The sequence below is a fragment of the Canis aureus genome, chromosome 2 (genome assembly GCF_053574225.1).
Source record: "Canis aureus isolate CA01 chromosome 2, VMU_Caureus_v.1.0, whole genome shotgun sequence".
Lineage (NCBI taxonomy): Eukaryota > Metazoa > Chordata > Mammalia > Carnivora > Canidae > Canis > Canis aureus.
The window spans coordinates 63951702-64095880 of record NC_135612.1 but is presented as its reverse complement, the minus strand read 5'-3'; the positions used below and the strand labels follow the sequence as shown (position 1 = coordinate 64095880).

General features: G+C 40.0%; 4 long non-coding RNA genes across 6 annotated transcripts; 3 read left to right on the top strand and 1 right to left on the bottom strand.

Annotated features, from left to right (window-relative positions):
* The first annotated feature begins 27836 nt into the window (after positions 1-27836).
* On the top strand, positions 27837-49655 carry LOC144290842 (uncharacterized). The gene is made up of 2 exons (XR_013358353.1): positions 27837-27937; positions 49558-49655. It is a non-coding gene; the product is annotated as an uncharacterized LOC144290842 (long non-coding RNA).
* On the bottom strand, positions 49259-50822 carry LOC144290837 (uncharacterized). The gene is made up of 3 exons (XR_013358352.1): positions 50631-50822; positions 50218-50388; positions 49259-49801 (listed from the first exon to the last, which is right to left on the bottom strand). It is a non-coding gene; the product is annotated as an uncharacterized LOC144290837 (long non-coding RNA).
* An 11845-nt stretch (positions 50823-62667) lies between these two features.
* On the top strand, positions 62668-79417 carry LOC144290830 (uncharacterized). 3 transcript variants are annotated; one of them, XR_013358347.1, is made up of 3 exons: positions 62668-62743; positions 77828-77941; positions 78718-79417. It is a non-coding gene; the product is annotated as an uncharacterized LOC144290830 (long non-coding RNA). The 3 variants fall into 3 exon arrangements; XR_013358346.1 differs by having other exon boundaries at positions 62678-62937; XR_013358349.1 differs by lacking the exon at positions 62668-62743 and adding an exon at positions 73784-74196.
* An 8674-nt stretch (positions 79418-88091) lies between these two features.
* Positions 88092-100395, top strand: LOC144300599 (uncharacterized). The gene is made up of 3 exons (XR_013367379.1): positions 88092-88287; positions 90081-90234; positions 99000-100395. It is a non-coding gene; the product is annotated as an uncharacterized LOC144300599 (long non-coding RNA).
* The last annotated feature ends 43784 nt before the right edge of the window (positions 100396-144179 follow it).

Sequence of the window (144179 nt, the reverse complement as noted above, 5' to 3'; positions counted from 1 at the left end):
TCTCTCCCCGCCTCCCCTGCCCTCCTCTCTCTTTGTGTCAAGCTTGCTAGACATATCTCAACTTTATTGAGTCAGTTTTGGCATTTTCTCTATGGTTTGCCTCCTTTTTCTGTTTTCATCTTTTAGATTTCAATGACTTCTACTCTTTACCTTTAAAATTTCCCTTTTTCTGCTTTGTGTGTATTAATTCTGCTCCTCTTCTAGTTTCTTAAGGTAGAAACTTAGATTGTTGACTTAAGACTTTTTAACATGAGGGGATCCCTGGGTGGCTCAGTGGTTGAGCGTCCGCCTTTGGCCCAGGGCGGGACCCTAGAGTCCTGGGATCTAATCCCACATCGGGCTCCCTGCATGTAGCCTGCTTCTCCCTCTGCCTGTGTCTCTGCCTCTCTCTTTCTGTATCTTTCAGGAATAAATAAATAAAATCCTTAAAAAAAAAAAAAAGACTTTTTAACATGAGTTTTGAATGCTATAAAGTTCCCTCTCAGCACTGCTTATCTGTAACCCAGGAATTTTGATATGTTGTATTTTCATTTTCATACAATTCAATGAATTTTTAAATTTCTTTTAAAATTTCCTCTTTGACCCATGGTGTTTGGATATTTTCCTATTAACTTTCAGTGATTTCTATTTTAATTACATCAAAGTAATCAAGAATATACTATGTATGATTTAAATTCTTTTATTCTTTTATTTTTTTTAAAGATTTTTATTTACTCATGAGAGACACAGAGAGAGAGGCAGAGACACAGGCAGAGGGAGAAGCAGACTCCCTGGAGACTCCAGCCCAGGACCCCAAGATCACACCCTGAGATGAAGGCAGATGTTCAACTATTGAGCCACCCAGGTGTCCCTAATTTAAATTATTTTACTTCTTATGATCTATCTTGAAGAATATTCCTTGTGTGGTTGGAAAGAAGGGTGTATGCTGCTGTTGTTAGGTGAAATAGTTTATAAATATCAATGAGATCCAGTTGGTTGCTGATAGTGCTCAGTCCTACATACTTGAAAAATTTTCTACTTACTTTATCAATTGCAGACAAAAGAGTTCTTAAGTCTCTAATTACAATTATAGAAGTATCTATTTCTCCTTTCAGTTCTGATGGTTGTTGCTTTGCATATTGTAAAGCTTTATTCTTTAGCCATACATATTTAGGATTTTTATATCTTCTTGGAAAATTGATAATTTTATCAATATATAGTCCTTCTTAATCCCTGGTAATTTTCTTTGCTCTGAAGTCTACTTTATCTGATATAAATATAGCTACTCCAATTTTTTTCTGACTAGTGTTTTCCATATATATATTTCCATCTTTATACTCTTAGCATACTTATATAATTATACTAAAGTGAGTTTCTTGTAGACCTCACACAGTATAATATTGCTTTTGAATCCATTCTGACAATCTCTGTATTTTAGTTGGAGTGTGTAGACCATTTACAATTAATACAAATATTTATATGTTTGGATTTAATATTTCCATTTTACTATTTGTTTTCTATTTGTTTCCTCAGTTTTTCTTTTTCTCTATTTCCCACTTCCCACCTGCTTTTAGATTATATAAATATTTTTTAGTACTCTATTTTAATTTATCTCATGTGTTTTCAAATATCTTTTGGTATATTTTTAATGGTTTCTCTGAGAATTACAATATCCATATTTAATTTTGAATAGTTCACTTAAAATCAATATCTTATCATTTCATGTGGAATGTAGGAAATTCATTATCATATAAATTCCTTTACTCTCCTTTTTAGAATGCTGTTGACTTATTTTTACATGTCCTTACATTGAATATCCCATCAGGCACTATTATAATTTTTGCTTTGAACCAAAAAGCATTTCAAATAACACAACAGGAGAAGGATAGTCTATAGTATTTACCCGGATATTTTTCATTTCTATTCTTCTTCCTTTATTCCTAATGTTCCAAATTTCCTTTTGCTATCATTTGCTATCCTTCAATAGAAATTCCCTTTAGCAATTCTTTTAGAGCAGATCTACTGGGAGTGACTTCTCTTAGGTATCATTTATCCAAGTATGTCTTTATTTCATCTTAATTGCTGGAGAATATTTTCAGTTAATATAGAATTTCCTTTTTATTTCAGCATTTAAAAATATTGTGTCACTTCCTTCTGAACTCCATGGTTTTCAGTGAGAAATCTGTTGCCATTTGAGTCATTGTTCTCTTCTAGGTAATGCATCAATTTTCTCCAGCTGCTTTCATTTTTTTTTTCTGTTTTTAGTTTTCATCAATTTTATTATAATGTGTCCAGACATAGATTTCTTTGGGTTTATCTATTTACAGTTTACTACACTTTTTAAATAAATAGGTTTGTTTCTTCTGTCAATTTTGGTACATTCTTAGTCATATTGCTTCAAACCTTTTATTAGCACTGCACTTCCTTTTCTTCTTGAACTCTAAAAATACAAATGTTAGACATTTTGGTATTTTCTGCCTATACTGTTCAGACTGGATGATTTCTATTGATCTATCTTCAAGTTCACTGACTTTCTCTTCTGTCATATTCATTACACTATGAATCCCTCCAATTATTTTTTTATTTTGTTTTTGTACTTCTCAGTTCTAAATTTTTATTTGTTCTTTTTACCTTACACTTTTCACTGAGATGTCTATCCATCTATTCATTTTAGCAGTGTTCACGTTCATTCTTGAAACATTTTTACAATAGCTACATAAAAGTTTTGTTAGATAATTCCAACAATGTAGGGGTCTTTTAATTGGTCTTCCTAATGAAAATTAGGATTATGATTTTGGGGGTTCTGTTTGTTTGTTTTGGATCTGAGGAATTTTAGATTGGATAGATACCTAGGAGTCAAATACACATTAAAAACACAATTTGAAAACAAATCTTTTTGTTTCAAAATTAATACATACTCATTATAGATGAAATGTTTTTAAAAACTAATAAACAAGGGGGGGGAATCACCTATCACCTAACTAACCAGAGGTGATGATTTTCTCCTCTGTTTATATAAACCTCTGTCTCTCTCAGAATGCTTCCGAAGTTTAATTTTCATGTAATTTGATTTTCTAAGGTCAAATTTACTCTTTACTTCCTAAAATACAGATTTTAATTCTCTGATTGCAATAATCGTTTCCTTTTAATCATCCTTTTCCTCACTCAGATCCCTCCTCACTTCATTTTGTTGCCTTTACATCTTATCCTTTGACTTTTGAATTTATACTGTCACATTATTTCTTATTCTGTTAGCTCTCTTATTAGTTTTTCTTCTCCCATAGAGGCCATGTTCTTCTGACATTATTGAGGTTTCTTTTTTATTTTTTTTTAAGATTTTATTTATTTATTCATGAGAGACAGAGAGAGGCAGAGACATAGGCAGAGGGAGAAGCAGGCTTCCTGCAGGGAGCCTGATGTGGGACTCAACCCTTGGACCAGGATCACACCCTGAGCCAAAGGCAGACTCACCACTGAGCCATCCAGGCATCCCCATTATTAAGGTTTAAAAAAAAATTCCTAAAATGTTCTTTTGGATACAGTGGTAAGTCATTTTCCAACAACTGTGCTCCTCTGAGTTTTGAGTGCTCTTTAGTTTACAGTAACTTTCATAAGCCCTATGTTGTTTTCACATTACACTTTTTTCCCCACCCAAATTTAATGGACTTTCTGGAATTGATGCTTTTGGATTTCCTGATGGAGCACAGTTAATAGTATAGAGCTTCTAAGCTATTCCCAGCATCTATTAGGCCTTCCTAAACATAGATACATAGATTAATTATTAGACTTGGGAGGTGAGGGCTCTACCAGTTAAAGTGCTTTGGTTGCAAATAATACAAAGCCTAACTTCAATTAACTTAAACAATAATTGGAAATTTCAAAGATAGGGCAGGTTTTGGATGTAGTAAGATCATAGCTTTAGACCTATTTTCTGTCTTTCTTTCCAGCACTTCCCACTCCTCTGTAACCACTTTATCTTCAGTTGGATTTTGTTTGTGACTTTGTTTTATACACTTCACTATACCAAAAAGCTCCGAATTTTTTTTCTCAAAACTATAAAATTAAAGTCCCAGGCTGCACTTATTTTGAATAAGTTGTATATTCATGCCCTTTGCTACAGGGGCTGTCAAATTTCATCCTTTACATGGTGTTGAGTGGGCTCTGCATCCCCCCAAATCTGTGTACATAATGAGAAATATCCCTAAAGAGGAAGAGAGGCTGGATATTGAATATCACCTCCCTTCTCTCCCACAATGCTCACTACAAGGAAGTTATTTACACCTGAACCTCTACTACTCTGAGCCAATGAAATACATGTTCTTCCAGCCACTGTTTCCGTATTCAGTATCTTATTTGGGGAAACTATTCTCTAAGAATGCAATGGTGGATTATAATTCATCAGGCAGGCAGAGACCCCTGGTTTCATGTAATATATCATGGATATGACTCTAATTGTTTTCCTTAATCCAACTCAATCAATCTTACAGCTAGAGAAAAATTCATCCCATATTCTAACAAGAAAATATCTGTTAGGGTCCATTTCAATTTTGTTCTGAACTTTACAGAAGCTGAGTTAAGTACTAGCCATTTCAATAGCAGATGCTTAAATTTCACAAAATGTTATTTTATATCCAACTCTTCTATTTATCTATAGTTAATTATTCCATAAGTAATTTGAGAAACACGTTTAATAATATAGTTTTAAAATATCCACCATGAATGTGAATCAGCTCCTGGATAGAAAAAGTGTATGTTAAAAAAATCAAGACTACGTAATACAAACCAAAAAGAATGACCGGATTAGTTGCCTTTACTGTTAGTGGTGGTAATTTAATTTCCTCTAATTTAGCCTCAAATTTTGCTCTGAGCTTCCCAAAACCAAAGGGAATATGGTAGCATAGTCAGTTACATCATTCTCAAATGTCAAAATATACTAGTTCTTTAAAAGAATTAAATCTCTTCATGGCATTAGTTAAATGAGCATATAGGGAGTTCTGAGCACTGTAGTAAAATGTCTTCCTTGTAAATATTTCATAGGAAATAGAACTATAAGATTCTTATAACTGTTTCTTATGGTGTATTTATACACACTGAAATAATTGAAAAACTATAATTAAAAGAAATTTGATGGAAACTCTGTGAAGGGCCAAATAAAATGTTTCAAGTATGTGGCAGTCTTATGATTTAATTTGACCCTAAGACAAAGTTTTAAGTATCTTGATAAATGCTTAGACTGTAAATCCTTCAAATAATCTGTTTATTTCTTCACTTATGCTTTTGATAGTGTTTCATAGTCTTTCATTCAATTCTTTCAACAACCTGAGATAATGTTCTTATTCTCTCTAAATTACATTTGAGGAAGTGGAAGCTCAGAGGAGGGAAATGCTTTGTTGAAGGTCAGCCAGTAAATGACTTGGAAGGAACTCAAACACAGGTGTTCTGATTCCAGATTAACAAAATGCATTTGTTAAGTACCTGTTGTGTGCTAGGCAGTGCTCTTGGGGCTGGGGCTAGATAGTTGAATAAAATGTAATCCCTGTTCTCAAAGAGCTGGTAGGAAAAACAGATAAAGACGTAATTTTCTATAACTTGGCCAACACTATGCTTTCACTCTACTGGTGTAATACCAGTAGTTGTGAAGTAGTTTGGGAATATAAGATTATTGGATAAGAATAAATATTTCTGATGTCTCTTCCAGATCATGTTCTATATTATATGACAAAATTTTAGATAAAAATGCTGCAAGTGTTGAGAGAAACATAGATAAAAAAGACTGAAGAAATAATCACTTCATGGGGTTGCTGAGCCTCTTTTGGAAAAATCCGAAGGAGGAGGGAAAGATATTCCATTTATTCCCAGGATTATAATAACTATTCTTGGCCATACTGTGGAACAGCACTTGGTGACAAAATGTGGTTCTGATGAAGAAAAACTTCAAAAGTAGGTGGGAATATCTTGGCCCAAATATTTCAAATCCATATTGGTGCTGGTGGCAATTTTACATAAAATAACAAAGTCATGGGTGCCCTACCCTGGAAATGGTTCAGTGGAGACTAGATGACTATCTGCAAGAAAATCCAGCCCCTTTGACCTAGCATCAGTTGTTTTCACTCATGGTTTGTAACAAAATCATTTTTCAAATCAAATTTCACATGAAATTGAATATAGGTACAACTTGAGGATATTGCAGGTTTGGTTCCAGACCACCACAATAAAGCAAATCAAATGAATTTTTTTTGGTTTCCCAGTGCATATAAAGGTTATGTTTACACTATATGGTAGTTTATTAGTGAGCAACAGCATTATGTCTAAAGAAACAATGTACATACCTTAATTTAAAAAGACTATTGCTAAAAAATGCTAGCCATCATTTAAGCTTTCAGCAGCTCATGATCTTTTTGCTGGTGGAGGGTCTTGCCTTGATGTTGATGGCTCCTGACTGATCAGGATGATGGTTGTTGAAGTTGAGGGGGTTATGGCAATTTCTTAATATAAGACAACAGTGAAGTTTGCCACACCAATGGACTCCCTTTCATGAGCAATTTTTCTATAGCATGAGATGCTATTTGATAACATTTTGTCCACAGTAGAACTTCTTTCAAAATTGGAGTCAATCCTCCCAAGTCCTGTCATTGCTTTATCAACTAAGTTTATGTGATATTCCACATTTTTTGTTGTCATCTCAACAATCTTCCCAGCACCTTCACCAGGAATAGATTCCATGTCAAGAAATCACTGCCTTTGCTCAACCACAAGAAGCAACTCCTCCTCTGTTAAAACTTTATCAAATATAATAATAACAGAAGAGTTTGAAATATTGAGAGAATTACCAAAATGTGACACAGAGACATGAAGTGAGCAAATGAATTTGGGAAAAAAATGGACCTGCTTGATGCAGGGTTGCCATAAAACTTCAATTCGTAAAAACTGCAGTATCTGCAAAGCACAATAAAGCAAAACACAATGAAATGAGGTATGCTTGTATATAAAACAGATCAAAGTGGAACAACTGTGGTTGACTAAATCCAGGGTGGGGTACAGGAGGCCCACCCACCCTGTCCCCAGGACCTCCTCACTGATTATGTCTCCAGGTGATCACTGAAACACCATTTGAAAACCCGTCCTGTCAATTCAAAGGGTCACTGCTCCCAGGACTCTACAGAATAAGAGACACTGGTTGTTTTAGCTCACATGGCTACTGAAGAGCATGCTGTTAGCAGCCTTTTGGGAAGTACTAATAATCTACATTTTTTGTTCTTTTCTAGTTGGTCACCTCAGTGGTCCAAGTGTAGACAAAGCAGGCAGACTCTGAGAGCTAGGATTAAAAAAAATAAAATAAAAAACAGCTCACAGAAATGACCCCTCCCAAGAAAAGACCCAGCAATCTTCCAGCTACAGTAGCAGTAATCCCAAACCCACTACAGCATCTAATTGAAATATTGATTCTTTGGTTAGGTCTCTAACTTAAAATTCCAGAGCAGAGAGCTCCCCACCACACAGACACCCCCTTCACCGAATCACATCACAGAGCACATAGTGTTTCCTTAACATTAAGCTTCCCCAGGCTTTCATTTCAATTAGTCATAAAAAAAGATCAAGAAGGAAAGTATTGTCGGAAAGATTCCAGTCAGTGTTTTATTGCCTGAAACAGTTCTAAGGATTAACCATTTCATATCAGGAAGCGAATTCTGCAGAAAGAGCAGTGCTTTCTCCTTACAGAGAGGAAGCTATGGATAAAGCAAAGAATACAAAATCTACTTTCTTCTAAGTGTCTTATTCAACACGTTTTCATTAAACAGTCTCATTTATGGCACTAAAATTTTTCTGAACAAGCATGCAATATATGCCAAAAAATTATCGCAAATCCAACTTTTGCTATCCTTGTATTTCCATTTAGGTTCTAAGAGCAACAAAATCCCTTGACATTATTATCTCCCCTGAATACTAATTATGTCACTACAACTGTGTGTCTGCTAATCTTCCAGAAATAATGTGAGAATTACAGGGATGCAACAGGAATAGAATGGAATTAGAAACATATTTTGTGAATTTGTCAAAACTACTAGCTTTCTAAGATTGGTAAAGTGCGCATTCAAAAAATTTTTTTTCAAAAAAGGACAAATTCCCACAATGAAGGTAAATGATTATTCTTAATACTGCACTTGGAGCACAGACCACTAGCTAGAGCAAGGCCAGCAGTCTGTGGGTTCTTTTATTCTCACAAGAAACTTAGTTCACGGGACCTAGGATTTTCATCCCAGAGCACCAGCTTCAACTCTAGATAAAGACCTGTTTTTAATCACGCTTAATGGGTCCGGTTCCCAGGAGAATAACAATGAAGGTGAAACCTCCCCACCAGGGAGGAGAATATACTTGCTCTGGGGATGGGGACCTAATCCTTCCCTCTGAAGGAAGGAATATGTTTATTACAGCACACTGTCTGCCACCTCTTCAGTCTCAAGTAGTTCTTGAATGTATGAATGACACTCTGCTCATCCTGGGCTAAAAACAAGAGAATCATAAGCTGTTGTGCGTAAGTTACCTTTACCATTAGCTCCTGCAGCCCTATTGTGCAGATCTACAAACCAAGGCCCCCAAAAAGTGATGGGTTTACCAAGGGTACATTCATGGTCACATAAGGCATAGGTATATATATGTTTTCAAATCTCTGATCAAGGCCATTTCCTCTACTGTAGACGAAAAAATCCTACATCGTCTTCAAAGTCTAGTTTTAGAGATGTCTCAGGGCATCTCCTTCCCCCAGCTTGGGCCACTACAGGGTCCAGACACACATCACCTCTCTCTGGACACCAGCTGCAGACTCTGCTGGTCTTAGGGATTCCAGTGTAGTCCACTCAGATGTCTCCACAGTACTCTGAGATTTTTTAGCCATGCTCAAGAAGCCTTCTTCTCTATCCCATCTGTGAAACCCACTTGACCTCTTTGCTGTACAGCACCACTGAAACCACCCATAGGTGAGAGTACGCTTGTGCATACATACACACACTCACACTTAGGCATGCATACATGAACCAGGCTGGTTCACTCATGTGTGACCTTAGTTTTGTGGTCTGCCTCGGCTGGATTCTTCTTCCCATCCCTCTGACTGGTTCTGTTCCATGCCATTGCTGCCTCCCACTTCTCCCATTCCTTCCACATTCCACACCCAGGCTTGGGTTAGGAACCCTACTCTCAGATCTCATGTTCCCAGGTATCTGTGATCTCTGCACTAAACTCAAACATGTTACCTAAAACCCTTACATGGGTTTCCGAGATTCAGCTGTACCCGGTTTCTCCCAGTCATTTAACCAATGAACATGCAGGTATCATGTGAAAACTATGTGTGTTAACTTATAAATGTTAACACAAATAAGTGACAGGTAGTTAGGAGTGTTTAAGACAACCTATGTGCATTTCTAGATATCAATAACTGTATTTCTTTTTTAACTTGGTGAATTATTTTGAATATAGTAGTCCTGTGCTCTTTCTGATCTTCTCCTAGTAAAACAGAAATTTCATAATTCTGCTTCTACCTTTTAAAACCCACTGTTAGTTATGGACAACTATGTGTTTTTCCTTAAGGAGTTCTATCACTGAACTCACAAAACGTTGTATCTGACAAGAATGAAATTCTTAATTTTGTTTGCAATGAAATATATGAATAAATAAATAGAACACATTAATATTGTATTAATAGCTACGAGTGTCTTCTAGAATGGCATGTGCCAAGTGCAGCTGGTTGTATTGTAAGTATCTTTTTATATGTCTGTTTCCCACACTTGATTCCAGGCTAATTGTCTGATTCAGATTGTGTGGCCAGAGCCCAGCATAGTATCTGGCACATGATAAAAACTCAAAACTTTTGGAATGAAACATTTATGTTGTCCTAAGCTCTCTGCGAAAGCTTGGCTAAGTGGATATTTCCCCATGAACTACTTTTCCTTATATTCCTATCAAAAGTCAGTCTACACTTAAATCCAATACACAGTATGTTGCCAAAAAAGTTTGTCCCCTATAATTTTGCCTCATTGCCTACATCTGCCCTCTAATACCAAAACAGAATAACCCTGATCTCTCTTCCAGATATTTGAAGATTGTGATTACTTCGCTGAATCTGTATGTCTCCAGGCTAATATTTCCCTGTTCTTCAATCATTTTCAGACACTATCATTAGGGCTTAACTCTTATAAGCACACTCTGCAGGTGGTCAATCTCCCACTTAAGTTTGCCTCCCAGGACTGCACACAGCATTGCCTGGAATGTCTGGCCAGACCACAGTTTAGGGAGGTTGTCACCTCCTATGATTTTCATGACATACCTCTGTTAATGAGGCCCAAATGGATCAGCTTTTCTTTTCTTTTTTTTTTTTTTTAAGATTTTTATTTATTTATTCATGAGAGACACAGTGAGAGAGACAGCGACCTAGGCAGAGGGAGAAGCAGGCTTCCCCTAGGGAGCCTGATGCAGGACTCCATCCCAGGACCCTGGGATCACTACCAGAGCTGAAGGCACTCAACCACTGAGCCACCCAAGTATCCCTGAATCAGCTTTTCTAATGGCAACTAAACTGTAATCATGATACCTCCACAGCCACTCTTTTCCAATATCCTATCTGAAGAAGAAACATTCCTCCTACTAATAAAAGCAATTCCTCTCCCTTGAACTTTTAACCCTATCTCATTCTGCCTTTCCAAAGATTTTATACCATCACCTACAAGCCCTGTTACTTTCTATGCAATCTCTTTCTACCTAAATTCCCTTCCTACTAGCTTTAAATATTCTCGGTCTCTCATCACACACACACACACACACACACTTTTCAATATTGTGTTTCCATCCTCATCATTTCTCCCAAATTCCCCTACCCAAGGTCACATATGACTTTCATTTTGCCAAATCCAAAGGACAGTATTAGCCTTCCCTTTTTAATTCTTTACTTCATTTGACTTTGACTACTTGACAACTCTTTCTTAAAATACTCTCCTTAGCCTCCATGAGTTTGTCTTTCTGGTTTTCCTTCCATTTCCCTTTGTGGCTCCTGTTTCTCGGCTCATCCTTCAAGTGTCTGTGTTCCCTAAGCTTTATCTTTAGCCTCTTCTCTTATCACCTCTCCCTAGAAAATGGCATCACCTTCCATTTCAACCACCATCTAAAATCTGATGTCTCCCAAATTCTATCTCTATTCCAGATCTTTCTCCTAACTATGGACTTAAAAAAAAAAAAGAAAAAGAAAGGGTATGCCCCCTACTTAACGTTTGTGCATGGACATTTCTTGAGTCCCTTCAACCCAATACCAGCAAACTCAACTGTCTCTGGTATTGTCTCCTCCTCTTGTCCTTCTTTGTTCTGTAAAACCCAAGATCAACCACCCTGTGTTCTCCAAGGGGCCTACAGGTGAGATGGGGTATAGACAAGTATAATTTGGTGAACAGGCCTAAGTCAGGTACAACAAGGCACTGATTTTACTTGTGCTTCACTGAAATCAACCGCTGCTACTTAGACCTTCTGTCTTTGCCCTTCCTCAGAGCACATTTTGAGCACCCTGAGCATCTTTTGCATCATTTTCAATTACAAGAGCAATCACACTGAGCTGCGACTCACTTTCAAGTTCAGTCTTTTTGAAATTGAAATCACAACTTCCATATCTTACCCAATTTAAACCTTTTACCCCACTCCCCTTCTCTTCTCCCTAACTGGCTGAAGGTCAGGCCTGACCCATGGACCAGGGATCTATGTCAAGGCAGGGAGACAGTATGGTCTCTGTCTCTAATGGTCCCTCCTCTGTGACTTCTGTGTTTCACCCCGTTCATCTGGGAGAAGTGCCCTTAAACCAGAGTATCTATGGCCGTTAACAAAACTCACTGGGCCTCACTTTCATCACAGAAAGTGAGACTGTTGCAGGAAATGACCTTGAGGGGCCCGTTCATATTTAATATTGCAAGATTCTCAGATTTCCTTTCTCTGAGACAAATATCAATTCATTAGTCCACAGGGCCCTGATTATTCTGAAATTCCTAAATGTCTTGTTTATCTACAAACTCATAAGAGAACCGTGGATCCATTAGGTATATTTTTAAGTAAGACCAAAACATGAAGAGACTGTGGCTCCAGCCCTGGATTTCCAAACAGTAACATCAGTGAACTGTCTTGTTAACATTCTCATCTCTTACACCATTGCTGAGGCTAGTGCAGCATTTTTCATTCCATGTCACAAGTGGATCACATATATTTCTCTGAAATCATGATCATACTTCAGGAAGGTAAGTTTGCAGCTTTACAATGTCCTTGGCAGTAATTGCTTCATTTACCCCTGAAATGGTGACCCATAGTCTCATTGAAACATTTTTTTTTTTTTCAAATTGCTTGACTGTCATGTGATAGTTTGGCTGTTTTGAAACCATCTTTAATCTTATAATATATTTATGCTGTGGGATTTCAAATATGAGAGTGATGTCATTGATCAAGCTTTTGTCGGCAGTGGTAGGGTTTCAAATAAGACTCTTGATAACTGTTTTCTCTAATACCTTAAATTTCAATCTCCTGTGTGAAAAACATATTTCATTCAAGGTGACAGCAATCACAAATTATAAATTTGTGTGTGTGTGTGTGTGTGAGAAAGACTAATCTTAAGGTAATTTTACCAGAAATAATGCATGTCCATAACTTAAAAGGGTAAATAGTGGTCCCCTACTCCACCCCCTTGATAAAATCAAGACTCCCAGTGGTAACATTTTTCAAGTCTTTTAGATATTTCTTCTGGTATCTGATTCAATATTTCTAAATAACATCCTTATGGCAGTCATTCTTGGTATTCAACTTCAGACATTATCTTTTGGTTTCTGAGTTAGAATATAGGTTTGGATACTGTGACAGAAACTAAGATGGCATTGCCTTAAAATAGAAGCTTATTTTTCTCCTCTAAATGGCAGACCATCAAGTCAGAAAGACCCTTATTCACCTGATCCAAGACGGCTTGTCACCATGACCACATTTCATCCAATAGAACCAGGGAGAAGGGAGTGGAAAGAACGTGATCCTTCCCCTTAAGGGCACAACCCAGAAAATGTACATATCAATCCCATTTATATCCCGCTGTCCAGAATTTGATATCATGGCTCTCACACAGGAGGTTGGAAACTCTGGGCGTTAGGCAGCCACATTATCAGCTTAAATGTTCTTACTATGGAAGAAAAAAACTTATATTGATAGGCAACTATCAGTTTCTCCCACTGTTTCCTATTTTGCAAGAAGGGTATTTTATCCTTGTAAATAATGCACACATCCACATCAACATATGTGTTCCATCCTCATCCTCCCAACATAACTGTTATATCATAATTTTGGTTAAGTCAATATGTGCTGTTTATGAAATATTATTTACAACTGAATCATATAATAATTTCCTCTCTTGTACGTCAAAGAATGAGATATCTTAGCAATATCTCTACTTGTATTGGTTAAATGTTTCCTCAATACGACTCAATTGCCTTAAAGATAATAATGAATTCCATGGATCTTGGAGGTTCAATTCATAGTGTCACTGTTTATAATAGAAAAAACTGGGAAAATACCATTCAGCAAAGAAATGAACAACTGTGTTATTCTCACTCAATTGAATAGTATAGAGCAGTAAATAGGGATGGAATGCATCTACATACAACAACAATGTGTTTTCTTGGAAATAATAAGGTTGAATTTGTTTTCAAAATGCAATGTCAGAAGAAAGTTTAATATTCTTAAATAGCCCTAACAAATTTGTTTAACAAAATGTGTTTAACAAATTTAGCTTATTTTAAAAGTTTTCTATAGTTATTGCAAGTACAGATTTTTAAAAAGTTACATAATAAACACAAAATTCAGAATAGATATTCCCTCTTAGGAGGAAACAAAGGAGGATGAAATAAAGGAGAAGCACAGATTTATGGTTAATGCTTAAACCAAATGTTTGGTCACAGGGATGCGGTCTTTATTATATTATTCTGTTTTATAGCTTGCATAAGTTATGTGTATCAAATATTGTAAATAGATTACAAAAAGACAAAGTAAAGATAGAAATAAAGTACTAGAAAATAACAGGAAGTAAGGTCAGAGGCAGGTTACCAGAATTAAGATATTTCTAGGATCCTCGAAATGTTCAGGACAAGTTGGATTCATTTTGGGCTCTAAATTAGATAAACACGTTAAAATGGTGTGGGTAACAAGAATAGAAGAAACAAAGGGAAGGACTTTAAAAAAAGATTTTATTTATTTATTCATGAGAGACATAGAGAGAGAGGGAGGCAGAGATACAGGCAGAGAGAGAAGCAGGCTCCATGCAGGTAGCCCGATGCGGGACTCGATCCCAGGACTCCAGGATCATGCCCTAGGCTGAAGGCAGACGCTCAACGCTGAGCCACCCAGGCGTCCCAGTGAGGGATTTTCAAACCAAGAGTCTGGAAAGAAAAAACCATAAAAATAGCAGAACAGATTAAAAAATATCAAATAAGGTAGAAATTCAATCAAATACATCAGCAATCACAATGAATATAAGTGACTATATTAATCAATAAAAGATACAGACCATTAGGTAAAAATAAAAACAAACAAAAAATTAGCTGAATGCTGGGTATGAGCACACTAAAATAGAACACAAGTTCAAAGTAAATGGGTAGAAAACTATACACTGGGAATATATTAAATGAAAAAAGTTGCTTCCATGATGTCAGAGGAAAAAAATAGACTTTACGGCCAAAAACATTACAGTCAAAGAAGTTATGTAATAACTATAAATGACTATGATCTAATAATATGGCCTCAAAATATACCAACAAAAATCAATCTATGATACAGGGTGAATCTGCCTCCACCTAACCTCCAGGAAGATATACTTTCAATCCTAGACCTATTTACCTGAGCTCCACCTCCTGTTCCTGCTCACGGACCACAGGCCCCCTTGTTCTGCGCTTTCTTGCACCCTCAGGCTCCAGGTTTCCACACAGCCAGCTTCCAGCTTCCGGCAGATTGGCCAATGGGAATGCATTTCTCTCTACCAAATGTCATTTCCATGGCAACAACAGCATCTGCACCCTGGTCCAGATCCCACCTGCTTATCCTGCCCAGGGTTCCAGTCATCTAGCCTCCCTTTTTGTTCCTGCTATTGCCAGCCTCTAAATTTTTCCTCACTGCCTCTTCTTTGGCTTTTCAGCTCTTACATGAAGATAACTGAGTATATGCCTACAATTTCTCTTGTTTCAAATACTGAGTGTTCCCTGTTTTCATGGTTGGCCCTGTCATTAGTATTCTATTATTCCCATAGCAAATTGCCACAAATTAAGTGGCTTAAAACAACACATTTATTATCTCATGGTTGTATGGGTCAAAAGTCCAGCGGGCTTGGCTGGTTTCTCTGCTCTGAGTTGCACAAGACTGAAATCCAGGTGTCAGTGGGGCTCCATTCCTTTTTCTTTTTCTCCAGCTTTATTGAGATATAATTAACATATACACTGTGTAAGTTTGAGGTGTATAAGGTGATGATCTGATACATAAATGATTACCACAAAAAAGGTTAGTTAACACACCCATCACTTTATGTAATTACAGTTTTTCTGTAGTGAGAAATATACAATTTCCTCTCCTAGCAACTTTCAAGTATACAATACAGTATTGTTAATTATAGTCATCAAGATGTATATTAGATCCCCAGAACTTATTCATCTTATAACTGGAAGTTCATGCCCTTTGACCAATATCTTCCCATTTCCCCCACCCACCCATCCTCCATCCCCAGACTCTGGTAAACCACCACTCTACTTGCTGTTTCTATGGGTTTAGCTTGTTTTTTTCCCTTAAGATTCCACAAATAAGTGAGAGCATGGAGTAATTATCTTTCTCTATCAGACTTATTTCATTTAGCACAATGCTTTCAAGGCCCATACATGTTGTTGTGTAATATCCCATTGTATGTGTATGTGTGTGTATATATATATATACACACAATATATATATGTATATATTATATACACATCCACATATATACACACACATATATGTATACACACACATATATCACATTTTTTTTTTTTTTTTTTTTTTTTACATTTTCTTTATCTCTTCACCTGTTAATGGACTCTTAGGTTGTTTCCATGTATTGGCTATTGCAAATATTGTTGAAATAAACATTGGAGTACAGATACCTCTTTAAGGTAGTGATTTCATCTCTTTCAAATATATACCCAGAAGTGGGATTGCTGGATTATACGGTAGCTCTATTTTCAATTTTTTGAGGAATCTCCATATTGTTTTCCACAGTGGTTATACCAATATACATTCCCACTAACAGTGTATGAGGGTTCCCTTTCCTCCACATCCTTGAGAACACTTATCTCTTACCCTCTTTTTAAAAAATATTTTATTTATTTATTCATAGAGACACAGAGAGAGAGAGAGAGAGAGGGAGGGAGAGAGGCAGAGACACAGGCAGAGGGAGAAGCAGGCTCCATGCAGGGAACCCGATGTGGGACTCGATCCCAGGTCTCCAGGATCACACCCCGGGCTGCAGGCGGTGCTAAACCGCTGCACCACCGGGGTTGCCTCTTATCCTTTTTATAATACTTATTCTAACAGGTGTGAGGGGATATTTAGTTGTGGTTTCGATTTGCATTTCCCTAATGATTAGTGATGTTGAGCATCTTTTCATGTACCTGTTGGTCATTTGCAGATCTTCTTTGGGAAAATGTCTAGTCAGGTCCTCTGCCCATAAATTGGATTATTTGTTTTACTTCAGATTATTTGTTTTTTGCCATTGAATTGGCCTACCTTGGATTTCCAGTCTTATGTTGAACAGGAATGGTGAGAGTGAAGACTCTTGTCTTATTCTTGATTCTAAAGGAAAAGCTTTCAGCTTTCTACCATTGAAAATGATGTTAGCTGTGGGTTGTTCACATAAGGCTTTACTATGTTGAGATATGTTGCTTTTATACCAAATTGGTTGAGAGCTTTTATCATAAAATAGTGTTGAATTTTGCCAAATCCTTCGTCTGAACCCATTGAGAGAATCTCATGATTTTTATCCTTCATCCTATCAATGTGTGTGTCACATCAATTGATTTGCATATGTTGAACCATCCCTACAAATGATACAAGGGATGAATCCCATTGTCACGGTGTATGGTCCTTTTAATATATTCTTGAATTCAGTTTGCTGGTATTAAACTGAGAATTTTTGCATCTGCATTCATCAGGAACATTGGCTTGTTGTTTTCTTTTCTTGTAGTGTCCTTATCTGACTTTGGGATTAGAGTGAGCTGGCCTTGTAAAATGAGTTTGGAAATATTCCTTCCTCTTCAATTTTTTGGAAGAGTTTGAGAAGGGTTGGCATTATTTCTTCTTTAAATAGTTGGTGGAATTCACCAGTGAAACCATCTGGTCCTGGGCTTTTCTTTGTTGGAAGGGTTTTGATTACTACTTTAATCTCCTCTGAAAGCATGGATAACTATGTCTCCTGCCAGGTCCCCTGAGAAGATTGGACTAATCTCTGACCATGGCAGGAGGGGCTAGAGTCAAGTTTAGGGTCTTTTCAGGGCCTCTGGGGGGCACAGATAAGTGCTAGCAGGCCTGCCCATGGACTGCAGCTGTAAGAGGGATGGAGTCAAGTATAGGCCTCCTTCAGAATCTCTGCGGGTACAGATAAGAGTGATCCCTGCCTGTGCCACTAGGGCTGGGATTTGGGGAAGCCTAGTTATAGGTCCCTTTCAGAAATTCACCTGACTGAGTTTAACAGCCTTACCTCCGGGGGTTTCTGCACTGTGACAAAGAGGGGCTGGAAGTGGTTTATGGGTCACTTCAGAGATCACAGCCGGGATGAAGGTTTGTATGTCTATCACCCAGCACATGGGTAGGCATGGCCTCTCCCTTGGCAAATGGTACTGGTGACAAAACCAAAGCCAAATGGGGCTTGCAGCCGAGTCCTCAGGGGTATGGAGCTATTTCTGGGTTTATAGCCCAGACCACAGTCAGTGAATTAGCCACCTGGGTGAAGACCTACCTTCCCAAACTGGCTTTTCTTAGTCTTGGACTGCATTGGGGTTTTACAGTCTCTTATATGCATCCCAAAGCTCCCACAAAGGCACTTTTGTCCATGGATGGAGGCCAAATTACTCTTGTTAAGGGGAGATACCTATAAGGAATGTCTCATATGGTCATCTTGCTGACCTACATTCCTTTCTGGAGGTAAAGAGGGAATTTGTGTCTGATGACATTCAGCTTCTTGGCAGAATTTAATTTTGTACACTTGTACAACTGAGGTTTCCATTTCCTGGCTGGCTGTCATCCAGGGGCTGCTCTCAACTTCTGGAGGCTACCTGCATTCCTTGGCCCATGGCCTCGTCTTCCATCTTTAAGGCCAACAACAGTGGGTCTGGTCCTCATCAAGTCATATCTTTCCTATCTCTCCTGTCTCCTCATGTTTTGCCAGTTCTCTCTCACTGTTTTGCCTTGTTCCTCTAATCATAAAGGCCTGTGTGACTATATTTTGGCCACCTGAATAATTCAGAACAATCTTTTGATTTTAGGGTCAGCTGATTAGCAACCTTCATTTCAACTACAAAGTTCCTTTTGCCATGTACCATCATAACATTCACAGACCAATTACCAGGAAATAAGAATCACGGTTCCTACCTGGGTAAGACCAGCTTGACTCCTAAGGGATGATTCCTGACATGACCGGGTACAAAAGGGAAAGTTACTCAGAAGGAGTGGGCTCAGGTCTTGCACTGTTTCCTGAGCCCTCTGGAAGCCCCAGGGTGGTGGTTCAAGTCCCTCCAAAAATTCAGCACAGAGGTTAACCTAACTGGTTAGGACTTCATGCCTCTTTCTTTCTCTCCACTACATTTTACAGATAGGAAATAAACGCTCAGAGAACCCAAGTCATTGCTCAAGGTCACAAACTCAGTTCATGGCAGTGCAATGGAAATATCTGTTATTCATTCATTTGTCCACTCAATAACTCTTGCTAGCCTTTACCCAGCTAAGTGGATCAGGGAAGCTCATATGAAATAAACTTTGTCCATCTACCTCTCAGAGATTTTTGTTTGTTTTCTAGAATATAAACACAGTAAACATGTTTGCCTGCTTGATGCTGGTTCAGTAAAGTTTCCTACACATTTTTACATAGAAACTTGATATTCTCTGTGAACATCTGCTTCAGCTCAAAGGCAGCTGTCAGAGTGATAGGACCTGATTCAAGCCTAAGCTGTGTGTCCTTAGGGAATTCCCTTAGTGAGAGTATTTACCTGATTGAGCTGTTGTGAGCAGGGTTGAGTTGTACCTGCAAGCAACTGGGAACTAGCATATAGCAAGTGCTTAGCAAGTGATAGCTGTGATCAGCATCATTATCATTCAGCCTCCTTGATCCTTGGTTTTACTGGTTATGAAGTTGGTACAATAATAAGCAACTCATGGGGTGATAAAATGAGGAAGTATCAATATAACACATGTGACGCAAAATTTGTACAAACTATGTCCCATACCTCCTTCCCTAAGAACCTCACTAAATGTGCTGATTGATTTTGTGGCTTACACCCTCAATAAAACACTTTAGAGAGGGTCTGTGTTGGAGAGGAGATGCAGCAGGTGCTAGGATTTCGGGGTTTCTTAGAGGATCTGAAATTACCCTCCCGTGTGACTTTAGGCAAGGGGGTTGGCTTTTATGATCCTATTTCCTCATCCATGAAGAACAGAACTCTAGAAAATAGTCTTCACCCTCTACTTTAGTTTTAAATTAACCAGAGGGTTAAGCCAATCTCTGAGAACGTGATCTTCCAAAATGCACTAGGCTTGCAAATCTCTTCAAGATGCAGTTTAAGGGGTCAATCTCACTGCTCACTTCATTTTCTTTTTGCTGATGTGGCTGGTCTCTCTGGGGAGATCTTGGACAAAGCAAAGGATGACACAAGAAACCTGAAGCCAGGTGAGACCCAGTGAGACACTTAAATAAATAAGAGGAAGCCAGACCTGAGACAGCTAGGTAACGTCTTATCCAGAACAACAGCCTTGAAGGAAGCAGCAAACTCAGGCTGCTGAAAGAAGCAGTGTGAAGAGAAAACCATGACAGATGGAGAAGGTAGTAAAAAGTGGTTCTTATGAACATTCTCCACTTCCCAGTGATGCAGCACCCACCCCTGGAGCTTGGTGTCCCTATGTGAGGCCCTGGCAGTCCTCCATGTTGAGAGAGGCCATGGAGCTATCTGCCCCATGGGAAGAGGCCAAGAACAGTACAAGGGGATCTGGGAAGAAAAGATTCCAACCTGACCCAGAACCAAGTACAGAGCCAAGGCCAGGCCTGGGCAGTAGTAGTAAATTATTGATCAATGAAAAGCCTGCACCCCCAAAACAGGGCTGTGTCCTTACCCACCTCATAGAGGGTTCTTTTGGTTTTGCTACAAACAGAGACCCTATTAAGCTACCTCAAAAATATAAAACATTTATTGTCAGGACATACATTCAACAAAAGAAACTAGATCACAAAAGAGGCCAATTTTTTATCTCAAATTCAAGGCATCACCAATGCTGGGACTTTGCTGTTTATTCTTTCCTTCTATTTATGTCTTCTTGTTCATCTTTGATAAACTCGTTTGCTTTCTGTATTTTCCAAGTGACATTCCAAAAGCAGAAAATTTGGCTAGGGTCACTGATTACCATTGCCCTGACTTTTCAGGCCGATCTTCATTATGGCTCAATGGCCAACCTATGAGTTGGCTGCCCTCAAGTCAAATATTTACTACCAATCTAGTAAGTAGCAACTCTTTATTCAAGAAACTATGTAAGGGTCATTTGTCATGGGTGGGACTGACATCCTTCAAAGGTGGTGGTAAATAACAGGCACCATGGTGAACGTGTAGTGAACATCCGTGTGACAAACAATAATTAAGAGACTATAGTGGGCTAGTACCTACTCAGTCCTGGACTCCCAGGAAGTCCTCATTTCTCTCCCTCAGGGTCCAATCCATGGCAGCATCTACAAAGACAGAGATGCCACCCGGCATTCCACAAGGACTTGATATCTTGGCCTGATGCATGACAAGAAGGGAACTGAAAGAGGAAGTAAAGAGCAGGACCTAGAGAGATAGAAGGTTCTAAGGAAATGCAGTTCCATGAATTGCTCTGGATGGATTTTTGCCAGGGTTCTGGGTTGTCCTTGATGTACTCACTGGTATCACAGCCTGTGCACCCAAATGCATTCTTTCCTGTTCTTGTTCTAGCTGATGTTACCCAAAACCATGCTCATATCTACAGATTCATTAGCTGGGAATCATACAGACCTGGCTGGAGTCTATCTCTGGCTGTGTGTCCTTGAGCCAGTCATTGAGCCTTTCTGGGCCTCAATGTCCTCATCTACAAAATTACACTAAGAAAATCTACTGTATACATTCATTCTACATGGACCACTGTGTTTGGAAACAGTCTTTCTATTGCTACTGGCATGTGATTGAACAGTGTCAACTCTTAAAAGCAGTTATCATTCCTTCTGAGATAAGAAATGGATGGGGACTTGGAAAGAAAGGAGGGACTTCTGAGGCATTGATTCCAGAGCAGAAGTATGAAGGTAGAAGGGGAATAGCATCAGGGTCCCTGAGGTCACAGGCTCCAGAGCCAATTTCTTGTACAGCCATCCTGGGGATTGGCTGATGCCCGGAGGGGAAACAACCAAGAGTTATGAGAGTCCAGGCCAGCGTTGACTCAGGGAATCCTTGGCTGATGCAGCTTTGAGGGGGACAGAAAGGTCCTTTTTCATACACTATGGGAGGACCTTGTCCAGCATTCTGTTACATTCCTGGGAACTCAGGAACCCAGACACAACACTGTGAGGAAAGATTCCCCTTTCCTCTTAGATACCCTATCACCAGATGGAATCACCTGATGCCCAGAGCAGCATAGGTAATTCAGGATGAGAGGCATGACACCTACAGGGTGCACATTTGAGCATAAATCTGTTTTCCAGAACAAGGCCATGTGACAGCTACAAAAGCAATGACAGGAAAAAACAGAGGCCAAGAATGGGTTTACATGATTGCCAAGTTTCCCCTCCAAGAACCATTTTGGAGCAGGATGGAATCTTTTGGATTACATAAACCCTAAAGTTCTTTGATAATTCAGGATAGTAAAGGAGAGGGTATTGGCCATTCTGCTCATCTGGATAGATGGGTGCTGTAGAGAGTTTTATTTTATTTTATTTTTTATTTTTTAAAGATTTATTTTTTTAATTTTATTTATTCGTGAGAGAGAGAGAGAGAAAGGCAGAGACACAGGCAGAGGGAGAAGCAGGCCCCATGCAGGGATCCTGTTGTGGACTTGATCCTGGGTCTCCAGGATCACGCCTTGGGCTGAAGGCGGCGCTAAACCACTGAGCCACCAGGGCTGCCCTGTAGAGAGTTTTAATCTGAAAAATCAAAGTGATATAACCCTTATGCAGCTCCCCCACCCCACTGGGAAAGAGGTCATTGTCTTATAATTCTGAGGAAGCTATAAGGACATAGGGCTGGAAGGGATGGATGGTCCTATGGGCTTTGTACCAGTTCTCCAGGGGTTGGCAGTCTACTTGGGGACTTTTACTATATCAGGTTCCCTTAGGGAGTGCCTGATTATCCTGTTTCACTTGGGCTGGGCTGTGATCACTTTAATGTGGACTAACCCAGGTGTCTTCATACTGCCAAAGAATCTAGAGACTGCATGGTTCTATGGCTGCCTGTGGGAATTTGAAGTTCATCTGCAGCTTTGCCAATCACAAGATGCAACAGAGCATTCTTGGAGCAGTGGGGCTGAGTAGAGCTGTGAAGGAAAGATGGTTTCCATTCAGTCTGGATGCTAGTAATTTTTCCTACCTGTGCTAGTCTTACCTTGGTACCTACTCCCTCACTTGTTATGTATCTGAAGGTTCATCTTCCTCAAATCCTTTGCCCAAACTTAAGATATATGTGGTATATATATATATATATATATATATATATATATATAAGCAATATTTATCTATAAGAAGGAAAATCATAATGAAGTTAAAGCTCAAATTTTGCTATGCATGCAGCTGTGCTATTAATTTTGGCATTTCAGCTTTATTCGTGAACCACTTAACACCCCACACAGCAGGATGTTTTGGGTGCCTATAATAAAATTCATAAAGGAAAACAATTTAAATATCAGCTTAATTCATATAGATTAATTTAGTTCAAGTATAATTTAGTTTTTTTTTTAATTTGTGTTACAGAGTTATTATTTTCTTGGTAAAATAAATGTTTCTTCTTACTCTTCCCTAGCTGCAGAGGGAAATAGACAAGATATGGTCATCTGGAGCTTCCATTGCCATCAATGAAAAATTCTAGAAGCTATTATTTAATGAACTAGTTTCAAGTGAGTGGGTTATTGAATAAAGGAGGGATTGCCTTTGGAGAGAGATTTTAGAATGTAAAGAGTTTAAATCTGAACTGGGAACATGAGTGAGAAAAACATGACTCTAGCATGTTGAACACGTTAGTGTTAGGTTGAGGTCAGTATGTCATTTGTGACCCTACTGAACAAAGGATATGAGGAAAAAAGAACTAGCATTCATTTTTATCTATTATGTGCCAGGTATTGCACATGGTATTTTAAAAACATTATTTTTCTGAGATTATGTTTAAAGCTAAACTCTGTGTTGCCTCACTTATTCTATTAAGCATAATAATAGTATTGGCATTATAGAATGGTAAGGTAACATATGTGGCCAACCTTTGGTGAGATGTTCATCTTCGGTCTAATTCGATTATGGATCAGAATACATAACTATGGCAGAAACCCATTGGTAGAGACACCACTGTGGGCACAGGGACTGGAATGAAGGCATTTCTAGAGGAAAGAAAATTGTGGTGAGCTCACAAAGGCTCCAAAAGGTGCCTTCTAGAGTAAATCTGCACATGGCTCTCTCTAGTCCTTAGTTTCTTCCTCTGTAAAATTGGGGTAATAATAGGACCTTCTTAGGATCACTGTGAGGATGAAGTGAGAAATATAAAATATTTTAGATAATGATTATGTATAACCGACTCTGTCTAGTCTCACTTAAACCTGCTAACTTTTGCACTTTCTTCAGTTTCTACCTGAGCCATCACTTCTTTTAAAAAATCTCTCTTAACTCCGAGATTCTAGATTAGTTTCCCCAATAGGTGCATTCCCATTTGGGCCTTGTCATTACACAACATGGTGTTTATCACACTCTACTATAATTTTTTGTTCAATTATCCACCTTATGATGAGTATCTGAGCACCGTAAGGGGAAGGAATAAGTCTTACCCACTATTTTATCCCCCAGAACGGTGCTTAGTTGACCCTATGAACTTGACGAATAATTGTTTAATAAGTTGAACTCTTTTTTTAAATATATTTTATTTATTCATGAGAGACACAGACTGAGAGAGAGAGAGAGAGAGAGAGAGAGGCAGAGACACAGGCAGAGGGAGAAGCAGGCTCCATGCAGGGAGCCCGATGTGGGACTTGATCCAGGGACTCCAGGATCACACCCTGGACCGAAGGCAGGCACTAAACCGCTGAGCCACCCAGGGATCCCCAATAAGTTGAACTCTTAGCATCATTATCTCACCAACTTGTTATCATCATTTTATAAATAAGGAAAATGAATCTTGAAAAAGTTAAGTAACTTACTATAGTTTACATCTTGAGTAAATGGGAGGGAGAAGGATTTGCACCCAGGGGTCATGAATCCAAAGAACATGCTTTCTCTACTGTGTCATGAGCATTTCTTTCTATGTGCTGAGTGTAACACTATATATTTCCATATTATCTCATTTGGACTCTACAACAATCTTTTGATGCAGATGTATCAGTTTGCCATGTGAAGAAACTATCTTGAAAAGTTACGTGCCCAAGGTTGTGTTTCACAACTGAGATCCAGTCTTCCCTACCCTGAGAAATCATCTGTGATCATGAGTTAGGTAGGTATCCAGCAATCCCCAACAGCCAGTTCGGTAAACCCCAATAGTCAGATCCAACACGAAAGATCACCAGGCCTAAATGTATCAAACTTCTCCTCCTGAAATATTCTGACAGGCTTTGTTGAGCTCTGGATTTTGCCTTGCTTTCCTGTCTCCCAGCAGCAGCACTGTGCTGTTCCAGTGAGCTATTTATAGACCACCTGAACTATGTTTCAGTATAGTTCATATGTGTCTGTTGCAAAGTATTGTGGGAGTAATTCCTGTTTCATTGGCCAGAGAAAATGCAGGGGGCAAAGGAAAATAAAATAGCTGAAAAAAAAAATACACTGCTTAGGGTGTGTGAAATCTTCATAGATGCATTTTTCTCTTTCCTCTTTTTAACATTTCTACCTAGTAACTGAATGTTTATTAAAACACTTGGCAGAGAGAATACCCTATTTAAATAACGCTCTTTAGATGATATGCTATTTTATAAGTATTGCACAAGCTTCTTTCCAAACCGCTTCTTTTCATGGTTAAAGGAAGGAAGATTCAGCACCATAGTTTGAAAAACAATAAAGAGCTAGGAAGCATTTCCTTAGCAGTCGGTTCCTATTATGCCAGCTGTCTTCTCTTCAGCTAGTAAGAAGCAATTGGAAGTGTAAAATAATTATCCGTAAACAATAATAACCATACTATTGCACATCAAAAACATCATTGGTTAAGAATGAAATAGTGGGATGCCTGGGTGGCTCCGTCAGTTAAGTATCCAACTCTTGGTTTTGGCTTAGGTCATGATCTTGCAGTTGTGGGATCCAGCCCTACACCAGGGTTGGTGCTCAGGGTAAAGTCCGCTTCAGGTTCTGTTTCCATCTCCATCTGCCCCTCCTCCTGCTCTTTTTCTCTCCCTCTCTCAAATAAATAAAATCTTTTTAAAAAAGTAATGAAATAATGACTCCAGCTCATCAATGCTGATCTAGTATAAAAGGCTAAACTAAAATCTAAACCATCATTTCTCTAGCATCATAAAGAAAAAAATAAAAAATAAACTCACAAAATCCTGCTTTCAAATTGTCCCTTAAGAAGAAAACAGCCAAGACACATACCACGCCCTCTGAATGACATTGCTCACTGACATCAATGCAGAGGAAAAGATTCCAAAACAGGGTCACGGAGACCTGGGGTCTTGGTAAGTTCAGGCTACTATGACAAATACCACTGACTGGGGGCTTAAACAGCAGGCATGGCTTTCTCAAAGTTCTGGAGGCTGGCTGGAAGCGTGAGATCAGGGTGCCAGCGTGAGTGGGTTCTGGTGAAAGCTCTCTTCCTGGTTTGCAGATGGCCATCCTACTCACAAGGCACAGAGAGTAATCCTGTTTCTTCTGTCTCTCCTTATAAGAGCACTAATCCCATTCATAAGGGCTCCATCCTCACCACCTAATTAACTCCAAAAAGCCCTGCTTCCAAATATCATCCCACTGGAGACTAGGCTTCATTGTGTGAATTGTGGAGGACACAAAAACTCGGTCCATAGCAGCTGAGTTCTAGAACCATCTTGGACACCAACTTGTTCTGTCACATCTGTCTCTGGGCCGCATCCTCACCCATAGATGACTTCTTCCTTCTCTTAGAGAGTGCTGAAGTTCTGAAAGTAGAAACAGAACTGTAAACATTGAGGAATAAAGGACAAGGGGGAGTCTCCAGGGCAAATGGGACTTAAGATGAGTGGGAAGTCATGCCCCTGGGAAGAAGGACCAGCATGTTAGGATTGCACCTACAAAGAGATCTCCTTCTAGAGCACCAAAAAGTGGTAACAGAAGTGTCAAAAGAGATTCAAAGAGACCAAAAGGGTCAGGAGGAGAGTTCAGAGAAAATCAAAGAACCCCTTGGCTTCCTCTCCTACCTTACCCTCTACAAAGTCTGCACATACATTTTTCTATCACCCAATAAGATTATGTCACTTCCCTGTGCAGAATCTTTCAGTGGCCACCTATTGGCCTCAATATTAAAACAAAACAAAACAAGAAAACCTACTACATTTCTTACGTGTAATTCCTTTTTTAAAAAAGAATTTATTTATTTATTTATGAGAGAGAGAGAGGCAGAGGAAGAAGCAGGCTCCATGCAGGGAGCCTGACGTGGGACTCGATCCCAGGTCTCCAGGATCATGCCCTGGGCTGAAGGCAGTGCTAAACCACTGAGCCACACAGGTTGCCCTCTTACATATAATTCCTTACCTTTGATTTTAAAATCCAATAATCTCTGAAATCCAGAGTCTCCTCCTACATATTTGGGAGCGAAAGTTGGTCTAAACTAACATAAGATTCTTTATCTTCTTTCTTTCTTAAGTGTGACTATTCAGTGTCAGAAATACTAATGGGATTGTCACAGGGCACTACCTCAGGCTCTGCTGGGAGATATATGATACACACAGTACAATTACTGTATTATATCCTAAAATCTGAAAAATATAATTCTAGAAGTACATCTTCTAGGTTTCTGGATCACAGATGTGGATACCTATTTTCTGATCAAGATAAACATAGTCCCCAATGGCTAAGGTCTTGCCAACTCACCCTCTACAACCTCACCCATCTATCTCCCCCAGGATGTATTCCAGATATTTTGAGTCTTCATCATTGCCCTGTGCTACAGTTTTGCACCTCACTATGGCTTTATATAAACCTTCTTCATGGCACAGAGGATCTTTAACTCACCTCTCATCTAGAAAAATACTCTGTACCTTGCAAAGCTCATTCCAAAGGCTCCTTCTGTAAAGCCATCCCCAGCCTGCCCTAGTCCCTGACTCTTCTGTGCCTGGATAGACTGAACCACCAACTAGCTCTTCTATGTACTTAACCATATGCACATTATAGAATGGACCATGTTGATTGTGACCATCTGTTTACAGGTCCAATGTTCCTCCTCTGGGCTGTAGACCCTTGAAGGGTAGGAGATCCCTTACTGATCTCTCACCTAACAACTGGAAGAGCTCCTGGAACTAGGAAATTGCCTGGCAATTTGAGGTAAGCACTCAGTAAAAAGCAATCCACCAGTCTAACACACCATGGAAAGATGCATCAAGGTCATTCTGATACAGGACAAATAAAGAGGCTGAGAGGCAAAGGCAGAGCTCTCTAACTTCCTTCCCAGAGCACAGGACTCCTCATTCTCCTGGCATGTATGCAAATTAGATCATTCCTCAGGAGCTGGGATAGAAAATATTCAACTACTTTTGTGGCCACAGTTCTGAAATTCAAATATAGCCAGGGTAGGCAATAATCACCAGAACAACGATATTGGCCTAGGGTGTCAAGGCTTGCAAAGGACTTTTACTTACATTTTCTCATTTGAGTAAATGCTCACAATAACTCTACTGTATAGTAGATGCCATTATTGTGCCCAATTAATAGATGAGGAAATGAAGACTCAGGAAGAATAAGCACTAGCAGTAAAGACACAAAAGTTAATTGAAAATAAGTTGGGGTTAAAAGTAGATTTATGGGGAAAACAACCAAATTTGAAGGAGAGAGTATTGGTCAAGGCCATAGGCAAAAAAAAAGGGGGGGGAGGGGACTTAAATGTCAGAAAATAGTGCCATACTGATGGCAGGAAAGGGGGGTATGGTTCTATGCATAGAAGGGTCTAGAGCTTTGATACTAAGAAAGAGAAAATAAGACCACCTGGCTGGTTCAGTTGGTACAGCATCTGACTCTTGATCTTAGGGTCATGAGTTTAAGCCCCAGGGTTGGTATGGGGCCTTCTTTAAAAAATTAAAAAAGAAGAAGATGAAGAAGAAAGAGAAAATGGTATAATTGCATTAGAAGTGGCATTAGAAAAAAAAAAAAAAAACCTGGTTGAGGGCTCCATGGCACCACAAAGCTAAAGTTGATGAGACTTATGATTTCCTTTAGATTAAAAGCAATATTATCACTATCATAGAAAATATAGAAAAACCAGAAAAAAATGGAAAAAGAGGGACATTCTTTAAAACCAGTCTAAAGTTTCATCATACAAAGTTGTCTTTCCAGTTATTTACAATACAAATTTTTATTTTAAGGGATTTTTAAGGAGACGGATGTTATCTGTTAACTTTGCCCTCATCAATGAATAAGAATAATTATTTTCTTGCACTCTTGTCAACATTGGATATTTTTATTTCATTTAAAATACCAGATAATTTAGTGGGGAATCTCTGAAAGGGGAAAATAAGCCTTCACTATTATTTTCATTTGCATTTATTTGGTTAGTTGGGAAAGGTAAAAAAAAAAGTTTCTAGTCATTTATCAATATACTTCATATTTGTATTTTGCTTATTTATATCTTTTCTCCATGTATTTACTGGGATTCTGGTATTTGTGTTATTGAATCTATATGAGTTTTATATTTATTAAAAAAAAGTTACTCTTTGTCAAACTTCCTACAATACCATCTCTAGTTTTGTTGATTGCTTTTTAATCTTGGTTTTTTTTTTTTTTGATGTATAAAAGTTTTAAATTTTGATGTAGTCATATCTATCAATCATATCCTTAGTGATTTATTCCATCAATTCTAAGCTTGGGAAACTCTCCCCCTCAGGAGGTTTGATAAATATTCACATCTATTTTCTTCCAGATTTTCTAACAGTTAAGGTTTTAAAATATTTAACTCTTTAATCCATCTGGAATTTATTTTGATGTTCCTAGTGAGGTAAGAAATGTTCAAAATTCTTCTAAAAAATAATAAAACACTTAACGCCTCACATGTTCAGCTGATATTAGCATAAACCTTGAAGGCCAAGTAGTACCAGCTTCAAAGGCTGCAAATTTCTTAATAGAGTTTAGGATTTCCCCCCTTAATAGCACAGCGTACAAAATACACACACTTGCCAGTCATTGCTCCAAGTGAGTTTATCAGCAAGCTGCACACCCAACATATGGTCTCTTTTTCATTATTAAGAAAAGTAAGTAATAAATAGGAACTGGGGCTCCCACCAATCATTAGCAAATCCTCCAAAGAAAATTAAGCACATATTGGAGTCTTGTCCCCAATGGACTTGTGCAATCTCTCCGACTGAATCATTTCACCAAAGAAAACTTTCCTTCCTTCCAATCACAGCCTCTAGTTAAAGTACATGGTGACTCATTCCAAAGAGCACATGCAGAAGAAACCAGAATACACGCGTTTGATTTCTCTCCATACTGGGGAAACATTCCTGTCTCTCCCTGCCTTCCAGCCCAAAGGCAGCCACGTCTGGAGCTGCACTGAAAAAGATTTGTGGCTTATTGTCCTGATGGATGCCAGAGTAATGGAATGGCTCTGTACTTTGTCCTGGAAAGGCAGGCCAACAAGGCATTGTGCTATTGACGGCTTGCATTATAATGGAGAAATATTAAGGGGATATTTCAATAGCCACCCAGAGAAGAAGCAATGATTATAAGCATGCCACAGTCTGCTTCCAAGGAGAGTAGAAGGGACATAACAAAAAGGGCAGGACAGGGGTGGAAATGTTCAGGGAGATTTTTTTTTTTTTTAATTTTTTTTATTTATGATAGTCACACAGAGAGAGAGAGAGAGGCAGAGACATAGGCAGAGGGAGACGCAGGCTCCATTCCCTGGGAGCCCGACATGGGATTCGATCCTGGGTCTCCAGGATCGCGCCCTGGGCCAAAGGCAGGCACTAAACCACTGCGCCACCCAGGGTTCCCTGTTCAGGGAGATTAAAAAAAAAAAAGTCCACTCAGAGAATACAGGTTAATGCAAACCCAGTTTGCTAGCTTGGTTCTCTAGAGAGGGGCAGTAACGATTCCTGGTATGTGAACTCCACAATTACAGCATTATTAATTTATGCAGCTCTGTAGACCACACATGGGACTTCATGGTAATTAAGTTACAGATAAAGTCAGGTTAGTTTCCTTCTGAATATAAACAGTTGTGTTCTGTTTTACACACACACAAGGAAAAACTGGTGGATTTTTAACCAAAGAATAGTGTCTAGTAAACATATATTGATCCTGAAACTGTCAGTAATACAATGTCTTTAAAACCAAACCAAACAAAAAGGCCACCTAGCAATAGATTTGGCAGAGCAGTAGAATAGTGGAGACTTTGCCAGTAAACCACTCAATGATAGAAGTGAGTAGGGAGATTGGAGGCAAGTGACTTGATGAGTCCCTCCTATAAGACCTGCATTAGCAATGTGCAAAGGCTTGAGCAGACACTGGAGACAAGGATAAAATCCATTATCATGGTCACCTGGAATGATCAGAAATGGATTAAACCAAGACATAACCCTTAAAAAGTGGCATACACTGAACCTAGCAATTTTACTTCTAGGAATTCATTCTTAGTATATAATCATTGTGATGACTAAATTTTGGGATGTCAACTTGACTGGACCACAGGGTGCCCAGATATTTGGTAAAACATTATTTCCGGGTGTGCCTGTGAGGGTGCTTCTGGATGAGATTAACATTTGAATTCATAGACTAAGTAAAGTAGACTGTTTTCCTCAGTGTGGGTGGGCCTTTTCCAATCAGTCGAAGGCCTGAATAGAATTAAAGCCTAAGTAAGAAAGAATTCTTTCTCTCTGTCTTTGAGATGGGACATCAGTCTCCACCTACCTTCAGACTCAGACTCAGACTAGAACAACTTCGGGTCTCCTGGTTCTTAGCCCCGCGGCCCGGGCGGCTCCACCAATGGGGCTGGACAGCGATTTCTGCTCCCGGGCCGCCCCGCCAGGGCCCCCCGCGCCCAGCCCCTCGCGCCCGGCCACCTCCCCGCGCGAGCTGGCAGGACCGGGCACGCGGCCCAGGGATGCCGTGGGGGAAATACAGTCATGGCCACCCAGGTAATGGGGCAGTCTTCTGGAGGAGGAGGGCTGTTCACAGGCAGTGTCAACATTGGCATGGCCTTGCCTAATGACATGTATGACTTGCATGACCTCTCCAAAGCTGAACTGGCGGCGCCCCAGCTTATCATGTTGGCAAATGTGGCCTTAACTGGGGAAGTAAATGGCAGCTGCTGTGATTACCCGGTTGGTGAAGAAAGACAGATGGCAGAATTGATGCCTGTTGGAGATAACAACTTTTCAGATAGTGACGGAGAAGGACTTGAGGAGTCTCCTGAAATAAAAGGTGAACCCAGTGGACTGGAAAACATGGAACTGGAAAGTTTGGAGCTCAGTGTTGTAGAACCACAGCCTGTGTTTGAGGTGTCAGCTGCCCCAGAAATTTACAACTCAAATAAAGATCTTCCTCCTGAAACACCTGGAGCAGAGGACAAATGCAAGAACTTGAAGAGCAAACCTTTTCGCTGTAAGCCATGCCAGTATGAAGCGGAATCAGAAGAACAGTTTGTGCATCACATCAGAGTTCATAGTGCCAAGAAGTTTTTTGTGGAAGAAAGTGCAGAGAAGCAAGCAAAAGCCAGAGAATCTGGGTCTTCCACTGCAGAGGAGGGAGATTTCTCCAAGGGCCCCATTCGCTGTGACCGCTGCGGCTACAATACCAGTCGATATGATCACTATACCGCTCATCTGAAACACCACACCAGAGCTGGGAATAATGAGCGAGTCTACAAGTGCATCATTTGCACATATACCACAATCAGCGAGTATCACTGGAGGAAACACTTGAGAAACCATTTTCCAAGGAAAGTATACACATGTGGAAAATGCAACTATTTTTCAGACAGAAAAAATAATTATGTTCAACATGTTCAAACTCATACAGGTAAGAGTACCTTGTAGTCCTTAAGTTCAGTTCTCTTCTGATCGTTAATTCAGTAGGCAGTTTAAAGTAGTACTAAAGATGGGGGGATTCTGGTTCTTTTTGCTGTCTTTGTGACCTTGGATAAGTGATTTAACCCCTTTGTGCTTCAGTTTCTCTCCATGGTGGTAATAACAATATGGGATTGGAGAGTACATGAAGAAGACTTGCTTCAAAGAATGGCCAAGAGAAATATTATCAATGTTCTTGTTAAAATTCATATTCTGACAAGTTGGGATAGATCATTTAGCCAAATTAGACTTTTTTTTTCTTCGAAGATATATTTAGTTGATAGTGAATACATCGAAGACGCAATGTAGTTTCCCAAAGAAATCGAGGATTTAGACAGGAAGGAAAACTCAGCGATTAACCCTTGCATAGAGCCATTTCACAGAAGCCTTAAACTTTTTAAAAAACTTGTCTGGGTATTGAGTTCCTAAGTGGAACAACTTGTCTCCAAAACATAGGAATGTGAGAAGTAGTTTTTAAAAGATTGGTGGGGGGCAGCCCGGTGGCCAGCGGTTTAGCGCCGCCTGCAGCCAGTGGTGTGATCCTGGGTACCTGGAATCGAGTCCCAAGGCCGGCTCCCTGTGTGGAGCCTGCTTCTCCCTCTGCCTGTGTCTCTACCTCTCTCTGTGTGTCTCTCCTGAATAAATAAATAAAATCTTTAAAAAAAATTTTTTAAGACAATATCATGAACAATTGTGTACCAACAATTTTGATAATCCAGATGAAATTGACAAAGTCCTAGAAACACACAACATACCAGGCTGAATCGTGAAGATATAGAAAATCTGAACAGACTTATAACTAGTAAGGAAATTGAATTAGTAACCAAATACCTTCCAATAAAGAAAAGCCCAGGACCAGATGGCTTCACTGGTGAATTCTAGCCAAACATTTGAAGAAAAATTAACACCAATCCTCCTCAAACTCTCCCAAAAAAATTGAAGAGGAGGAACACCTCCAGACTCACTCTATAAGGCCAACATTACCCTGATACCAAAGCCAAAAATAATACAAGAAGAAAAAAAACTATAGACCAATATCCCTCATGAATATTAATGCAAAATTGCTCAACAAAATACTAGCAAATACAATTCAACAGGCGTTCAAAGGATTATACACCATGGCCAAATGGGATTTATTCCTGGAATTCAAGAATGGTTCAATGTATAAAAATCAATAAATGTAATACACCACATTAACAGTAAAAGGGGGAGGAAAAGAACCACACCATCATCTCAATTGATGCAGAGAAAACATTTAACAAAATTCAACACTCTTTCATGATAAAAAAGAAAACACTCAATAAACTAGGTACAGAAGGAAACTACCTCAACATTATAAAAGCCATATATAAAAACCCATGGCTAACATCACATTCAGTGGTAAAAACTTGTCCTCCAAAATCAGGAACAAGATAGGGAAGACTATTTTTTTTAATGATTTTATTTATTTATTCATGAGAGAGAGAGAGAGAGAGGCAGAGACATAGGCAGAGAGAGAAGCAGGCTCCCTCTGGGGAGCCTGATGCAGGACTTGATTCCAGGACCCCAGGATCACAACCTGAGCCAAAGGCAGACCCTCAGCCACTGAGCCACCCAGGTGCCCCAGGGAAGACTATTTTGCCACTTCTATTCAACATAGTACTGGAAGTCCTGTTAGGCAAGAAAAAGAAATAAAAGACATTCATATTGGAAAGGAAAAAGTAAAATAGCCTGTTTGCAGATGACACAATCATTAACATAGAGAACCCTAAAGATGTCAAAAAATTGCTGAACACAAAGTCAACACACACAAATTAGTTTTGTTTCCATCCACTAACAACGGACAACCTGGAAAGGAAATTAGAAAAATAATTCCATTTACAATAGCATCAAAAAGAATAAAATTCCTAGGAATAAAATTAACCAATAGATCATCCAGTTAAAATTAAATGTTGGATAAACATTGAATAATTTTTAGCTCAAGTGTGTCCCAAATATTGCATGGGAAATACTTATACTAAAAAATTGTTCAGTGTTTATCTGAAATTCAAATTTCTTCTATAAAAGGCAAAATGTATAAAACCCTATTTTCATGTATAATTAAGAATGAATTATTAGTAACTATAAGTTATTTAAGGGTTACAAAGACTTGTTTTTTATGAACTAGAAATGGCAACAGTTTTAATGTACTGAAAACTTGAATTTATTACTCTACCATGCCATCTGGGTACAAAACTTAAAAGTTCTTTTAGAGAACTTTCTTTCTCTGAAAGAACTTATGTAAATAATTGAAATTCCTGTAATTTAAAAGAACCAACTGTCTTCATCCATGGCGTATCAGCATTGTCTTAAATTGGTTATGGCTTTCAGTTCCTACTATCACTGACAGTTAAAATGATAAATTACTGTAAGTTTAGGAATTCTAATATAGTTTGTTACGGGCTCTGGTAAACCCCAGATTGTATAGCAATACACATATCTCAAATATATTTGAGGACAGATGGGGATAGAGGAATTGAATGAAGGTGACCAAAAAGTACAAACTTCCATTACAAGATAAGTAAGTACTGGGAATATAATGTACAACACTATGACTATAGTTAACACTGCCGTATGGCATATTTGAAGGTTGCTAAGAGAGCAAATCCTTAAAGTTCTCATCACAAGAAAAAATACATGTTTTCCTTTTTTAAAAAAATCTATATGGGGTGATGGATGTTAACTAAGCTTATCATGGTAATTATTTCATGATATATGTAAGTCAAATCATTATCTATATGGCTTAAGCTTATAAAATGCCATATGTCAATTATATCTCAATGAAACTGAAAGGGGGATAAAACATCCTAAGATTCTCGCTTCCAGGAACTAAATGTTGGCACATAGTAATGCTCAGATATTTGTTGATGTGTTGAATAAATGTACTAAGTGCTTTATGCATATTTCCACATTTAGTCAAATAACATTTATAAGTAAGCACACTGAGGTTACAAGGGTCAAGTTATTTTCCCACAGTTACATACTAGGACTGCAGCCTCCAAGTCTCCAATGCCAGAGACCCAGCTAGCTCTTCACCACATACTACACGGCCTTGTTTTCATGAGAGCAAATGCTAAAGGCAATGGCTATGTAATCTAACACTCACCCTTCTGTTGGTATGTATTCCTAGAGTGTAATCTCTGTTGTCATAGATTTTTTTTTAATTAAAAGGTAGGATTAAATGGAGTAAAGGGTTTCTTAGCCTTCCTAAGAAGACTATGTTGCATAAGAAGCATACATTTAGTGGCCCAGGTGCCTTTGTGTATCTTGGAATCATTTCATCATTCCATAAGCAGGTATGTATTAAATATTTGTTATATGTTGGCATTGTGCTAGTGATTGAGGAATAGGACCAGAAATGTGACCTTCAAGTGGGGTGACCATACATCTGGTTTCTGGGGACAGTCTGTGTTATAGTTATTACCCCCAGGATAGTTGTTTATAGCACCGTTTATTTCATTATCTCAAAAGGTTTGGATGATAAGTTATATGGTCACCTCGCCTGTGGTAGAACATCAAGAAACTTTCAAACTTGCTAGTAAGAGAAGAAAATAAACATGGAAAAAAATTCACTAATCCCTTTTTGTCTAGAAGAAGGCATCTTCTAGAGTGGCTCCCAATGGTCCCTGTCTCTTGGCACTGAGGTTCTTGGTAATCTCCTCCCTTTGAGTGTGGCTGGACCTAGTGACTTTCTTCAAAAAAAAAAAAAAAAAGAATGGAATTCAGAATAAGTTATGAAAATTGTAGAAAATGTGGTTTTTAGGGATCAGTTTATAGCCAATTAGGCCAATCATTTCTCCTCACCATAGAGACATCAATGCAAACAATATAATTAAGAATAAACAATTTCCAGGCTTATGTACAAGCACAACAAATATGCAGTTTGTGACAACAACAAAAATATATTAATTTTCTATTGCTGCTATAACAAATCACCACAAACTTAGTGGTTTGAAAGAACACAAATTTATCACTTTATAGTTCTGGAGGTCAGAAGTCTAGAATAGTTTATTTACTCTACTACAGTCAAGGTGCTGGCAAACCTACATTTTCTTTCTGGAGATTCTAGGAGTTAATCCATTTCTGTGCTTTCCAGCTTCTAAAGGCCACCTGCATTCCTTGGTTCATGGCCCCTTTCTCCACCTTCAAAGCCAACAATGGCCAATTCAGTCCTTCCCATCATGCATCACTCTGGCCTCTTCTGTCTCCCTCTTCTACTTTTAAGTATCTGATTACATTGAATCCACTCAGATAACCCAGGATAATCTTAAGGTCAGCTTATTAGCAAATTTAATTGCATCCAACACCTTAATTCCCTTCTGTCTTATAACCTAGCATATCTTCAGGTTCTAAGGATTATAACTTGAACATTTGGGAGGCGGGGCATTATTTAGCCTACCACAACTGTGTTTCCGAAGTACTTTTTGGGGAACATCAGTACAGTGAGATAGTACATGACAAAAGAGTTCATGGGGAAATATATTTGGGAAATGCAACATACTATAGCTTGGTCTAGAAATACCACAAAGAAATTTTACAGTGAATCCTGGCCAGTGAACTGGAATACACAACCCACTTTTTTTTTTTCATGGTAATAGATAACACTCAAGTGTTCCCCAGAATGTTATACCTCTGAACTTGTACAAGACTTTTGAATTCTGGCCTCTGCTTGCCACTAGCTCACTGTGTGATCCTCACCCAGCCCCATACTCCCTCTGCTAAAGGCGGAGAGGGCATGGTTCAGATGTTCTGCTTTGCTATTCTGTTTTCTTTATAAAATGACCAAAAAGTTTCCTTCCAAACCTGAGATTCTATGAACCACTTCAGCAAATATTTATTGAACGTTACTCTGCAGGTAGGAACTGAGTTCCATTCTGGGGACAAAAAGGTAGAAAAATGAGGCCCTCTTCTCAAGGAGATAACTCTTTAGTAAGGAACACAGGCATAAAACCAAAAATCTATATGGATCTTATTTAATTTACAATGGGATTATGGGATCCCTGGGTGGCGCAGTGGTTTAGCGCCTGCCTTTGGCCCAGGGCGCGATCCTGGAGACCCGGGATCGAATCCCACGTCGGGCTCCCGGTGCATGGAGCCTGCTTCTCCCTCTGCCTATGTCTCTGCCTCTCTCTCTCTCTCTGTGTGACTATCATAAATAAATAAAAATTAAAAAAAAAAGAATATAACTAAAGATAACTCCATAAATAAAAAGATTATACAATGGGATTATATCCTGATAAACCTATTGTAAGTTGAAAATATCGTTAGTTGAAATGCATTTACTACACTTACCTTACTGAACATTATAATTTAGCCTAGCCTACCCTAAGCATGCTCAGAACACTTACATTACCTATAGGTGGACAAAGTTATTTAACCCAAAGCCTCTTTGATAACAAAATGCTGAATATCTCATGTAATTTATTTTTTATTTTTTTATGATTTTATTTATTCATAGAGACATAGAGAGAGAGAGAGAGAGAGAGGCAGAGACACAGGTAGAGGGAGAAGCAGGCCCCATGCAGGGAACCCAATGTGGGACTCAATCCCGGGTCTCCAGGATCACACCCCGGGCTGCAGGCGGCGCTAAACTGCAGGGCCACCAGGGCTGCCCTATCTCATGTAATTTATTAAATACTGTACTGAAAGTGAAAACCAGAGTGGTTGTATGGGTACAGAATGGCTGTCAGTGTATTTGTTGTTGGCTCTCATGATTGTGTGGCTGACTGAGAACTGAGGCTTGCTACTACTGTCTAGCATCACAAGAGAGTATGTACTGCACGTCATAGCCCAGAAAATCAAGATTCAAAATCTGAAGTATGGTTTCTACTGTATATTGCTTTCACACCATAAGTTAAAAAATTATAAGTCAGATCATGATAAGTTGGGAACATCTGCAAAATGCATGATGGGTGCCCCAACGGAAGTAAATACAGAACACAGAGGCATCATGGAAAATGGATGCTAAATTATTATATTGGAGATGGTGGGAGGTGATGGAATTTGCATTTAAAGGAAAGCAAGTGTTCACTTGGGATGGGAAGAAGGCATGAGAGATTCTAAATAAGAGAGTTCTTACTAAAATTCAGAAAGTATATTTGCAATATGTTTTCAGTTGATTCAGTTGGATCATTCAAGCCAAATGACTGGACTCAGATCCATAAGAAATAATCCTTTTCCATAATTAACAGTTACTGGTCAATTTTTGCCTGACCATATCACAGAGGGCACTACTTCCTGACATCATCAAGGCCCTTTGGGAAACAAATGTAGAAAGAATTGTCCCATTCCAGGAAGAGCCTAGCCTTTCTTTGGCACTAAGGAAATAACAGATGTGATTTATTCAGGCTAAAAAATTTGCTCTAAATTATAGACCTTCCTTTGAATGTCTTAAGGGCTTTCTCATGTTTATTTTCAACAAGGGTGTATTATGTTTTCTCTGAGTCTTTTTGTCAATAGCGTGACAAAGAGAGTATGAGTGTTTGTAAATTACCTTTGCCTCTTGCACGACTGAAAAAAAAAGTCATGCAGGTTGGATATCTGTGCCATTAACAAGGATATGGGGGCACATTTATCGCTTTAATTTGGACACATTCTTTTTTACCAGCTCCATTTACAGTTGTGGGATTTTAATGGAAGGCCACCCATGTTTGGTTGTTATTGCCATTGTTTCTAAGAACAGTGGAAAGGAATCAAGAGGGCAATAAGAAAATGTGTTCTTGTATAGAAAACTCAGCAAAATAAATAAACCAATGAACATTACAATGGGAACACTTACCCAAAGAGTTAGACCTCAAAAGAAGACCTCATATATCTCCATGGAGATGGGGATAAAAATAAAACATGAGGGAGCTAACGATTCTCAAACTGCTGCTTTGCGCCAAGTGTTGTGTTAGACACTTTCTTTATTTCATCCCCAAGGCAATTCTTTGCAGTAGGGACTAACTCCTGCAAATCTATCCCTAGCAAGATTATCACACAAGTCTGTAAATGCAAATAGGTTCAAACCAACATTAACACTCTCAATGTAAACCTCGAAGACCACCTGCATCCCTTCTACAGGATTTCTAGGATGCTGGAGTGCTCCACCTAAGCTCACAGTCACCCTTCTAAAGCTCTGGACACTCATTCCATGAGGCCTGTTGCCTATGAAAAACCCTTGAAGTTGGCACCTCACCTCAGCTCCCCTCTACTGGCTCTCTCTGGAAGAAAACTGATATTCCTAACAAGCATCTCCCTCTGTGGGGCTTCCAAAATCATCAGCTCTTAACATTGCAAAGAAAAAGGGGGCCTTGTTTTCTGTTATCCTCACTACACCGTGGCCATGCTGAGTTCCATGCAGAGTGTGGGAAAGGTCTATGGAGGTCCACCCCCTCGCTTTGACTCCTGGGCATGTAGGTGAACCTTCAGAGCCACGATCCAAAGATTCCCTTCAACTTCTGACCACTTCTACCTCCAGATTATACATAGCCTTGAGGCTAAGTTTAAAGACAGTCATCTGACACAGACTCCTTATAAATCTCACATCTCCCTCTCCACCCTCAGGCATCTGTAAAACCCTCTGCTCTCATTCCCCTTGGGCCAAAATCCTTCCTGCCAAATGATTCTTAGCATGACAGACCCATGAATTCATCAGATACTTCTGATGATAGATATCAAAGATATCTCTGAGTTCCAACTTTTGCTCCCATGGGATTCTAGCTATAGACAAATGAAGCAACTGAGCTTTAAAAAGGCTAATACATTGACCCAGTGATAAAGGTTGGAACTGGAACCCCAGGTTTGCCTAACTCCAAGCCACATCATTTCAGACAATGCACTAACACAGTTTATGTGACACCCCTGCAAAAACTCTTTGGTTTCATCAAAGTTTTATTTTACTTCTAATGGTCAGGATACATCTCAGGTTTAATCTAGGCTCTCTATTTAAGATTTGGAGGTTTAAAGCCCAGATACTTCAGGAATAAGTGTTCTCACTGATTTCTTGCTTGCACGTCATCAATTCAGTGGAGGCATCCACCAAATTGATGTCCTATATATGAGCCGTTTTAGAGAGGTTTTTGTCTTACCCTCTGGTTGTTTCATGGAAACTCTGAAAGGTTGGATTTCACATCATCATGGACCACAGACCCAAGCCCTGGTAGTCTATAAATATTCACATCTTTTGGAGCTTTGGGTCAGAGTATAGCAAGATGCTTGTAACTCACAAAGAAAAGAGAAAAAGCCCCCAGCTCACAGCAAAGATGGCAGAAACAAGCTGATTTAGTCTGTGTCTCCTAAGAATGTGTCTCCTAAGAATCAATTTGTAATTGATATGTCAGAAGTTAACAGTTCAACTTGAAGAAGAAAGTTGTTCTGGGGAGGACAATTCTTTATCATCTACATGAGCCTTGTTGATAATATATACTTTCAAGATATTCTAGAGGCACTGCGTTGCCTGTTTCCAAGTGAGTTTCTTTGGTTTTCAAGAGAAAAGGAAATTTTTCTGATTTTATGAACTAGGCTTCCCTTTGTTTCCTTGGAAGCCACAGCTTATTGGAAAGGGAATCCTGAATCCAACAATCCTGAGAAATACTCTTCAAATCCAAGTTAAAGCCAGTTAAGTTAAATCCTGGTATAAGACTTAATGCAAGAAGCCAAAGATCCCAACCTTGGGGATCTAGACCATGCTTTGTTAAAATGAGTTCTCAGAAAACACTTTTTTTTTTTTTTTTAAACACCCTTTTTATAGAAGAATGTTGACTAATAGTTGAAAAAGGAAATACCATTTGTCAGCTGCCAATGAAATCATTGATAAGGGCAAGGATTATCAATGATACTAAGACACATAGGTGAATGATTGATGGGGAACTATATATTGACCTGATAACAAAGTTTTATTCACAGCCTACATGGTTGTCACAAAGGCAATGTAACTTGACAGGGGTGAAGCCAACCTTCCACCACCTCACTTGTCTCCCAAGGTTATTAAGTGTACAGGACATGGTATCATCCATGACACATTCTTACCAAAATGTTTACCTTGGATCTACTCAATATTCAGATCTAATGTTCAGTCTATTCAAGAGGTATAGCAGAACAAGAAAGCTAACACCATAAGGAAGCAATCAGACAATTCAGAAAGAGAAACTTTCAACATGACAATGAGCCCCAGCTTCTTGAAACTCTTCCACAAGTCAATGTCATGAGAGAAAAAAATAGAGGGGGACCTTACTAGATTAAAAAATATTTTAAAAACATAAAAAACAAATGTGATATAGGGATGTTGATGGGATCCTCCTTTAAACAAGTCAGCTGTAATAGGCAATTATGGAAATCTGAGCATGAACTAGCTATTTAATGATTTGAGGAAATTATTATTAATTGTATTAGGTGTGAAAATTGCATGACTTTTATGTAGGAAAATGACCTTTACTTTTTAGAGATGTATGCTAAAGTATTTGTGGCTGAAATGAAATTATATCTATAATTTTCTTTAAATTTCAGCACAGCCATATACATATGACCAATGTTGTGGGTATATGTGGAAAAGGTAAACAACTGTTAAATCTACATAATGGGGTCAGCCCCGGTGGCTTAGCAGTTTAGCACTGCCTTCAGCCCAGGGCGTGATTCTGGGGACCTGGGATAGAGTCCCACGTCGGGCTCTCTGCATGGAGCCTGGTTCTGTCTCTGCCAGTGTCTCTGCCTCTCTCTCTCTCTCTGTCTCTAATAATAATAATAATAAAAATCGACATAATGGGTTTATGAGAGTTCATTATATTTCTCTCTACAGTTTGACTTGTCAAAAGTTGTTTTTTGTTTTTTGTTTGTTTGATTTTAAAGTAAGATCTAGACCCCAGGTGGGGCTTGAACTCAGGAGCACTTAGAAGGGCTTTGGGCTCTGGAAGAGAGGCATTGGAGTTCCAATGAGACTCTCCACCTGTGGTCACTTTGAAAGTTCAATGGACACATATTAGAAGGTAGAGGAGAAACAGTAGAGTGTCCTTCAAACTGACAAGGCACTTTGAGACCCAGAAAAATGAAACAGATGATACCATACTACTTACACAGTTTCATTTAAGGTAACTTACTGTCTGAGAAATGGGGCAGGTGATGATCCAGTCATTCTCCACAAAGTCAGGAACTTAGTCCACAGATTTCATAGAGCAAGGGGACATACAGAGGTCATTTTGGTGAGGTCAAATGGTTTAAAATGTAACAGATCTCATGGCACCATCTGTATGCCACAGCAAGGGAGGGAAGAAATTATGTTATCTCTATTATCTAAACAAGTTTAGGGAAGATCAGAATGAACCTTCCTGCATTCAGGTCAGGGCATACATTACTTCCAACGGGCCTGGAACATGTAGCCTGAAGGGAGGTCATTGCTCCGGCATGAAGAAGATAGAAGGCCAAAGACAGAGTCAGTGTTGCCTGCATTCCTACATCAAGGAATCCTGGAATCCTGCTGCTCTGAGAGCCTCCAGTACCAAGCAAGCCCATATCCCATTCATTTTAAAAAGGAAGAAATGAGCACCAAAGAGATAAAGTGACTTTCCCAAATCACACAGCTAACAGATGGGTGATCTAGGAACAAAAATCAGATTTCCCAACATCTCCTCAAGTGCATTTCCACTGTACCCAGCACTCAACAGCCCTGTAGCCTCTGAGGCTTTGGGCCAAGGTAGGGAGTGGGGCCAGACCTCTAGAAGCACTGCCCTTAGACTCACCTAGACTCACTCAACGTAGGGCCGGAGTGCAAGCTCTTGCTAAGATAGTGTATAACAGTGTAAAAGGAAGCACACAGCACATGAGAATGCTCACCCACCAGATAAGGAAGAGCAACTCTGAAAGCCCCCCCTGGGATTTCTTCCTCCTAATTAGAGAGTGAAACACAGGCTCTGAGGTCAGACACAGCAAAATTCAGCCCTCCTTCCAGGACAATCACTTGAGTTCCCCACTGCCAGCTTCTTCATCTATAAAATGGAAGCAGTAATACAAAGAGGGACCTGGAAAAAAAAGGGGGGGGGCCTGGACAATAGCCAAATTGTGGAAGGAGCCATGATGTCCTTCAACAGATGAATGGATAAAGAAGATGTGATACACACACACAATGGAATATTACTCAGCCATCAGGAAGGACTAATACCCACCATTTGCTTCGATGTGGATGGAACTAAAGGGTATTTATGCTGACTGAAGTAAGTCAATTGGAGGACAATCATCATATGGCTTCACTCATATGGGGAATATAAGAAATAGTGAAAGGGATTATAAGGAAAATGAGGGGAACTGAGTGGGAAAAATTAGAGAGGGAGACAAACCATGAGAGACTCCTAACTCTGGGAAATGAACAAAGGGTTGCGGAAGGGAAGGTGGGCAGGGGGTGGGGGTAACTGGGTGATGGACACTAAGGAGGGCACTTGATGGGATGAGCACTGAGTGTTATACTATATGTTGGCAAATCGAACTTCAATAAAAACAAATTTAAAAAAAACAAAAACAAAGTGGGACCTGGGAAAAGAAACTGCCTATTACAGAGGATGGCACGTAGTAGATGTTAAATAAATGCCATTTCCATCTCCTTGCCTTTCCCTTAACCAAACAAAGATGATCAGTGTATAATGAAAAAAAGATGCAGCATTGTGTACCTTACTCCTAGGGTGATCATTTCAAAATTTCTGCTGTCCTGCTGTGGAAATTTTCTCACATTTTCTTTGCCTAGAGAAACATTTGGATATCAAAATATAGACCTATATTATTATTATTAGCTCAGGAAACCAAAAAAAAAAAAAAAAAAGAAGAAGATCTTCATTCTGTGGCTGCAATAAAGGTTTCCTTCTCTAGCGATAATCAACTCTGCATAATTAAAATCGCTCAGACTGCTGAACTAATTTTCAGACGGAGGTTTCTTCCTGTAGCAACACTTACAAGCAAAGTTTCTACTGTGAATGAATTTAATCGTGAGTCTAATTACAATTTTAATGAATATCTCCAGCCCTGCATGTAAACTTGCTCTCCAAGGCTTTGCTATCTGTGAGGGTATTTTAAGGTCTTTTCATTTTTAATATAAAGGAATGTGTTGGCAAAACGAACATGTAGAAAAGAAATATTCTTTATGGTTTAGTTTGGTTTTGTTTTGATGATCAAGTGAGAAAATGTAAAATGTCTACTGTTTTAAAGAGCCTTTTCAGCATGGGTATTTCACCTTTAGTCTTTGTGTGAAGTGTTCTCTTTACTTAAGGATGGAGAGAGCAGTTTGCAACACTTGCCTTCCGTTTGCGATTTGGCATGTATTATCTCATTTCGTGAATGTCCAGAAAATTAGAGTTCCAGCTTACTTACCTTGGAGCTTCATCTATTCTGGAAATTCAAGGACATTTTATAAAGAAGTAGAAAAGAGTAGGGAACGTAAAAAAAGGAATTTCTTTCCTTAAAAATACATTGTAAAGGGGGCACCTGGGTATGTCAGTCGATGAAGTGGCTGCCTTTGGCTCAGGTAATCACCCTGGGGTCCTTGGATCAAGCCCCATGTCAGGCTCCATGCTCAACAAGGAGCCTGCTTCTCCCTCTGCTTGCTGCTCCCCCTGCTTATGTGCTCTTTCTCTCTCTCTCTTTCTCTGTCAAATGGAAGAATAAAGTCTTTAAAATACATATATTGAAAAAGATATAAAACAGCTAAACTAAGTCACTCAAGTAATCACAAATACTTTTCTAAGAAAAAAGTGAATAAACAAACAAAACTCTACTTGATTAAAGCCAGCATTTTTTATAATAGGGACAAACTGGAAACCACATAATATCCAACAACAGACCATCAGTGAAATAAATCATGTGTTTGAAGACTATTTAGGAACATGATTTTTTTTCTCTTTTTTAACTTTTTATTACACAAACAATGCATATTCATTTAAGAAAAATCATCAACTATAGGTAATTTAAAATACTTTTTTTAAATGGCACCTACAATATCACAACCTAAAATTAAATATTGTTAAAACAGATATTTATATGAGTATATACTGTAGTAATGTATATATATATACTCTATAAAATACATACACATATGCACATACATGCATAGGTACATCTACACTACACAAAAATGGTCTCATAGTGCATTTACTGCTCTGTAACCTACTTTTATCATTTAACAGCATATTGTAAACAACTTTCCATGTCAATAATTATGTTTATGCAGCATCAAAACAGACTGCAAGAGCAGAACCGCAAGCCCCCCCAAGCCCTCCAGACCACCATATTATATTCCTGTTTCTATCCCTTCTTGAGGCCAAGTGGTTTGGAGCCTATCCTTTGCTTTCTTGTCCCCTCTGCCTAGATGCCCCATCCCCTGCCCTTTTGTCTTCATCCCTTAGGCTGGTGGAATGCCTCTTCTTTGCTTTGCCATAGAACTGGGGACTTAGGGACACCTGGGTGGCTCAGGGGTTGAGCATCTGCTTTTGGTTCAGGGAGTGATCCCATGGTCCCAGGATCGAGTCCCACATTGGGCTCCCTGCATTTTAAAAAGTAAAGGAGTCAAGAAATGTAGCACTGTGTACACTAAGCTTTCCATAGCAATCGTTATTAATCATCATATCATATGTAAATAGAGACATAAAAGTACTTGCTCAGGACTTGGAAGTGGAACAGTCTACTGTACTGCTGATGTACATCAGGCTCCTGTAGTACATTTATGTAGTTTCTTTATTATATTGACAAATTTAACCTCATGAGTAGTCTGTTATGTATGTATTTTTTATTCTCAATTGCTGAAGAAAATGCTCACCCAAAAATTCACACAGCCTTGACATAGTGCAGTAAGAATTAGAATCTAGGTTTTTCTGGCTCCAAATTTGACATCAGAAGACTTCAGTTCAAGTTCAGACTCTATCAGTTACTAGTTTTATAGCAATAATATCTGACACTTATACTGCACTTTCTGCATGCCAAGACCTGTCCCAGGAATAGTTAAAACTCATTTAGTTATCATCATAAGGCTTTGAGAAAGGTACTATCATATCCATCACCCCATTCTATAGATAAGGAAACTGAGAGACAGAGTTCAGTCACTTGAATAAAGTCACCCAATAAATAGGAAGTAGAGAGACTTGAATCTACTATGTAGTTCCAAAGTCCATTAATTGTATTATTATTTATTAATCTGTGCCCTAGAACTTGTGTAAGATCCTTGTTCTATCTATCTGAACTTTAGGTTCTTCATCTCCAATATGAAAATTATATAATGTACTATTAGGGATTTTTATGAAGATTAAATAACATTATACAGATGAAAAGTATTTGTTTGTTAAACATGCAGTACCTTAAAATGAAGGTTTCTATATGGAAACATTTTTGTATTTTGAGCAACAACTTAAGCTCATAAAATGAATAAAGGATCATTCCCTAAGCCTCCCTCCGCCTACATCTCTGCCTTTCTCTCTGTTTCTCTCATGAATAAATAAATAAAATCTTTTTTAAAAAAATAAAAATAAATTTAAAAAAAGAACTGGGGACTTACATCTAGTAGACGCTTGTTCAGTCAGCTCAGGACTCTTGAGTTCATGAGAAAACTAGCCCAGGACCCTGGAGAAAGAAATAGAACAGAGACTATGGGGAAAGAAAGGAAGGAACCGACCTTCATGGTAACTAGAAAGTCCAAGTGCTGATGTTTTCACCTGCGTTATCTTTTCATCTTCCCACCAATTCTATGAGTTTCTATGAGCAGCTCTGTCCTTATCACTGTAGAAACCAAATAAAGGTTTAAAGGGTAAAGGAATAAACCCAAATCACTTGCCACCTGCAGAGAAAGCACTGTAATTTGCAACACTGAACCCACACCTCTGATACCACCAGGAGCTCTGCCCTTGCAGCCACTGGATTCTGCCCTTGCAGCTGTGCCATCCTCACAGCATGGATTCTCTGGGACCCCACCTTTGGGTATCACTAGCTTCTAGACTGACTGGCAGTCTGCAGATAGATTTTTGTTCATGTGAATAAACCAAAGCTATAAAGGAGTCTGGGGAAGAGACTTTGGGTTTCTACCTTAGGAGGAATGGACTCTACCGAGTGGAATTCCTCACCAGATGAAGGGTGTTCAAGAGCGTTATATGTACAAAAAGAGTAGGTAATGTTTACCATTGTAGGAAAATTCCTAAATAACTCATCTTCCAGAAAAGACTCCTTTGTGGGGAAGTCTGAGTGGCTCTGTGGTTGAGCATCTGCCTTTGCTTCAGGGCGTGATCTTGGGGTCCAGGGATCGAGTCCCACATAAGGCTCTCTGCAGGGAGGCCTACTTTTCCCTCTGCCTGTGTCTCTGCCTTTCTCTGTGTTGCTCATGAATAAATAAATAAAATCTTTAAAAAAAATAAAAATAATTTAAAAAGGACTGTTTTGTGTATTTTCAAGACAAGTGTTAATTCTATGTTATAAGTGAAGATGGCTGAACCTCAAAAGGTTTAGGATCTCTGAACTGCCTACATTCTTAAATTTGGGGAAGTTTTATTCTAGAAAAATCAAGGCTTTTAACTTTAAGCTTTAACCACCTCTCTTGTGGACTTGAAGCATATCTAAATCCCACCCACTAGCTTCTCTGTTTAACATGATTGTGTGCTGTTGAGAGAAACAGTCTTTTCCAAATCCTCCCACTCCTTCCTCCTAGTGTTTATCTTGATCCTGACTTTCCCTCGCCACGCCCCAAATAGCCACATGCAAGGGATCATTCTGGAATACGCGTGAGGAGTGCAGACCGCACTAAAGTATGGCAAGGACATGGGAAGTTCCTTCTTTTATTTTTTTTTTTAAGATTTTATTTATTTATTCATGAGAGGCACACACACACAGAGAGAGAGAGAGAGAGAGAGAGAGGCAGAGGGAGAAGCAGGCTCCATGCAGGGAACCCGATGTGGGACTCGATCCTGTGACTCCAGGATCACGCCCTGAGCCAAAGGCAGGCACTAAACCACTGAGCCACCCAGGGATCCTCAGAAAGTTCCTTCTTAGACATATCTGTCCTTCCAGGACCCTAAAAATTCACAGGAATGGAAAAATAGCTGGGGATTCAAACCAGGTCTAGCTGGGTACATGCTATAGTATGAGGGGAAAAAAACAACAGAAATGAACATGCACAATGGCAAAAACAGTTTCAAAAAAGAACTTCCATTTTATTAAATCAGTTTGCTGCTCTCTTAAAATCATAAATTCTAGGAAGAAGCCAGTAAGTTGTTTCTGGATGAGATTTTGATTCTTTTAAGGGTGAATGTGAGCATAATAAAATAGAGAAAAGAATAAATTAAGCTTTCCAAATCTAGTAAAGCTGGGGAAAGCAAAAAACACAGCAAAAATGCAGAATGATTTGACCCCAGTCAATAATGTAGAAAATTTAGATGGTATTAAAAAGTATATACAAGATAAAAAGTACCAAACATCACTAATGTCACAAATTTCCAAGTGACCAAGATCCTATTTTATGTATAATTTTTTTAAATTTATTTTTTATTGGTGTTCAATTTACTAACATACAGAATAACCCCCAGTGCCCGTCACCCATTCACTCCCACCCCCCGCCCTCCTCCCCTTCTACCACCCCTAGTTCATTTCCCAGAGTTATTATGTATAATTTTTAAAAGTCCACAACTGTCATGTATATGGACAATGAGAGAAGCCCAGCCGTGGGCTTTATTTCAGCCATGGCTAAAAAGAGGTGCGGGGTTTCATGGAGAAACTGAACAGAGACCAATCATAAGGTCCAGATGGCATAAATCCTTAGGTCTTAAAAAAATTAGATAATAAACCTATTGAACTGTTGCCATTTTCTTTATAAGTCAAATAGCAGTACAATCCCTAAATGCCTTTCATATGAAAGATTTTTGTTTTGTTTTTCTTTTCCAGTCTTTTAATACAGGTTGAAGAAAATTTTTCCCGAATGAGATACAGTACTTGCCAATAACCAGCATCCATCCGAGATCCAAATCCAGAAAAATTATACAACTTAACATGCAGTCAGGGTAAAGCTTCGAAAAGTGATAATGAGATTCCTCCAAGTTGGACCCGTTTCCAGGTTCTCAGGGAAGGCTGCTTTACCATGCGGTGCATCGTTGGCTCACACGGAGGAGTGTACACAGGACAACATTGGCTGGAAAGAACCGGGCTTGGTGTCAGGAGATCTGGGGTCAGTCCACTCTCCCCATCCACGAGCAGGGCGAGATTAACCTCTCTGTATTTGTCATCCTGAACTAGCCCGGAAAATGAGGCCTATTGCGCCACTCACATGGAATCTGAAAGTTATAAAATGCCATCAAAACATAAGCTAATGTTATCATTTTTTGTCTGTTACTATTCTGAGAAAAATCCTAAGATTCTGGGAGTAATGAAAATGATTTTTCCCCATGCCAGGCAATCTAAAACTTATGCTGGAAAAAAAATGTTTTGAAAGTATAAAAGATAATACCGATTACATTAATGATAAATTTAAGACATCATAGTGGAGAAAACTATCATTGATTATTTGCTGGGTGCCTGACCCTATGCTTAGAGCTTTATTTACATTACCTGAGTTTTCATCCAATGAAGTGGAGTAATATCCCAGCCCCATCCTTGCAAAGGGAGTCTCTCTGAGACTGAGTTGCATATCTAAGATCTCATCAGTGGGTGGGTGGAACAGGTAGGCCCCTCCCCAGGGTGTCTGCATCCAGAAACTGCCCATTTCAGTGACTCCAGGCCCTGGCACAAAAGACAGAAAGATAAACAATGCCAACAGAAGGCAGTGACAACAGGAGAAGCCCTTATACTGATCATGGAAGTGGAAAGTCAGTTAAAACAGAGAATCAGAAAAATGATCCCATGTAAACTTTAAATACTTTAATTTAAAATGCATAAATATGAATTTGTTTAATAAAGTCAATGTTTGAAAGTTGCTTAGAAAAAGAAACACAGCTTTTGGAACATATCTTTGAAGCACTTACATTTTTTACACGTCATATTGTAGTTGACTACGGATTCAGTTCAACAAAGTCCTCCCAGGGGCCCTTTGCCTTCTGAAGGATGAGATCAGGCCTCTAGATTTGATATCACACATCCTTTTCCATCTTCTTCGTTCATTTTTTTATTTGTCTGTGTTTGTCATAGCCTGAAGGCCTTCTTCCCTGATGCTAAGTTTCAACTGCAATAAATAGGAATCATTAGTTCATTGTTACATATCATCTCTCTGTAAATCATTGGAACCACCAATTTGTCTGGGATCGGTTACTAAACCATGTTCTTAATTATTCTCTTGTAGTTCAGAATTTTTCCAATATTGTCAACCTCAGGCAACATTTTTCTCTTCTCTGAGATTTAGTAAATGTTGAACTGGGAATTTCACTCCCCACTAAATGCAACATTGAAAAAAAAAAGAAAAAATCTCCTTTAATGTAAGCAATTTTTAATGATTATATGTAACCTCGAGTCTTGTCTCTTATTTCTTCTAAAATGAAACTCCAATATTATTTTTTAAAATATTTTATAGCCCCTTGATCCCTAACTTGGAACAAAGAAATGTATTCTGTTATAATAACCTGGCATTTATTTAAATCTCTTTCTTTACTGTATTCATAACCAAAACATTAAGAAGCAGTATTTTATACCATAGACCTCCAAAGTTTTTGCCAGTAATACAAGGCAAGAGAAATTTTACCATAGTTAGAAAATTTATATTCCATATACGCACATGCCACACTCACACATACACACATAGAGGAAAACAAATGTTCATGAAATACCTTTACAACATATAATGCACACTGATATTTTCTATTCTACTTTATTCTATTTCATTTTATTTTTCTAAATACTTTTTCCAGTAAATTTTATGACCCCTCCCCCAAGAATCAAGACCTACAATTTAGAAAACATTGATAAAGAATTGACTTTCCAGATGTCTGTTTTCTTCAAGTGTTTCCTCACAGAATGTATAAATTTATGGGGAAAAAATCAATTTATAGAATAATTCTGGGTCTGTCTACACTGATTTTTGTGAAGAGTATCTATCTCAAAAAGCAAATAATTTATATGTCTTGAATCTTGGAGATTTTTACTTTTTGACAACAATAAAAAATCAGAATTTGGAATTTCAGCAGTATTGCCACAGGCAGCTGCTGAGAATCTTTACTTGGATTTTGTATATACTGGTAGCACTTGCTTCACCTTTTCCACCATGGTTTCTCGAAAATGTCTTATCAGTTAGAACTGTTTCAATTCTATTGGACAATTATTCCCTAAGAAAACTTTCCCCATTGATAAGTGACTTTAGCTCCTCTCTAAATTTTCAAGCAGCAGATTGATCCGTAGGTAATTTGTGTCCCCCAGGGCTCAATGCTGGGTAGCATGGCTTTTTCCTATGTATAAGTCAGCCATCAATTGCTGTAAAGCTTTCAGTGCAGCCAATCTTTTGGTATGGGTCCAAGGCCTTTTCTGTAACTATTGGTCCATGAATTGGCATTCTGTGTATTCTTTCTTGCATATATCAACTCTGATTAGTTTTGTTTTTTTTCAAAGTAGAACAAAAATTTAAACACACTTGGAGAGCCTTATGATTACAGAACATTTCTAAATGCTACAGTGCTCCCTTGAACATTTTTTTAAGATTTAAAAAAACTTCTTAGTAATCTCCACACCCAACATGGGACTCAAATCCACAATCCCAAGATCAAGAGTCACATGCTCTACTGACTGAGCCAGCGAGGCACCACTGCTCCCCCCTAAACTTTTTTTTCCCCCCTAAACTTTAACAGTTAATTTACCACATCTCATTTGACTCTAGTTCCTTTTTTTTTTTAAGATTTTATTTATTTATTCATGAGAGACACACAGAGAGAGAGACAGACAGAGGCAGAGACACAGGCAGAGGGAGAAGCAGGCTCCATTCAGGGAGCCTGACGTGGGACTCGATCCCGGGTCTCCAGGATCAGGCCCTGGGCTAAAGGCGGCGCTAAACCTCTGGGCCACCAGGGCTGCCCATAACCAATTCTTGATAAGCATACAATTCATGTAGAAGCATTAGTGCACATAGACTACAGCAAGAGGTCTACTGGCAATGAGCATTCAGAGTGCAGTTTACAGAAGAAATGGAAAGCATTGAGCAATCCAAGAGTAGGTAAAGGGGATGTGGGTTAAGAGGGCTCCTCTGCCCCACAGTAGAGATAGGAACAAAGCCCTATGGGAAGAGGTCACAAAGGTCCCAAGACAAAAATTAAAGTGTTGCAACTTAACTTAGGAGATGCAAGCCCAGGGTGGTAAGGGCTCAGGGAGAAGGGGGGATGAAATAAGGAAAGATACTGAGCAGCACAATGCAATAGAGCAGCTACCACTAAGCAATATGCCAGAGACATAGCTGGCAACTCAAGAGGCATGTTTACTCACCAAGCAAGACTTCTCGGGAAATTTTGCAGAGAAACTACACCTCTGAACAACCCAAGAAAGGGCAAAAGGAGCTGAAATTTATTGACCCTGCTCCTTTCTCTAATTGTTGGCTTTCTTTACTGTAAGTCACCCCACAGTGAGTTGTTTCCTCTGTACATCAGGTGCATCTCCCAGGCCCTCAGCATCTAATCAAGCACCTGGATCCCATACCCAAACGGTAGGACTTTATAGTCTCAGTCGCAAAAGTCTGAAAGGGGAGGGGTACAGCATGTGATGCATGAAGGTGACGCAAGTTCAGAGCTTCAGCTCAGACTCCAACCACTCAGGGATCTCAAGGATACCAGGGAAGGAGGAGATGACATTACCCAGAAAGTGTGCAGCTGCATGAGAAAGATGGAGGTGCTTGAGAGAATTTGAGAAGGCATACAAGGTTCATGAGCAACACAGAAAGCTTGAGAGAAAACTTTACATTTTAAAGGACAGAGAATCAGAGTCAGGACATTCCTGGAAGAAGGAATGGTACATTTTAAAGGATCCAATGGGAGGAAATAGTGTGACTTTTTTAATGGAGTGCAAAGAGTAACATGTGGCTGGCATATGGGGGCATACCAGAGTATGAGAGCAGAGAAAACTCAGCCTGTTGGATGATGGCAGCCCCACCACACTACTGATTTATAGACAATTTACAGTCAACTGAAACCCCCTACATCGTTATCTTTTTCCCACATCCGGGCCCAACGAGCACCCAGGCATCCTGATTCCTAGTTCTCATCCACTACACTACATGCCCACTAGCGAATATCCTCCCCATGAGAGCGGCGCTCAGGGAGAAGATGGAATACAGATAAGGCTTAGAGAAAATAAAACTGTTCATTTCTCCCAAATAATGCAGCCTACATATTTCACAGAATTAATGTTGACAGAATCCACAGAGTTTAGGGAAAAGCAAGAGCCAGAGCTCACATGATTTCTTCCAGCCATTTCAGAGCTCGCAATTTCTCTGTCATTGGTAACCTACCGTGGAGAATTCATTTCATGCCTGTCTACTCTGGTAAAACTTTGGAATGAATTGAATTGTTACAAAAAGGTGAAAATTAGGAATGCCAAGAGTCATTTGATGCAGCTAATTAGCAGTCATCATCTCTACAGTTTTGCATGTGCTCTTGACTTTCTTTACCTGTAAACTTAGTTTCTGAAGTTGTGTCTGATCAAAGAATTGTGAGAAACCCCTTTGCCTGCTGTCAAGGAAAAGGTCTTGTCTCTCTACACTGGAGCATTAGAGAAAAATATTCACTTTCAAGTGAGCTTTCTGTTATTAGAATTATTTTGATCAAAATAAAAACCTGTAAGCTAGATTTTAGTTCAACTACGTGCTGGGTGTGAGGGATGGAGAAATGAAAGAAATGGACCTGCTCTTCCAGGTCCAGGTCCAGGTCTTCCAAACTCAGCCAATTGTGCAGAGTTTCCACTGCATTAATGTTCCTCTATTTTACTACAATAAAAAAAGTTGGGGGGAAAAAAGTCCAAGTTCCTCGTGTGAGTTGGCAATGCCCTACCTCTCTGACCTTGTCTCTACATATATTGCTATCACTCAACACACCACCTTAGTGGTCAGCTCTCATTTCTTTGAACCCATCATGCTTGGTCCCACCTCTGGACTTCTGCATTTGCGGTCCCCACTGCCTAGAATGCTCTTTTCCCTGCCCCTCTCTCCACCCCCCAGCTCTTTCCAAAACTTGGCTCCTTCATGACAGTCATATATTAGCTTGAAAGTCACCTTCTCAACAAGTCTTCCTCTGACTCACATATATCAGTTGGGATATTTTCAGTAACAAAGAAGACCTAGGAGAAATAGCTAAAACAAAGCTTTGGTAACTCACACACACAATATATATAGCACGAAGGAAGGACTGTTCTGAGGTTGGATAAATCAGTGGTGTTGAGACTCCATCAAAGACCTAGGTCCCTTCCAACTTTCCACTCTGAACCTTCAGCAGGCCAGCAATGTTTCCTTTGGGGTCACAGATTCCATATATCACGAAGACAGGATGGTGTTTAGTGAACAAGATACAATTTCTTTCCATGCAGTTCTTATCAGCAAGAAAAACCTCTATCAGGGTCCCCCCAACAGCCACCTCTCTGACCCCACTGGCCAAGGCCTAGCTTTACTCACACTAATCACCGGCAGGAAGGAAGAAACAACCACAATTGACATTGGAAGGGGTCATACTGCTATGATGACCAGAGGTTAAGCGCCCAGAAAAAAATCAAAGTTGTGCCAGCAAGTACAAGGAGGGAGGCAGGTTGGAGCAGAAATAGCTTCAATTAAAAGACAACCAGCAAAAAAAATAAAAAATAAAAACAAATAAAAGACAATCAGCAGTGACTACAATATCCAATCTCACATGGTCCCAGGCACACATTCTCTAACACAACTGACCTTTTCATCTCGTATAGAACTGAGTTTAACCTCATATTACTCTTGTTCACTTGTTTGTTTATTGCCTGATGCACCCATGCAAATGTAAGCTCCAGGAGGGCAAGAGCCTTGACCATTGATTGCCTCACCAGTCTACTCCTGGCACCAGAACAGTGCCTGACAGGTAGTGTCACACAGAGAATATTTTTGAATTAATGTATGCATGAATGTCCACATACATGTCCATTTGCCTTTGTACCCTTTGTGGTAGTTTGATATTCTATTTCACAAGCAGAAACATCCACCAAGACTAAAGCACTTCAATACCTATAACTTCAGGAGACAGACACTGAACTCATATAAATTGTATTTCCTGTTTTCAACAAACTTTCACAGAACTCAAAACAGAACGCAATACTTTTCTCTTAAATTTTGCACCTTCTCCAGGATTCTCTGATTCCATGATACCACATCCCATCCAGAAGCCCAAGGAAGAATCTAGGTGTCTTACGTATTCCTCATTCTCCCTTACTCACCCTTACATCCAACAGTCAAGTCCTGAGGAACTTGAAAATCCATCCCCTCCTCTCAATTCTCACTGTCACTGTTTTAGTTAGGTCATGTTAAATAAACTCTAATATCCTTGCCAACTTAACTTTCTATGATACTTTGACTCTTATTTCCTTATTTTCCAAGGCTCAGCATTAAATAAACACAACTATCAGAAAAGGATTGAGTTCATTATTATTTTGAATTACCATAATATCAAGAACATACATTTCTGTTTTTTCCATCTTCACTAAGATTACATTTGAGAGGACAGGGAGGAAGAAAAGACAATTTAAGCTATTATTTTAAATGGCCATTTCTTAGCAGTGGAAGAAAAACTAGAACATAACTCAGAGGTTTTAGCTTGATACTCAGCCAATTGTGCAGAGTCCAATCCTGTAAAAAATCCATCAATATATAAAATAAATGAAACAAAGATAGTCCAACATCTTTTATGATTTTGGGATGTTAGCCATGGAGAACTTTTTGCTTTCAAACACATATCATAATTATTGAGCTGATGTTAAAGAAAATTTATGGACAACATGTGATACCTCCTTTGGTCTTCCAATCAGAAAATTCCATCTATCCTCTGAATTCCCAGAACACTTGATATGGTACATTCATTCTCATCCTCTCTAGTATATGTTAAATTATTTCTGACTTTATTATATCGCCTTTACTCACCTGTGAGCTCATTGAAAGCAAAGCCTAAGTGTATTAGGGAGTCTTAACTCATTGGGGTCACATACATGAAATAATCAGTCTCTTTTCCAATCACTGCTTTCAGCCATACTCTGTTGAAACCCTCTCTTCCATCCCTTGATGACACTTGGGTATAATACATAACTTCGTGGTTACTTTTAGTAATTAAAAGTCCTCTCTATTTTAAAACTTCAATTTCATCTTAGATACAAAGTTACTCTCCTCTGTCTTGTGGGCTGGACATGTGGTTTGAGAGAATTTGAAGGTGAGGGTATTCCATCTAATTTTTCACTTCCTTCCTTTTCTCCCTCAAGACAGACTTTTAGCTCTTCCATTATTGAAAATAGGGAAGAAATGGGGGGAACAGGGAAAGAACAAATTATTCCTTACTTAACTAAATTTGTTGAATTATCTCATTATATTTGTTGCTTTCAACCATAGATGCCCATTATATGGTGGGCATCTATGTGCTGACTCTCCTGAGTGCCTCCCTCCAGGGTCCCATGAAGTCTTCCCTTTTGCAAAGCACAGATCTCTTCTGTGGGAAACCTGGATTGCCTCTCGAGTCTCCCACTCAGCTCCCACTGTTGCTGCAGTCTCCCTACTGGTAAATGGCCTGCGTTGATCAATCCCAGCTTATTGTGCAGCATTCTCTCAACCTCCAGGAAAATCACAACTTGGGGCACGCCAAATGATGAGAGCACTGATTACCTGGTTGCCAGCCTCTCTTGAACTTTGCCTACTCATTCCCATTCCTTTTTCTTCTGCTCAAGAGTCAAACCCATAACCCAAGAATAGGGATAACTAAGGACCAAGATTACCATCACCACTTCTTGTGGCTGGCCCCAATCTTACAAGCCTATCACTTGACTTTGAGGGGCGAGGGGTGGAGCAGTCACTTCTCACTTGAACACTCTCCATCAGCAAAACTTATAGGCTCTCTCCCTTCTTCCTCCCCATCCTTTCCTCTGTAATCTGAGTGAGGAACCAAGGAGTGGTTTTGGCAAGATCTGTCTTGCCGACTATGAGGAATGCTAGCAGCTCTCTTTAGGTAAAGAGAACCACTGTATCTTTGCCTTCTATTCTGGACTCTAGGTGGTTCTTCTGTAGCCACAGGAAGAAGTCCTGCTCAACATCCTCTCCCACGTATAATTCTTTTACTGCTGCATAACAGATTGCCATAAACTCTGCAGCTTAAAACAGCATACATCCACCATTTCACGGTTTCCATGTGTCAGGAGTCCAGGCATTTTATCTTGGACCTCCACTTAGATTCTCAGAAGGGTATAATCAAGGCATCAGCTGAGATCCATTTGTATATGGAGGCTTGACTGGTGAAGAATCTCTTTACAAACCTACTCGAGTTGTTACCAAAATTCATTTCCTTGCAAGTGTATGCCTCGGGTTCATGTTTTCTCACTTTCTATCATCCAGAGGCCAGTCTCAGCTTTTGGAGGCCACCCTCAGTTCCTTGCTACACAAACCCTCTGTAGATCCTCCCACAAACTGCAGATTACTTCTTCAAAACTAGCAGAAGTATCTTCCACTCCAGTCTGCTCAAACAGAGTCTTACATAACATAACACAATGATGGGAGAGACTACAACATCACCTTTACCATATTCTGTTGTCTGATGAAGTCACAGGTGCCACCGACGCTCTAGGGGAGGGGATATACAAGGGTATGACTCACTGAGGGCCACCTTAAGGCATATCCACTGCACACAGATTTCCCTCCTTCCTTCAGTATGTAGACAGCCTGATATGTGCAAATCACACCATGATGAGTGAGACGAAAATGATTAAGGCAAACTTCTGTCCTCAAGAAGGTCATATACAAGTGGAAGACAGTTCCATGAATGGCTAAATTGTAGCTTGTAATAAGTGCCTGCATATAGTTATGTATAAAGCACCTGCTGGAGCCAGGAGCCCTACTTTTACAGCATGAAGAAGGGAAAAGTTCATGGAGGAGGTACTGTTTGCATAGGCTTTTGAAAGAGGAGGGGGAGGAGGTGGAGGAGGACCCACAACATTTAGCACAGTACTTTACCTGTATTGGGCATTCATCAAATATGTGTTGAATAAAAAGCTAACAAATGTGAACAAAGAACTAATTTTCCAAATGAACAGAGTAAAGACTTAGGGAAACACCTGACATCACAGCAATTCCAACATAAAAATTTGTGTGAGGTTGATGTCGAAGGTCCAACTGGCCACATACTGCACGGGCCTTAAGAACTTGAAAGCCTTCAAAAGTCATTCTCCTCATTCTGTGCCTGTGAAGCAGCCTAGGTGGCCAGAGGGTACAGAGCAGAGGGCCATGGACAGGTGAGTGGAAGGGTAGGGCTCAAGGCAAGGGGCCAGCAGAACACTCATCAGAGAAGGGAAGAGGACAGAGCTATCCAGGACTGCACCTAGACAGGTGGTTAGAGACCAGTGAAATGTAGATAGTCATTCACTTTCAAAAGTTGTGTTTTCAGACAACCTGTATGTTCATATAGCACATGCCGACACCCAAGATACTTGATTCATCCAAAAAAGACTTTCCTCCATAAGCTGACAAATGAACACTTTGAACTATTTAATAGTAGTATTTGCCAAACTCCTTTCTGACAATGTCACCACCTTGGGCTATACAGTAGTGTTTAATGCATAAATATGAATACAATATTGCAAAGATCTTTAAACAGGTTCTGGGGAGCCCACAAAGGAGCTTCTGAGATCCTGTGTACCTCTCCCATTTTCAGTTGGGATTGTTCCATTTCTGTATGCTTTATAGACTGAGATCCTGGGAAGACTTTATTTGAAGAGAATAAAGTTTAATAATGAGAGAATAAAGTTTAAATAAATGTTTGTTTGCTTGTTTTTTCCCAAAACCACTGTTTTGTTATACTTTGTCCTGTTTTTTTTTTTAATAAAAATGGGCAATTGGAAAAATGTCTTGAGCCAAGTGATAGAAAACATAAGCCTCATAAACACATTACAATCAAAATTAAGATGGAAATCTTTAAGCATATCCAAAGCAGCAGAGCTTCATTTCAATTCAATGTTTAATGAACGTAGCATTGGCCAACCAGACATGTGATTAATTGTGAAGGGAAAGAAGTGAAAGATTAACGTACAAAATATCATTAATAATGTATTGTTGAAGATTGTGACTAAAACTGAAGATATAATTAGGGATTTTATGGTATTTCAAGCTCTCTGGAATGAGGCTCTCACTATGACATGAGTGTCTGTATCTTTCGCACATTTGAGGTTAGCACATACATGTTTTTAACAATGTGTATGTGTGTACAAACCAGAAGACTATCTGCAAAACCCAAAGTGTTTTCATTAAATAAACTCAGGAGTTAATGGCTGCCTCCAAGCAATCCATCTTGAATATATTATTCTCAGCATCTACAACATACAACATATTCTTTCCTTTGGTTTTAGGTTTACTTTCAATATCCATCTCATAAGTTTAAGTTTCAATCCAAATCTGCTTTCTTTTATTCTTAATTCTGGCCTTTGCTTTCACTAAGAATTCTAATCATTTTAACAAACCAAGAAAAAAGCTTGAAAAAATTATGGCAAATATTTCTAACATTCGTCTTTCTTTCCTTTCCTTCCTGCTTCATTTCAAATTATTCAAAGTTTAGAGAACTTCTGATCACCACTATAAGAAGCCAGTAACAATGCAGGTTCTTGTTATAAGGAAATAAATCTAATGGACATCCACTCTGCCTTGGCAGTGACAAAAACAAATATTGAGACAAATGGAATCACAGTACAAAGGAATGATTTCCCCCTTCAAATATTACATGAAGGAAAAATTTAAGAAACCTTAATGGGCAAATATTTTGATGGGCAGCATCTTAAAACCTACTTTTCCAGATTTCCACTGTCTTCCTAGTTACTGTCTTGCATTTCTTTGTTTTTTGAGTCCTTTCAACAAATAGCCTGTCTCTCTGCAAATACTCAATACAAGAAACAAATATAAAATACCTATTATGGGCATTACACCATCCTAGGTGCTATGGAAGATCCAGAGTTGAGCCTACCTGAGAGTTTATATTGTAGCAGGGGAGCTAATTCATGGAATCTAAAAAAATATAAAAATACACAAATGCTTAACAGAGAAAAAGATGAGGTTTTTTGGAGAAGGTAGCATTTGAGCTGGTTTTGAAATATTGGTAAGATTTAGACTTGCAAAGATGAAGGCATCCCTAGAAAGGGAACTCATGAATAAACATGCCAAAATGATAAAGCACAAAATAGTTCAGAAAATGAAACCCAGAACTTGGGCTTTGCAAACTAAAAGACTCAGTTTCAAATCCTAGCTGATTAAGCCAGTTCAAACATCTTCTTGGAAGGCACAAAGGACCCTTTTCTCTGGGATGTGGAAACTTGATGTTGAGATGTAGACATTACTTGGGTACATTGAGGTACATTATCTCCCACGCTGCCCCATTCTTTCCTTCCTATCTTGTGCTATGTTTATACTTTGTTACTCAGACACATAAAGCCACCTGCCCAAAGGCATCCATGTTTCAGAGCCTGGGTTAAAATTTAAATCTCTATCATTTCAAAGCCTCTGCTCAGCTAAGATCAAGCTGCCCACATCCCCTTGCCTCCCCCACTAGAATCTGTCTCCTCTAGTTTTAACCATCCTGGGAGCCCAGCATACACGCATCCCACCCACACCTTGCTAGGCAACCAGCAGCACTGGGGAAAAAAAAGAGAAGCACAAGCTTGATTCCACCAATTGACCTTTGTTCTTATTACTTCTTGGCACCATTTTCAGCTACAAACAAATAAGTAGCCGCCACATGCATTGCCTGAGTCTAAACTTGTCACATGCGTCAATTTATAATAACATGGAAAATGCCAACTGAACAGATCATTCAACATCCTGGTCCCAGTAAAATAAGAAAAGGAAAAAAAAATTAAATATCATGATAACCCATAACCCACTTTACTATGATACATCAAGATATAGTCAATGTCCAATTGGGAAATATCTTCCCAGGCATGATGGGGAAGAGAACGTGAACACTCCCTTGCCAGGGAGTAAGCAGCTACTCCATAGTGAGAGAAGTAACCTTCTAAGAATATGTGTGAAGCCACAAAGGCAACCTTTCCTAGGCATCATTAACATGGCATCTTAGCTCGGGCTGCTGTAACAAATTACCAGACTGTCTGGCTTAAACAACAAACATTTATTTCTCACAGCTGTTGAGATGGAGAAGTCCAAGATCAGGCTGTTGGCAGATCCAGTGTCTGATGACAGGCCACTCCCTGGTTTGCAGATGGCCAATTTCTCAAGTAGCCTCACACAGCAGAGACAGTGAGACCATGAAGACGCCACTCTCATGATCTAGTACCTTCCAAAGACCTCACCTCTTAATACTTCTCATTGAGAGTTAGGATTTGAACATGTGAATTTGGAGGGGACGCACACATTTAGTCTATAACACGTGGTCTTTACAATCACTCTATAAAGAAGGCTATTTTTATCTTGCTTACTTGTGAGGACTCTCAGCTCAAAGATGTTAAGTAATGTGTCTAAAGTGGTATCACAAATTAGTCACCAAACAAGAAGCAGAAATTCAAACTTGGCTCTGTTGGCTCTAACTCCTAACCTCTTGTCCCTGTATGGACATATGTCCCAGTGCCAAGTCCTTCAGAATGCATCCCACAGTTTCTCCCCATCTGACTTCTCCTTTCCAAACTCTGCTCTTGTTCTACCCTAAACTCTCTAACTCACCAAGATTTGAGTGCTCACAACGTGCTAAGTACCATTCCAAATGACTTACAAGCACAGTGCTACTTAAATTTCACAACAGCCTGATCTGAAGTGGGTAGAGGCAGTCCTTATAATGGCCATTCTGACTGGTTATAAGTTGCATCCATCCTGACTGGTCAGTGCCATGCCAACCAGTGGCTAAATGCTTATAACACTCCTGGAATACACACTATAATTATGCCCACCTATGAGATAGGAAAAGTGAAGCTGAGAGAGGTAAGTTGACACAGCCAAGGTCACATGGTTGGGAAGGGGTATCAGTAAGATTCAAATCCAGGACATTTTGGTGGCAAAGCCTATACCCACACCTCGCTCCACACTTCTCTGAGGCCTCTGCCTATTCCAAAGGGGCGTGGATTCAATAGCTCATCTACCTGTCATTTACCAACCCTGTGACCTCAGATGAACAGGTAAGCTTATATTTCCTTAATCTACAAAATGGGGCTACAACATCACACTCAAATATTTGTCATGAGGTCTACATCTAAACAACTATGGTCGTGAGCATGGCTGGCTTGTGGCAGTCACCGAATTATTATTAATATTGTTGTTCTTATTACTTGTTAATGTTATTTTTAAGAAGACCCCTTCAAAATGAATTAAAGATTCTTTACAACATATTTACATCACTGTTCCTCTAAATTTCTCATCCTGGGCCCCCATCAACAATCACATAAATAGGAAATGTGTTTCCATTCTCCATGCTCCTGATCATGCTAGTCTCTGTCTGCCTTTCCCATTTCTCCATCTATTTAAAAAATTTCTGATAAATGTCCAGCTCAGCATCAATGCCACCTTTCAAAAGAAGCCTTCTCTAATTCCTCCACCAGAATTAATCATCTTAAATCACCAGTGCACATTGCTTTTACCTCTAATGAACAATTTCTTCTGTCTTTTTTTTTCTCATTTACTGTTCATTCATTCATCTCCCTAAGGGTCAGAACCTCTTTCATTCAATGTCTGCATCTCCCATAGTATCTAATTAAATATGTAGAGAGCGGAAAGGAAGAGAAGTGGTGAGCAGAGATGGTCCAGAGATGAGCCCCATGGAGGATAAGATGGGACAGACACTGGGTGGAGCCCAGGGAGGATCTCTGGTTGCCCAGAGTAATTGTGTCACCAATATCTTGGGTGTCATACATCAGAAAAAACCTTCTGGGCTCTAGTCGGACCCTTATTAGGTAGGTGATTTTAATCAAGTCAGTTTATCTCTCTGGGCCTCTGTATCCTTGTTTGTAAAATGGACTAAGTCTCAAGGGGCTCTTCCAGCACTGAATTCCATGCATCCGTGCCTCACCTCCAGATACCCTGCCATTACCCCTAAGCTTGTGATGATCACACTGTGGGGCCACTGCCTGACTCCTCGTGCAACTCTGAGCTCCTGCAAGAGATGTACCATGCAATGGATCTTGTTAGCTACTGTTTCCCTTGCACTCAGTGCTGGACCCAGCATTATTTTGCTGAATGAATGAATGAATGAATGACCTAAAAGACTGAAGATTTCCAACAACCCCAGAGCAGAATTGTGTAGCAATGACTTTATGGCTTCTGGTGACAGAGTTGGGTGTGAACAGGCTGCCCCATGTGTCCCAGTTTGCTGGAACAGTCCAGTGTTTGCCTATTGTCCCAGTGAAATGATTATAGCATCCCCTTTCTCCTTACAAGAGTCCCCATTGGATGGTAAATGCAATGGTCACCCAGGAATGAGGGAACCCAGTGCTCTCTGTACTGACCATGCACCAGATGCCTTAATCAATCATTCTCCATGTATGTTCTTTGTTATTCTATCTCAGAATGCTTAATATGGATGTAATTAAAAAAATTGAGGCTTAGTAAGTCAATATAAATGGCTAAAAACTTCAACACCGCTAATAAATAGAAGCTGGATTTACATCCTAGACTGTCTGGATCCAAAGTCTTGCACTTTCTACACCACCATATGGTTGAATCATGGGGAAGAGCAGAAAATGGGAAAGGTCATGGTTCTCTAGACTCAGGATGAGGTTTCTCCCACTCTTGCCTCTTTTGTTACATTCCCTCTATTCTTTTCTTTAATATTTTTATTTATTTATTCATGAGAGACACCAAGAGGGAGGCAGAGACCTAGGCAGAGGGAGAAGCTGGCTTCCTGCGGAGAGCCTGATGCGGGACTCAATCCCAGGACCCCAGGATCACACCCTGAGCCAAAGGCAGACGCTCAACTCTTGAGCCACCCAGGCACCCCATTCCCTCTATTCTTAATTTTTTTTGCTGGATCCTGTCCACTCCCAAATCCCAGGATGGGTGCAGGTTTCAATTTTGGTGGAGTGGGCACATCTCTTACCTTTCCATCACTCTTTTCCTGCTGCCTCCTGAGACTAAAGCTGTAAAAGATAACTGTGCTCTGTAACTCAGAGAGAAGAAACCACAAAGTTTTTGAGCACAGCACATGGCAAGAGTCGATCTTCACAGTGCAAGGGAGGAGGTGTGTAAAGCAAGCAGACTCAGAGGCAGTATAGCACTGGGGCTTCTCCCCAGACACCGTTGCAATAGAGAAGGAATGTGGGCTTTGTGAGTTTGCCTGTCTGGGTTTGAGTCCTGATCAGCCACTTCTGCCTTTTTTTTTTTTTTTTCTACTTCTGCCTTTTTGATGTTGGGCTAAATAGGTAGTCCCTTGCAGCCTTGATTTCTTCATCTGTAACGACCCATTGCTGGTGGTTGTCAGGAGAAGACCTCTTCTTACCAGCCACTGGTAGAGAGGGACCATATAGTTAGAGCTCAGAGTCTTAGGGTATTCCCTTTCTATAGATTCCCCAGGCAAATAAGTCCTCTGTGCTCTCCCTAGCCTCCAATGCATCCCCTGGCTGGAACCCAAGGAATCTTGAATCTCTCTCCCTCCAATGTCTCTACCACCTCTCCCAGCCATCCTCTCACTCAGAGTTCATGGCAACGGCCTTCTGCTTTGCCCTTCTCCCTTTCCCTCCACCAATTTATTCTCCACTCTGATTCCAGATGGATTTCTTTTAAAGTGCAAATCTATTCATATCACTTGCCTACTTAAAATTCTCCAGTCGTTTCCTCTTGCCCTCAGAAGCAGTTCAAACTCCTTGGAGAGAATTACACAGCCGGGGTGCCCTCACCCCATCATTTCCTGCTCTCTAGCCAGAGTGAATGTCTCTTGGTTCCATTAAGGGGCCACACTCGCTCTTGCCTCGGGGTTCTCATGATGCTTTTCTCTGTTCCTGGAATGTTCTTCTCTCCCCTGCCCATCCTCCACCCCACTCACTCACTCACTCACTCCTCATCTGATTAACTCTTTCAGACCATTTAAATCTTAGCCTGAAACTCATTTGGAAGATGAACCTTTCCTCACCTGACATGCCAACCAAGGTCACCCAGTTACAGGTGTCAAAGCAACCTCGTAAAATTCAGGCCACTTGGAAGAACTCATTCAGGGGCTCTTTTCACCTCCACACTGGACCCCCATGGGAGAGGGAATCGCATCTGACTGGCATCCTGCTGCATCCCTGCACAACGGGGAATCAGAAGCAAGGTAGAAATCCCATTTATTCATCTACTCACTCACTCATTCATCAGTTCTTTCCATTGTGGTAGAGTGGGCATTTCTCTCCTCTTTCTATCACCTTCTCTCTGCTACTATCTGTAAGAAAGGACTGTGCTTTGTAATGCAGAGAGAATAAAGGCTCACAGATTCTTTAAGAGTATCAGCCAGCAGGAATACGCTTTCTCACAGTACAAGAGGTTAAATGCCCTTGAGGCCCTCAAGCCAGACCTTGGTGAGGACCTCTTTTTCTTTCCCCTTCTCTAATGGCAGCATATGAAACCCTTGCTCTGCCCCATGCCCTTTCCCAGCAGTGGGACCATGTGAAGCAGGGAATGACACAAATATAAGGCAAGATACTGGGAGAAAGCAGAAGCTTTAAGAAAGGAGCATTGGATGAAGATGGCCAAAGGCTCATGTAAAGAAAGAGGGGGAAAGGAAGAAGTTCTGGGTAGGTCCTAAGAGATCCCAGCTAAATCCTCCAGCTAGAAGTGGACTAGAGAAGCCACCAGAACCTCTACCACCTTGTGGATTCTGGATGGTTTGGTACCTATGTATTGTTTAGGCCTGCAATGAAAGACTGATTAAATGTTTGCTAAAATTCCCTATATATGCTTGTAAATGGCTGATCAGGTTGTATGTAGTCTTCCTTTGGCAAACAGTAATGGTTATCCATGAGAATCCACATATCCCTTCTTCCATAGGAATGGAATTAAAGATGGGGAAATGTAGGTTATGCTTACATTTCCCAGGCTCCCTTACAGCTTAGTTACACATGCTAAGTGTACAACTATTGTATATGAATGGCTTGTGGAACTTCTGCAACACTGTCAAGCCACTGGCCCTGAAGAGCTTCTATTTCCTTTCCTATGATCAGTATCACAGAGCGATCACACAATGAGGACAAAGCCTTAAGAAATGCACAGCAATAACATGAAAAAAGGAACCTGGGTCCATGAATGGCTCCATGAAGCAGAGCAGCCCACCAGCCTCAGTTGCTCACCTCAGGGATGTTTCATTAGAGTACAATAAACTAATCTTCCTTAAATCATAGTATTTAGGGTATCTTTGTTACAGCAGGTTAGCCATTATCCTAATTAACAGAGTTTGGGTTTGTTGGTTTGGCTTTTTTTCCCCATGTTAATATGTACAGTTGGGTTTTCAATGATTGGATATATGAAACAACAAGGAACTTCCTTTGTGTGTTTTCTCTTAATACCATATAGCAATTCTAATACCCTCTTTGGACTCATTTAACCAGGCAAAGCCACGTATGTTGAATATTACACACATTGAATTTAAATGAGTTTTGAGACTTGTATGAAAATATATGCAATCATTCTATCTATATATATATTTGTTATAGCACAGTTGATACGCAAATGGCATTCAAGGTGTAGCCCAAAATCTTCCTCCTCCAAGAAGTCTTCCCTGAACTCTCCCTATAGCATTAAGCAGTCTGTCTGTCTTTGCTCAGCCCTCCCATGCCATCAGTCTCCATAACTGTCACCCACTCGCCTGGAGTGGCATCTGTATACAACTTCTCTTCTCTGCCAGTTTGTAAACTGTTACATCTTTACTTTGTCTCTTTACTTATTGACTTATTGAGGACTTATTATGTGCCAGGGACTGTGCTAGGTGCTAAGGTCAAAACAATAGATGACACACGTGCCTATCCTCAGAGTCTGGTGGAGAGAGAGAAAGATATGGGTAAGAAATGACAATATAGAGGAAAGTGCTACCACAGTGACATGAACATAGTTTGAAGACAGAGAAGACAAGGAACAACTAACCACGGGGAAGATTTGGAAGTCTTCATGGAAAAGAGGATTATTTGAATAGTTTGTAGTATCTCATCCAAACATCTACCACATTTTTTTTTGTATATCAACCAGTAATAATCACAAAATAACACCAACACATTACTTTTATATATATTATTCCATTTGATTTTAGTATATGTGCTGCCGAAGCGAGCACTTATTATTCCATTTGATCCACACAACGAGCTCAGGAAGATGGGTGTTAACATTGTTCTATTTTTATAGATGGGAAAAATTGAGCTTTCTAAAGTTTGGCCCTCTCAGGTCACTAAGTGAGTAAATGGATCCAAGTGAAAGTCTTTGAATTCAAAAGCATATGAATTTTCCACTCTTAGCTTAGCTTCTTGGGGATTGGCCATTCATGCCAATGGTTTATCTGGCTTTGATTTGTCATCTCTCTGAAATGCTGCCTTCTACCTCTACCCCTAACCTCCATACAGTACAGTTTCAGAAGAGAGATGCCTTATATCCCCCCAATGACTGACCTAAGTTCCCACAACATCAGAGCACTAGAGCCTACTTATCTGAGAGAGAGAATCAGACAATGTATTTTAAAAACTAATGACTCCACCATTAAACTGTTAGGGATTTAAATTTCCTGCTATAATTCTCCCAAAGTGTATCCTATTAGAACAATGAAGATATGACTAGAAGTAGTGTTAAATAGGCAAGAACCAAAAATACATATGAATCAAAAATGGATGGATCCAAAGGAAGCCAAATACATTCCAAGGGCAGCATATTTACCTACTTTCAAAAAGCAAATAAAAGTCAGCTACAATTTAGAACAAATAAGCAATGGTATAATCCTTAACCTTGTTAACAGGGCGAGGGTAGGGGGAGGCAAGCTCAAGCTAAGATGACATAGGATATTTCACTAGTTTAAAAAAAATGGATGAAGTATGTTACAAATTTGAGATTAACCATTTAATTACAAATGCATTCAAAAATAAAATTTTGTGCATAAAAATAAATATTTCTCAGAGTTTACCAAGATGTTAAGAGAAGATATAGTTAGGTATAGTTAGGTCATTTTTCTCTATTCCCTGAAGCTTCAATGTGCACACACCAAGAGGGAGAGGTTGGGGGAGATCAAGAAAGAGAAGGAGGTATTTAAGTATCCTAAGCAACATTAAGGAGGAAAAGATAGAACAAAAAACATACAAGCTATTTATTTATTTATTTATTTTAAATTTTTATTTATTTGTGATAGTCACAGAGAGAGAGAGAGAATGAGGCAGAGACACAGGCAGAGGGAGAAGCAGGCTCCATGCACCGGGAGCCCGATGTGGGATTCGATCCCGGGTCTCCAGGATCGCACCCTGGGCCAAAGGCAGGCGCCAAACTGCTGCGCCACCCAGGGATCCCATACAAGCTATTTAAAGACCAGAGAATATCATTGGAAAACAAGTCCTTAATCTTTGTGCTGAGATTAAGGCTGTCTGGTGAATCTTATGGAGCCCTTCTCAGAATAATGTTCTTTAATATATATAAAAAAATGCATAAACTTATAAAAGAAGCACCTTATATTGAAATATAGTTAACAAAATATTTAAAAACATAAATTTGAGATTAAGTAACATATGTGCTTCTTTATTGATGCCTGAAATAAATGGTGGGCCTAATAAGAACTAATAGTAAGTAAGTATAATGAATAATAAGTATAAATGATATTTCAGGATATCTGCCACAATTACAACAGAATATCAAAGTATTTCTAAAGACAATGTCACAAGTGTTGCTTGATAGTAATCTGGTATGTTATTCCCACTCATCACTGAAAGACATCCTAAAAATCAGTTAGCAATAAATGAAAATAATGGTGCAGTCCTTTTCCATCCATGCTCATGAACTAAGATTAGAACCTTTGTTTCAGAAACACTATAGAAAGACCATATTTCAGGATAATGCCATTTTATCTAGAGAGGAGAACTAACATAGTTAAGTGCCTACTATGTAGCATAGTCTACAACATAAAACATCATGTTCACTATAAACCACTTTTCCCTTTACCTTCGCCAGAGGACATTGAGAGTGATGATAGGATAAGGTTGGGAAAAGAGGCTCCTCTGTTAAATTGGGGCAATATTTAATAACATTAAATAACAGCCCAAACAGTCATCCTCTGTCAAGGTTAAATTCTACTAAGTAACTCACTTCTAAATTGCTGTGGTCCACCACCATGAGAGCCCAAAAGTTGTGAACAAGAATTCCAAGCTTATGATCTTTCTTCTAACTCTAAATGTTTATGTTTTAAAAGGCAGATACATGGAACAGATGCCTAGCACACAAACAGAGGGTGGAGACAAGGGCAGCTGCTCCCTCCAAACCCACAGTGGGAAGGGCAACAAGGCTGCTGTATAGAACGGGGAGGGAGGGAGGAAGGTGGTGCCCTTAGATCTGAGAAGTGGGTGAGGAACATCTGACCTCTCACTGTTATATTCTCCAGGAGATGCTCTAGGTAGAAAAGAAAGATCCCAAATTCAGCAGATGTTACTGAGCATTGACCTTCTGCCCAGCAACGATCCACCAGAAAGTACAGGATCTCATCTCTATCCCCAGGGATATCCCCTGCACTGCAGAAAGTCATACATACAACCAGCTTTTACAATGGACTTGGGCTGAGGCTCTGTGGCTAGATTCTGGTTTCTGTTATTTGGGCCTCTTCCTTAGGTCATATTAAGATATTTAAATAAGAGACCATCTTGTGAAATGTCTTCAGTCTAAAAGCAAATGTTTAAATTGTGAGATCAGAGTAAACCAAAGGCCCAAGAAACTAAATCAAATATGCAAATTCAATTTAAATATAGCAGAGAAAGCAACTGGTTCTGGAGGGTCATGTGGACAAATGGAGTCCAGTTGTCTATCTAATTGCTTTACTTATTTACTTATTTACTTATTTACTTATTTACAGGGCCATCTTGATGTATGACAGGCCTTACTGAAGAATCTGTGTATCTGTAGGTGAACTTAGCACAGGAAATGGCATATAGTAGGGAGCTCAACAAATATTTGCTGAATCCAAATTGATTTTCCTAAGAGCCAGACTCCTCTCCTTCTTCCCCAGCTGTAATATATCTTGCGGGTTTTTTAAGCTCCCTGTGCAGGCAGGCTTAGCCTGAGGCTACAGAGAGAACAAGGTCAAGGTTAATTAGGAACAGCCAAAATTCCCATAATGACAGGATTCAGGACTTCTAAGGACAAGTCCTCAGAGTTCATGTACTCCAAAGTTCCTATTCCAATAAAGAGGGAACAGGAGCCTCCCAGGACACCCAAGGAGTTGTCCACTGGCTTGGAGTGGGGGTGGAGGATTTAATCAGTGAAGACATCCAGGGTTTTTTTTTGGATATTTGAGTTTCATTTTAAAGTGTGGCATATTTACCTGAATTTTCACATAAGAGCAAATTGGGAAACAACCCTGCAACTGCAGTTTCTTTGAATACAAGGTGAGTTCTTTCTCTTAGCTCCGCAAGCCCTTCTCCCACTGGTTTGGCAGCAAAAGAGCACACAGACAGTGACAGTAATAATCACTTGGGCAATTGGCAGTAAGTTTCCCCCTAAAATGGCTGGGACACCAGCTGCAGAGACTAGAGATGCAGATCCTATCCAGCCAAGATTCCTAGTGGATCAATAGCATTGTTAGTAGGAATCCCCTGAAGGAAGCTGCCCACTGCAATACTGGAATTTCATGTCTCACATGATCCCATGCACTTCTAAAGAAGTTAGATCCAGAGGGCAAAAGGCCAGGGAAAAAGAGGGGCCAGCCCCGTCTGGGCAGGAAGGAGAGTGAGACCAAGGAGCAATCTCTGTCTGTGGGAGTGACTAGCAGCAGCCAGGCCGTGCACAGACTCTCAGGGATTAACCTACAGAGAAGTCAGACCCTGCCACCAACAGGACCTCTGCAGACATTAGCTCTGACCCTACAATAACAATAGCTCCCACATACAGCAGTCACCCCTTATGTGAAGAGGATGCATTCCAGGATCCCTAGGGATGCCTGAAATTATGGATAGTATCAAACCCTATGTATAAACTATGATTTTTCCTTCACATACTGATTTATGTTAATGTTTAATTTATAATAAGGAACAATAAGAGATTAACAATGACTAATAATAAAATAGAATAATTATAACAACATATTGTAATAAAATTTATATGAATGCAGTCTCTTTCAAAATACCATATTGCATCTAACCCTTTTTGTCTTCTCATGATGATGTGAGATGACAAAATGCCCACATGATGAGATGAAGTGAAGTGAATGACGTAGGCATGTGATGTGGCATTAGGCAAGTTCCCAGGCCATGCTCCAGGCCCAGTAAGTGGGAATCTGGGCAGGGGTGCAGCAGTCTGTGTTGTAACCCGTGTGGGTTAGACGCTGCCCTAGTTGGTGGAGATGCCCCTTAGGCTACTGCTACTGTGGCCCCAGAGAGTGCTGAAGGGACCCAAAAGTGGCACTCGTAGTCCTTGTTACAGGAGGATGTGAGAAGCATGAAGAGGCCAGAGGAGCAAGTCATGGTGACACAGAAAGCGAGGACACAGGAAGCACAAGAAAACTCATAGCCTCCTGGGTGCCTACACTAGTTGGAATGAAGTGCTGCTAGCTGAGAGAGAAAACACAGGAGGTAGGGGAGGAGGAAAAGCAGGCTTGTGTGAGGGACCTCCCCATTCCTTCATCTCCCTCCTGCCCCCACTGCCCCAGCTCCCCAGGCCTTTTTGCAGTGTCATCCTTGGACAGTTCTACATGACCATGGGGAGCATAGAGACAGGACCAAGTGTCCGGGTCTCTAGTCATCCCAGGAAGGCTGCACTTAGAGGACCCTCAGGAGATAAGTGGGTCCTAGAGACAAACATTTGGGAATCACCAGGAGTGCAGTGATTACAAGACCAAGCTCTGGAGCCACCTACTTGGACTCACGATTTCCGTGTGCTGCGTTTACTAGCCATGTGACCACGGCCCAACTTCTCAGCTTCCATTGCCTCACCTGTAAAATGGGGATGGCAAGAACAGAATGCATGTTTTAGGATTGCTCTGAGGACAAAAGGAGTGAGAAAATGCAAAGCTTTTAGAACAGTTCCTGCATGGTAGTATTAGCATCAATTATTAGCTGCTATTAACATTTTTATTATCCCTGAACGTGGAGAAATTTGAAAGGATCAATCCGGTCCTCTGAGATGGAAGGACTAATGGGCTCCTTTTCTCTTTCTACTTTAGCAGCGTTAACTCCAGTCCTGCCCTCTGGGGCCCTATGCTGCCCTCCTTCTTCCAGCCTACACCTCTTCCTTCCCCGGCCCCCATCACCCACCCCATGGTTGTCCTCTCAGGTGGAATCAGTTGCAACCACATTGGATGTCAGGACATTTTTGGTGGGTGGCTGGGCTTGAAGACCAATCTCGCGGAGGAGAAAAAGATCTTGAATCCACATACGTGTTGATCACTTACTGGGCACAAGAGCCTGGGAGGCAGAGTCCCTGGGCTCTAGGAGCCCCCTGGCTGGGGTGAAAGGCCGTGGTGTACAGACACCATATCAGCACCAAGTGATGAGAGCCAGGAGCAGGGTACAGGGAGCCCCAAGAGACTCAAAGGAGAAAGCGTTATCTCTGACTAGAACCCTCCCCCTCAACCCACTTAACAATTTGTGTTCTCACTCTGGAATTATCAAAGCATAAGAAATCTGCTATTGGAAAAGGAAATGCCGAGATAGCACAGTCTCCTTTTTCTGAAACGTCCCATCTTTTCTAATCTCAGTTTCCTAAGCGGGGCCCGCTGGCAGGAGGACAAAAAGCACAATCCCAACACTGACAGGCAGTTCTCCTAGAGCATGACGGGAAACAGAAAATAGCCCACAAACAAAGCAACATGGGGCAGAACCAGAGCCGATGCCTCTGGCGGCTTGGACTGATTGCACTCCTGGTTTCAACCGTGATCAGTTGGATAGATGGATGGACGAAAATAGAATCCCAGAATGGGTTTTGGGAGCTAAATAGAAAGAAGAAGGCCCAGAGGCACAGACAGAAGTCCCCCAGAGATACAGAGGTTGTGGGGGAGAGGAGGAGAAACAGTGAGAGGAAGAGAAAAAAGACCCCAAATGGGAAAACTGCCAAGGAGGAAGGGCCTAGGAGAGTGACGAATGATGGAGAGAGCTCATAACCTCCTTTTCAGCTGGTCTGAGGGAGCAGAGAAATTGGATCACGAAAACTGGTAGGAGAAGCTAGGAGAAGGGCCGGGAGAAGACAGTGTGTCTGATGACCCAGCCTGAGGCTTGGAATTAGATGATGATTCTTCCCAACACAGCGCCGAGGTGAGTGACCCTCTGATTAGGAAAGACTGTGTTCTATCATCCCTGCAGGGCAAAGGCTCTATATTTTTTCTTTTTTCCAACCCAGAAAAAAAAGGATCCTCTCCCCGCACAGGTCCCATTCGCAGAGACCTGTCTGGGCAGACCAGAGTCTTCAGTAGCATCTCATACCTGCACAGCCCCTTTGCGGAGGAGGAATATTGAAACACCTTATTGGTGAAACAAATACCAAAGCCCAAAAGAACTGCCAGCCAGAAAAATGGAGGGAAATCGCTTCCTTCTACACCCAACCTACATGCAAAGTCTTTTCCAAATTGGGAGTTCTTTTGACATTGGGTTTTTTTGGTCTTTTTGTTTGTTTGTTTCTGTTTAGAGTTTAATGTATAAGTTGGTTGTTTCATTTTAGGGGAAACATATGCTCCTATTTTAATATAGAGTAGCTAGTGATTATGTCCTCAGACCATCAGAAGGGACTCCCTTCCTCATTCTATTCATCTTAAAGGATAAAGTTTATTTTTTTTATTTAAAAAGTAACAAATACACACTGTAGGAAAAAAAAGAAAAGAAAAAAGGAACTAACCCAAATCCCACAACTCACAGAAAATTACTTATATCTTATTATAATTCTTCCCGGTTCTTTTGTCCCTATATATGTACTCTTCCATTTTTAAATGTCTTTTCTGAAAAATTACTCATAGTACAGCTACTTGGAATTCTTTTTAAAAGGATGTAGTGGATCTTTGCTATTCTTGGCTGCCCAACATCTGTGTTGCCTTCCTCTGATAATTGTGTCCATATCATCTTTTGGGTATTACTTTTCCATTGACTATACCTGGTGGGAATGTCACTTGGAGTGTCCTGCAATCCCCTAACCATGGGGAGGGAATCTGACCCAAGTTAGGCCAATTAGATGCTGTCTTGTTGAAATTTGAACTTTGAATAAAGTGACCCCTGAAATGCAAATGGTTGAAATGCAGTATCCCAGTGCAATTTCCAAATACCACTGTTTTGTTATTCTTGCCACTTCTACACCCCAACTCCCTCCAGAAATGCTTTCATTCCTGATCCTGCTTCTCCAAACCTCTAGTCAATTCCATACATCCCCTCATGTCCTTGAAGTAAATTTTCTTTTTGCTTCAGGCAAGAAGAGTTCATTTCTATTGTCTGTAACCAAAGAGTCCTCTATGAAAATGGGCCCAAAAGGAGCATAGGGACCAAGATACCACAAGAAAAAAATCTGCCAACTGTTTTGCTATCACTTAACAAGCATTGTCATCCTCCCAGATTACCACATTGCTGTTACCCGAGTTCCTTTGATTTAGTAGTCACAGAGCCAATCACTTCTGCCAGGATGCTGATGTAGTAGACTGGTTGCCCTAAAGACCTTGATTTTTCACACCTACATGTAAACATGCTCCTGGCAATGTGACATTTTAGCACTTTGTCTAAGGAGGTAGACTTTGCTTCCCTATGCTTGAATCTAGGCTGGCCTTGAGACTTACTTTGGCCAATGAAATGCTGCAGAAATGAAGATGAGCCCATTCTGGGCCCCAAGGCCTTGGGTGCTTCTACTCACTCTCTTAAATTCCAGCCTGCTTTACAAGAATAAGGCTGGATTTGTCTGCTCGACTGGAAAGCTACATGAACCAGACAAGACATATCCTGATGCCATGCTAAACCAAACAATGCCTAACTAAGCTTCCTGTGACTACAGACCCAAGAAGTGAGTCCAACCAAGATCAGCTAAGCCCCTCCCAGAGCCATAGAAATGCAGGTGGCCTGTAGACTTGTGAGCAAAATAAAATGCAAGATAACTGTGTTTAAAAAAAGAGAAAGAAAAGAAAATAGTGAGAGTTGTTATATTATCTGAACAAAATAATAAGGGAATATGTCATGAAAAATATCATTTAGTTACTTGTGGGACAAAATACCATCAGTTGAAACTCTCCCAGAAATGCCATAAAAAAAAAAAAAAAAAAGGATTGTCCTTTAACTAACATCTCAATTGATTTAACAACGTTGATAAGAACACAAGTCCAAAGAGCCTGATTTAAATCCTCATTCTGGGGATACCTGGGTGGCTCAGTTGGTTAAACATCTGACTCTTGGTTTTGGCTCAGGTCATGATCTCAGGGTCTTGAGATCAAGCCCCATGTTAGGCTTTCATTCAGCACGGAGTCTGCTTCAGATTCTCTCCCTCTCCCTCTCCCCTCTGCCTCTGCCCTTCCCCTGCTCTCTCTCTCTCTCTTCCTAAAGTAAATAAATATATACAAATCTTTGTAAAAAATGAAGTAAAATAAATCTTCATTCTGTCACATACTAACCATGTGACACTGAGCAAGTGTGTTTTTTCTACTATAAAGAGATGAAAGTAATAGGACCAACCTTGAAGGTTAGATGACATGTAAAGGGTTTAAACAGAAATCAGTCAGTATAACGTTAGCCATTATAAATATTATTCTTCTGTGGCAGTTTGCTGTTCAGAGTCAGGAAGCTTGAAAAAAAATCACAGTTCTTTTATTTCTTTTACTCACTTTGATTATCTTTGCATTCTAGTGGGAATAGTAGATTTCACTTAATGTATTACTGATATACTTGGGCTTGATTCTACATATTATTTCTTTTCTATTTTTTTGAGTTCTGGCTACTTTTCTGGATATATTAAATACTCAATTTCCTTCTTTATTAAATATATTTTACATATACAATTTATAACATATTCTTTAAGTATATATAATTTGCATACATAATTTATAATATATATCTTATGCATATAATTTATACTATACCTAGCACCATTCTTTCAGCGGTTACTCTAAAGACTACCACACACATCCTTAACTAATTAAAGTCTAGTTAAATGAACATTTCACCATTGGACAATACCAGGACATAGACCCCCCCTTTTTTTTTAAAGATTATATTTATTTATTCATGAGAGATACAGAGAGAGAGAGAGAGAGAGAGAGAGAGGCAGAGACACAGGCAGAGGGAGAAGCAGAGGGAGAAGCAGGCTCCATGCAGGAACCTCGATGTGGGACTTGATCCCAGGACTCCAGGATCATGCCCTGGGCTGAAGGCAGGTGTTAAACCACTGAGCCACCCAGGGATTCCCAACGTAGACCCCTTGACTTTGGTTTCTGTCCCTTGCCCTTCCTCCCCACCTTACATTCAGTTGCTGGTGTATATTTGAGACTCTTGGTAGTATTATCCTCCTCCAGGGAAGATTCATGTTGGCTTCTGTCAGGAACCTAGGCTAAAAATCCAACCAGAGATTTCAGAGATTCAGCTGGCCTTCAGTCTTTATGAAGGATGGTTTTTTCCAGTTCTTCTCCACTCCTAGTAAGGGTTTCTTACTGGGACTTCCCAACCTCAGCATTATTGACATTTTAGACCAGATCATTCTTTGTTGTGGGAGCTGACCATGCAGTCTACTCACTAGAAGCTAGTAGTATTCTCACAGTTGTGACAACCAGCAATGTTTCCAGACATCTGGTGTCCCCTGAAGAAGAAAAGTTACCCCCATTGAGAACCATTTCCTAGAACGTAGCCCTTTAGGATCTCCACCAAAAGCCCCCAGTCCCTGAGACTGCCAAAGCCCACTCACTTCTCTGCCGCTTTGTTGTTCCTTCAGGATGAGGGAGAAAGCTGTTCTCAACAGGGAGCTCACCTCTCCTGGCCCTCCTATCACAGAGCTTGGACCCACAGGTTCTCCCTCCCTATGAACTTCTCCAGGACCTTCTTATAGGTATTTGTTTGCTTTTCTAGTTCTCAGTCCAAACATCAATCTGAAATGACCTAGTTCATCATTGTAGAACTGAAGAATTACAATTGCTTGGAAGCAAAATCTTAAATAACTTCAGTTGAATATAGGTACATAGAACTGAATGTTTTCTGCAAAGTTCTTTAATACAGGATACAAAGAGGGAACACAATACAAATGATAATAGACCTGTTCTTACAGGAGTTTGAGGCTGGATAATTCTTTGCTGCAGAGCACAGTTCTGTGCATTATGGGATGGTCAGCAGCACCCCTGGCCTCTGGTACAAATAATAGAAGTATCTGTCCTTAGAAGAGTTTAGTTTCTGTTTGGAATAACAGTACATGCACATTTCAGAAGCTAACATAAAAAGACCGCAGTTCAGCTACAGAGTACATTCACATCTTCTACCCCCAAAAAGCATGTAGAAGAAAACTGGGGGAGGATATGTTTATTACAAATTCAATTCAATTCCCTACATTTTACCAGCCATATGACCTTAGCCAAGTAGAAGTTCAGGGCCTTCTACAAAATGAGGCTGTGGGATTAGATGATCCATCACTGCAGTCACGTCCAGCCCTGACAGAGGAGAAGTCTATTAGATATCAGGTTTGCGACCATTCAGAACATCAAAAACAGCCAAAGGGATGTAGCGTGTTTATGATAAATCAGTCATATCTGATCGATCTATTCCTATTTCAAATGTGGTTCCTAATTGAGAAAGTATAGAAAACTCATCAGACCTGGACTTTCTGGTTTCCAGATACATCGGAAAAGATATATCAAAATGTCCTTCTGGAGAAGTGTGGCCTGGTGAAGACACAGAGTGGATAGTTTGTAACTAGGAGACCCAAGGATTCCAATTGGCACATGGCTGTAGGTCTCCAAAGGTGGCTTCTGATACTGCAACCCCAAGAAACAGCAGCCTCTTCAGGTCTGTCGCTGCTCTGTATCAATGATTTGGATGACAATCAAGAAAGCATTTCATCAAGCGTATGGATGTTTGAAAGATGGAATTCACAGACAAGGTAAAGTCAAAATCAGGTTCTTCTTACTCCTTCAATGGCCACCTTCCTCCTACAGATGAAGCAGCCCTGCAGATTTCTTCTTCCTTCCTTCCTGTCTGCTTCTGAGTCAGTTCACCCCAATGCCTGTGTCATTATTGCCCATACCACCTGAACCCTCTGACTTACAGAATTCCAGTCTGCATTTACTCCTCAGAGTGCCCCTAACACAAGACAATTGTGTGGAGCAGATTTTTACTGACATTTTGGGGAGTAGCAGAAGATATTTGGAGCATAGAGCAGAAAACAACTTCAAATTAGAAGTCAGATACCAAACCCTAGAAATATACAGTTTGTGGCTCCTCCCTGTGTGTCAGCAGCCGGCAGCATCTCTTGGTTTCCTCCACTGGCCCTACTTGAGGTTCCTGGGCCCCTGACAACTTCTTGTCTTGTCTGCAATTTGATACTAAAAAATCTGTCGTGTTTTACCACATAAGTGTATTCCAGTGTCTACTGATCTCATCCTTACCCATCCAATGGCAACTCCTAGGGTGGGTGGGAGATGGTAGGAGGGGGCTTGCTTTCTTCAACTGAAAGGCCTACCAAAGCATTTTCCTTTCTACCCAAGAGATAAATTTTGCCTTTAACATATGGTAGAATTTAAAAGTTCTCTGACACCAGGATTCTATGATCCTGGGGTTTTGCTTGATTTTTCTTCAAATGGCTAAATGCTTAGGGAACAATGCGCACTCACCACCCCCATAGTCAAGGACGGGAGGGTTAAGGTTCATAGGTTGTGTGGATCAAAGTTTCCTAGAATATAATGACGACTGTCACGCATTTGCAAATCTCCTTTCTTTGTGCATTTGTACAAACCCGAATGTGTGCTCATCCCCATTCAATAAACAGAAGCTTAAAATCCAGTAGAAGCATGAAGCAGTGACAGAGGATGAAAGAGAGTAAAAATGATTTGGAGGAAAAAAAAAATACAAGCACTGATCTACAGCCCAAGGAAATGAAGTGTCCACGCCAGAAAAAAGAGTGGACTAAATGAGATTCAGGATCTGAGTCCCAAAATACCACCCTCTCTTTTCCCTCCCTGTTTGGTGCTGGTGGGGAGCAGCGCGCTGCCAGCAGATATTTGCATGCTCTAAGTGTTCCGCTGGGGAAGTGGGAGATATCAAGACAGATGGCTCTAGTAAGTGTGGGCGAGTCTGACGTCAAGTTTATGAGCCAAATGGCGTTTTCCGAGTTCCCCTCTCCAAATCCCATCCATAACCGACCCACTAACTCAAGCCATGCCCCGCCTTTGAAGCCTCCCCTGTGCCCCCCATCAGAGTCAGTTTTCTTTCCTCTAATAGTAATAAATGACTCTTGGAGGTTAAGCATGAGCTGCCAGAGGAGACACTGGGACTTCAACAAATGTAACTCTGTGAAGGCCACTAGGGGGTCTTCTCTCTGTAGCCCACCAGCCCGGCATTCCTCCACTTACTCAGTGAGCACGTATCAATACCTACTATGTTCCAGGCACTGTGTTTTGTACTAGAGAAACCAGCATCATTCCAGAGAAGAAAGATAATAAATGCATAAATAACATTGAAGAGTCTGGCTCCTGGTTTAAAAAGTATGTGTGATTTTTCAGGACCAGCCACAGGCAACTCCAAAGGCCCTACCTGGCAGGCCTCACGGCGGACAGCTGCCCTCCTCACACCTGCCTGGGGACAGCCAGTGCAGTGCAGCCTCTGAAGGAGATGTAGTCAAGGACTCTGGCCCCTCTGGTCACACTCCATGTACTTGCTTTCCTAGCCAAGCACTTTCATTCCTAGGTCTCTTTATCCAAGATCCTCAGGTACCTCTGCCAAACCAACCTCATGGGAAAGGAAAGGGAAAACCTTGAAGACAAGTTTTTTCACTCTGGGTACCCAGTAGTTTACCACTCCCTCCCCCCCTCCCCTCCCCCTTTCCTCTCCCTGTCCCTACAGTCCCTCCTCCTCCCTCCACCAGCATCCATAAAATTGCAGGAACCTTTTGTTAAGGGCTCCCTTTAGGACCAGACAACCCCCATGCCAATGGTAACCCACATGACCTCCACCAGGATGCCATTCCATGGGGGTGGAAATGGGATATAGGGAGGCAGCATTTGCTCTGGCTTAGCCTCTTGTGGACCCCATCACCATCTCTAAGGCTTCCCTTTTGCTTAAACTTTGGTTCTTTATCCTTTAATTAGCTACTCCTATACCTGGTAGCTCAGCACTCTCTCCTTAGGCTGAGCTCCTGATAAAAATAAATAATTACATAAACGTAATAAAATATCAGGTGGAATTTGGGATGTTTTCTCAAAGCCTCAAACTGAGAATAAGTGATAAAGAAAACCCACTCAACTCCCCCAGAAAATTCTAATGAAGGTATAAAGGTATAGACTTATCATTCAGGATTGTCTAAGAGGCAGCTAAAACCAGTCTTTGGTCCTATGATCCATAGTCCACCTGTTTCTCCCAAATTACACAGATGAGGGAAACCTAGAGGTTAAGGAGTAAAGCTGCAGGTAGGTGGTAAGAAGGCTCTCCGGTCCCCAGTGCTGCCATGGCACGAGAGTAGAACATGATGACAGTAGGGGAGCTCTCATGAATCCTGGTGCACAAAGATCAGAGAAAAAGTGCAAAAGGAGAAGCTGGCTGCCTTGGGAGTGACCTGGCCCTCTGGAGTGTCACAGGACAAGGTGCCTAATGCTTCTGGTGGGCAAAGTGGGCTGAACAGTCTTAAAAGGTCTTCCCAGTGGAGTGCCACCACCCTAGCAGATAGAGGCGGTGTGAGGTAAAGCTCTGAGAAGGAACGGAAGGAACAGTGATTCCCAGGAGGGAAGCCAGAGGGTACCCCCACCCTGGGGTGAGAATGACAGAAAGGAGACCACCAGTGGGGGCTTGTGTCAAGGAAGAAACAGCAATTGCTTATCTACATTGACAGTGGACACTTGACCATCAGAGAACTGCAAACCACACCAGCTACCTAAAAAGACTTTATTGTGCCTCTTATTCCACTCTCAGTCTGGCTGAAATGCCAGTGGAAGTCCAGCAGGCAGTAGATAGAAGAAGGTGGAAAATAGATCAGACCACAAACCTCTATTTCCTCTGGTCCCTGGGCAGTGGGATACTGGTCAACAGAACCTTATGTCAAGCTTGAACCTAAAAGCATGGAAAATACCTTAAACTGACGAGGAACTGAAGTTTTCACATTACATTGGACCGGACTAACTCATCTAAAAACAAGATGATCTTAATACTCAAATTTTACCACAAAAGCCACAGGATTTGCTTGTAATATCATCCTTGGCAAATCCTTCCCAAGCAGGTTTGAAGCTGTGGTAGGTGAAAAATAAAGTTATTTCCTCATCTTATCTTACCAAATATAGCTTGTTCCAATGCCAGTTAGAGAAGCAAAAAAAGAAGCTGAGAGAGAGAGATAAACAGGGATGAAATCTGCTTTAGAAATTGCCACCTGTGAAGGCTGAGAAGGCAATGGGTGGCAAGAGGAGACATCTCAGTGAAAATGGGGAGAGAGCATCCCAGGCCAAGGGAAGGTCAGGTGCAAAAGGGAGAAGAGAGGAAGCAGTGAAACAGAGCAGGAGCAGGGCAGAGCCTAGAGCTGACGTTGGAGTCACACCATGCAAGGTGACATGGTCCACCATAGAGTTTGGTTCAACTTCCAAGGCATGGTCCAATGTACATGTTAAGACGACTTTTGCTGCTGTTTGAAGATCGAGAGAAGTGAAAGTGCAGGCCCATTAGAAAGACATAACACACTTCTTAGAAAAGGCCCAATAAATTCTTAGTGGTTGATTTTCTCAAGTTTACAGACTCTGGAAAATCAGAAAAGACTGGTGGCCACGGATACTTCATGTGTGACCAAAGCAATCCATTGGAATTTAACAACAAAAACAATAGAACAGAGAAGACAACATTCTCATGAAGAACTGGCCTGCGTGCTGAGGGCTATGTAACGTGTTCCATCCACATATTTCCTCCCTTACCGACCAGGAAGCTCAGAGCTAAATTTCATGTTCCAGTAATAATAATTCTCTCACCTCTTCTCCCTTTCTATATATACAGTTTCTCATCTCTTCTTTGACATGATTTCAGCGTGAGAACGCACCTTTTGGTTCTTCTTGAGCCACCTCAGATTCGACTTAAGGATTTTTTATACAACCTGTCACAAAGAAAAGAATGAGATTTTTTCTTTTAACAGTTTAGAAAACAGGCCAAAAAAAATATAACGTCAATTATTAAAAAGTGTTTTGATTCTTTTTCTCACCGACAGTTACACTGAGCAATCCACCTCCGGCCTGACCCTTTAGTACAGCCAACCCATACAGACCTACTGCCAGGCCATGAAGATAAGCAGCAACCAGATCCCAGTGTTTGAGGCCATTTCTCTGGAAGCCCCATCTGCTCTCCCACATTCCCACCTAACTGAAATAGCGACTCTGCATCTAGTACTTATTCTGTGCCAGGCACCATGCTAAGCACTTTACATCTATCATAATAACCCATCATCCAGCAATCTCTTTAAGATAAGAATTATTATTATATATCCCTATTTTATAGCTGAAGAAACTGAAGCATGGAGATATTCAGTAACAAATCTAAGGTCAATCAGATGTCAGTGGTGTCATCAATGTTTCCACTCTAAATCTATCTGCCTTTGTGCTAAACTTTTAGGTTTTAGACCTTCACCTTGACTCCCTCTACACCCCCACCCCCTGCCCACCAGATGGGATGTCTGCCTCTGTCCTCTCTAGCCCATGGGCCTTGTCTGTCTGCCTCAAGCACTAGCTTGACCCTTTGCCTCATGACCCACCATTATCTCCCATGGAAGATCTCAGGCCTGGCTCAGGCCCTAAATGACCACTGTTTCCAAGTAGGAGTTAATGGGATCAAAACAGACAGCAATGTGCTTATAATAGTTTATGGGAACAGGTTGTATGCAGTACCTCTCTATTATGCATTTAATGACATCACGTTGCTAGTTTGAAATAGCCATAATGGGAGTATTTACACCACAGAAATTGGCAAACACCACAAATCAGGGCTTTGCTGAAGGGAAAGCCACATTTACCAGTACACCACTTGGGACAGACAATAGGGATAATAACAAAACCATCTCTTAGTCTTTTTTTCATAGCTCTTGATATACAAATCATTCTTAATTCCAGGACCCCATCAAAAGAAGTTCAGCTGAAATTATACATGTAGGAGCCAGTTCTCCTTGCCCAGAATGCAAATATCCTTCCTCAACCTGTGCTGATTTCCTTGCTACATTAAGAGAAACAGACTAGGAAACCTTTTCATGCTTTTCTACATTCTGTTGAGCTTGCAGTCTTGCTTAAAAGAGGGAGCCAATCTCAGGTGCCGAACCTCAAATTGCTTATTGGAACAGCTGCTGCTTTCAGCTGAGTAAGCAGGACATTCAAGGGTGGTGTTTTCTGGCTATGATGCTTCAGCCAGTTAAAAATTAGTGTTAGAGATAGAAAATAAGAAACAAAAGAACCATCCAGTGGTTTGATAGGACTTAAAGCCAGAAGCCTCGTTCTACTTTTAAACACAGTGTAGGGTGAAAGAAAGGATGTGAACACTAACATAAGAAACACCTGCATCTGTGCCTTGGCTCCTCCACCTACTACATGTCCCGATGAGACAAATCAGTAGAAGAGAAAGAAAAGGTGTAATGACTATAAGGGAGCAATCTCAGGTCTGAAGAAGAAAAGACTCCACTAAGACAAGAAACTAAGTGATGATTTTAGTACAACACTCACTCACTTGCATATTCAATATTCACTGGGCACCTACTATGTGCCCTGAGATATACTAGATATAGTTGTGACCAACAGAGACACAGCTCCTGCCCTCATGGAGCTTACAATCAAGTGGTGAATAGAAACACTGAACGTGTAGAACAAAATGGGGTGATGTGTCTTTGTTATGATAAAGAAAGTAAATGAGCCATGGGGACATAACAGGAAGGAATTGTGACTGACCTTGGCCAGGCACCAGAATATAAAGTCCTGCTTATGGGGTGAAAAAGCAAACTAGAGAGAACCCAGAACAGAGAGGTTGACAGCATGCCTAGAACTCATCACTCTTGCAAGGGTCTTGTGAGTGAATTGGAATGAGCTACGTACTATAGGTTTGGAAGTCAGAGACCCAGGTTCAAATCTGATTCGATTACTGACAAGCAAGTTACTTAAAGTCTGTGAGCTCAGTACCTTCATCATGTATAGGGACAGTAATGCTTACCTTCTAGGCTTACTATTTGAATTAAATTAGCGCGGGGAATAGAACTCAGCATGGTGCATGGCCTATGGCAGGTGCTCAAGAAATGATTGCTATATATAAAGATTAATCAATGAGAATTGTATTTTAAAAAATAAGGATCTCTTAAACTGCACACACAGGCCACTTGGTGAGTAAGTGCCAAAATATCTATCAGCAAAAGGATTTAATGAGGCTTAGCAGTCCTGTCCTTGCAGTAACTTGAGAGTTTGCACAGCAAGAGGCTTCAAAAGTGCTTGCATTAAACACACCCAGAGTAGTCAGCATCTGTTTTCAGTAGCAGCAGGAACATGTACTATCCTTTGCAACCTACCTTGTCTTGTTTTACCCAAAATGTAGTTTCTACCTGCAGTGACTCTATTCCCAAATTTTCCCAGGTGAGTTTCCATTTCACTTTTTCCAATAAATAGCAATCAGACAAATGGGATTTCATTTGTGTACCTTTGCAAATCTTTCTCTTAAGCAAATTCATGAATCGGAAAAAAAATTCTTTGTCTAATAATATGTGCCAACTTGATATTAGGGGAAAATATGGTCATTATAGAGACTTTTATAAATCTGAAAGTTTGAGTTGCAACAGATCAAATTGATTGCTACCAATTGCTTCCTTGACATACACTACCTTGTTTTTCATTTCTCTTGTGATGTATGTACATTTTTAAAGTCTGCAATACTTTTATTTGCTGTATATGTAGTGGGGATGACAGGCTGCAATGTGTTGTCTCCTTTAACCTTTGCTCACCTTTAACATAAATTATCAAAGAAGGCAACAAAATGCAAGTTGACTGGTCTCCCCATTTTAATTTAGTAAGACAGGTCATAATGGCTTTGTTCTTTGGCCAGACATGCCAGGAGGCTGTTTTCACATATTAATGTGACATAACTTGGAGGGTCATAATAACTATGACAAGATAAAGGGAATTGGTTAAAATTTAATTAAAACCACATGGATAACAAGTAGAACACTGTATGTTTAGTGACATGAATTCTTTGTTCCTTGATTGGCAAAAAAAAAAAAGAAGATGCTTTGCAGCAAACACAAGGGCTCCCAGTCAATAAAGAGCATTTCACTCTGGTCTGAAATGATCAGATCAAAATCAGAATCAAGAGGAAATGAAATTGGTGATTCTGATACCTGTCATCACCCTTCCAGCCACCCAGGACAGAGTAAGAGGACAGGAGTTGAGTTCCTATCAATTCGGAGATTGGAAGCACTAAGTCAGTGGTTACGACATTTAATCGTGCTTATTAAAAAGCTGATTCTTGGGATCTAATCCCAGGCATTCTGATTTGATGAGTGTGGCGTGGCAAGCCTGAAATGTTCATTTTTAGCTAGCACATTTTAATGTGCTAATAAAAACATATTTGGTTACAAAAGACAACGTGGGGAGATACTTAGAGAGTGTGTAAGTACATGACCTTCATTAAACTTTGACCCCGTGGTTTACCTACATGTGGATCAGCCTTGCCTGAAATAGTGATCACTATCATGGTTGCAAAATGATGATTTTCTATTTTTTTATCGGTTGGCATATATTGCTTCTTTCTTCTATATCTATGAGTTGGGATATATTATTTCTTCCTTGTCCTTTCTACATTTATTTATTGGGATTTTACTGTAAGGAAGAATTTTCCCATTGATTATTGATACTGACTTTATTCAATAGGTAACCAATTCATTACAATCATTGGCTTTTAATATTTCATCCCATATTTGACTGGAGGTAGCCCTCCAAGCTGGCTCCTGAAACCTTTTAAGCATGTCCTTACTTTCTAGGCAACAATGTGTTTCAGGCTTGTCGGGATCTTCCCGGTCCAGCCCTAGAATCAGACACTTCTCTAAGGAGCCTTCATTCTTCTAGGTGAGGGACGGTAGCTGAAAATAAACTGCTGCATTAAGAGGGACACAGCATCATTGCTGTGGCATTCCTGCCAAAAATGCGTATCCTAAATCAAATCACAAGGAAACATCAGACAAACTAAAATTGGTGTGAATTCCACCAAACAAGGCCACATGAAGAATTTTCAGTAGAACAGGTAAAATTAGAATTAAGACCTTAGATTTAATAACAAATAATATTGTACTAAGTTTCCTAATTTTGAGAGAGACAATGATAAAATAAATGTTGTAATGCTGCGTATGGTGAAGGATATATAGAAATTTCTGTACTATTCTGGCAACTTTTCTGTTTAATTTATTTCTAAATATAAGGTCTAAAAAAATGTCCATGTGGCATTAGGACAAGTTTCCTAAGGTGTGCTACTGTCCAGGTATATGAATGATGATTTACTCATGCAAACTAAGTCAACTATATACTTTTTTAAATATGTTTTTTAAATATATGTAATAAGCATATCCATAGATATTAGTACTTAGTTGAGGCTAAGCTTAAAGGAGTTGATTTAAAGAAAAATATTCAGTAAGTAACATACTGTGCAGCTATGGCAAAAATTGTGAATATTGAATACAAATGTTTGAAGTTAGTGAAACATGAGTCTATTGAAACAAGCACCTAAATCAGGATCCCAATGTTCATCTAGACATGGCTTCATATGTCTCAAGCAAATCTTGTCTTTGTCTACAAAATGGGGATAAGAGTATTTGTCCACACTGTTGCCTGTGATGGTTACAAAAGAACTAGCTAGCACAGGGGATTTACTCAAGGAAAATCACTGAATGCCCACAGAGCTAACCTGAGAATGCCCTTCCCTCCTCTATTAAAACACTCCCAGTACACTCACCAGCCAGCCAGCCAACAAGGGAATGTCCCTCTTCCTGGCCTCCTCCTTCTTCCCATATGGGCCTTTCCATCCTCCGTATCACTTCCCACAATTGCAGGGGCAGAACATAAATTCAAACCTCTAAGCATAGCTTGTTTTGACAATCACAGTCATAACTAGGTCTTGTCCACTTGACTGACATTCTTCATCTCCATTACTGGAATAATGGAAATCTCCATTTCTGGAATAATCCTGAGCCCTCTGGACCCTTCAGCACATGAGGTATGGTGTTTTGAGGCAATAATCATGATACAAGCGCTTACTTTTACTATTTGATTTTTTAATTTTTATAAGCTCTCTTTCATGTTTAGGTGTGTACAAAACATATAAAAAGGTAAAAATGGTATTTCATTTGCTGTTTATCGACATTTGAGAACACAGAAAAATCAGTGTAGAAAGGTATAACGTAGATCAGAAAAACCTAGAATATGAATCCTGCCTCCTCTACTTTTCAACCTTGTATGTTAAACAAGTTGCTTAAGCTTTCCAAGCATCTGTTTCTTCACAGTCCAAAACTGGAGTAGCAAAACCTTCTTCATCAGTCAGCTGTTTAAATTAAACATGATATTGATGTAGGGTTGTGATTTTCAAACTTAAATGTGTATGCATATTACTTTGAGATTCTTGTTAAAATGCAGCTTCTGATTCTGTAGGTCCTGAGATGCAGCATTTCTAAAAAGCTCCCTAGTGATGGTGCTGCTGCTGGTCCATGGACCACACTCAAGAGTAACAAGGACTTAGGACACTGAAGAGAATGGCTAACTCAAAGCACATTCCATGCAAGTTTCTCTTTCTTATACCTTACCACTTACTCATTTTTTAAAGAAGTTGTTAAAAAAAGCCAATCAAAAGAGGACCAAAAAATAGTCTAAGAAATTCACAGCTCTCCACTAGAGGTTGATTAGGGTCACAAGAAGATATATTTAAACCTAATTAAGATAAAGGATTCCTCATTAGGCTGAGAGAAACTCTAAGAGTAAAAGCTCTGAGGACACATTGACTTCTGTCAGATTCCTGTCAGAAAATATTCCTTCAAGGAAGCACACTGACAGCCTTCAAGATTGATAGTCCTGACTATAAGTCTGAAGGCATTTTTTTAATATGATAAAACTCAGGAAATCATAATAATGCCTTTATACTGATCAATTGTTTTAAACTTCACAAACCCCTTTGGATGTATTAATGCATCCCAGTCATCACTTCTTAAAACTTTTACCAAATTTGAAGTTGTGCAGTTCTTCAGCATAGGAGCCATGCCTTCTTCATGTTTATATCCCCAATAATTGGCAAAGGTTTGGCATCTAGCAGGCATTTGACAAATATTTATTAGGAAAGAGCTTTTCCCTTGGTCCTCAAATACATAATATTGTGTTTCATAATATTGTGAATCTAAATGTCCATCAATTATGATAGACTACTATTTTATGTATCTCTAAGAAAAAAAAATGCCACTGTTTAAAGCTTATGTGCTTTTAATTGGAAGATTCCTCGCAATTTCAGAGATGTAAAATATGGGGGGAACAGCCACCTCAGAATCAAGAAACTGCAGTAGCTTTGCACTCCTATGGAGCCGCCCACACAGTGCAGACAGAAAATGGTTAATAGCAAAACATTAGGGCTGCTGAAGATAACCTGAGGGAAGAGGGGAGACAAATAGGGACAGTGAGATGTTTCTCTATAACAGAGAATGTATCACAGATTCTGTAACTTGGGGGCAGGCAGGAATCTTTTCAGAGAGTAATCAAGTTGGCACCATCTTTCCTCAAGAAAAGTGTTGGTGGACTTCTGGCTTTACCAGAAAAAGCATGGACCAAGTGAATGGTAGAACCCACAAGACAATGCTCAAAGGCTGCCATGTTGTGGTTTATAAGAAAAATATACATTGCCATTCAGATGGCCAAAATATATTTCTCATATATATTTAGCCTTTGTCCACAGTTCCACAGCTTCACAGCTCCCAAAGCCCTAGGAATTTCCTAAGGCTTCCTAAAAATGTCTCTTGTTGTATTAATAAGGTGACTTTTGGACCTCACCATGGTTTCCAGGGGAGCCAACCCTGTGATTAGAGGGTTGGAACTTCAGTGTTGCCCCCCACCACTCACCCCTGACCTCTACTGGAGATGGCCCAGAGGTTGAATCAATTGCCAATGGCCACTGATTTAATCATTGGTAAGTATGTAACAAAGCCACCAATAAAACCCCAAGAGGTCCATAGAGCTTCCATGTTGGGAAGACATGGAGATGTGAGGAGAGTAGTATATTCAGAGAAGACATAGAAGCTTCACAGCCTTTCCCCATATCCTGCCTTATGCATCCCTTTCATCTATTTACTGCATTATATCCTTCTATAATAAACCAGTGATTTGTTTATTTTTAAGATTTTACTTTATTCATGAGAGACACAGAGAGAGAGGCAGAGACACAGGCAGAGGAAGAAGAAGGCTCCATGCAGGGAGCCTGATACGGGACTTGATCTCAGGACTCCAGGATCACACCTTGGTCTGAAGGCAGGCGTTAAACTGCTGAGCCACACAGGAATCCCCTAAACCAGTGATTTAGTAAGTAAAATGTTTCAGTGAGTCCTGTGAGCTTCTCTAGCAAATTAATTGAACCTGAGTAATGGGTCATAGGAACTTCTGATTTATAGACAGTCAACAGAAGGAGAGTTAACAACCTGGGCTTGCAACAAGTGTTTGAATCCAAAAAGGAAGTCACGGGAAGCTCTAATCTGTAGCACGTTGGTCAGAAGCACAAGTAAGAACCTGGACTTACAATTGGCATCTGAAATTGGTAAAGGGCTGGAGGCAGTCTTAGAGGACTGAACCCTTAACATGTGGAATCTGATGCTATCTCTGGGTGGATAATATCAGAATTGAGTTGAGTTGTAGGACACTCTGCCAGTGTTGAAGAAGTGCTTGATACTGTGTGGGAAGGCCCCCTATGCACATTCACATGTGGAAATTGGGTCCAGGAACCTAATTCCGAGGTGATTGGCCCTTTAACAGAAAGTATCCTGAAAAACAAGAAGAAAGAAGAGGAAGAGGCCAAGGAGGAGAAGGAGAGGGGGAAAGGGGAAGGGAAGGGATGTCATTATTGTCTCATCACAAAAATCTGTAGAGTAACTATCAGAGGAACCCAGAACTATAGAATCCCAGTGAGTGAGGATGTTTGGAGCCACTGCAGAGAAAGAGATGAAGACTTCTCAACCACTGGTATCAAAACTTTGATTCAGAGTAGACTCCTTTCTACTATTGATCAAAGGAACCATTTCTTGTGTGGTCAAAAGAGACTCTCTCAACAGGTGAGCATGTTGAATGCCAGGCTCTAGGGTCCAGGAGAATAAGTGAAGCAATCCAAATGACCCCTGAATGAGGTTATCCCTACCTGGGTGAGTGCCATGTTGCCATAACTCGGAGTAATGGCAACACCCCGTGCCATTCTGCAGATATGTTTATTGAAGTTGAAAGGACATTTGTTGAGGTTCCCTCTCAAGTAATGACCTTGGGCAAGTTATTCTATGCTTCAGTTTCCTCATTTATACTTTACCATGAGGATGAAATAAGTTAATTCATGAGAAGCTTTGGAACAGTGTCTGGCATAAGACAATCACTCAATGAATGTCAGTTTTTTTACTATTATTATCTGACATATAATTGCTCATAGACTGACACATGACATGACTTAATGTTGGATTAGTGACCATGCAACAGGTTTCACGGGCCTCCAGGGTTCCCAAAAACAACAAAAATGTTAGACTTGCCCAAGTGACAGAGGAATGAAAAAAGCCATAACTGTTAGAAAGAGTCCAACTGCAGAAAATAAGGAGCATGGCCTTCCAAGAATCATGACCATGCCACTTCTCATGAAGGAATCTTGCAGCTACAATAGCTCAGAGACCAAGCTGATGGTGGCCCAACCTACCCCTCCGTAGCTCCGTGTCTCCTTTTGGGATGCAGATCATGTGCTGTGTAATCTGTCTTGTGCACAAAAACATTAACCTCTGGAATCAAATGTGTCTGTTAATAAACCAACATGCCGCTCACACCCATCAGCCCCCTTGCAGCGTGCCCCCTCTGGAGCCACACTGTAGGCACATCTCATTTGTCAGCTGGTTCAACTGCTTAGGCATGACATAATTTGGAAATGTGAAAGATCCCAAATTATCTTATCCTGAGGTGACAAATCAAGTACAGTGCCCACAAGCCCAGACAGTTTACATGCCAAATAAACAAAACGCCACAGAAGTGAGAGTATCAATCTCCTAACAGTTTAGGAAAAACAAGTTTATTTCTTATCTGAAAGATTAATGAACCAGACTGGAACCTCACCTCTAATTGTGGCTGAACAGAAATTAGGTGCTGTTTTTAATCTATTTTGCAATAACATAACAATGTCATGTCACAAAAGTTCATAAAGAAAGCGTCTACACTTATCTTTGGAATTAAAGTATCCAGTGACTAGCCATTAATGTAAAATTTTTACATTTCATCAGATACACTGCTGGGTTTTTTTTTTAATTCAGTGTAGACAAACTAATAAAATATCTTCTTACTAAATAAGAATTTGTTTTCCTGCTACAGACACAACTGTAAAGAATATATATTTATATAGCATATTACTGGTATATTTTAAAAAGCTATTGATACTGTATCTCTTTCTGACACTTTGATGAACATATTTGTCTCTACATTTATTTCTTCTACTTGATCAAACCCTGCTTCTGGGTCTGAGCTGGGACACAAATGCTTGAAAAGCTGGACAAGGGAGAGCAGGTGATGGCAGAAGGGGAAAGAGGACAGAGGACTGGCTACCTTTAGGACAGATAACTACCAGAGCAGACAGTGTGCTTTTGGAGACTCAATCACAAAGTGCAGCACCTTTTCTATCTTAAAATTTGATTAAAAAAAATAGTTGTATACTTAATGAAACTCCACATGGTTAAAAATAATCATACTCAGTGCACTTTTTTCCACATGGAATGTATAGTGTTTTTCCTTATAACTCCATGTTTCATCAACAAGATTCTGCGTAACTACAAGGAAGAGATTCATCCTGAGGAAAAATCAATTTTATTAGAGAAGCAAGGGACTGTAATGTATATAGGAGAGGCAAAGGCAACATTTCCCACTAAATCTCCGACTGGGGAGTTCGGCTAGAACATTGAGCCACAACTACACTACAGATTTGGGCAATGGAATTTGGATAAAAGTTCAAATTGGATTGTTCATATTATATTCATGTGTAAACTGATTTGAAAGGAAAATTATAATGAAACAATGCTGAAGTTCAGCCAACAGTCTAGGTGATGAATTGTTCTCACTTAACAGCCCAAGAAATTCTAAACTAGGCACATCCAGATGAAATAACCTTTTAGCCTGTGTGTGTTTGCATATGTGTGTGTGTGTTTGTGTGTGTTTTTCAACTGAGATACTGTCTAATGTCTAAATTATCCAAGCCATGCATAGTCAATGCTCGGCAAATATTGAGATACGTTATATGTAAAATGGGCTTTTTACTAAGAATTATATGATCAAATAACTACAGGAAATCCTCATTTAAGAGAGAAGTAAAAAACTAGGGAGGCAGGAAGAGCCCAAACACATTATTTCCTCTTTGTGACCATCTTACTTCTTATACCAAAGAAAGTTACAAGTGCATGGAAATCGCACACAAAGATTTCTGATTGCTGCCTGAAACCCCTGTCATGTTAGGGGGTGTAGCTAGCTGGACCACTCCAGTCAAGCCTTTCTTAAGTCTTACGCTTGTTGAGGGGGGGACACAAGTCTGATTCTGCATCTGAGAGCAAAGGAGAGACCTGAAATATGCCCAGTGACTAAAAAGACCTAGGGAAATCCACAGAGTGAGCATCTTTCTTTCTTCTCACCAATAAGATCAAACCAAGAGTGTCTTAATCCCTCACCAATAAGGAATTGTATTTAAGATCTACATAAAGGCACTGGGATAAGTGCTTTCCTAAAAGAATAAGAAGACATCATGCAGCTTAATGGGGAAGGAAGATCTGGAAACAAGTAATTAAGTATACTGAGTGCTATAATCAGATAAATGGAAAGTGCTATGTGACATGAAAAAGGGATCCAAACCCCGATACAGAAGTCATGGAAGGCTCCATGAAAAGGTATCATTAGACTTGGGTTATGAATGACTAGAAGGAAGTGGAGAGGCAGGGCAAGGGCTTTCTGGCATAAAGAAACAACATCATGAAGCATTGAGACATTGCAGTGCAGAATGGGCATTCCATGTCTCTGAACAGCTGTATGTGAGTGCAAATAAAAGATGAAACCAGAAAAGTAGAAGAGGACAGGCTCCTGAGGTCTTATTTACCATGCTAAGAAGTATAGAGTTATTGTGGGATGAAGTGGAAAGCCTATGGAAATTTTACATAAGGGGAACAATAAAATGAGACTGGATTGCTGAGGACCTAGGCAGAGGATGAGAGAAAGGGAAAAACATTTACTGAAACTTTTGTAATTTTCCAAGTAGGGGATGATGCTGGCCTGATTTGAAATATTAACAGCATGAAGAAACAGGAATAAATCAGAAGTGTCTTTCTGATTTTGTGGGACATATTGCCCAATTAAATAGGAAAAATAAAGAAGAAGAGAAGAAAGGGATGATGTCAAGATTTTGATCTTGAACAGTTAGGTGGAAATTGACATCATTAATCAAGAAGAATCAGATTTGGACAGATTGAGTTTGAGATGCCAAAGGGAAGTCAAATACTGACACCCAGTAGAGAGTGGGAAATATCAATCTGTTAGAAAATTTTATTTGCAGCCTTTATAACTTAATTCCTGAAATGTTTAGAAAGCTTGACAAGTATTCAGAGAGTGAAAAACATAATCTATGTCCTCTTGGAGCTTCTAGTTCTAGAACAAGTGCAGCAAAAAGAAAATAGTGTCAAACATGGTAGATATCAATCCACCTATATCAATATTCACTTTAAACATGAATGGTCTAAATATATCAATTAAAAGGCAGGGATTATAAGATTGGTTTAAAAAACCCAACTTTATGTTGTCTACAAGAAATCCATTTTAAATATAAAGACACAGGTTAAAAGTAAAAGGGCGCAGAAAGACATATCATGCTAACATTAATTAAAAGAAAATTATCACAGTTAATTTCACACAAAAATGTCCCCATACACTGCAAAATGTATCCTAAGGGGTAAAATCACCTTTGGCTTAAACCACCATCATCTCCTGCCAAACCAACTTCAATAACTCTTTAATGGGTTCCATCATATTTACTCTTGGCCTCTAAGAGTCCATTCTACACTGCAACCAGAATGATCTTTTCAGATCCAAGTCTCATGTCACCCTGCTGCTTAAAATGTTCAAGGACTTCCCCTTATTTTTAGGGCAAAATTCCAAAGTCCAAATTTGCCTTAAACTACCAATACAAATATCAAATCATTATGTTGTATGCCTAAAACGAACATAATGTTGAATGGCAATTATACTTCAATAAAAATAAATACATTTTTTAAAGTTTGGGGTACACTGAAATTCTAGGAAGTATATATGGCAACAAGTCCCCAAAACTTCAAAGAAAGGAAATTAACTGCTCTTATGAAACAGGGAAATGAATTTTGTCATTGCTCTAGAGAGAACAATGTGAGTGAATGGAGGAGCAATGATTTAATGGTAAGCACTGACCAGGGACAGACCATGAGAGAGACCCTGATCACAGGTGTCCAAACAAACCCTAGAGAACAGAACATAGTTTGCAGTCTACCTGTCCCCAGGAATCTTGGCTTTTAGATAATGTATTTTTGAGAACTTTCCCCCAGAACTAACAAAAGACTTGGATTTCATGTCTGGATTGACATGTAATAAAAGAAGCTATGTGAAAAGAAGCAGGAAGGAGGTGGCAGACAGTCAGAATATCTCCCATTTAACCCTGGTTTCCAAGGGACAAGGTCAAAGAAAAGCCTGTTCACATCTGGGTTGAAAAACAAAACAAAACAAAACAAAACAAAAATGCCTGAAAACAAACCTTTAGCTTTCTCTCTCTGTCTCTCTCTCTCTCTGTCTCTCTCTCTCTCTCTACACACACACACACACACACACACACACACACGATTGTCTCTTTTAGAATAAATTTCCAAAACTGAAATTACTGGATAAAAGGTTAAACACATATTTAAGGTGAAATTATTTCTAGCAATCTATACTCCCACTTTTTCAATAGAAAATTCTAAAGAATAAAGCAGCAACATCCTTAGAAATGACTGTCTTGGCTTACAGATTCCAGTTCCTTCCAATTAAAAATCATCTCTCTTATATTCTTTGAAACTACATACACCATGGGTCCTTAATAAATGACTGTGGAATTAAATTCCTAGCACTCTAGTGCTTAAAACTAGCTATTTTTATATGGACTTCCCCCTCTGTATTTCTAAGAAGGCTGCAATATGTCTTGATTTTTTAGATCATAAGTCCCCATCCCCTGACTTATAAATATCTCAAGCCTTCAAAATCATGTGTGTATTTTACAAGAATCTTGATTGTGTGAAATTTCCAATTCTGTTAAAATCTTGTTTTTTAAAGGATCTTAATATACCTACTCCTAACTAGCATAATAAATTCACTAATGATTAACTAAATTCTTTCAAAACTAAACTTTCTAAAATTCAAGTAAGATTTTGCTTATGTTTAGTTTTTTAAATGCACAATTGTTTTAAGCCTATATTTCTTTTTTTAACCTACTTTGATCTCCCTTTTTACTATATGTTATTAAAAATCTAGCCAATATCAAAATTAACCATATGGTTAACAAAAGCAAAAAAAAAAAAAAGGCAAAAAAGAAAGAAGAGAAAAAAAGATTAGAACAATAATTTCAGAATTTGTCAAGGACCCATTTTTTTTTACTCTGTTGACCCAAGTTAGAAAAAGAAATCGGCAACTCTAAAACAAACAAACAAAAAAGTAACCTGAAATAGCTCACTAAATAGCCTTCTAGTTATACTTTATTAATACTAGAATGTTTTTTTAACCAAAATTATTCTTTTATTGCAATTGATCACTTGGCCTAATACATTTGTGGTTGGGTTAGAGTCTGACCATATAATATTTTCAAGGGCATAACAATGCCATCTTTATAATATCCTACAGTTATGTCCTCACAAAGATTTTGTGTATAAGAAGGTTTATTGTGGTATTGTTTATAACACCAAAAGACAGGAAGCCACATAAATCTTCAATGTTAGGGGGGTAGTTAAATAAATTGCAGCCAATAAAAAAAAGAATGAGATATAACTATATGTGCCAATACACAATTAATTCTAAGATATATTTTAAGTGAATAAGGCAAACTGCAGAACATTATATATACTATGTGTTTTGTATGTTTAGAATATTTCTATTGGATTATTCATAATAATAAGGAACTCATAATAATTGCTGCTTCTGGGGAAGGCAGGTGGGATGTGGTTTTGAGATGGAAAAAACTTTTTCACTGAAATGTTTTCATTTTTTACCATGAACATATATTAGTTTTTAGTGAAATGTAGACAATAAAATGGAGGGGAGGAGGAACTTCGGGGCTATATTTTATGAAAACAATCAAAATCCTATGAATTTTGACTAATGGTAATCAATTCAAATTGCCAATTAGCTGCTAATTTATCTCTAACTCTCTCAGCAGGATTTCGACCTCTCACCAGAGATTACTAAGAGTTTCAATCACATGCCAAGCAATCATTTACTCAGTCATTCACTCACTGAATCATTCCATCCTTCTAACTAGGCCTGTGCCCTGCCAGGCCATCCCAGGGTATTGGTAGGAAACCAGCAGTAAGCAAGGGCAAAGACAGATCCTGACCTCACTGAATTCATGGTCTAGCAGAAAAGACCAATGTTTAATCAAAATAACTGGAGAAATGTGGATGAGCTCTGGGGGAACACTTAGAGGGGCTTATACCAATCTAAGGATCAGGGAAGACCCCTAAGGAAGGCACATTTAAGCTGATACCTTTAAAATATGCAGAAGTTAAACAGGTGACCAGGGAGAGAAAGGCTGTTCTAAGAAGAGATAGGCAGATGGTCGTTAGGAAGACACAGCTTGGGGATGAGGGAAAGCTCTGCTTGGAGAGATTGAAAGACGTCTAGAGCAGATGAAATGTCAAAGGAAAGGGCCAGGAGGGGTGCAGCTGCAGAGACCATCGGGGAGCAGGTCTTGGGGACTTAAGCCTTACTCTGATGACAAGGAAAAGCACAGCAAGATTTTAAGTGACTGCATTAGTTTCCCAGGACCGCCCTAACCAATTACCACAAATTGAGTGGCTTAAGAAAACAGAAATGTATTCTCTCGTAGTTCTGGAGACCAGAAGTCTGAAATCCAGGCGTCCACAGGGCCATGCTCCCTCTGAATGCTCCAGGAGAGGTTCCATCTGGGCCTCTTCCTAACTTCCAGTGGTTGCCAGCAACCTTTGGTGTTTCTTGGCTGGTAGACAGGTCACTCCAATCTCTGCTTCTATTATCACATGGCATTCTCCTCTTTGTGTCTCTTTGTGTCTGCATCCCTGTGTTCAAATGCCCACGTCCCTCTTATTATAAGGACATTGGTCATGTTGGATTTAGAGTCCATCCTGATTCAGAATGACTTTATCTTAACTTGATCACATCTGCAAAGACTCTATTTCCAAATAAGGTCACATTCACAGATTCCATATGGACATGAATTTGGGGAGGATCCTATTCAACCCAGAGCAGCAAGAAAATGATAAAATTCGGATTTACATTTTAGAACTATCCTGAAGGTGTTTGGGGAAAGAATAGGGAGTGAGCAAGACTGGGAAGACAGAGATTAATGTCATATACATCTTTATTATTTTTGAAACATGAGGTTTATTTGGGGGTCCTACTGCATGTCAGACATTGAGCTAAGAGCTGTTTCCATATCTCATTCAGTCTTCACAGAGCCCTGTGAAGGAAGTCAGAGAGGGGACTTTACCTGTCCATGGTCACACAGCAGAGCTTCAGATCCAGATTCTGCAGACTCTGGAAGCCATAAGCTTTTCATCACCCCAGGCTCAAACCTGAAGACAAAATGAAGGCAATGAGAATCCTTTGACATGGATTTCTAGGAGGAAGAAACTGTTGGCCCACCAACACGGTTCTGTTTGCAAGCACACTTCATATTCCTTATGCAAAGCCAGGGCAAAAGGTGAACAGCTAACATGTCCTGAAGAGCACTCATGTTGTAACGCAAAGGAATCTGACGGTTCCAATCACGCAGCGCCGTGTCCAGTGATTCAGCACTAGGTCAGAAATGTTCTTTTAGGAAAAGACCTAAGTAAAATTCGTGCTTCACAAACACGAGACCATATTAAAATAAGCCTGCTTTTTATAAGATGAAGAAACTTGAAGCCATTATCTGAAAACTCAGAGGACAGAAATGAATTCAGAGGAAAAAGAGGTTAATTGGTGGGAATTGTTCAGACTGATAGCTGATATTGATCAGAAATACTGACGGCTGGATCCTCTCCCTCTTCCTGGCTTTGCTGCCATAGCCCACAATTTTAAAGGTGGATTGAAATTTTAAGAGACAATGAAGACCAAGGTTATTCTGGCTTGAGCTCAGTATTCTTCCGATGGGCAGGCGGGCATTGGGGGCGGAAGGGGGAGCGGTGATGAGTATTCTGGGTGTAGGTTACAGCTTTCATCACCTGTCACAATTTTGTAATCTCAAAATCTGACCAGAGCACCTAACTTTCAATTTTCTCATTTTGTTCCATGTCTTTTCCCTGCAATATTAAAAGGGAAAAGGAGGGAGGGCCGTGGGGAGGGGGGAAAGAAAGGAAAAAAACAGAAAGAAGAAAGTAAATACGAATTCCAAAAAGGAGAGGAAAACAATGGTCCAATGGACTATTCTGAGATTTATTATTGGTTAAAAAAATAATAAAAACAAAAACTTTAAATCAAGCTTATTTTTTAAAAATTGGTTCCTAAAAATAAAGAATAAATGTGTTCACAAGCAATTAATAAGCAATTTTTATCTAGGAAGTGAGCGATTTCTGTGCAGAGGGGGAAAAAAGGCTCCAGGCTTTGCCTCATCTCCTAGAAGCATCCCATATTCTTAGATGTGACGTTGCCTTGGTAACCACAACTTGGTGACCTCGTTATTTCAACCTAATCCTGCTTTGAAATTATAGTTGCTCCACCCTTTTGCCTGGCTAGCCTGATAACATAATCATTGTAAATGAGGATGGGAAAAAAACAGCAGGATACAGTCCCTCCGGTGACACAGGACCAGTCTCACCTTATCATGGAAATAGACGAACAATTAAACGGCATGAATCCAAAACCCTAAAAGTGGATTTTCTTATTTTTTATATGGTCTGTTATGCTTATTTTCAAAACCTACTGGTTGATTCAATGGAGCAGGGTATCTTGATATTACTATATGAAAATGGAAATTTCCTACTTGTGTTAAAAGAAAAAAATTAAGGACAGCTAAACTGTCAAAGGTGAAGTTCTTAATTATGCATTTGTTTTGCCCAACAGCCAAGTAGAAACAGGCATCAGAATGTAATTCTGTAACAAATAGAATGGCAGCACCCAGGTTTGTTCACCCAGCCTAACTTCCAATGGTTAAAGCCCCACAATCAGTTGTCCTCTTGAATTCAGATTCCCTTTAAAACAAAGGGGTCTTAGGAGGCTACATTGCTTAAATTCTGCATGCAGCAAGTGTAAATATAGTTTAAAGGAAATGTAATTAACTCATTTGTTTCAGTTTGGCGCTTTGAGATCTCTGTTCTGCTGGAAAGGAGCTGCAAATTCCATTCTCTTTCTCATTCATTAACTCCCTGTTTTATTCTTTGCATTCCAAAATGGCTAGAGTACAGAAGCACTGGGTTCAGATCTCAATAAAGGATTCATGCTGCATGCAGTTCATATATTGAGGGGAGCTGTGTGACCTTATGTCTTAGGCTCCTAAGTCTCCCTAAACTTCCCTCCAGGAGAATCTCCCTGAGTGCCCCCAGCTTGACTGCTGTCTTTCCAAAGAGATCCTCATTATGGTACTTGGGGGAGTGAGGAGAGTTGTGTGACTTGGATATTGCATTCCCCCACAATTCTCTTGGTGGCAATGATCCCACTTTCTCTGTCTCTCCACTTTGTGTTTCCCAAAGAAGAACACTTTAATACCAGTGGATGTGCTGTCGGTCTCACTGCTGGGTGTCAGTGATGGCTCACAGGTGAAGGGCACATTGCCGGTCAGGGCCATTATCCAGAAGCCTGGGCTACATCTGGGTATGCCCAGGGCATAACGCTTTCCACGTTGGTGTCCCCCCTTTCTGCAAAAAGATAGCCACTACCACCACTTATTTCTTACAACTATCACCATTATTGTGATATTTTAACAGCATAAGGAAAGTTGTAGTTTCTTAAAGAAACTATGCCATATAAATTAAAGTTTTACTGTCAGAATGATATTATCAAATTTCTTTAGAGAAGTAAGTTGGAAGAGTCTGCATATGACTTAAAGCTATCTTTTCTTTTTCTGAGACATGAATCGGAAGTGGCATTTTTATAAAGTGTGAGTTCAAACTATACTTTGTTGGGGCCACTGGACGCCCACTCTCCTTTTGCTAACTCTAGCCACAAGGATTAAAAATAGTAACAATTAATATTTAGGAAGTTCTCACACTATCAGCCCCATTTTACAGAGAAGAAACAGAGACACCGACAGCTAGGGGACTTGCACAGTATCCCAGAGTCAGCAGTGTAAGTGGCAGAGCCAAGTTCAGGTGTTCTCAGCTACTCTGCTATTCTGCCTCAATGGAACCTAACTGTAGAACCAGAACCAAGGAATGCACTCCATGGGTAGACACATCAAAACTCCCTAAGAAGAAATTTCTAAATAGTTCAAGCTGTCCAAAAACAAAACAGGCGGTCTCAACAACAAAGGAAACACAAAATTTAAAATCTACAACCAAATATCCTTGGCCTCTCAGAACAGATCCAAGTGTAAATATTACATCCTTCTGCTCTCTAAGTATTCATCATATGGGGTACTTTTGGCCTGCTTGGATGGTGGGAAATTCTTAAATGATAGAGGAAAAGAGAAATTCATTGGCAGATCAAGCATCTGTGCACGAATAAGCAAAGAAGAGGACTAAAATTATGAAAATCAAGGTAAAATGGGGGTAAGGGACTGATAATAGACAAGTTTTAGATCTAGACTGAGAATTGAGAGAAATTAGCCAGTTACCATGATGCTTAAAGATGGTAGGTCCTGAAAAAGTAGAAAGATAGGAGGTGCCTAATGGCTCAGTCAGTTAAGCGTCCAACTCTTGATCTCAGCTCAGGTCTTGACTCTCTGACTCGTGAGTTCAAGCCCCACGTTGCGCTCCATGCTGGGCATGCTGGGTAACTCAGCAGTTGAGAGTCTGCCTTTGGCTCAGGGAGCGATCCTGGGCCCAGGGATCGAGTCCCATATCAGGCTCCCTGTAGGATCCTGCTTCTCCCTCTATGTTGCTGTCTCTCTCTCTCTGTGTCTCTCATGAATAAATAAATAAAATCTTAAAAAAAAAAAAAAAGAAAAGGATGACAGCAATGGGTAGAGAAGGCAATCTGTGAAGAGAAGATACAGCGTTGGCAGGGCCTGGAAAATGAGGATCCTGGTTCATTTCTCACAGCTCTTCCTTCCACTCTGTACCTAGTGGACTTGTGAATAACCAAATCATCACACCTGTCCCACATCTCCTTCCCTCTACCTGGAAACCCCTTCATCTCCTCCATCTCTCATCTCTTCCTTCCTCCTTCAGCTTAGCTATCTCTTATTTGTGCTTTGGGTCTCTTCTCAATTGTTACTTCCTGTAGAAACCCTTTTTGGACTCCCCCCATTCCACACACACTGTCTTTATTTTCCTTTTCTTCTCCAAATATCCTGTCCTTTCTCTACCCCTATATTGTCATTGTCCTTGCCCTGTCTTCCCTACCACCGCCATCACACCATAAACCTGTAAACCCTGTGAAAGTAAGAACCATGATGTTTATACAGAGCCTGGCACACTTAGTAGACACTCCAAAAATTCATTCATTCATTTATTTACTCAACAAGTATTTAGTGAATATACATTCAATGGCAGACCATGGAGTAGAACAGTCAACAAAACAGATAAGTTCCTCACCTTCATTCTTGAAGGAGGAAAGCTTTTTTTTCATCAAGTAAATAAAAACAAACAAGATGGTTATAGATAATTATAAACAGTATGAAAAATTAACAGAATGATGACATAAAAGAGGAAAATCTTCTGTTAGACCTACTTCGTTGGATCCTTGGAGAATCTATCACCTGCAACCTGAAGCCATGTTCCTTTTTCCATGGGGCATCCACTGAGGGCTCACTAAGGCATCATACAGAGGGGCCCTCAGGGAGATTTCAGGTCAATGAAGGGAACTAACAAGTAAACCAGGATCCAGTCACGGTTACTAAGGCAGTGACAAAATATTTACATGGGGCCATGATATAATGGAGATTAAATACATTGAAGATTGGGGGAAAGTACTCTGGGTCTGGAAGGGCTTCTGGTGAAGATGGCATTGAGCCTGGTGATTCGGAGCACTGAGATTCCTGAGACCAAACTGCCTATTTTTTAATCCACCCGTACCACACATCCAAGCTGTGTGACTTGGATGAGTCACTTAGTCTCTCTGTGCCTCAGTTTCCTCATCTGTAAAATGAGGGTAATGGCAATACCTTACAGTATCATTGTGAGAATGAAATCAGTTAGTATATGTAAACTATTTAGAACAGGATAAGCACATGTGTTGACCACTATTACCATTTTCCAGGATGTAAGAGTTAGCTCAACGAAGAAGAAGATGTCAAGAAAGCATTCCAGGAAGAATGAAAGAATGACTCTAGGATGCCAAGTCAGTGATCAACAGGCTCTGCTTCTGTCCCTGAGTGATCATGAGGGAGAATTCACTGGGCCTAGAATATGGGTTAAGGACAGACCCAGGAGAAACAGAAGAAGTGGTTTCTGTCCTTTAAGACATTATATTCAACAACACTAAACACAAAAGCAAAAAATTAAGAAGGAGCCAAGATAACATAACCAGTGATAACTAACAAAAAATGTCAATCATATATCTGTGTGTTTATAATATTCCAGGCACTGGGCTAATAAACACTTCACATGCTATTCTTGCTCAAATTCAGCTTACAAACATAGGTCACATGACAGAAGCTCCAGGAGATTTAAAGAAGGAAGAGATGTACCAAAAGGCCTCGTGAGGACAATAAAGCTTGAGTCAGGCATTGAACAAAGGAAAGAGTATGAATAGAGAGATGGAGGAGTTAGAAACTAGGTCAGGCAGTCTGATGGAAATAAAACAGGTGCCACAAATACAAGCCACATGTACAGTTTTTAATTTTCTAACAGCCACATCTTTTTTAAAAATTTTATTTATTTATTTACTTATTTATTTCTTTATTTGTTTATTTATTTATTTATTTATTTATTTATTTATTTATTTGAGAGAGAGTGAGGGGGGAGCAGAGGGAAAGAACTTCAGGCAGACTCCCCACTGAGTGCAGAGCCCAACGTGGGACTTAATCTCAGCACCCAGAGATCATGACAGGAGCTGAAACCTAGAGTCTTACACTTATTGGACTGAGCCACCCAGGTGCCCCCAACCACATCTTTTAAAAGTAAGAAGAAACAGGTGAAATTAACTTTAAAAAGTATTTATTTAACATTTATTAAATTATTATTTCAACATGTAATCAGTATAAGAAATTACTCACAAACTATTTTAAATTCTCTTTTCTTGGAAGTCTTTTAGGGCAGCCCCGGTGGCGCAGCGGTTTGGGGCTGCCTGCAGCCTGGGGTGTGATCCTGGAGACCTGGGATCGAGTCCCACGTCGGGCCTGCTTCTCCCTCTGCTTGTGTCTCTGCCTCCCTCTCTCTGTGTCTATGAATAAAAGCTTTAAAAAAAAAAAAGAAAGAAAGAAAAGTCTTTTAAATCTGATGTGTATTTTACACTTATAGTACTTACCATATGTAAGTAATCATATTTCACATGCTCAGGAGCCACATGTGGCCGATGGCTACCATCTTGGACAGCCCAGTCAGGAGGGAAAAAAGAGCTGCCCTTGACTGAAGTCTCATCAGGCTTCAATCACTTTTTATACATTATTTAACTTTCCCTGCCACCTTCTTGGGAAATGCTATCATTCTCCCCATTTTACAGATGAGGACACTGAGACTCTAAAGAGATTAAGTCAACAGCTCAATAAATGGGATGACCTAGGATTTAAACCCAGCCCCGGGATCCCTGGGTGGCGCAGCGGTTTGGCGCCTGCCTTTGGCCCAGGGCGCGATCCTGGAGACACGGGATCGAATCCCATGTCGGGCTCCCGGTGCATGGAGCCTGCTTCTCCCTCTGCCTGTGTCTCTGCCTCTCTCTCTTTCTCTGTGTGTGACTATCATAAATAAATAAAATTAAAAAAAAAAACAAAACAAAACCCAGCCCCAACCAATTTCAAGCTTGGGCATATTCCTCACCCTGGAACTGGCTTCAGCAAATGCCACTGGGGGCTTAGTGCTAGGAAACAAGATGATGCTGGAGCAAGGAGAAACCACCAAGTCCGGGGGGGGGGGGGGGGGGGGACAGAGAAGTGGATAGACTGGTAGACTGGGGGGGAGTCTAATTCTGAGCAGCTTCCTCTCCAACCCCCAAAGCCCACACAGCCCTTCTGTGTGCTCCCGGATTTGGAGGAGGGGAGCAAGCAAGCAAGCAAACAAACAAACCTTCCCCTTTCCTGTTAAGTAGCACTTGAAGCTCTAGCCCAGCTCCAGAGCAGCGAAGCCACAAGACTTGTATGCAGGAGGCAAGGAAGGGCACCTGTGGTACATAAATATTTAACTTTTGTTGCAGGGAAGTGCAGGATGAGGAAACACTTGGCTGCTTCTCAGCCAGGGGAGCCGGGCTCCCTTACACCCTTTGCGGGCTCCACTTTGTCGTCAATTACTTTTCTAAAACTATTAAGAGAGGAAAGGGGAAAAGTATAAACAGAATTAACAGTAATTTATGATCTGAAAAAAAAGACAGCAGGAGTTCAAAATCTGTCTCCATTAGGATACTTTCCCGGCGCTCCCCTGGACCCCCAAGCCACGGGATCCTGTAGGAAAAGGATGTTTATACAGCATTCCTGGCAGGAGAGACGCTTTTCCTTGCGCCCAGAGGGCAAGGTTCAGCCAACTTTCCACAGAGGGGTCTGGCTTGTGCTGAGCCTGCTGCCAGGACCCAATCCCGGGTGTGGGCAGACACTGAGCTTTTTAGATTTTTGTTTTATTTTATTTGTTTCTTTTTCAGTGGTCCCTTCTGGATTTCTACAGGGACCTCCAAGCCTGCTCCTCCTCCACCTCAAACATCAGCAAAGCCCACCAGGAGAATTGCCAAAAGAGACAATCGTCAGTTCCTCAGTGAGAATGTTTCCCTGCTTCTGCCTTGGATAACTCCAGAATTTTCGAGACAAAGGTTTATTCCATCATCCAAGACATATTTTATGCCACGCAGTTTCACTTTGTAGGACTAACTTTTCAAGTCAAGGAATTGCAAAGCCTCAATATGTAGCAGCTTGGATTATCGTCCAAAAAGGGAGCCAGTAGAGCTCCAAAATTACTATTTCTTCCTTTTCTTTGTCTTTTCTTTTGGGGTGGGCATCGGGATGCTGTGACCCAACTGGGAATACTGTCTCTGGCACATGCCTGTGGTCCACTCAATATTAATGATGCAATCAAGTCTTCAGGTGAATTTTGGAGCTAAAGCAAAAGACAAAAAGAAAATTTCGTAAACCACCCTCAGAATCTGTTAGCTGAAGCTCCACACACTTTAGGCCTTAACCAGCCAGTCCCTTAGATCGCTGGCGACCCCAAGTGGCCAATTTATAATAACAGTTTTTTGGATTTTGTTGGGTTTTGGTATTTTTCCCCCTGTGGAAAAGAAACATACTTCAAGGTTTTTTATTCCCAAATCCTTGTAGAATTTAAAAACTGCAGAGCTGGAAGGACAATTAGTGTTACCTGGCCTAACCATCTCATTTTACAGAAAGCACAGATCCAGAGAGGTAAAGAGAGATTCCAAAAGTCACACAGCATGTTAGGGTCAAGGAAGGAAGCATTTAAAAGTGATGACTTTAAGAGAGTCTATGCAACCAGATTTTAGCTCCTTAATGGAAAAAGAGAATTTTTCCCCAAGCCATAGAAGAAATATTGTTATTACAGAAGAATCACCGTAATGAGGCTGCATTGTTAACAGATCTGAAGTTTCCTTAGGCACACACTTCTTTTTTCTTCTTCTATTCCTAGACTGACCAGGGTGTATTAAATTAAATCACACAGCAAGTGTGAGGCCAGCATGGGGGAGAGGGGAGATGTCAGCATTTGGCAGATGTGGGTTAGATGCTTATTCCCAAAGCCTGGGCCATGAGTTTGGTTCCCACCTACATGAGCACTGTAGAGGAGGCATTATCATTCTCATTTCAGAAATGAGAAAACCAAAGCTCAGGGAAATTAATTGCCCAAGATCCGTCAGCTACAAAATTGCAAAAGCAACTTTCTCCATCACTTTAATCTATGTGTGCCTCCGTCCACCAAATGGGATGATAAAATTTGCCTATAGAATCAGAAAATGCTGATATTAGAGACTCCATAGAAGAGCCTGCTTTTGAACAAAATGAACCCTCTCTAGAGAAAACTAACAAAAATATCTATGAGAAAGTCAATCAAAGAGAACATGGGTGCTTTTGTAAAGAACACCAGGAAATCCCATTCTCCTTAAAACAAAAAACTAGGATCTTCAAGGTTTTGCTCCAGGTCAAATTTCTGTTCTTCCCCACCACGTGACGCCTTTCCCTTGAGGTGCCTCACTTAGTCTCCTCCTGTCATCAGGCAGCTGAACCCCTGGCAGGACACTGCCCTCTTGGCAGCTCTGTCCCAGCCATGGACAGAATTCCCTTTGCTATCAGCTCTGAGCACCATGGAGATGATCTGGAATTTCCCCAGTGCTGTTCCTAAAATTACTGCGAAGGAATAGAAGATAAAGTAACACAGAGAGTGGGAGAAGCCTAAAATCAGTATGATTTGCAGAACATGAAATTCGGACCCAAATCTTACAGACGGGGTTCTCTCTAGAGTTAGCAAATCCTGCTCTGTTCCAGTCAGGATCTCAGTTTTAAAACACTCAGTGTAAATTATTCTAGCCCTCCACAAAAGCAATGTGGCAACATGCTGCAAGGCCTGGGAAAGATTCCTACTCTTTGGTCCAGGAATTCCTCTTCTAGCAATCCACCTGAATGAAATAATGAAACTGTGCAGGAAGGAATATATACACAAAGATGATCATCACTAACTTATGTTCAATTACCAAAAAAAAAAAAAAAAAGGAAGCAAATTATACAATAGGATTTATGATGTAACCAGAAGATGGAAAATTATGTAACCATTAAAAAATGATGTTTTCAAAGCATTTTTAATGACACTAAATGTAAAAAGCATTTGAAATAGCATTAAGTGAAAAAAAAGCAGAGTGCAAAAGAAGTGCACGTTTTATGATCACATACTTAAAACCAAAAAAAGAGAAATGTGAGTGTATAAAGACAAAAAAGAAGAAATCTTCACCCATCAGGATGTTCACAGTAGTTATGACTAAGTGGTGAGATTAATGTGATTTCTTTACTACTTACATTTTGCTTTAGTTTTACAGTGAGGCCGTATTAATGTATAATCTGAAAATTTTATATATATATATATATATATTTAAGATATTGACTCTGTAGCCCAAAAAAGCTGATGGATTTTCTCAGGTCACACCCTCCTGACTTCCACTCTGTACCCACCTTGTCCTCCATCTTGGTGCCTTCTCTTCCACCTGCCTCACTTCTGCCCTCCTTTTATTTTTAATTCTTTATTGAAATTCAATTTAGTTAACATATTTGTTTTATTAGTTACAGGAGTAGAATTTAGTGATTCATCAGTTGCATATAACACCCAGTGCTCACTACATCAAGTGACAACATGCTTCAAGGTCTGGGAAAGATTCCTACTCTTTGGCCCAAGAATTCCTTTTGCTATCAGCTCTGAGCACCATGGAGACAGTAGTCTCCTTAATCCTTAATGCCCATCACTCAATTACCCCATCCCCCACCAACCTCACTTCCAGCAACGTTCAGTTTGTTTCCTAGAGTTGAGTGTTTCTTATGGTTTGTCTTCCTCTCTATTTTCATCTTATTTTATTTTTCCATTTCTTCCCCTGTATTCATGTTTTGTTTCTTAAGTTCCACATATGCATGAAATCATATTGTATTTGTCTTTCTCTAACTTATTTCACTTAGCATAATACCTTTTAGTTCCATCCATGTCATTGCAAATGGCAAGATTTCACTCTTTTTGATGGCTGAGTGATATTCCATTGTATATATCATACACAAAAGTAAACTCAAAGTGGATGAAAGACCTAAATGTGAGACAGGAATTCATCAAAATCCTAGAGGAGAAGATAGGCAGCAACCTCTTTGACCTTGGCTGTAGCAACTTCTTGCTAGGCAAGTCTCCAAAGGCAAGAGAAACCTCTGCCCTCCTTTCTGCTTATACATCCAAGATCCACATTCATGATCTAGCCAATGATTAACTCAGCAAGAGGTCCCTCAGAGTCACATTTGTCAAGGTGCTAGTGATCCTTTTCAATTCCTTCCTATTAAATAGGGCAGTGAAACCCATATTCCCTGCTCATCTTAGAGTGCTTTATTTCCTTCCTCCTAGTTGAAAGGCAGGATCTATGTAAATTTGGAATTTATTCAACTGATATTTATTGAGGTCCACTTACTGTTCTAGTAAGATACAAGAGATAAGGTCTTACTCTCAAGGGGCTAGACAGATAATAAATAATCCTACATATGAGAAGACTGTCAGCTCTGATAATGCCATGCTACAAGCATGTGGGCAGCCTCCTGAAATCATTATTCTTCAAACCTGTGATGGCAAAGGCATGGAACAAAATCCAGCATGCATTTTGATGCCAAGATGTTTGGAAAAAACCAACTTCTCCAGGGCTCATGCATTGCCAGTGAATGTTAGAATTGGCCAAGAATTCTCAGAAAGAGAGATGCAGGAGACTTCGAAAGGCAGATGTGTGCACCCTGGGCAGTGCCAGCTGACTTCCACTTCCCAGTAATATTCCCTCCTTCCCTGGCAAGTGATATGGATTAGGAGAGAGAGAGCTCAAAAGAGAATTGTGAAGGGATTTTTGAGACTTAAATGTCCCTGCCAAAAAAAGGAGACTCCTACTGATGGGCTGTAGGCAGCATGTTGCTTACTTCTCATGTGCATCGTTGTTGCTTACCAAAAGAATAATAAAATCTTTAAAATCACTAGTAGCCATAATGGTTTATCTTTCTTGAGTTTTATCAGTGAATATCTCGGAGTCTAAGGCCCTGGGAACACATCACATGTACAACAGATTTAAGAAAACTGAAAGAGGGTACAATGAGAATCCAAAGAGGAGATGGAACCTCAAATTCATTTCTGCTTTCCCAACATCTCACTACAACACACACACACACACACACACACACACACACACACACTCACATTCACACCCATCCCCCTTCCCAGATCATCTATGATCATCTAATGATGCTCTGTGAGCATCCATTCAGAACATTTTTTTTTTTTTTTTTTATGATAGTCACAGAGAGAGAGAGAGAGAGAGGCAGAGACACAGGCAGAGGGAGAAGCAGGCTCCATGCACCGGGAGCCCGACGTGGGATTCGATCCCGTGTCTCCAGGATCGCGCCCTGGGCCAAAGGCAGGCGCTAAACCGCTGCGCCACCCAGGGATCCCCATTCAGAACATTTTCTAACCTTTCTGCAACTTACATAACACCTTTTTCTGGACATAAATAGGGATTTCAACTGGGATGAAAGCTGTCACTCAATCTCCAAAAAACTCATCAATCACCAAACAAGAGTGGAAATGGTTTGAACCTGATTGTAACAGAGTTAGGCAGGACATTCTGTTCTGAGGAATCGCTGTTTGAACAGAGAATCAGATGAGCTGAGGTTGTTGTTGGAGGAAGCAAGAGAGCAGATACAAATCAAGGACACAACACACACCCCGTGGCTCTCATGCCCACAGAAAAGTTTGAGAGAAAATTCAAGAAATTGAAAATGGAACTAGACCCAAATATATCCCAGATGTCCACTTCCAACTCCTAAGAAACAGGAAGGCAAAATAGAACAAAGCATCTTCCAACTTTCCTAAAAATATTTAAAGTGAAAATGAACCCTTGCAATATGTCACCCACTAATCTGGCCTCCAGAATTTACTCTTTCTCATTTTTAAAACCAAATAGCAAATAGCATATGCTATTTTATGCATATGCTTGTTCTTTAAATGTGTGAGCATGTGCCTTGTTTCTCCGACCATATTAATGGGTCTCAGGGGCAAAAGCCATAGCTGGTACTTGCACTGAGTCCATGGCTGCTAACAAGTATTCAATACATATTAATTGATTGGTTGAAATATAAATGTCATTTATTGATTGACTGGCAATATATGATCCACAGATACATATCAGTTATTAATAAAATGCATACAAGCCACCAGATTATATAGAGAAAGGGTTTATGTAGCTATTGCCATCATAATAATGGTAGATAAACATCAAATAAATACCTCTTTACAGTTTACAAAGCACTTTCATAAACTTTATCTCTTAACTCCCATAACAGCCATGTGAAATAAGTATTGAGGTTAATTCTCCAGTCCCAGCACCTTTCTGAGAGTATAACCAGATGGACTAATTACTCAGTTCATAAAAGAATATGCCCACTCTAACCCCAGGAATCCCGGATCGAGCTGTGTTAGCAGAAACAAACAGCAGCGCACTCTCCTTGCATGTCCTCAAAAAGATACACAGAGTCTGAACAATAGCAGCTATAAACAGCAAAGTGAATTCATCTGGGAAGAGAAACTACAGACTTTATTTTTCACATTCCTACAGCTATTAATTCACCTTTTGTTCTTGGGATGTTTGGGTTTTATTTTGTGTTTTTAATGTAATTTTTGAATAGCTTAGCCCCCTGTCCCACAAATATCTGACACTAAAAACAAAACAAAGCCTAAAATGAGCTAGGGAAAGAAAAACTAGAAAAAATAGTTCATGTATCAACCTATTCCAGCTCAACTTATTTTATTTTGACAACAAATCCAGTTTGAACCAAGGAACTCATTAATAAACCTGTTTTTGTGATGTTTCTAGACCAATTTTTCCATTTTAAAGGCTTTGAAAAGTGAGTTCAGGACTGTACAATCCTCCAAATTTTTCAGACTTTTCATGTTATGAAGTCTGTAATTTAAAGTACATCAGTATAGGAAGTATAATGGGTGTGTGTGTGTGTGTGTGTGTGTGTGTGTGTGTCTAAATTAGTTTCAATCTACCCCACAGGGTAGGTTAGTTAACATTTGAAGAACCCTTATCAGAAATATACACCCCAGGAGTGTTAATTAACATTTGAAAGATCCTAATTAGAAGTCCCAACTCCAGAAACTCCATGACAATCACTTCAAATATCAAATTCTTAATCTAAAATACAGAGGTCATTCATTTAACACTAAGGAATATTTGAGAAATAATTTCTCACTGTTGAAATAAACAGTGTTAAAACATGCAGATTGGCTCAAAATACTACACAGGTATCTCCACTACAGTGTTAATGGAGAATAAAAATGTGAGGAGCCCAACAGTCTACTTCAGTGAGATACTCTGGCTTGGTTTCATTATAATACTATATTGCACTACTTGACAACTGGAAAGCTGGCTAATCCTACCTCTGGTTGGAATATTGCTCCACCTGCCTGCAGTAAGCCTTTCTTGCAAGGTGCTTTTTAGACTGTCAAAGAGTGGAGGGCTAGAGCTTCACCAAGATTACAAGATCAGACCTATGACTGCAGTGCTCTTGCTTCTCATAAGTCTTCATACAGGCAGCAGGACTCAGTGAAACTTCATGGAAACATATCACCCTGTAGGTAGCAAGGTCATGGGGCAGGGGACCATGGCTCTCACCTACCTACGATCCTTGGAGGCAACCAGTAGCCAATAATCACCAAAACATGACAACACTGATCAGCCAACACCTCAGCTTGAACTAAACACTATCTGGAATTTTTGGGAGCATAATAATGTTATGCTTCTCTACTGCATCATAGAACATGGGGGAAGGTACTTCATCCTCTCTTTCTGTAAGGGGAAGTTTTGAGGAAGTCATTTGCCATTCTCTCTCTCTCTCTCTCACTCTCATACACATACACACACACACACATATTTACACACGTATACACACATACACCATGCAGATCTCAAGATTCAGACTCAGGTCTAAGCTATGTTCTCCAACCCATCTTTCACTGGGTGATGAAAGATGGGTGCTTGGGAGCTTCCATGAGCACCCCTTAATAAAACAGTTCTGTTTGTCATTGGTTATTGATCCCAATGTGTATATTCCACTGGTCAGAAGCTCGGAGAAGAGGGGACATGTGTGGCACCCTGAACCCCTACCAGGATACTCTGCACCTACCAAAATCATTTTTTCTAACAATATCTGATAATATGGTAAAATACTTACAACATAATTATAAGTGAAAAAAGCTTGGTTCTCGAGAAGATATGTAGTATGGTTTCAGTTTTGTTTTATATATAGAAAGAAAACATCCCCCAAATGCGTTATCTGCTTATCTCAGAGATGACACCACTGAAGATTTCTATTTTTAATCTTTATGCTTTCAAACTGCTTTACAATGAACAAAAACATTTATATCCTGTTAAAAAAAATGTCACTGTAACAATTTAAATATTTGCTTCTACCAGGGCAGGCTCAGCACCAGTGATGTTCAATAGGAATATAATGCAAGCCACATATGTAATTTTAAATTTTCTAGCAGCCATTTTTTAGAAATACAAAGAAACAGGTAAAATTAATTTTACTAATACATTTTATTTAACCCAATGTACCAAAATATTATCATTGGAATGTGAACTCAGTAGAAAATAGTGTTCACAAGGTATTTTATATTCTCTCCTTTATTCTAAGTCTTCAAACAAAATGTAGGGTGTATTTTACACTTAGAGTACTAGCCTTATTTCAGACTGGCCACATTTCAAAGCCTTAATAGCCATACATGACTAGTGGCTCCTGAAATGGATAGCACGGCTCTGTAGGCTAGCAACAGAAAAAATAATATCAAAAACACAATGCCAAGATAGTACAGGTCTCCCTAGTGTGCTTTAGACCTTGACATTCTCATGTAGTATAGTTTAAAGTTGGGTTGTAAAGGCCTCTGTTTACAAAGTGAATATTCACCCTTTATTCATCTATTGCTCACTGAGCCATCATCCTTGGTCAGGCACCTGACCAGAGATGATAAGGTAAAGGAAAGGGAGTCTGGCCCTTTGGCAGCCCACTGTCCAGTGGGAGAGAGTAGCCATAAATAGACTGTTACAATAGCACACTGTAGGTGTGATGATTATACATCCCATGTGGTGACTAGCACACAGATGATGACAATGGCATTGACAGAGCACAGCTTCCTGCAGGAGGGGACAGTTGAGCTGGTCCTAAAGATGAATGGAGATCATTGGCAGAGGTAGTAGAATGAGCAAAAGCATATACGTGCAAAGGGGAAGGCCTCTCTCCCAGGGTAGGGTGAGTCAGGGGTGCCTGGATTACAGGCTGTATCAGAAGAGGCATTGGGCATTGGGAGTAGAAAGAAGGCAGAGGTCATGGAGTGGAGCACAAACACAAGAGATAGAATTAGGTTCATGACTAGAAAGACCACTTTGGATGCTATATGGAGGGGGTACTGAAACCAAAGCAGGTGGTATGTGAGGGATAGTTAGGAGGAGAGAACCACGCCCATGGGAGAGCTGGACCACCTTAGCCATAGGGAGTGGAGACAAGTGAACAGAGATAAAAATCAACAAAACTTAGCAAGTGACGAGAGATGGGATAGATGGGAGAAGGTTCGAGTGAAGATTTACTCCTACTGTCCAAGTTTGGCTCAGTGGCTCATGACTGTAAACAATGGCAGCCATGCTGTTTGTATATGGAAGATTCCATCATCACTGGCAACCCCAGCCTCCATGCTGATCCAACCCGAGTATTACCCTTGAGCTTGAATCTCTTCTCCATAACCATCCCAGCTGCCACCAGGGGCCAGTGCCCCCAGGACTGGGGTCACCCTGACCCCTTGCTTTGACTTGGAGAGCTTCTGGGGCCTCAACCACCTCGCCAGCCCCTGCGCTGGTACTCTGTCCTGTCCAGACAGAACCACAACTCCCCATCTGCCTTCTTAAAGCTTCTCTCCTACCAGGAAAGGGGGTGTCATCCCTAGTCATTCCTCCCTTTTTTTTTTTTTTTTCAAAATTAAAGTCAGGTTGACTAGAAGAAGTAACTTTAGCAAACCAAACATTCCTATTTTCCTTCTAATGCCAAAAACATATTTCTAGCAAATATAATCTCTTATACTAAGTATAAATGTCCACCATATGTCAAAAAATATTAGGAATATTATCCACATTTTTAGAGTACTCTGTAGTTTCCAAGGCACTTTATAGGGAAACATAAAGTTTCCCATTTGCTCTCAAAGCAATGTCCCTGCCCCTGCTAGTGACATGCCAGGCTCTTCTGACCCAACCCTGTCCCTCCCTTGTTGCCCCCTCTCACCACCCCCATCTCAGGCCCTGTTTTACAATCAGACCCACAGCTCCTGGACTGTGTCATGCTCTTTCTCTCATCTCTATCTGCACCTCTAAATATGCTAGACCTTCTACCTGGAAAGCTTTCTCCCTCCTCTTTCACCTTGCTCATCTCTTTTTCTACCTGCACTTCCTCCAGGAACTTTTAAGCCCAGCCCAGCCCCACCCTACACTGAGATAGGTGCCCTTTCTCTTGGGCTCCCTTAGCAACTTGTACACACTTCCCTTAGGCCCTGCCACACTAGATTCAAGGGGCTTGCCTGCATCCCTGCCTGATGTCTACCCATTAAATTGTGAGTGATGCATGGGCCCCTCTTGTGCCTTATTTATCTTTTTAAAATCCTCGTCCAGAAAAAAAATAAAAATAAAATAAAAATAAAATCCTCGTCCAGAGTCTGGCACATGTACTGAATGGTTGAACAGTAGCTTATTCTTACTTTTGGTAACCAAGTATAGTAGGTTAAATAGTGGTCCCAAAAAGAGATGTCCAAGTGCTAACCTTTACCTCTGTGAATGTGACTTTATTTGGAAATGGAATCTTTGCAGATGTAATTAAGGACCTCTAGATAAGCTCATCCTGGACTTGGGTGAACCCTAAATCCACTGGTGTCTTTATGAGAAGAGGAGAGGACACACAGATATGCAGAGAGGAGAGGCCATATGATGACAGAGCAGAGATTGGAGTGATGTGTCTAAAGAACCAAGGAACACCAAAGGTGGCTGGGAACTCCCAAAGGATAGGAAGAGACAAGGAGGGATCCTCCCTCAGACCCTTCAGAGGGAGCAGAGTCAACGCTTTGATTTTGGACTTTCGAGACGTCCAGAATTGTGAGAGAATTAACTTCTGTTGTGTTAAGCTACCACATTTATGGTAATTAGTTACAGCAGCACTAGAAAACTAATAAAGGGATTACTGTGACATGGAATATGAACAAATGTATGATGACTATATATGCTTGAGCAAAAAAAAAAAAAATCGCCTGCTTCAATTTTGGAAATTCCCGTAAATGTCTAATCTGTTTCATTTCTCTACACCCCCACCCCGACTGGGTACACCATCCATGAAGCTAAAGCAAACATCCTCCCAGAAATAAACAAGTTTGTTTTCTTGACTTCATTGCTCTGTTTCTCTTACTTTCCTTCTACTCTGTCACACCCCACTCCCAGCCTTGGACTGTGGTGGACTCTGTGTGACCTTGCACAGCCCCTGCACCTGTGACAGCTCTTACCCCTAGTCTTTAGTCACTGGCTCTGCTTCCCAACATCAGATACTGCTGGCTCCTCCTGCTGGCCACACGCCTCTCTCAGGGCGAGTTCCTGAAAGCCTCGAGATCACTCCGCCCAACCCTGACTTTCCCACTCTATCCGGGATGTGTTCCACACAGCAAGGATTCCAGAGCACAGGATCTGTGCATGTGTAATAAGCAAACACATTTCCCACATCTTCTATGCACAATCAATATAGTGATAATGGCAGTAATTGCTAATTTAGAGCAGCATTAATTAAAGGAGGAGGATCTTTGCTTGTGTACCTATAACACCTTTTCAGGTCCAAAATCTTACATGTTATCTTTAAGGATGTTGTTGGTCTTCGAGGCATTTTCTCATATACTCATTCAACCAAAACTTGAGTTATCTGAATAAATATAAAGGTGTGCTGGCCTCCACAAAGGTATCTTTTGTATACATGATTTGAAAAAGTCAGTATCTAATTCCCCCATACTCCTACTCTTTAACTCAGCCAATCCCCAAGCCCCCCTCCCCCAAAGGGTAGATTTAAACAATGCAGTGAAGTCAAACTAAATGAAGAATTCCATATTCCTGGATCACTGCAGGAGCTTTTTATCACTAGGAACATGTCTATGTGAAAATAAAGTGCATTCCAAGAAGCAATCTTGATAGTTCTCCCCCATGATGTAGGAAAGGCACTGTTGAGAACTCCAGGGTTTATTTTTATAATTTTGACACAATTCAGTAATTTTCCAGAAGGTCAGAGAGCATGAAGCAGATGGTTGGCTTCCTCTGGTTCGCAATAGTAACGTCCTTCCTGGCCAGTTCCGTGCCTGGTTCAGAGTCCTGTTATCTTCCCTCCTGCTATTTCTGAAGCCTCCTGCCTGGCGGTCTCTCCTGCCCCTTCCCACAACCTCCCAATCCATCTCCCCAACTACAAGAGCATCTTCCCAAAGTTTGTATTTAAACATTTCATGACCTGTTAAAAATGTTCCTGTCACCATTGCCTTGAGGATAAAATTTGAACTGCCTGGCAGGGCACCCAGGAGTTCCCCTGACCCCCACCTTCAACCATCCAGGCTCACACTTCCTATGACAGGAGATGCACCTGAGCTCAAACCACATTGAAGTCATTGAATTTCCATATCAACTCTCTCAATGCCAATTTACAGCATTTTATAAATTAAGGTATTACTTTGTTGTCTGTTAGGCATGTTGGGCTCTATTTCATTCACTTTGGAACACTTCAGATTTGATTATAATTTAAAATATTTACTTATCTTAATTTGCTTTATTTTTATTAATTTTTAAATTCTGAAAAGACCAAAAAATAATTAGCTCTCAAAAGTAAGCAAAAGCATTAATAACAACAGCAACAAAAACAGATGTGTTAATGATATCATATTTGTGTCATAGAATGTCCCTGTTCTCAGGAGACCCCTGCCCAAATATTAGGCTTAGCTGTCACAGTGACTGCAACTTTTCCCAAATGATTCAGTGAAAGAAAAAAATGTGAACATAAGAGGGTGAAAATTTTTTTTAATAAAAAATTGGAAAGAATGGGAAAAAAGGGTTGAATTTTAAAGACACTTGTCACTGGACAAACGGATCCTGCAGGAGCTGGCTTTGGGGGAAGCAGTCATTACCAGTTGGCCCTATCAGGTCCCTGCCCTGTCCTGCACCTAGTCTTTCCTTCTCTGTGGATCCACCATTTACTCAGGGTGCTCCTCAGAGCAGCTCCGCCAAGCCAAGTTCACATGCATGCACGACAAAGAACCAGGCTTCACAGCCAAGAATGTTCACAGCCCTGAAATGAGAGAAGGTGTGGAAATGAAAATCTAGAGTGAAGCCTGAGTGAAGGTATTTTTATAGCCACTTCACCTCAGACCATCCGTCCTTCTACTTTGTTTCACCCCATTTTTACCTGTCACACACCCCCAAATAACATCTTTTCTTAGTTGTCAAACCTCCACACATCATAATTCAAAACACTTTCCATCTGAAATAGGCCTTTCTAAAGCATTTCAAATTCCATGATATCTTTCTTATTGCATAACATTATCAATGTATATACCATCTTCCATGCCTTCAGAAATAATATCTGCCTTCAAACTCTTTTTTTTTTAAGATTTATTTATTTACTTATGATAGAAAGAGAGAGAGACAGAGAGAGAGAGAGAGGCAGAGACACAGGAGGAGGGAGAAGCAGGCTCCATGCACCGGGAGCCCGATGTGGGACTCGATCCCGGAACTCCGGGATCACGCCCTGGGCCAAAGGCAGTGCTAAACCGCTGAGCCACCCAGGGATCCCCCTGCCTTCAAACTTTTTTTTTTTTTTTTTTTTTAATTAATTTATTTATTATAGTCAGAGAGACAGAGAGAGAGGCAGAGACACAGGCAGAGGGAGAAGCAGGCTCCATGCACCACCGGGAGCCTGATGTGGGATTCGATCCTGGGTCTCCAGGATCGCGCCCTGGGCCAAAGGCAGGCGCTAAACCGCTGCGCCACCCAGGGATCCCTGCCTTCAAACTCTTAAACAACTTTTTGTAATGGACATCTTGGAAAACTGGATCATAATCTGGATTCCTACTTAAACCCTTCTTGTTCCCACCTTCCAGTTCATCTTCCAACATTTAGAGAAGGCAGAGAGGAGTGGAAACCACAGTCCTTGCAGGCAGAGCATACTATGTGTCTGTGAGAGAGGAAAAATAATTTCCCCTCTACCCTTCTAGGTTCTTGGCTGAGAACCCCTGTAATAAAAGACTGATTAACAGGAGAAATACAAACAGAAATTTAATAAAATATATACTTCCTGTATACCTGGGAGAGATCCAGGAAAACTGGAGTGGCTCTAGCCACCATTTTAAATATCATCTGTAACTAAACACAAACTGGGGAGTCAGTTATGAGAGGTTACCAGGAAAAGCAGAGCAAACATCCTTGCCTTCTCCATGGATTAAAGTTCCTAGAGACTTGGTCATCTTTCTCTTCCTGGAAACAGAAAGACATCTTTAAAGATGGAGATTTTAAAAAAATAAATAAAAAAAAAAAAAAAAAAAAAAAGATGGAGATTTTTCTTATACATGTAGATGTATCTTACAAAAGGATAACTTCTCAGTTTCCAGAGCTTCTCCTGTGTCTACTATTTTTTAAAAATAATCATCCTTGGGGTACCTGGGTGGCTCAGTAGGTTAAGCATCTGTCTTCAGCTCAGGTCATGATTTCAGGGTCTTGGGATCAAGCCCCACATCAGGTTCCCTGCTCAGTGGGGAGTCTGCTTCTCCCTCTCCTTCTGCCTCTCTTATTGCTTTTGCTCTCTCGCTCTCTCTCTCTTAAAAGGCTGTTCTGACTATTCAGGGATGTAATATATGTTGACTCTGCAGCCCAGTGCATATCATATCTGTAGACACTCAAAGCATACCAGTTCCCAAGGTGCCTAGGTAGCTCAGTCAGTTAAGCGTCCAACTCTTGATTTCAGATCAGGTCTTGATCTCAGGATTGTGAGTTCGAGCCCCACATTGGGCTCCAAGCTATGCATGGAGCCTACTAAAAAAAAAAAAAAAAAAAAAAAAAGATATCACTTTCCTTCCTTGTTCTAACAATAATAAAAGCTGATATTTACTGAGCACTTACTGCATTTTATGTGTAGTAACTTGCTAGTTCTCACACTAACCTCATGAAATAGGTCTTATTTTACAGAGGAAACTTGGGGATGGGGAGGGAGGAATTAAAAATAGCAAAGCCAGACACCAAAAAGCTACAGGCTCGAGAAACATCTGAGGTGACTCTTTTGCCACAGAAGAACGGTCAACAATTACACTAAAATTATTTTCAGGGGGTAGGGAGATTGACAAAATGGGTGAAGGGGAAATTATGGAATGAATAAGTCATAGAGATAAAAGGCATAGCATAGGGAACATAGTCAATGGTACAGAACTAGCATTGTGCAGTGACAGATGATGGCTACACTTGAAGTGAGCACAGCATAATATATAGACTTGTACACCTGAGACTAATATAACATTGTGTGTCAACTATACTTCAACCCCATATACTACCTGGGTGGTTCAGTCAGTTGAATATCCAACTCTTGATTTCTACTCAGGCCATCATCTTAGGGTGTGAGTTCAAGCCCCACATTGGGCTCCATGCTGGGCATGGAGTCTACTTAAAATTTAAATACATACATACATACATACATTCATACATACATACATAAAATGTAGTATATACACAATGGACTATTACTCAGCCATAATAGAGAATGAAATCTTGACATTTGCAACAAAATGGATTAATCTAGAGGGTATTATGCTAGGTGAAATAAGTCAGATGGAGAAAGACAAATAGTGTACGATTTCACTGTATATATGGAATCTAAAAAACAAAACAAATGAAGAAACAGAACAAAATAGAAATAAATATAGAGAACAATCTGGTGGTTACCAGAGGAAAAGAGGGGCGAGAGGATGGGCGAAATAGGGTGAGGGAGTTTAAAAGTACAAACTTCCAACTATAAAATAAATAAGACACTGGGATACGCTACACAACATAGTTAATTACATTTAACAACTTTATATGGGAAGCGATGATAGCTAGTGTCAACACAAAATGAACAATTCTTTTAGAATCTCTAAAAGTAAGGAGTGTTTTATTCAAACCCAAGTTAGGACAGGGGCCAAGGAAATATACTCTTCACAGGAAATAAATTACTCAGGAGAATGAACAGTTTTTACAGTATTACATACTTTTTTACACCTTGTGAAAGCTCAAAAGATTATAGATGAGCATATAGGCAGGAACCACAAGTTTAACATCAGCAAATGCAGGGAGTAGGAGCATTGATGGATATCTTAAGGACAAGATGGTCCTCCTTTAGGCTACTCATTTACAAAGCAGGTGTAAAATGTATGCTTGGTGGGCTGTAAATGAGGCTTTTGGTTTAAACAATGTTAATATACAGTCACACTGACTTAGAAAGAAATCTAAAATGCCTCCCCCTGTATCTCAGGCCTTTAGAGATTTTTTTCCTCTCATCATTAGATTTATTGTGGTATCATTTTGTAATGTATATAAATGTTGAATCACATATGTTGTACACCCAAAACCCAATTATTATTGTTTGTCAGGATGTCTGGATGGCTCAGTCAGTTAGGCATCTGCCTTAGGCTCAGGTCATGATCCCAGGGTCCTGGGATTGAGTCCATGTTGGGCTCCCTGCTCAATGGGGAGTTTGTTTCTCCTTCTCCCTCTGCCCCTCCCTCTACTTGTGCTCCGTCTGTCTCTCTCTCAAATAAATAAGATCTTTTAAAAATTTGTCTATTACACATCAATAAAAATAAGTCATTCCACTTTTTTTTTTAAGTAAATGTGAAAGGTGAAACAAAAACGTTTTCAGATAATAAGTAAATTTCAAAAGGTTCAATACAGGTACCATGAGGTCAGAGAAGTAACAACAGGGGAGATGTCCAAAGCATTGGGCTCCTGTCCCTGTCCTGACTCTTAATTACTAGTCTTGTTTTTGTTTTTAAAGATTTTATTTATTTATTCATGAGAGACACAGAGAGAGGCAAAGGCAGAGGGAGAAGCAGACTCCCCACGAGGAGCACTCAACCACTGAGCCACCCAGGTGTCCCTAATTACTAGTCTTGTGACTGTGATGGGAAAATCCTCCAAAGACCCACACAGGGGTATAAGTCCATGTGGTTTCCCTTCTCCTAGGCACAGAAGAACTTGCTAGACAGGTACTATTGACCTTGAAAGCAGGGAATGCTAAGGTTTTTGTGTCCTCCCCTAAAAGAAAGGCTGCACATCTGCAGTGAGAGAGGAAAGCAAATAACATCTGTGAGTTTCTTGGCTAAAAAGCCCCTTTGTTTAGAAATCTGGCCTGCTTACATATATCCTCAAAAAGGCAAAATGTAAGTTCCAATCAGATGTCAACATGGGCTCACAATTTATGATCCTAGGGAAACATTTTAAAGGCAGCTGTGTATCCCGTACTCTTCTTGCAGGGCCAGTCCCTCCAAGGCCTTGGCTCCAGGCTTCAGGCAAGATCCCACGGATGTTCCCCTCTCCAGTCACGATCCTCCACCCGTGCACTGAGCAGCACTGGGGCTCAGAAACATTTAACATGGGAAAATTACAACCCACCCCCAGCAAAAGGTTATAACTAAATATTATAGCCTGGGATTGTATGCATAAAGCTCTTTGCCTTGTTTTGCCTCCTGGCAATCAAAAGAATTAATCAGGGTCTAGTGCAGAGAAGACAGATTTGCACTAGATTTGGCAGCCCTGGAATACTGATTTTTTTTTTTTTTTTGAATACTGATCTTAATTGAGTTGAGTCCCTTAAGTTCATCAAAACTTGAGTTTCTTATCCAAACACATGACAACAGCAAAATCTATCTTGACTATTTCAAGGGCCATTGTGAAGATTAAATTTAGAATACAACTCAGCATCATGATTAAGAGTTCAGGTTCAAGAGCCAGACTGACTGGATTCAAACCCTAACTCTGTCACCTACTAGGTATGTGACCTTATTTATTTATTTATTTATTTTAATTTTTATTTATTTATGATAGTACAGAGAGAGAGAGAGAGAGAGGCAGAGACATAGGCAGAGGGAGAAGCAGGCTCCATGCACCGGGAGCCTGATGTGGGATTCGATCCCCGGTCTCCAGGATCGCGCCCTGGGCCAAAGGCAGGCGCCAAACCGCTGCGCCACCCAGGGATCCCGTATGTGACCTTATTTAAAACAGGGCAAAGCAAAGATCCGATGTCAGAAGGTTCTGGTGAAGATTAAGTTGGTTAATATATGTAAAGTATTTGAAATAGTGTTTGCCATATAGTTAATGTTTATATAAGTCGTAGTTATTATTATGTGAAAGCACTGGAAAAGACAAAGCTGTCATCCAAAGACACTGGTGAACAGTTCAATGAGCCTTATTCATACGCTTTGTTTTCTAAAAACGGGATCTGGGAATCTATTTCAGAGCACTTCAAAATACCCCTTGCCCAAGTCACTAAGTCAGAACCATGGCACTTCCCTTCTTTCCATCACCCCCAGGCATCAGAAAGGGTTACCACTTCCTGAGGATGGTGGTCACTGGAACCATGTGTTATAATGGAATAGCATTTTCCAGCATAGAAACCACTGGATGAGTGTTAACCCTTCAACGATCACAACCAATTCACAGCTCTTCATTCTCTACCTCTCTTAAGGGTGAACATAAAAAATATCTAGCCCATAAAAAACCACATGCCAGTGATAAAATTAAAAAAAAAAATTCTTGCAATTTTTGAAAAGTCACTATAAAATACACACTCCCAAGCTCTCATTGAATCAATTCCTGGAACTCAATGTCTAATCAATCTATAAATTGTGACCTGCATCAAGTCAATGACTTAAACTTCAAAACACACGAATAGACACAAGTCATATGCATGCAATAGTGTGGTATGGGAAGATACTGATTAGCAACAGTGCTCAACTGGAGCTCGTAGGACCATAGCACCTATAGGTCATTTCAATTTTACCACGTAGCACATGACCTACTGCACAAGTCCGGGTGCCCCATAAACATTTGTTAGATTTGGTGCTTCCTAACACCTCCACAGACACTGTAGCTTTTAAAACAGAAACTACCACCCACAATAGACATTTTAATTTACACTTGCTCATTTCACTGTAAGTGAAACTGAAGTTCCTGTTCCAGAATTTGCCCAAAATTGTAACAAGCCTTCTAAATGACACATATAGAACCCATACCTGCATCTCTCGATTCGAGGCTTATGTTTGTAATGCTGTTGCATAAATGCGTAAAATTCAGAGATGGGATTTGTTTAGGTTGGAATGTCACCTCCACACCTACCTAAAAGACCTTGCCATGATACATGCAGTTATAGCAAAAATATGTATTTACACTTTGACCAAATTTTGGCAATATACCAGAAAGTTGAAAATCAGCCAGCAGCAGGCCAGCTGAGGACCTCTGTCTCAATCGGGAGATGTGTCAAGAAAGGGAGAAGGTGGGTGGGTTCCAGCAAGAATAAATGCAATAAAAGCTTGTGAGGGCTTCTCTTCCTCACCTTCTCAAAATCCTGAACCTGGGGCTTCCTCTAAATGCTATGGAGTTTCTTTTCCTTCCTTCAGTTCATGCTGACTCTTCATTTCCTCTCCTCCCACTCACTGCAATCTGCTTTCCCCAGCACCACTTAGAAGATTGTTCTCTCTCATACTAAAGAGTTGTGCCCTTAATTTATGAACGACAGAATATAACCACTCTCCTTCCCTTTTGTTGTTTCAATCAAATCATTAATTCGTATTCATTATAAGATGACTGGGAAAAATAGATAAGAAAAATTAAAGTGATTAAGTTTCTAAATCACCCAGAATTCCATAATAAAGAGATAACTACTGTTAACATTTTCGTGTATATCCTTCCAGATGCTTCCCAGCACACCAACACATATATCCATATATATTTTTATAAAACAACACCATAACTATTTTAAAGTCTATTTGGTTCTTTTACTTAACAGGATATGCACAACATTTCAGGCTAACAGATAAAAGCACATAAACATCATCATGACTTTGGCACAAACTTATTTAATAAATATTCTTCATTGCTAAATGTTTAGGTGGTTCCTAAATTTTTGATATATCAGCAACACTTTATAGAAACATTCTTGAAAGCATACCTTTGGGCACCTGCTTTATTATTTCTTCAGGATAAATGCTGATGAATATCTGATGATCTCATTTATTGCTGAGTCTTTTAATGGCTTGATTTTCAGGATAAATTTTCATTTTTAGAATAAATTTCAAACGCATTAACGGAGCCCATTCTTTCTTATCTGCCTCCCTCACCTTCCATTTCCCACATCTACCACTGGGACTCTCTGCTGCTTTTTGTCCCTCCATGCCTTTCTTCCACTTCTTCTACCCTTTCTTTCTTCTTTCTCCAGTTTCAATATCACCTTCTTTTGAAAGTCTTCCATCACCCTGCTCTTTCACCAGTACAATTAAAATTATACTACTACCACAGGATAATAATTATTACAATCACATTCATGGAGTACCTACTTTCTGCCAGGCAATATTCTAAGCATATTACATAGATATGTCATCTCATCCTTTCAACTTATCTACGAGGCAGCTACTGATACCTCAATTTTACAGGTTAATAAATGGAGACTTAGATCTGTTATAATTTTTGAATCTATGTGTACTTACACAAAATTTTAAACTAAATAAATATATGTGTATGCGTGAGGTCTAACTAAAAGTATAACTTCTGCTATCTGTTCCAATGAATAAATTATTTTTCAAAAACACTTTAAAACTGATACCATTACTCAGTGGAAAGAACTCTAAGATGCAATTAAAAAGAACTCTGCAATTTAAGGTGAAGCTACTTGGGCAAAAAAAAATTAGAAATGAAGATGAATTATGAGTATTCTAGATTAAAACTCAAGCCTCCAGAATCCGGTAAACACTTCAATTGCCTTTACACATCAATAAGAATTGGGGAAAATCCAACCTACATGCACCATTTTACTTTAAGTATCGTGCCATTTCGGCAGGTAGTTAACATCCTATAATAAAAATCAATGTTATTACTTTATTTTATCCAGTTAGTCAAAAGGAAAATTGGAATCCCTACTCATAAGAAAACAAAACCAAAACCAACACCACATTATAGTTGTTAAGCATTTATATAAGCACATTACATATCTAAAGCATTCAACAAGTAATTAGTTGAACCTAGAATTAGATTTGTTTTTATTGTCAGAATGTGGATGTAAACCTACTATTGGATAAGCTATTCAACTATTAAACCTTGACCAAAAAAAAAAAATTTATTGCTAATTGTTTCAACTGCAATAAAATTAAAACAACTTTTTTCTTTCCAATCAGCCTGTATGACTTTCGCTACTTCACTTAGTTCCTAACAAAGGTAAAATAATAAACACTCAGCAAGAGGTTGGCCACATTTGTCCCATGAGAGAGGGGCCCCTTGAGTTGTGGGGCTCTGTGCTGGATGCTAGAAGACAAGAGGAGCACAATTGACCTCCCCGGAGCAGCTATTTTTTCTAACGATGTGAGGAGATCATCATTATGGTTATTCTAAAACAAGCACAGTTACACTAGGAATCAAACAAAATTGCATGATTTTTTGAAATAAAAAACTGTTATCTACTGAAATGCCTTCCTTTTTTACTTAATAACTTGTATGCGTTTTGAATTTCACACCATTTTCAGGTGTTACTTCTCAGAAAAATGAACATGGCAAAATGAGTTAGGAAAACCAGAAAAACTGTTCTGGGCACCCCTGAATTTGTGGAGAATTCCTATGTGCTACACGTGCACAATTGCAAAGATTACCTTTTTCCAAATATGTGTATCTCTCTCTCTCTCTCTCTCTCTCTCTCTCTCTCTCTTTCAACACTTGTAATACTTCCATAAAGTTTCTGCAGGGGCACCTGGGTGGCTCAGTCAGTGGAGCAGCTAGCTGACTCTTGATTTCAACTCCAGTCATGACCTCAGTCCTGGAATAATCCCACACCGGCCTCTGCAGGGAGTCTGCTTGAGGAGTTTCTCTCTCCCTCTCCCTCTGTGCCTTCCCCTTCCTTGTTCACTCTCTCTCAAATAAAAAAATAAATCTTCAAAAAAACAGTTTCCACATAGAAACCCTAGTAGCCAAAATAAGTAGACTTGTCTACTCTTTCTCTCACCCCTCCACTCCAAACTCCAGAGGGGTCACTGGAGACATTAAAATTTTTTTACTTCTTGGTGGGGTTTTAAAAATTAATTTAACTTTAAAATTTAATTAAAATTTTATTTATAAATTTTTTTAAAATAAAAATTTAACTTTTTCTTCACAATTTTAATTCACTTGAAGAGATAATAGTTCAAAATTCAAAAGGAATAAAAATGTCCCCTTCCACCTCAGTCCCAAATTACAGAATTTCCCTCCCTGAAGGTAACAACCAGTGTTACTGATCTCCTATGCATCCTTCCAGAGGCCTTAAATCAGACTCTACCCTCATCACACTAGGCTGGAAAGAATTTTAATCTAAGTCCTGTTAAAGGATAAATTTTTTAGAAGGTACAATCATGACTTTCATACAAATATAAAATGAATGTGTGTCAAAAATTTTATATGAGTCATTAAATAATGAGAGAAGCAGGAAGGTGTTGGAGGAATTCAAAGAAACACCACCTATTAGGCAAGTAAGGCATGCCGAAGTGATTTGCAAATGGACACAAAATCAATCTGTCCATATAACAATAGGCAACTGCATCCCACCAGACATGATGAATCTGCATTTCTATAGACAATAATCCTTTCTCTAGCATCAGTTTTCTGCAAGTTAGAGTTGTAAAATAGGTCAGAGACCATGAAAGATGGAGATAAGCAGGAAGGATGTGTTTACACAGAACACTCAGTCATCTTTGCCCATTTTGAACTTTCACAGCTTTTTCTGGCAGTCACATAGATGGGACCCTTACCCTCTCTGCTACATTCTACTTACCCCTGATATATGTGAAGGTGCCAAGATCTGTCTCACAACAGAGGATTCAGGAAGACTTCTCCCATCTTTGGTCTACACTGGTCACGGCTGATGGGTTCAATGTCTTTGTCATGGTTCTGTGAAGGGAGCGGCCTTCCCTTGCTTCCTTAATACTTTATTTTGGGCTTTCCAGAAGCAGGGTCTGAGATAAGGACTTGAGAGCAGGTAGTTTCTTTGGGAGGTGTAGGCGTCACTGGTATGAGAGGGAGGAGGTGGGGCCAGGAAGGAAAGACAGTAATTAAATGATGGACAATTGCAGCTTAATCCTATGGGGAAATTATGGAAAATGTTGCAAAATACACTCTTCAAAGTTATCCTAAGTAGCGAGTGAGCTGAGGCATTTATACTTCAGCTCACTGGAGTCACTGGAAAAGGGCTCCTCCTAGAGGTATTAATTCCCTGGCACTTTTGGCTGATTCTGATGGATAGCAGAGCAGACTTCCAAGACTTTAGAGGAACACCTATGGCAAAGAGATGCACATACTGGAAGTTGGAAGTCCACAGCAACACGCCAAAGGGATGGGGTCTAAAGATGAAGGCAGAGCACCAAGAGCATCTGCTTCACCCACCAGGTTTGGATGTGAGATCCTTGGCTGGACTTGGAAGCTCTGGAACCTAATGCCTAAACTTTGTTGCCCCTCCTGGCATCCTTCATCTGGGGCCCTGTCACCTCTAAGGACTGTGAAGACATATGTCCTTACTGTTTCCAAAACCACCGGTCCCTGTTCCTTTTGAGTTCTGGGTCTACTTCTTTCTTCTTGGAAATTTGGCCTCCCTGTTCCCAAAGGCAATCACTTCTCTCCCTAATTCCTGGTGAGATCACTGAAAACCAAATCCAAAATAACATGCTTCCTTCAATCAACTTCAAAGCACATTTCCCTGGAAGAGAAAGTGAAGTAGTGAAGTCTCAAGCAGCTTCTTGAAACAGAAAGAAAAAACAAGGAGAACAAAACATAAGCTCATGTCTCCAACTTTATCCTGCCACATAGGTACTCTGCTCCAAGCTGTTCAACCAAGAAGAAATAGTAAAAAGTGGGGCATCCTCTTTCAGTCTACTGTGATCTGATGGTTTCTGCTAAGGAGTATTCTCCCTATTTGCTTCCAGAATGCCTCAGAGAATAACAGAATGAGAATTCAGCTAAGCTGAGGGCTGCTCTAGTCTCAATGATAACCCACTCCCAAGTGTTTGGAGGGTAGGTCATTTCTCAGGTCATCCTTTCTTCCCCACTCCTAAGTCAGAGCTCTAGGGCATATTTCTCCTTAACTCAGGACTGAGAAGTGACAGGTACAGTTCCTTTCTTCTCTGCACGTTTCACTGTCTCATTAAAGTTACTGTACTTTTCCTTAGTCTACCATGAGAAAAGAAAGTAACCATTTTTTTAGAGCCTAGAAAACATCAGCAGCTTTGCCCACATAATCTCCCTTAAAATTCACCAAACCCGGGATCCCTGGGTGGCGCAGCGGTTTGGCGCCTGCCTTTGGCCCAGGGCGCGATCCTGGAGACGCGGGATCGAATCCCACGTCAGGCTCCCGGTGCATGGAGCCTGCTTCTCCCTCTGCCTGTGTCTCTGCCTCTCTCTCTCTCTCTCTCTCTCTCTCTCTGTGACTATCATAAATAAATAAAATCTTTAAAAAAAAAAAGAAAATTCACCAAACCCCTGCCTCATAGGAAGAATTCTAAGATGAGAACATTAAGGTTCAGAGAGATTAAGAACTTTCCTTAAGTTTACAAAGCTACAGTTGAAACTACAGTTCAAGTCTACTGGTCTGACATTTTCCACTATACTGTGATAGGTATTTCTTTATTAGATCCTAACTGGCTTTCATATCTTTCAAGGCCAAAAGTTTACATGAGGATGAAAACAATAGCATTTTCCCTCAATTTTTTTCAAATCCTAGAAGGGAATATTTGAACTCTTTTCAATTATGATGGTGACAAATAGAAAATAAAGCCAAAGAAAATTCATTACATTAGTTAGTGGACATCGAAGCCAAAGCCCCTTCCTCCAGTTAACAAAACTCTGCCAAGTAGTTCACATTTTAACTTAACAATCTGGGTAAGAAAAAAAAAATCTTGGTAAGAACAGGGTCTCCAATGACTCTCATCAAGCAGCATAATGGTTCCTTCCTACACAATATTTCATCTTTTTCTTTTTATGCTTATGGGCAGGAATGGCTGTAGTGAAAAGAGAGGACACTTTGCTAACAGATCTACCTGATGATGAGCAGTGTGATTCTGAACAAGCCATTCATTCATTCAGCACATCTTACTGAGCACCTACTAAATAGGCTCTACTGGGCAACTGGCTCTGACCTACATTAACTAAGAGATAATAAATGTGCGCTGCTCTAAGCAAGTTTGCAGATATTTGTTACATGGCAATAGGGAACTAATACAAAGCACAAGAACAGGGTGCTCCAAGAGAGCCCTGGAAGACATGACTTGAGACTAAGTGGTGACCATGGGCTTCTCTGAGGGATCATATGTAAGCAGAGACCTGAAAGATAAGCAGAAACCACTCAGCAATAGTGGGGAATAGGATTACAATTCCCTTAACCTTAGCTATGCCTCATTTTCCTCGGATGGAAAATGAGTATTTTCTTTAAGTAGTGTCTACTTCATACAGTTAGTTGTTCTGAAGATTATATGCAACAATATGTATGCTATGCTTTGCATAGCCTGTGGTGCAAATAATAAGCCCAGTTAAAATGATGGTTGGCTGGGATGTTATTACCACCAGTATTTTATGAATAAAGCACTACTACCAAATGGCACATAAAGGTCGAAAAATATAAGAATAAGCATTTCCTGCCCATACATTCTACTCCTTTTAATCCTCTTTTGGCTGGTCTTCCCTTCCTCCGGCCAGGCCTTCTTAGGCCTTCTCATACAGGCAGGGGGAAAAGGCTGAGTGAGTCCTCTTGCTAAACATTTTGCAGATACATTTGTTTCTCTGTTGCAAATCACTGTGGCATTACTGGCTGGCTGTCTTATCAGCAAATAGCAAATAATTCCACACTTAGCTCTGGCAGCCCTGCTTTTTGATTCAGTTCACTCCCACTTACCTAATTAAAATGCACCTCCCAAAGGCAGGGATTGTGATATATCCCTCTTTATGCTCCAATACCACACAAAGTACTAAAATGGCTGTCCCATCCCCACCACTGCCTCCTCTTATCCCCACCCCCTAACACACCAATGTCTTATAGACCAGTTCCTAAACACTCTCCAAATTCCAGCTCTGAAGTCACAGCCCTTGTGAAATTATCTTTCCCTTCCCCGGGTACCAGAATTAATCATCTTTCTTCTGTGTTCTTTGAACCTACCATTGCTAAAGATACCTCAAACACATTACATCCATCAGAATTCTTTGATTCCTCCTTGTCTTCTAAACCTTTTTATTTCCTAGTCTTCTCCATCTTTGTAAATGACACCAGAATAGGGATCCCCCGATGGCTCAGCGGTTCAGCAGTTTAGCGCCTGCCTAAGGTCCAGGGCACGATCCTGGGGTCTCGGGATGGAGTCCGGCATCAGGCTCCCTGCATGGAGCCTGCCTCTCCATCTGCCTCTCTCTCTCTCATGAATAAATAAATAAAATCTTTTTTTAAAAAATGACACAAGTATCTACCATTCCTCAAGCCACATGCTTGGAATTATCCTTTTTTTCTTTTCCTTCAGTTCCTTCATCCATTACATCAACAAGTCCTGTCAACTCTGTTTGCAAAACGTGTATTAAATCTAAACGTGGGGGATCCCTGGATGGGTCAGCAGTTTAGCACCTGCCTTTGGCCCAGGGCGTGGTCCTGGAGTCTCAGGATGGAATCCCACATCCGGCTCCCTGCATGGAGCCTGCCTCTCCCTCTGCCTGTATCTCTGCCTCTCTCTCCCTCTCTGTGTCTCTCATGAATAAATAAATAAAATCTTAAAAAATAAATAAACAAATAAATCTATCCGTGCCTCTCCACCTCCACCACCCCAAATCCAAGCTATCAAAATCTCTCACTGTTCTACCTCAGTCTTTCTCCCTGCTGCCATGCTTCCTGACCTCTCTCTTGCCCCTACTCCAGCCAACATGAGCAGGCAACTATTACTCTCAGAACTGCCAGAATAATCCTTTCAAAACACAGTGTAGGTCATGTCATTCACCCACTTAAACTTTCCAATGGATTCCTATTGCATTTAGGAAAAAAGTATCTTAGTCTAGAAGTCCTTACATGATCTGATCCCTGCTTGCCTACCTGAGTTTTCTCACATTACTTTCCTTCTTGTTCACCAAACTTCAGAAACTGGTCTCTGTTGATTTCTTTATTTTTTCCCCTTTAAACATACATAGGTATTTCCCACCTTAGGCTTTTTACATCTAAAAGTCCAACTGTATCTTCTTTTTTCTCCTCATCATCTTTCAGTGGTCAGTTTAAATGGCACCATCCCAGAAAGGATGTCCTGGTTACTTTGGTAAAACTGGACTGAGATTGACTATTTCACATACTGTTCTGTTTCTCTTTGAGCCACTTATAGCAATCTGAAAAAAATCTAGCGTATTTGCTGTTTGTCTATTTATTACCTGAATTCTCCCACTAGAAAAGTAAACACTTATGTCTGTCTTATTCACTCTGTAGTGCAGTGTCAAGCCCAATTTCTGGCATATAGCAAACACACAATAAATATCTGTTGAGTAAATAGATAAAAACCAAGGACAACACTGAAGAGTTTTAAAGTGACTTGAAACATCTTACATGTTTCGTCTACATCAGTAACAGTGTAGAGGATAGATTTAAAATAGGAAGAGCTCATGTTTTATTCACCTTTGTATGCCTAAAATCTAGCATGGGACAATCTAGTCTACTATTATTTAATAATAGGATCCCTAAGCAACCTCATTTTATCAAAAATCTTATTAAAACACATTTGTTTTGGTGTGATTGGTTAGGAGATGGAGAGTCAGAGATATATAGTACGAAAGATATTTTTCCTATAATAAAATCATAATATTAGTTGTACATCCATTTTATTAAGGCAAAAATAGTCAATTAGGTTTTTTAGATGAACAAAAACAAATCTAAACATTATCTGCATTCAGCAGATGTTTGTACAAATTCTGATGATAATCCTTGAATTCTAAAGTTTGAGTTGGAAGATGAATTAAAGATGGCCTAGTTCAGTCATCTCAAAAATCAGATGTAAGAATAAGCCTAGAGAAATGAAGTGTTCAAGATCAGAGCCCAAGCTCCAACCCAGACTTCTAACCCTCTCTCCTAGGCACTGTCCATTCTCCTTCCAGGAGTTGGGAAGGTGATGCTAGGGGCAGAGCTGGCAATATCATGACCCAATGCAATTTATGTCAAAGTTGATAAAAAGTCAATGGGCTATTTGAATCTAAATAGTGAGGCTCTTTAAGGATAGCTGGGTGGCTTGGTCGGTTAAGCACCTGACTTCAGTTGAGGTCGTGATCTCAGGGTTCAGGGATCAAGCTTCATTATCAGGGTCCCTGCTCAGTGAGGATTCTGCTTGTCCCTCTCCTTTTCCCTTTACCCCTCACCTTGCTTGTGCCCTGTCTCTCAAATAAATAAACAAAATCGTTTTTAAAAAATAAAAATAAAAGATAGATAATGGGGCCCTGATTTTTATCATAGCTCTCTCTCAAGTAAATAAATAAAATATTTTTTTAAAAATGAGGCTCTTATTTTGATGATTTGGTTATTAAAAGAAATTTTTTCGGGGCAGCCTGGTGGCTCAGTGGTTTAGCACCTCCTTCAGCCCAGGGCTTGATCCTGGAGACCCGGGATTGAGTCCCACGTCAGGCTCCCTGCCTGGAGCCTGCTTCTCCCTCTGCCTGTGTCTCTGCCTCTCTCTGTGTGTGTGTCTCTCATGAATAAATAAAATCTTTGAAAAATAATAAAAATAAAAATAAATAAAAATAAAACTACTACCTCTTTCTTAAAAAAAAAAAAAAAAAGAAATTTATCTTAATCTCAATAGAAGAAAATATTTCCCAGAAAGAAAAGGGAAGCCACGTCTTGCTTCCCATTGGCAGAGCCCAGTTTGAGATCTTTTCTAGTCGGTGACCAGATGTGCATTTAGAGGAACCATCTGTTCCATTTGGGATGCAAAAAAACTGCATAAAAAGGAACTCTCAACCCCAATCTTTCTCTGAATGGGAAAGGAAATAATCAGGTGAACCATAAAACAGAAGTTGAAGAGATAGATAGGTAATTAGATGATAACGCAACAGAAATTGCAATAGACATAGGTGTTTGATAAAGTTGGCAGATGAAACAGGTGTTAAGATTGTGATTCCATGTGTTTCAATTAAAAAATTCTCAGTAACTGAGACTTTGGGGAAAGTTTTACAGTTTGGAAGCTTTTGCCCACAGTCATGTTCACTCCGTAACCACTTCAGTGTATGTGTGTGTGTGTGTGTGTGTGTGTGTATTTCACATTCCAGATATCTCTTACTTATTTCTTATTATTGCTTAAAGTTTGTAGCCTTTGTTGAAATAAAAATTCACCTTATTTTTAGTTACATTTATTCAGGGAAATAAATACCAGAGAAGCTATCTTTGCTATGCATTGGAAAATTGCTTCTGGAAATTTTTCAATGTACCAGCACCCTGCTTAGAGCTTTAAGATGGATTCCCCTATTTCAGTCTTGTTTTTATGCTGATTGACTGGAATGTGGTTTGAATAACTGATTACTCACCACACGGAAAGTTCTTTTACTACCTGATGAAATTGATCTAGCTATAAATCCAAATCCAAGAATGTCAGCCAAATTTAGCTTTCTTCTTAAAACCTTGGGTCCCACAAACATATCTTGAATCAGGAAGAATTGCAATATTGTAATTATTTTACTGGAGAATTATAAGAATCTTATTCTATTGTTTTGGTTGTGTGTAAACAACCATCTATGCATTCTTTCAATAAACATTTACTGGCACCCATTATGTGCTGGGCTAATGCTGAGGATATCAAAATGATTCATTGTCACTATCACAGTGCCTGTCTCCAGAAATCATCATCTCGTGCAGGGGTTGGTGTAATAATAGCTAGACCCTAAGGTGATGCTGCCCATGATTCCCACCTTCTGATATTCGTGACCTTGTATAATCTCCTGCCCAAGTGCAGGCAAAATCTGTGACTTACTTCTAATCAATACAATAGGCAAAGGTGATAGGGTGTCACTGTCTATGATTCTTAGGTAACATTGTATATGACTCCTTCTTGTTGGTTTGATGAAGTACAGAGCCATGTTCAGGAAGCCCACAGAGCAAGAATTACAGCTGATTGTCAGCAAAAAGTCGGGGACCCCAGTCATACAGCCACAGGAAATGAACTCTCCCAACAACCTAAATGAGCTCAGAAGTAGTCAAGGCCCACAGAAAATCACAGCCTGGCCAACATCCTGATTTTAGCCTTTTAAGACTCTGAGCCGAGGACCCAGCTAAGTTGTGCCAGACCTCCTAACCCACAGAAACTGGAATAATAAATGTGCATTGTTTTCAGCTGCTAAGTTTGTAGTGATTTGTTACATAGCAATAGAAAATTAGCACAGCGAACTAGAGCCTGTAGGCCAAATCTGTTCTGCTGCCTGTTTTTGTATGCCCTACAAGCTGAGAATGATTTTTATACTTATAAGCGGTTTTAAAAAATCAAAAGAAGGATATTTTGTGACGTATGAAAATTATATGAAATTCAAATTTCAGTGTCCATAAATAAAGTTTTATTGGAAAACATCCACACCCATTCATTTATGTATTCTCTAGGGCTGCCTATGCACTACAATGGCACAGTTGAGTAGCTGTGACAGAGCCGATAAACCACAAGGCTATAAAATATTTATTATCTGTCCCTTTTCAGAAAAAAAAATGTGCTGGACCTTGATCTAGTGAAAGCGGTGGATATTTAAACAAATAGATTATAAGCCTACCCGAAAAAGCTCAGAAAAGACATAGGAGCTGGGTCCTAATGTTGAGTAAGAGTTTTCCAGATGGAAAGTAGAGGACGGATATCACAGAGGAGGGATCAAAAGAGGAAAAATCATGGCAATATGAAAGGGTTCAGTGGTTGGGAAATGATGAGAAACTCCCAAAAGCCTGGAGTCCTGCCCACCATTCTACAACTCCATGGATTTCTGAAGCCCCAGTTGAGTGCCATCAGATCAGACAGCAAGCTTTGGGGAAATTATTGCACAAAATAAGATCCGCAGCTTAATCCATATCTCTAAACTGTTATTGTAGTTTTCCTAGGGCTCTTGGCCAAATTGTGTCACACATGCTCCTGCCCAAATAATTTTGGTGATACAGCTGCATCTCTGCTTCCAAATGCCATAAAATCCACAAATTATTACTTTCCAAATTGGAAGCATTAATATTGTACTGCTGTTCATGTTCTTTTCTATGGTTTAGTTGCCACAGATCCCAGTCTGTTACTGAGTTACTTAAAAGATTGTTTCACCTGGTATTCTCGAGTGCTCTACTCCTATCTTCTCCGAGACTCACATCAGTTCATTTGGACATGCCACTGAAGTTTGGAAAAAAAAAAAAAAAAAAAAGCCACAAAGGCAGAGCACCATCAGGGAGAGATCAGTGAGCTGGCTACAAGAGACCTCACAGTGTGAGCTTGTCAGGGTCTGGCCTTCAGCTTCTCAACGAGAAGCTCCTCATTAGCGTTCTATTTCTGCGTGATCAATATCGGCATTATTATTGCCACCATGATACTCTCAGCTTTTATCAAGGGATATAGAGTTATGTGCCTCCAAACCACTGTGTATTCTGGGACTGTGCAGAACAGTTTTTCTAACTCCTTTGTGTTTTGGGGGCATGCGGGCACCTCTCCCTTCTATTGCCTGCCTTCTAGTAGCATCCACACTGCCTCCTTCCAAACTACTGAGAACTTAAAGAGACAACATAGGTCTTTAAATTGTTGTGTAAAACAAATCTATAGACAAAGAGAGAGCCTACATTGTTCTTCAGTCATTTAAATTACATGAATTGGGGATCCCTGGGTGGCTCAGTGGTTTGGTGCCTGCCTTTGGCCCAGGGTGTGGTCCTGGAGTCCCGGGATCGAGTCCCACCCACATCGGGCTCCTTGCATGGAGCCTGCTTCTCCCTCTGCCTGTGTCTCTGCCTCTCTCTCTCTCTCATGAATAAATGAATAAAATCTTTAAAAAAATAATAAATTACTTGAATTTACTATATTTAATTGGTGTCGTATCTTTGGCTGCTCAGAAGTCTTTTTCTACTGCCTGGTCATCAATTGCTTTCCAAATAGCTAACTTAAAAACGAATTAGAAATCACCACTCTGGGGACACGGACACTGGGTGGCTCAGTGGTTGAGCATCTGCCTTTGGTTCAGAACTTGATCTCAGGTTCCGGAAATCAAGTCCCATACTGCTTCTCCCTCTGCCTATGTCTGTGCCTCTTTCTCGCTGTCTCTTGTCAATTAAAAAAAAAAAAAAAAAAAAAAAAGGTCTTTAAAAAAAAAGAAGAAGAAAAAGAAATCACCACTCTGCTCTTGAAACACTAAGGGACAATAGACAATATATGCCAAGGGAAAACAGAACTCTATCATGCAAATTATTTATAATCTCCCAGTACATATCTGTTCATAGATCAACCTATCTACATTACATATTATAAGAATTTCTAATCAACATTCTTTATCTTAGACCTGAGTTTGGGGAATTCAGCAAACTGATGAAACCAGTCAGTATTCCCAACCTGCTGGGACTTTGTGACATTTTTCAGAAGTTAAGATACTTGCATGCAGCAGCAAGCCACAGGAGAGAATCGTGATTCTCTAGTTGCCAGAATGTCCTAACTCTCCCCCTTCCCATCCCTTCTCCCCTGGCCCCAACACAACACTAAACTAAACTGCCCTAGATCAGGAGACAGGAACTAACAAGATCTCATTAATTAGTTAAATAATATGGATGGGGGGCACCTGAGTAGCTCAGTGATTGAGCATCTGCCTTTGGCTCAGTTCGTGATCCCTGGGCCCTGGGATTGAGTCCCACATCTGGCTCTCCGCAGGGAGCCTGCTTCTCCCTCTGACTGTGTCTCTGCCTCTCTCTGTGTGTTTCTCATGAATAAATAAAATCTTTAAAATTAATTAATTAACTTATTAATTAAAATATGGTTGGTAGGACAGAAAGGGGGCAGAGAATTCTGTTCATACAAATATAGAAATAGTAGCCAATTGCCCTGATTAGCCTGGAACTGGGGAGGTTCTCAAGATGTGGGAATTTTGATGTTAAATCTGGGAAAGATCCAGGCATACTGGGATAAATTGACTCCATACCTTATATCAATTGTGGCTATGACTTTTTAGAATGTATAACTGAACTGAAAAGGAAAAAAGATTATTTTCTAGCAAAAGTAGAAAAGAGAAAAGCACAGTAAGAGGCTCCTGGTGATTCCACTAATCAGAAAAGTTTGTCCGTGATAACAGTTACTGCTGTCAGTTTCTTCCAAACCTCGTAGGTCTTTCCCTCCCTTGAATTTCTCCCGTAAGCCCATGTCTTGAACATGCTAGGATACAGATCTCCCTTGCCAGTGGTGTCTGCAATTTAAAATACTTCAGCCTAGGGGCGCCTGGGTGGCTCAGTCGGTTGAATGTCCTAATCTTGATTTCAGCTCAGGTCATGATCTCAGGCTCATGAGATTGAGCCCCACATTGGGCTCCATGCTGGGTGTGGACCTGCTTAAGATTCACTCTCTCTCCCTCTCCCTCTGCCACTATCCCCACTCATGTGTGGTCGCTTTCTCTCTCTCTCTTTCTCTCTCTCTCTCTCTGATAAATAAATAAATAAATAAATAAATAAATAAATAAATAAATAATTAAATAAATACTTCGGCATAGAAAATGTAGTACAACACATGTATTCAGTGAAGATGCACCCCAAGAGCATGCTAACAGGAAGCTCCCGCTCCAGAGGAGGCTCCTATATAAGCACTTCTGTTATCACTATCTCAGTTAACACCAGATGCTTTGATAATTAACATAATGAAGGTTAGAAATGAGCTATCACTAATTAGTGGTTTGTTAATTATCATCATGGATATTAGAAATGGATTCTCATTAATGAAATTTATGGCATTCAAGAAGATATGTGAGTTGGCTATTTTAGAGACAATCCCAATTATATTACTTGCTAAGGTGCCATAACAAAATACCACAAAGTACAGTTTTGGAGGCTAGAAATCAGTAATCAAGACATTGGAGGAACTGTGCTCCCTCTAAAGTCCATAAAGAAGAATTCTTCCTTACTTACTTCTAGCTTCTAGTGGTTCCTCTCAATCCTTGGTGTTCCTTAGCTTGTAGCTGCATCACTACAGATTCTGCTTCCCTTTTTACATATCCTTCTCCATTGTGTCTTCACATGGCCTTCTCATGAGGACACCAGTCACTGGGGAGAAACCAGGCCACTCTATTCCAGTATGACCTCAGCTAACTACATCTGTTAAGGCACATTTCCAAATAAGGTTATATTCTAAGTTTCTGAGGAGACATGAGTTTGGGGAGGCAGTATTCAATCCAGTATACTAACCATGGCTGAACAGGGTATAAGACCCTAACAAACCTCTGCTTTTAGAAATGGTAGAGACCTGATTCCTAACAGTGTCTGCCATTGGGTTAGAGAATTTTTTGGTTACCTGATAATAACCAGATGACAATAGAATTTACCTCTGGAATACTGCTGGGTCAGCACCACATGAATTTTTCATCAAAGTGAAGGTCATCACTGAGAAATTCAGAAAGTTGGGAGTCCAGGAGACTTCCAAAACATTGGAATGCATTGTCTTGCCTGGTGGATAATACATGCTTGGTGAATAAATATTTGTAACATGTCAGAATTTGGTCTAACATTTGTTTTCATTATAAGCTGGCAATAAGAATGTAAGAGAATAGTGATCACATCCTCACACACATCAACATTTTCATGGCTACTGTTATTATTATTATTTTATTAATTAATTAATTAATTAATTAATTAATTTATTTATGATAGACATATAGAGAGAGAGGCAGAGACAACACAGGAGGAGGGAGAAGCATGTGGCTACTGTTATTAAATAAAAGGAACCAAGAAGCTGTGCATGACCTAGCACTTTAACTCTATGTCCCTCTCTCTTTCCTGTCACAGCCAAACTTCTAGAAAAAGTACTCACTCTTACCTGCAGTTCTATCATTCCCATTGACTCCTCAACCCATTGAAATCTGGCTTCTGCCATCATCAAACCAATGGCCTTCTTCAAGGTCACTCATGTTTTTCAAATTGAAACTCAATAGATGCTTTTCCATTCTTCTCCTAGGAAGTGTCAGCAACATTGTACTCTATTGGGCATTCATTTCTTCATGCAACCTTCTCTTCCCTCAGCTTCCATGACACCACTTCCCCTAAATTTCCTACCCCTCAGAATATTGCTCCTTGGTCTCTTTCAAAGGTTCTTCTCCTTCTATCTTCCCCTTTATTGCATGTATTTCTGAGGGTAATAATCTAGACCCACTGCTGTTTTCATTCTACATAGTCTTCCTGGATGAGCTAATATGATCTTCTGGCTTTCATCCACTACTTTAAGCTAATGACTACAAAACTATATTTCCTGAGAATCAGATTTGCATATCCAGTACCTGCTGGATGTCTCTGCTTGAATGACACATGAGTAGTTCAGTAATGCTTGTTTAAATTGATGTCATTGGGTAGCCCCAGTGGCGCAGCAGTTTAGCACTGCCTGCAGTCCAGGGTATGATCCTGGAGACCTTGGATCGAGTCCCAAGTCAGGCTCCCTGCATGGAGCCTGCTTCTTCCTCTGCCTGTGTCTGCCACTCTCTCTGTCTCTCATGAATAAATAAAATCTTTAAAAATAAAAATAAAAATAAAGTAAATAAATTGATGTCATTGCTTCTGGCCAATATCTGTTCTTACTATTGGGTTGACTTCAGGTAATGGCTGCATCAGACAAGGCAGAGAAACTCCACAAAACCCTCTCCTTTACCACTCACATACATTCGCTAAGTCCTCAAACTCCTCTCTTCTCTCCCACCACAAAGGCTCTCTTCCAAACATTCTCCAGTTCTCTCTGTGCTACTGCAAGAATCTAACCTCTTGCCTAAGCATTAGCACCTTCAAATCTGTACTCCATAGAGATTGTCTAACACAAAACATGCCATTTACTCAAGGCCCGGCAATAACCTACCTTCCTTTCCAAAAGCAGGATTTCTTAACCCCAAAACTATTGACATTTGGAGTCAAAGGATTCTTTGTTGTGGCCAGCTGTCCTTGCACTGTAGGATGTTCAGTCACATCCCTGTGCCACCAGATGCCATTAACATCCCCTGAATTAAAATGATCAAAATTGTCTCCAGACATTGCCAAATTTGCCAGATCTCCAGAAATCAACTCCTAAAGCGGTGCAAAATCACCTTCACTTATGAAGCACTAATTTAGAGAACAAAGCCAAAAGCCCCTAATGCAACAAAAATGACATTTCATCAGCTGGCCCCTGGCTACTAGCCACCCTGTCTCTCCTCTCTGCCAGTGGTGTATCAGATGCCCTGTGAAAATCTTTATAATTATACCTAATACATAGCAGCATAATTATACTGCATATGTCTGTGTTTCCCATGAATCATGAGCACTTTGAGAGTGGAGGACCATCACTTATTCTGCTGTATATTCCAAGTGCATAACAAGTATAATACATGGCAATCAATAGGTATTTCATGTTTACTGGAAAAATGAACAAACAAATTGAAGAGGACTTAGAAATAAAAACAACTTTGGCTTTTGTGTCTATTGTTTCATCTCTGATGGAGTACAGCCACATTCTTTCCTCTTTAAATCTTGAACACTTAATCAAGTATATTCTTGTGTTATTCTCCATTTTATGATGTACACCGTTTCTTTCCCAGTTAGAATGTAAGATCTTTCAAAACAGAGATCTTGGAAAGGCATCTGGGTGGCTTGTCAGTTAGGCATCAGACTCTTGATCTCAGCTCAGGTCTTCATCTCAGGGTCATGAAATCAAGCCTCATGTCCAGCCCACTTGAGATTCTCTCTCTCCTTCTCCCTCTGCCCCTCCCACCCCAATCACATGTACTCTCTCAAAAAAAAAAAAAAAAAAAAAAGCTTTAAATCTAATATCTCCTAAGACAATGTTGGGCTTATAATGTAGCTTAGCAAAGACTTCAAGAAACACACGGACTCTCTATAAAAATCTCACCCATGGAACACAAGCCTGGGTAGAGTGATAATCAAGTGCACCAATTCCAGAGTCCAACAATCCAAATTCCAATCCAGATTTTTTCCACTTCTTACTAGCTCTCTAACTTAGGACCTCTCATTTAACATATCTAAGTTTGTGTTTCATGCTGGGGCTAAATGAAGGTAGTAATAGTGCTTCCTTCATTCATTCAAAATATATGCATTTTTTAAAAAATCAATTTATTTGTACTATTTCCATCATCAGATTTAACTGGTTTTTTTAAAGATTTTATTTATGCATGAGAGACAGAGAGACAGAGAAAGAGAGGCAGAGACACAGGCAGAGGGAGAAGCAAGCTCCATGCAGGGAGCCGGACATGGGACTCGATCCCACATCTCCAGGATCAGGCCCTGGGCTGAAGGCGGCGCTAAACCGCTGAGCCACCGAGGCTGCCCAAAATATATGTATTTTCTGTTACATGCCAGGCACTGGGGCTACAATTGAAATCAAACCAAAGCTGCTTCTCTCATTTGAGCTTATATTTTAACAGATAGAGACTGACAATAAGTATGAACAGGTAAAGAATATAGAATTCTGGATAACGGTAAGTGCTGCAAAAAAAAAAAAAAAAAAAAAAGACATATACTAGGACGTTGGGATACTATGATGGGTAGGTGGGATAATCTTAGATTAAATTATCAATAAAAGCTTCCTTGAGGAGATTAAACTTAATCTCCTAGATTACAGAAAATTTTTGTGAAGATAAAATGAAATAAATGCATGTAAATTGATGAGTAGTGAATATTCATAAATACTCCAAATAGTCTATAAATATGTGCTATTGCTATTACAGGGAATAGCCACTAGAGGGAACTACCATTCATTGCTCTTGCTGTGTGCCAGGCCCTGGGCTCATCCTTTTACACCTAATTTTCATTTATCCTCCCAACAGAAACAACCTTGAAGAACAGGTACTATTGGCTTCATTTTCCAACACTGAGGCTCAGAGAGCAACTGGCCCTGGGGTCACGCACCTGGTAAGTGGTGGAGCCATGCAGGTCTGTCTAACATCAAACCTGTGCTTTTTCAGTTAAACCATGCTGACTCTTTCTCCATACTGACTTCCCTCAAAGACAAAGAGAGAAGAGCACAGCAGTTGAAGATCAATAAGTAGGAGGGGGAAGGAGAAAGATCTATATGAAGTTCGTGGTTCACAATTTGGAGTCAAAAGCACAGGCAAGCCACAGAATGAGCAAGCCTCTCACATCAAGGGAAAATTCTTCAGAACTGTTTTCAGAGCCGA